Source organism: Nycticebus coucang, chromosome 20, assembly GCF_027406575.1.
Source record: "Nycticebus coucang isolate mNycCou1 chromosome 20, mNycCou1.pri, whole genome shotgun sequence".
NCBI classification, from domain to species: domain Eukaryota; kingdom Metazoa; phylum Chordata; class Mammalia; order Primates; family Lorisidae; genus Nycticebus; species Nycticebus coucang.
The window spans coordinates 40,721,780-40,865,958 of record NC_069799.1 but is presented as its reverse complement, the minus strand read 5'-3'; the positions used below and the strand labels follow the sequence as shown (position 1 = coordinate 40,865,958).

Below are 144,179 nucleotides of genomic sequence, written 5' to 3'. Positions count from 1 at the left end.
GAATCGCTTAAGCCCAGGAGTTGGAGGTTGCTGTGAGCTGTGTGATGCCACGGCACTCTACTGAGGGCCATAAGGTGAGACTCTGTCTCTACCAAAAAAAAAAAAAAAAGAACTAGTTGTAAAATCAGTATGAACAGCTCTTAAATTGAACATAGTCATTCAGTGTCCAGTCTGTTAGATATTTGTAAATTATCCTATCCAGAAAACTGGATCCATTTAAGAGTGGTTCCATCTCGGCGGCGCCATGGCTCAGTCAGCAAGGTTGCCAGCCACATACACCTAGGGTGGCGGGTTCAAACCCAGCCTGGGTCTGCTGAGCAACAATGACAATTGCAACCAAAAAATATCCAGGCGTATGGCAGGCACCTGTAGTCCCAGCTACTTGGGAGGCTGAGGCAAGAAAATTGCTTAAGCCCAAGAGTTTGGGGTTGCTGTGAGCTGTGATGCCATGGCACAAAAAAAAAAAAAAGAGTGGTTCCATCCCAACTCTACTTGATGTTGACTTGAAACGTTTTCACCAAGGTGGGGTTTTTCCCAGCCAGTTTGAACTAATAACTGCTTTCACTCTCAACCCTCATTCACTCTTAGGTATATAAAGGTTTATAATAAGATGCAACCTCACTTAGCCTGATATTTACCCAGCCTCAGTCCCCAAAACATAACCTCCTTAAGGGATAGATCCTAAAATTAAGGAAAAATATAAAATTATAAATAAAAAAGTCTAAGGCCCAGTATAGGGCCATGGAAAGAAAATTTAAGCTTCATTAGCTTTATAGTAAATCATCTCTGCCTCTGCCATCTGGAAAAGTTTAAATATAGCCAGTCTATTAGCTTTACATTGCTATGAGATACACACACACACACACACACACACACAGAGTCCACAAGATGACACAAAGCATCACTTTCCCCACTGAGTTTAGCCCCCTTGACTTCCTATTCTCCTCTTTTCCCTTCATCGCCTCCCGGTCCCCGACCTTGTCTCACAGCCTTTTTTACCCTTTATTTATTTTGATTGCCTAGAACTTTGCTATGGTGGAGGAGGAGGAATTGCTGGACAACTTCTCCAATTCTCAGATGTGTTCAGGATAGGTGTGATTTTTAGAAAACCATAGTAATGTGCACATACAAGACACTCAATGACTCAATGGCAAATGAAATTAATATAAGCAACCGCAGAATACAGATTCTTTTTCTTTTTTTGAGACAGAGCCTCAAGCTGTCGCCCTGAGTAGAGTGCCATGGCATCACAGCTCACAGCAACCTCCAACTCCTGGGCTCAAGCATTTCTTCTGCCTTTGCCTCCGAAGTAGCTGTAACTACAGGCACCTCCCACACTGTCCAGTTATTTTTTGGTTGCAGCCATCATTGTTCTTTGGCAGGCCTGGGCTGGATTCGAACCTACCAGCTCAGGTGTATGGGGCTGGCATCTTAGCCCCTTGAGCCACAGATTCTTTTTTTTTGAGACAGTCTCACTCTGTTTCGGTCAGTAGGGTGCTATGGTGTCATAGCTCACAGCAATCTCAAACTCTTCAGCTCAAGTGATCATCTTGCCTCAGCCTCCTGAGTAGCTGGGATTACAGGTGCCTGCCATATGACCAGCTATTCTTAGAGACAGGGTCTCCCTCTTGCTCAGGCTGAAAAATCCAGATTCTTAAAGATATATTCAGGTAGCTGGGGTTAGTGGTGCATGCCTATAGTCCCTATAGAGGCTGAGGTATAAAGGTCGCTTGGGCCAGGAATTTGAAGTCGCTATGAGCTGTGACACCACTGCACTCTAGCCAGAGTGTCAGGGTAAGACTCTGTTTCCAAAAAGAAAAAAAGGATATATTCAAACTCCAGAAAGCATTGAAACAGCATGACATTTTATAAGGATTGAATGTGATGGCCCAGATCTAGGATCCAAAAAACTAAAAGGAAGTACAACTAATGTTTATAACAAGTTTTATTTAAAAAAACATGAATCCAGACCTGGTTCTCAAAAGAGAAAGCCTCCTTTTTTTTTTTTTTTTTTTTTGTGAAATAGAGTCTCATTATGTCATCCTTGGTAGAGTGTTGTGGCCTCATAGGTCACAGCAACCTCATACTCCAATAAAGTCTCACTTTATTGCCCTCGGTAGAGTGCTGTAGTGTCACAGCTCACAGCAACCTCCAACTCCCGGGCTTAAGTGATTCTCTTGCCTCAGCCTTCCAAGTAGGTGGGACTACAGGTGCCCACCATAACACCCAGCTATTTTTAGAGACAAGGTCTTGCTCTGGCTCAGGCTGGTTTCAAACCTGTGAGCTCAGGCAATCCAACAGCCTTGGCCTCCCAAGTGCTGGGATTACAGGCATGAGCCACCTTGCTCGGCAAGAGGCAGCTTCCTTAAAAATAAAAAAATCAGGGCAGCGCCTGTGGCTCAAAGGGGTAGGGTGTCAGCCCCATAGACTGGAGGTGGCAGGTTCAAACCCAGCCCCAGCCAAAAGCTGCAAAAAAATAAAATAAATAAATAAATAAATTAATTAATTAATTAATTAAATTAAAAGATCAACAAGCTTGGGGGGGGGGAGGGCGGTGCCTGTGGCTCAGTGGGTAGGGCGCCAGCCCCATGTACCGAGGGTGGCAGGTTTGAACCTGGCCTCGGCCAAACTGCAACAAAAATAGCCAGGCGTTCTGGCCAGTGCCTGTAGTCCCAGTTACTCAGGAGGCTGAGGCAAGAGAATCACCTAATCCCAGGAGTTGGAGGTTGCTGTGAGCTGTGACGCCACAGCACTCTACCGAAGGCAATAAAGTGAGACTCTGTCTCTAAAAAAAAACAAAAAAGACAAAAAAAAGGCTTGGGGATAGGGGGTTTGTCGCTCATGCCTATAATCCTAGCACTTTGAGAGGCCCAGGCAGAAGGATCGCTTGAGCTCAGGAGTTCAAGGCTGCACTGAGTTATGATCACATCACTACATTTCAGCCTGGGTGACAGAGCAAGACCCTGTCTCTTAAAAAAAAAGTCAGGTAGGGCAGCACCTGTGGCTCAAAGGGGTAGGGCGCTGGCCCCATATGCTGGAGGTGGCAGGTTCAGACCCCGACCCTGGCCAAAAACTGCAAAAAAAAAAAAAAAAAAGTCATGTAAATGAATGAAAAAAAATAATTTCATCTAGTAATTAATACTGTAAAGAAAATTAAATATAGTAATGGAATGAAGTGATGGGGGGGTGCTACATTAGCTAAGGCAATTAGGAAGGGCTTCTCTGAGGAGGTAACATTCGAGCTTAACTGGCAAGAAGGGACTGGCCACACAATGACCTGCAGAACTATAGATTTCTGGGTAGTGGGGACAGCAGGTGAAAAAAGCCTGAAGAAGGGATGAGTTAGATGTCTTGGTGGCATAGAAAGGAAGGCAGTGTGACCACAGCATAGCGAGCAAAGGGGAGAGCATGATGGCATGAAATTGAAAAGGAAGGCGAAAATCCAAATTTTGCAGGACCTTATAAGCCATGGTAAGGAATTTTGGTTTTTGTTTTTTTAAAGACTGAGTCTCACCCTGGGTAGAGTGCTGTGGTGTCATAGCTCACAGCAACTTCAAACTCTTGGCTCAAGCGATCCCCTGGCTCAGCCCCCTGAATAGCTGGGACTATGGGTATGCCCCAGCACACCTGGCTAGTTTTTTCAATTTTTAGTAGAGACGTGTCTCACTCTTGCTCAAGCTGGTCTCAAGAACCCCTGAACTCAAGCAATTCACCTGCTTCCAGCTTCCAGAGTGCTAGGATTATAGGTGTGAGCCACTGCTCCCAGCCTTTTTAGGTTTGGGGACGGGGGTTGAGATAGAGTCTCACTCTGTTGCCCAGGTTAGAGTTTTGTGGCATCAGCCTAGCTCACAGCAGCCTCAAACTCCTGGGCTCAAGCAATCCTCCTGTCTCAGCCTCCCAAGTAGCTGGGACTACAGATGCCCACCACTGCACCCAGCTCATTTTTCTATTTTTATTAGAGACTGGGTCTTGCTCTTGCTCAGGCTGGTCTGGAACTCCTGAGCTTAAGTGATCCTCCCACATTGACCTCCTAGATTGCTAGGATTATGAAGTTTAGATCTTATTTGAATTACACGGGAAGTCATTGGAGGCTTTTGTTTTTCGTTTTTAATCTGAACTGAACACAGTCCGCTACTACCACAAATTATGCAGTCGAGTTTCCCACATTTAGGGAAATCACAGGGGTCTGGAGTGTAATGAACGAGCCTCGCCCTGGGAACCACCCTGATGATCATGGTATCTCCCCTGCTAGGTAAGTATCAATGGAGTTTGTTTGTTTGTTTTTTTGCAGTTTTTCTTTTGGCTGGGGTTGGGTTTGAACGCACGACCTCTGGCATATGAGGCCAGTGCCCTAATCCTTTGAGCCACAGGCGCCGCCCTCATTGGAGGTTTTTAAGCATGGGTAACCATATAGTCTGGTTTGCCATAATTAAAAGTTCCATAGGCTATATTAGTTTGCCAGAGCTGCTGTAATAAAATGCCCCAGATTGGATAGATTAAACCACAGAAATTGATTTTCTCACAGTTCTGAACAAAATCTTGGAAGCTGGAAGTCCAAGATCAAGGTGCTGACTGGACTGGTTTCCTCTGAAGACCATAAGGAGACAATCCATTCCAAGCCTCTCTCCTTGGCTTGCAGATGGCCACCCTCTTGCTGCCTCTTCATACATTTGTCCTTCTGTGTATGTGTCCCTGGTATCTCTTCCCATTGTCACGATGACACCAATCATATTGGATTAAAGTCCCACATCAAAAGCCTCATTTTAACTTAATCTTTTTTTTTTTTTTGTAAAGACGAGTCTCAGTAGAGTGCTATGGCCTCATAGCTCACAGCAACCTCAAAGTCAATTGCTCAAGTGATTCTTTTGCCTCAGTTGGGACTACAGGCACCCGCCACGATGCCCAGCTAATTTTTATGAGGTCTCGCTCTGAGCTTAGGCTGGTCTCCAACCCGTGAGTTCAGGCAATCCACCTGCCTCGGCCTCTCAGAATGCTGGGATTATAGGTGTGAGTCACTGCACCCAGGCTTCTTTTTTTTTTTTTTTTGTAGTTTTGGCTGGGACCAGGCTTGAACCTGCCACCCACTGTATATGGGGCCGGCGCCCTACTCCTTGAGGCACAGGCACCACCCCTTTTTTTTTCTTTTTGAGTCTTCCTTTGTCGCCTTGGCTAGAGCGCAGTAGCATCATCATAGCTCACTGCAGCTTCAAACTCCTGGCCTCCAGCCATCCTCAGCCTTTGAAGCAGTAGGGATTATAGGTGTGCACCACTACACCTAGCTAATTTTTCTGTTTTTTGTAGAGACAGTGTCTCACTCTTGCTCAGGCTGGTCTTGTGAGCTCAAGCAATCCTCCTGCCTTGGCCTCCCAGAGTGCTAGGATTATAGGTGTGAGCTACCCACACCTGGCCTTCATTGCCTCTTTAAATACCTTATCTCCAAATATGGTTACATTCTGAGGTACTAGAGGTTGAGATTTCAACATTTGAATTTGGAAGAGACACAATTCAGCCCATAATAGGAAGCAAGAATGGACATGGAAAGATCAAAGGATATTATTGTAGAGTCTCAGCAAGAGATGCCCATGGCTAGACACTGTGCCTCACACCTGTAATCTCAGTGTTTTGGGAGGCCAAGGTGGGAGGATCCCTTGAGACGAGGAGTTTGAGACTAGCCTGGGAAACACAGCAAGACCTTATCTCTACATGGCACCACGGGAGGCCGAGGTGGGTGGATTGCTTGAGTTTAGGAGTTCAAAATCAGCCTTAGCAAGAGTGAGAACCTGTGTCCAAAAATAGCTAGGCATTGTGGTGGTTGCCTGGAATGCTAGCTACTCAGGAGACTGAGGGGAGAGGATCACTTGAGCCCAGGAGTTTGAGGTTGCTGTGAGCTATGAGGCCAGCGGACTCTAGCCTGGGCAACAAAGTGAGACTGTCACCAAAAAAAAAAAAAAAAAGAAAGAAAGGAAAGAAAGAAAGAAAAAAGAGAAGAGAGGAAATGAAAAGAAGGGAGGGGAGGGAAGGAGAGGAGAAAAAAATAAAACAAAAGAAAATAGAAAAAGCCTGGTGTGGTGGCTCATGCCTAGAATCCCAACACCTTGGGAGCTGAGGAGGGAAGGAGTTCTTGAGGCTAGGAGTTGAGTCCTTCATTTCTGGAAAACAACTCAAAGGGTCAAGTTGTTAGTTAAGGGAGAGAATTATAAGAAACATATAGTGGTTCATGGAGCCGGTTACAGTGCACACAAATACTGTGCCTTTGATTGAGATCAGGCATCTGTATATTTAAAAGTTATGGAGTGGGCATGTTTGGTACACCTTTTGTGGGTGGGACATAACCACAAGAGGGACGCTGCCTAACAAAATCAAATATTTTGACCTAGTGTTTGTACCCTCACATTAACCTGAAATAAATTTACTTTTCCATTACAAATAATAATAATAAAAATAAAAGTTACCCAAGGCTGATTTCCAGCTTGCTTTGGGCTGTAAAGATCAAGAAGGAGCATTTCTCCTTTGAACTAATTTCAAAGGCCCAACCATTGTTGAACCTGTCAAAGAGCTCAGGTCACAGAACAACCAACTGGTCCAAAATGTAGGAGTACTAGATGCCTGCAGGCGGAGAAGAGATGTAAGCACTGGCTTACCTGAGACAGACAAACAGACACAACCGGATATTCGTGAGATAAATTCAGCTACAATAATTGAAGAATTCATGAAGGCCTAGTATGGATCGGCAGAACAATGTGAACACCCTGGGGGCTGCAGAAATTGAGAGCATATACAACGTCTTGAAGTGCTCTTTCTCCACAAATCTAACCAGCACTTAGGGACAAGATTGGGAAAGAGCCCTAATACAGTGTTCACTGTGGTGCAAATCTGGGGGAAGGCAACATCTCCTCCTACCTTTATCCCCTGAGGAACAAAAGCCTTATTCAGAAAGGAAAGGCAACACTTTTGTACTCCGGGTGCTGGTGAAAAGTCATGGTAGGAAGGAAAGAGCAGAGGGGAAGATGCCATGCCTGGGGAAGGGGCAGGAGAACTCTGAAGACAACACTCCCAGAGATCTAGGGATGCCCAGATCCTGCTTAAGACTAAGGCTTAATCAGAACAACAGAGAGAACATGAGCACCAGCTCCTCCAGGCCTCCTCCTGCACTGTTCCTCAAGTCCAAGTTGATGAGCTTAGGAGAACAAGCAACAGCCCAATACGGTTGGGTGGATACTGGAGAGGAACAAAGTATGCAAAGAGATCCTCTCTGAGGCACAGAAAAAAAAAGGAATTGCTTAAAGCTCAGAGTTACGCAGACATGACCCCAACCTAAGATATAGCTGTGGCATTTTGAACATTAAACCTAGCCCAACTCCTATCTAGATTATCCTCTCCCCACTGTGGGGAAGAAATCCTCGGGACTCTGATAAAAGTACAGCAATTTGGGAGACAGGTAGAGAAAGCAAGCAGGCCCCAAACCAAATTGCATGGCGGTGCCTTAGCTCAGTAGGCAGGGCACCGGTCACATACACCGAGACTGGAGGGTTCAAACCCGGCCCGGGTCAGCTAAAACAACAGTGACAATTCCAACAAAAAAATAGCCGGGCGTTGTGGCGGGCACCTGTAGTCCCAGCTACTTGGGAGGCTGAGGCAAGAGAATCACTTAAGCCCAAGAGTTTGAGGTTGCTGTGAGCTGTGATGTCACAGCACTCTATCGAGGGTGACACAGGGAGATTCTGTCTAGAAAAAAAAAAAAGATGCATTTTATTTGAGAAAAATAAAGGCTGGGCACAGTGGCTCACACCCGTAATCGTAGCACTCTGGGAGGCCCAGGCAGGTGGATTGCCTGAGATCGTAAGTTCAAGACCAGCCTGAGCGAGAGTGAGACCCTCATCTCTAAAAACAGCTGGGCATTGTGGCAGTCGCCTGTAGTCCCAGCTACCTGGGAAGCTGAGGCAAGAGGATAGTTTGAGCCCAAGAGTTTGAGGTTGCTGTGATCTATGATGTGACTGTAGTCTACCAAGGATGACAATATGAGACATTGTCTCAAGAAAAAAATAAAAAATAAAAAAAAGAAGAAAGTAGCCACATGATGGCACTATAACCTACAAAATAAGAGTGTCAATTTATGAAGACCAAGTACTTGACAAATTCTAGTTAAAGTACTAATTGAAAGAGAATGCTTAGAAATAAGGCATTTTATATACAAGGTAATATGAATATAATTCCTTCACGCTTTTCAGAAACGTACTGGCTAATCCTTTATCTCGCCATCCAAGTGGGTTTTTCCACATGGATGCTGTTCATTTAATAACAGCATCTTAGTCCTTTTGTGTGTGTGTGTTTTTTTGAGACAGAGTCTCAAGCTGTCACCTTATGAGTGCTGTAACATCACAGATCACAGCAACCTCCAACTTTTGGGCTTTAGTTTTTCTATTTTTATTTATTTATTTATTTATTTTATTGTTGGGGATTCATTGAGGGTACAATAAGCCAGTTACACTGATTGCAATTGTTAGGTAAAGTCCCTCTTGCAATCATGTCTTGCCCCCATAAAGTGTGACACACACTAAAGCCCCACCCCCCTCCCTCCATCCCTCTTTCTGCTTCCCCCCCCATAACCTTAATTGTCATTAATTGTCCTCATATCAAGATTGAGTACATAGGATTCATGCTTCTCCATTCTTGTGATGCTTTACTAAGAATAATGTCTTCCACTTCCATCCAGGTTAATACGAAGGATGTAAAGTCTCCATTTTTTTTAATGGCTGAATAGTATTCCATGGTATACATATACCACAGCTTGTTAATCCATTCCTGGGTTGGTGGGCATTTAGGCTGTTTCCACATTTTGGCGATTGTAAATTGAGCTGCAATAAACAGTCTAGTACAAGTGTCCTTATGATAAAAGGATTTCTTTCCTTCTGGGTAGATGCCCAGTAATGGGATTGCAGGATCAAATGGGAGGTCTAGCTTGAGTGCTTTGAGGTTTCTCCATACTTCCTTCCAGAAAGGTTGTACTAGTTTGCAGTCCCACCAGCAGTGTAAAAGTGTTCCCTTCTCTCCACATCCATGCCAGCATCTGCAGTTTTGAGATTTTGTGATGTGGGCCATTCTCACTGGGGTTAGATGATATCTCAGGGTTGTTTTCATTTGCATTTCTCTAATATATAGAGATGATGAACATTTTTTCATGTGTTTGTTAGCCATTCGTCTGTCGTCTTTAGAGAAGGTTCTATTCATGTCTCTTGCCCATTGATATAAGGGATTGTTGGCTTTTTTCATGTGGATTAATTTGAGTTCTCTATAGATCCTGGTTATCAAGCTTTTGTCTGATTGAAAATATACAAATATCCTTTCCCATTGTGTAAGTTGTCTCTTTGCTTTGGTTATTGTGTCCTTAGCTGTACAGAAGCTTTTCAGTTTAATGAAGTCCCATTTGTTTATTTTTGTTGTTGTTGCAATTGCCATGGCAGTCTTCTTCATGAAGTCTTCCCCCAGGCCAATATCTTCCAGTGTTTTTCCTATGCTTTCTTTGAGAATTTTTATTGTTTCATGCCTTAAATTTAAGTCCTTTATCCATCTTGAATCAATTTTTGTGAGTGGGGAAAGGTGTGGGTCCAGTTTTGGTCTTTTACATGTAGACATCCAGTTCTCCCAATACCATTTATTGAATAGGGAGTCTTTCCCCCAAGGTAAGTTCTTGTTTGGTTTATCAAAGATTAGGTGGTTGTAAGATGTTAGTTTCATTTCTTGGTGTTCAATTCGATTAGAAGTGTCTATGTCTCTGTTTTTGTGCCAGTACCATGCTGTCTTGACCACTATGGCTTTATAGTACAGACTAAAATCTGGTATGCTGATGCCCCCAGCTTTATTTTTGTTACAGAGAACTGCCTTAGCTATACGGGGTTTTTTCCGGTTCCATACAAAACGCAGAATCATTTTTTCCAAATCTTGAAAGTACGATGTAGGTACTTTGATAGGAATGGCGTTGAATAGGAAGATTGCTTTGGGAAGTATAGACATTTTAACAATGTTGATTCTTCCCATCCATGAGCATGGTATGTTCTTCCATTTGTTAATATCCTCTGCTATTTCCTTTCTGAGGATTTCATAGTTTTCTTTATAGAGGTCCTTCACTTCCTACGTTAGGTATATTCCTAGGTATTTCATTTTCTTTGAGACTATGGTGAAGGGAGTTGTGTCCTTAATTAGCTTCTCATCTTGACTGTTATTGGTGTACACAAAGGCTACTGACTTGTGGACATTGATTTTATATCCTGAAACATTACTGTATTTTTTGATGACTTCTAGGAGTCTTGTGGTTGAGTCTTTGGGGTTCTCTAAGTATAAGATCATGTCGTCAGCAAAGAGGGAGAGTTTGACCTCCTCTGCTCCCATTTGGATTCCCTTTATTTCCTTGTCTTGCCTAATTGTATTGGCTAGAACTTCCAGCACTATGTTGAATAGTAAAGGTGACAGAGGACAACCTTGTCTGGTTCCAGTTCTAAGAGGAAAAGCTTTCAGTTTTACTCCATTCAGTAAAATATTGGCTGTGGGTTTGTCATAGATAGCTTCAATCAGTTTTAGAAATGTGCCACCTATGCCTATACTCTTCAGTGTTCTAATTAGAAAAGGATGCTGGGGGTGGCGCCTGTGGCTCAGTGGGGAGGGCGCCAGCCCCACATGCCGAGGGTGGCGGGTTCAAGCCCAGCCCCGGCCAAACTGCAACCAAAAAATAGCCAGGTGTTGTGGCGGGCGCCTGTAGTCCCAGCTGCTTGGGAGGCTGAGGCAAGAGAATCGCGTAAGCCCAAGAGTTAGAGGTTGCTGTGAGCCGTGTGACGCCACAGCACTCTACCCGAGGGCGGTACAGTGAGACTCTGTCTCTACAAAAAAAAAAAAAAAAAAAGAAAAGGATGCTGGATTTTATCAAATGCTTTTTCTGCATCTATTGAGAGGATCATATGATCTTTATTTTTGCCTCTGTTGATATGGTGGATAACGTTTATGGACTTGCGTATGTTAAACCAGCCTTGCATCCCTGGGATGAAGCCTACTTGATCATGATGAATGACTTTTTTGATGATAAGCTGTAATCTATTGGCTAGGATTTTGTTGAGAATTTTTCCGTCTATATTCATGAGTGAGACTGGTCTGAAATTCTCCTTTTTGTTTGGGTCTTTTCCTGGTTTTGGTATCAGGGTGATGTTTGTTTCATAGAATGTGTTGGGGAAGATTCCTTCTTCCTCAATTTTTTGGAATAATTTCTGCAGTACAGGAATAAGCTCTTCCTTGAAGGTTTGATAGAATTCTGTAGTGAAGCCATCTGGACCAGGGCATTTTTTAGTTGGAAGCTTTTTTATTGTTTCTTTGATCTCAGTGCTTGAAATTGGTCTGTTCAGGAGGTCTATTTCTTCCTGGCTAAGTCTAGGGAGAGGGTGTGACTCCAAATATTGATCCATTTCCTTCACATTGTCAAATTTCTGGGCATAGAGTTTCTGGTAGTATTCAGAGATGATCTCTTGTATCTCTGTGGGATCAGTTGTTATTTCCCCTTTATCGTTTCTGATTGAGGTTAATAGAGATTTTACTTTTATATTTCTAGTTAGTCTGGCCAATGGTTTATCTATTTTATTTATTTTTTCAAAAAACCAACTCCTTGTTTCATTAATTTTCTGAATGATTCTTTTGTTTTCAATTTCATTGATCTCTGATTTGATTTTGGATATTTCTTTTCTTCTACTGAGTTTAGGCTTAGATTGTTCTTCTTTTTCCAATTCCATAAGATCTCTTGTGAGATTGTTGATGTGCTCTCTTTCTGTTTTTCCAATGTAGGCATCTAAAGCGATGAATTTTCCTCTCAAAACTGCTTTTGCAGTATCCCACAGGTTTTGGTAGCTTGTGTCTTCATTGTTGTTATGCTCAAGGAAGTTAATGATTTCCTGTTTTATTTCTTCCTGCACCCATCTGTTATTCAACAGAAGATTAATTTCCATGCCTTTGGGTGGGGTCGAGCATTTTTGTTAAGAGTTGAGTTCCACCTTTAGTGCCTTATGGTCTGAGAAGATACAAGGTAAAATTTCAATTCTTTTGATTCTGTTGATATTTGTTTTGTGTCCCAGGATATGATCAATTTTGGAGAATGTTCCATGGGGTGATGAGAAGAATGTATATTCTTTATCTTTGGGATGGAGTGTTCTATATGCGTCTATCAAGCACAGTTGTTCTAGGGTCTCATTTAAGTCTCTTATATCCTTGTTTAATTTCTGTTTAGAGGATCTGTCCAGCTCTGTAAGAGGAGTGTTAAGGTCCCCTGTTATTATGGTATTATCAGATATCATATTGCTCAGACTAGTAAGGTCTGTTTCAAGAATCTGGGAGCATTTAAATTGGGTGCATAGATATTTAGAATTGAAATGTCTTCTTGTTGTATTTTTCCCTTGAGCAATATAAAGTGACCATCTTTGTCTTTTTTGACTTTAGTTGCTTTAAATCCACATGTATCTGAAAATAGGATTGCAACTCCTCTTTTCTTCTGAATTCCATTTGCCTGAATTCCATTTGTCTTCCAACCCTTGACTTGGAGCTTTAATTTGTCTTTTGAAGCCAGGTGTGTTTCTTGCAGACAGCAAATGGATGGCTTGTGTTTTTTAATCCAGTCAGCCAATCTATGTCTCTTTAGTGGGGAATTCAAGCCATTAACATTTATTGAGATAATTGATAAGTGTGGTAGTATTCTATTCATCTTATTTGGTGAGAGTCCATTGCTTGGTTTTATCTTTTGCACCAGTGTGGAGGTTAGGTTCTGTCCTTTGATTTCTGAGTTCTTACTTTGCTGCTGATCCATTGTGGTGGTCAGTGTGCAGAACAGGTTGAAGTATTTCCTGTAGAGCTGGTCTTGTTGTGGCAAATTTCCTCAATGTTTGTATATCCGTAAATGATTTGATTTCTCCGTCAATTTTGAAGCTTAGCTTAGCAGGGTACAGAATTCTGGGCTGAAAATTGTTCTGTTTAAGTAGATTAAAGGTAGATGACCATTGTCTTCTTGCTTGGAAAGTTTCATTAGAGAAGTCTGTGGTAACTCTGATGGATTTGCCCCTGTAGGTCAACTGGCGCTTACTCCTGGCAGCTTGCAGAATCTTTTCTTTTGTCTTGACTTTGGACAGGTTCATCACAATGTGTCTTGGAGAAGCTCGGTTAGAGTTGAGGCTACCCGGGGTCCGATATCCCTCTGAAAGCAGTGTGTCAGAATCTTTGGTGATGTTTGGGAAATTTTCTTTTATAATATTCTCTAGTATGGCTTCCATTCCTCTGGGGCATTCTTCTTCCCCTTCTGGAATTCCTATAACTCGTATGTTGGAACGCTTCATAACGTCCCATAATTCTGACAGTGAACGTTCTGCTTTCTCTCTCTTCTTTTTTGCCTCTTTTACTGTCTAAGTTATCTCAAGAACTTTGTCTTCTACCTCTGAAATTCTTTCTTCTGCATGGTCTAACCTGTTGCTGATACTTTCCATTGCATCTTTAAGTTCCCTAATTGACTGTTTCAGTTCCTTCAGCTCTGCTATATCCTTTTTATATTCTTCATATCGTTCATCTCTTATTTGATTCTGTTTTTGGATTTCCTTTTGGTTATTTTCCACTTTATTAGCAATTTCCTTCATTGTTTCCATCATTTCTTTCATTGTTTTCAACATGTGTATTCTAAATTCCCTTTCTGTCATTCCTAACATTTCTGTATAGGTGGAATCATCTGCAGTAGCTACCTCATGGTCCCTTGGTGGGGTTGTTCTAGACTGGTTCTTCATGTTGCCTGGAGTTTTCTGCTGATTCTTCCTCATGAGTGATTTCTTTTATCTGTTTTCTTGCCCTAATTTTCCTTTCACTTCCTCTTGCTCTTTAAGTTCTCGTGCCTGTGGACTAAGGGTTACAGGACCAGAAGGGTGAGAAGGTTGAAGAGCAAAAAAGGGATGAAAGAAAGGAGGACCGAGTGATAAGAAAAAAAAGAAAGATAGAGAAAGGAGAGGGGGTGGGTATAAGGAATATTGACAAAAAGAAGAGAGGCACAGAAAGAGGGAGACAGGGCAATATAGGTGTACAGTAGGGTACTTTGACACAACCTTAAAAAACCCCACCTTCTGGGGGTGCCCAGTTGCGTGGTTCCCTTGAGGTCAGCAGCTCTTTGCTAACCCGATCAGACACAGTACCCCACCTCCACCAAGTAGAGAGGAAAGACAAAAATGCTATAAATCAAACCAAAACAAGCAAACAGAAAACTTTACGGGGATAAAATTGGGTGAAAAACCAAATGATAGCGGTAGAAACACTAGCAAAAATGAAGTTGTAGTTATTAAAAAAGGCAGCAATGGGAAATTATAATTAAACTAGAAAAATTGAGAAAGAAAAAGGGATCTGTATGGAAAAGATTGAAATTAAAAAACAAAAGAACATCAACAACGTCAAAATAAACAAACAAACAAAAAAAAAAAACAACCAAACAAAAAAAAAGAAAAAAAATACACAACCAAAAACAAAGCAGTTTGTACATGTTATTGAATATTGTCTGGGCAACACGTGGTCTTCTGGGGTATGAGATGTTTTTTGTTTTTTTTTTTTTTTTTGTAGAGACAGTCTCACTTTATCACCCTTGGTAGAGTGCCGTGGCGTCACACAGCTCACAGCAACCTCCAACTCCTAGGCTTAGGCAATTCTCTTGCCTCAGCCTCCCAAGTAGCTGGGATTACAGGTGCCCACCACAACGCCCGGCTATTTTTTTGTTGCAGTTTGGCCGGGGCCGGGTTTGAACCCACCACCCTCGGCATGTGGGGCCACCGCCCTACCCGCTGAGCCACAGGCGCCGCCCAGGGTATGAGATGTTAAACACAGTTCTGATATGACTGGAGGCTGCTGATTTCTCAAACCCCAGCAGGTACTCAGGGTCGCAGAGCTTGCCGGGGCAGATCACTGACAATGGTTCCGTGTGACCCACCGCCAAACACTATTAGCTCCGTCTGGCTCAGTGGTTCAGACTCGGGCCCTAGACAACGGCCAAAGTTCTCCGCACTCCCGCTCAGGCCTTCCCCAAGGCAGTTCAACTCAGTGCCAAGTCCAAGGACATCAAAACAGTTCACAGGTAAGGCCTTTCTTGTTTGCAGTCTCGCTGCTACTGAACTTACAGTTGTGGGCGGGTTTAGACGGATTGAACACACGCGACCACTTGTCGGTTTTCCACTGTTTTAGTCCTCCTCTTGGGGTCCAGAAGTCTCTTGCTGACTCCCTGTATCCTCATAGGAGTGATGATAGGCAGTTCCCACCAGCCAGAGATGCCTGGAGTCCTATCTCCCCAGACTCATGGTGCCCAGATGCAAGGAAGCTGTTACTCGGCTGCCATCTTGCTCCGCCTCATTTATTTATTTTTGAGACAGAATCTCACTTTGTCGCTCTTGGTAGAGTGCTGTGGCATCACAGCTCATAGCAACCTCCAACTCCTGGGCTTAAGCGATTCTCTTGCCTCAGCCTCCCAAGTGGCTGGGACTACAGGCACCTCCTACAATGCCCATCTATTTTTTGGTTGTAGTTGTCATTGTTGTTTGGCAGGCCTGGGCGGGGTTTGAACCCGCCAGCTCCAGCGTATGTAGCTGGTGCCCTAGCCGCTGAGCTACAGGCACCAAACCAGTTTTTCTGTTTTTAGAAAATAGAAAATTATTTTCTATTTTCTATTTCTATTTTCTATTTTCTATTTCTATTTCTCAAGCAATCCACCTGCCTCAGCCTCCCAGAGAGCTAGGATTATAGGCATGAGCCACTGCACCCGGCTTGTCCTTATCTTTTTAGAAAATAGTTATTAAACATCTCCAGGCTATGTGCGATGGTTCACACCTGTAATCCTAGCACTCTGGGAGGCTGAGGCAGGTGGATTGCCTGAGCTCACAGATTGAAGACCAGCTTGAGCAAGAGCCAGACCCTGTCTCTAAAAATAGCCGAGCGTCTGGCGGGTTCCTATAGCCCTAGTTACTTGGGAGGCTAAGGCAAGAGAATGGCTTGAGCCGAAGAGTTTGAGGCTCTTATGAGCTATGACACCAGGGCACTCTACCATGGGTGACATGTGACAAAGTGAAACCTGTCTCAAAAAAAAAAAAAAGCGATTAAAGGAGCTGAGTCCACCCAGGGAAACGAAGAGGGAAGCTTCATTGAAGAAGAGATAATGAGCCAAGCTCTGATGCACTCACTAACTTCGAAAAGATGTTTTTCCATCTACCATCTGCTGGCCAACGTGTAATTCTCTAGACCTAGTACCCCTAGATAAAAGAGCCCATGTGGAGATTCCTGAGGGAGTTCTTCAGTTCTTTCCCCCTTCCAGAAGCTCTGGTGCTTTTCTGTATTCCTAACTTTTTTTTTTTTTGAGACAGAGCCTCAAGCTGCCACCCTGGGTAGAGCGCTGTGGCATCATAGCTCACAGCAACCTCAAACTCCTGGGCTCAAGCCAGTCTCCTGTCTCCACCTCCCAAGTAGCTGGGACTACAGGCGCCCGCCACAACGCCCGGCTATTTTTCGGTTGCAGCCGTCATTGTTGTTTGGCAGGCCCAGGCTGGATTCGAACCCACCAGCTTAGGTGTATGTGGCTGGCGCCTTAGCCGCTTGAGTCACAGGCGCCGAGCCTCTTTTCTAACTTTTAATAAAAGTCCTATCTTACTACTGGACCAAAAAAAAAAAAAGAAAAAGAAAAATGAGCCAAGCTCCGAAGGATGAATAGAAAAGTAGGCAAAAGAAAGAGAAAAGTAGCAGCATAAGTAACAATCGCAAACATGCGGAATCAACCTAAGTGCTTTTCAGTTTGTGAATAGATAAAGAAAATGTGGTGTCTATATATGCCATGGAGTGCCCCTCAGCCATCAAAAGGAATGCAATAATGCCATTGGCAACGACATGGATGGAATTGGAGAATATTATCCTGAGTGAAGTGTCTCAGGAGTGGAAAACTAAATACCACATGTTCTTACTAAAAGTGGGAGCTATTAGGGGACCAGAGCGCCCCTCCTGGGCCCGGTCAAGAGGGTCTCGCACCCTGTCCCGGGCAGCTTCCGGTCGGGCCCGTGCGCGCTTGCTTCCCCAGAGGGCGGCCCTGGCCCAGCCGGGTGCCACTTGGCCCTGACCTTGATCCACTGCCGGGACTGCGTGCGCCCACCTGGACGCGCCGGCATATCCATTTCTAACACCTGCTGGGATCATCCCTCTTGAGCAGGCAGGAGAGCCAATGAACTTGAAACTTTGAGAGTCCAAGCCTAATTCATACAGAGGGTGTGCTGAAGAGTGATAAAGAAGATTTTATTCTGAAAAAGGAAATTTTTGAAGAAACACAGAACCTCATGGTGCTATCAAGTGGACCCTGGTGGTTGGCTTTCAGGGATTCTGGTTTGGGAAAACCTGTGAAGAGAAGAAAAGCAGGTAATACAATAACAAATGTTCTACTGACACTAAAAATAAATGAGAAAGAATTGATGTGTGAGAAGAAACCAGAAAGTAAATTTGTCAAGAAAATCAACTGGAATTTTCCAGAAAACAGGAAATTCGCAGCAACCAAATCATAAAGGGCCTAGTCAACCTGAGCTGGCGTGGAAGGAAGAAGGAAGAAGAAAGACAAAATCTCCTCAAAAACAGCTAGTTAATATTAAAAAGGAATAGTAATTTGAAGTACAGAATTGGAATGAATTTATTGTTCACTCCAAGGACCAAATGCAAGAGATGATGAAGGCAAAAACCAACTTGAAGAATTAGTATATGAAAAAAAAGATACTACTGAGCTCCAGATTGCCCAGACCCAGCAAAAATGCAACAAAACAGAGGAACTCTCCTTGGAAGAGACTGAGAAACTATGGATGAAAACTGAAGAAGAGAACCGGATTCATGGGGAGATTGAAGTGTTCTTTAGAAAGGAGCAGCAGCAACTTGAGGAGAAGCGGGAGTTCTGGATGGAGAAATATGATAAGGACACAGAAAGGAAACAGGATGAACTAAATGCTCTAAAAGCTGCAAGGGCCAGTGACTTAGCACACCTTCAAGACCTTGCAGAGATGATAACAGAGTATGAACAGGTTGTCACTGAAGGTCAAATAGAAAAGGAGAAGAGCAGGAAAAAGGTAGAACAGGATCTCTTAGAATTAAAGAGCATCATGAAGTTCCAGGCCTGGTGGCAAGAGGAAGGAAATGGGTGGTTTCAGACTGCCTAGGGACAAAAATAATAGCAAGGATTCAAAAGGTAAAGGCAAAGACCAGGTTAAGGAGAGAAGCAAGAAGTGACCAAGTTACCATTTGTCCTTCCCTCTGGTGTTCTGAAGATGGCAATGAGGACTTGGAGGGAGTAAGAGGCACCTTGCACCATCACAAATACCTCCTCTGTTTCTTATGCAGACAAAAAAAAAAAGTGGGAGCTATTAGATGGCTACAAACAGGCACAAAGCGATATAAAGGACATGAGAATCTAAGAAGAGGGGAGGGAGGGGGATGGGTATGGGAAAAACTTACGTATTGGGTACAATGAACACTATTCAGGTGATGGACACACTGAAAGCCCTGACTTAAACATTACATAAGATACTCGTGTAACAAAACACGTTCTACCCCCTTAATTAATACTTTGAAATTAAAAAGTTAAAAATTTTTAAAAGGGGGAAAAAAACTAAAAATTTTAAAAAGGGGAAAGCATTATGCTTAACAATAATGGCATGTGCAAAGGGCCTGAGGTAGCATGTTTCAGGAATTAAGAACATAATAAAGTTGCCCTATCCTGAGTCAGCACCTGTAGCTCAGCGCCGGCCACATATACCAGAGTTGGCAGGTTGGAACTTAGTCTGGGTCTGCCAAACAACAGTGACAACTACAACAAAAAAATAGCCGGGCGTTGTGGCAGGCACCTATAGTCCCAGCTACTTGGGAGACTGAGGGAAGAGAATCGCTTAAGGCTAAGAGCTGGAGGTTGCTGTGAGCTGTGACACCACAGCACTCTACCAAGGGCAACAAAGTGAGACTCTGTCTCAAAAAAAAAAAGTCACCCTATCTTGATTTTCACCAAACTTTACTCCAGAATGTATTACTATCAATTTATTAATCTCTGTGTTTGAACACCATAACCAATCATGGATAACCTTTCTAAAAGTTTAGTGAAAAATTAATTGTTTCAGGGGACAAGAGGACACCATCTTGTCCTCTCAAAGTACTAGGATTACACGTGTAAACCCCCACACTTGGTCCAAAACTGACTCTTTTTTACTTTAGAACATAAAGGTTTGTTTTCCCCTAGTAGAGTTGTATTACTATCTCTACTCTTAATTATTTGTTTTTTATGGATTTTTTTGTTTTTTGTTTTTTGTTTTTTTTTAAGAGACAGAGTCTCATTTTATTACCCTTGGTAGAGAGCCGTGGCCTCTTAATTCAAATTAATTAAGGGGGTAGAAAGTATTTTGTTACACGAGTATCTTATGTAATGTTTAAGTCAGGGCTTTTAGTGTGTCCATCACCTGAATAGTGTTCATTGTACCCAATACGTAATACAGCTCACAGCAACCTCCAGCTCTTGGGCTTAGGAGATTCTCTTGTCTCAGCTTCCGGAGTAGCTGGGACTATAGGCACCCACCACAACGCCCGTTTTTTTTTTTTTTTTTTCTGTTTGGGAATTCATTGCTTAGAATACAATAAAATCAGTAGCTTACCACTTAAACTTTGACAAGTCATCCCTCCTAGAAATAATATCACACATATTCTGACCTCTGGCAAAGTTAAAGCTTTTTCACAGAACTTGCAAAGCCCTTCATGGTGTGGCCTCTGTCTGTTGCTTCGTGGTGGATGGTGAACCACTCAGTAGTCTTTTTTTTTTTTTGCAGTTTTTGGCCGGGGCTGGGTTTGAACCCGCCACCTCCGGCATATGAGGCTGGCGCCCTACTCCCTTGAGCCACAGGCACTGCCCCACTCAGTGGTCTTTTTTCATTTCTTTGAACAGGATGATTTCTTCTTGCCTGAGGGCTTTGCAAGTCATGCTCTCGGCCCTAAAATACCTTTCTCGCCATTTTTTCTTCTGGCTCTTATTTATCCTCCAGGGCTCAGTTTAAATATCATTTCTTTAGGGAGGCCTTCTTTAAACTTCCTAGTGAGGTTTGGGCCTCTGGCTATCTCTCTGGATCCAACCATCCATCTGACCACACTCGTACAGAAGTCTGGCATTGTCCTTTGAAGCATTTAATACAACTGTATATAATTAAATAATATTAGTCTCTCCCACAAGACTAAGAGGTTCTAGTAGGGACTATTTCTTTTGCTAACCACTATCAGCAGAGTCCCTGTACCTGTATACAGTAAGTATTCAATACTCCCTTTCTAGGCACAGACTTTTTTCCACAAATTAATCTTCCTAGATTTCTCAGAAGATTAGGTGGAAAGGCAGAGAAAGCTTGTGAACTTGATAGTGGAAACAGTGGCTGAAGGGCCAGAGAGATGAAAGAAGTTTGGGCTGGGCAAGTGGGGAATACAGGACAGACATACAACAACCCCCATCCCATCTCCGCTCCAAAACAGTCATTAAACAATAATTCACATATCCATTTCTTTAGAGAATTCGGTAACCTTCAGATTACAAAGCTAAGGGGAAAATAATTTTGTAGTTAGAATGTGTTCAGGAAGCCAGTCATGATTTAACTGGATTTGACTCCAACACGCAGATGATGTGTTCCTCCAAGTAACCTTCACTTAGGAAGATTGCATTTTTCCATTATGTGGAAAGATGATGAATACGCTTTCTTCTTTCTGTTACTGAGGAAGAAATTTTCTTTCTCAACGGGCCAACACTATTTCTTTTTAGCTGCTCTTTTTCCTTTTCCTTCTCCTTTCCCTTGCCACAAAGCTTCTCTAGATGCCTTTGCTCATCCCTAAAATCCTGATGTTCATCTCTATAAAGGCCAAGAAATCAGAGTGTTCCCATGAATGCAAAAAAGTGTTGTGATTTGAATACCAGTCGAAGTCTTCCTTCCTCTTGGGCAAAGGCTGCTCACTAACCAGTTTCACCACTTTCATGGACGTGGAATCAGTGGACCTGACAACTTCACCGAACAGGTGGGCACTCAGATGAGACATGCCCAAGGCATATTCTGAAAGTGAAGACATTTCTTGAGCAGCAAGTAGAAAGAGTCCCTGGACCTGACCTTCCGTACCCACGCGCCCTCGTCCCAGAAGGCCCCATGCCCGGCTATTTTTTTGTTGCAGTTTGGTCAGGGCCAGGTTCAAACCTGCCACCCTTGGTATATGGGGCCAGAGCCCTCCTCACTGAGCCACAGGCACCGCCCTGTTTTTTATGTTTTGAGAGAGCGTCTTGCTCTGTTGCCCTGGATAGAACACAGTGGTGTCATCTTAGCTCACTGCAACTTCAAACTCCTGAGCTCAAGTCACCTGCCTGCCCCGGCTTCCCAGAGCGCTGGGATTACAGACAGGAGCCACCCTACCATGCCTACTACCTCTACTCTATGCCCAAGAATCATGATCAGCCACGTGTTCTGGCGGCCTAAGTGAAACAGAGTGAAAGAAAGCAAGGGAGAAAGGCTTTGGATCTGGGTTTGCTTGTTTGTTTTTTTCATTTTGTTTGTTTGGGTTTTTCTTTCAGCAATTATGTGGACGTTGAAAAGAGGAAAAGCCGTCATGGCTCATGCCTGTATTCCTAGCACTCTGGGAGGTCAAGGAAGGAGGAGTGCTGGAGCTCAGGAGTTGGAGACCAGCCTGAGTAAGAGCAAGACCCTGGTCTCCACTAAAAAAAGTAGAAAAATTGGGCGGCACCTGTGGCTCAGTTGGTAGGGCGCCAGCCCCATATACCGAGGGTGGTGGGTTCAAACCCAGCCCCGGCTGAACTGCAAACCAAAAAATAGCTGGGCGTTGTGGCAGGCGCCTGGAGTCCCAGCTACTCGGGAGGCTGAGGCAAGAGAATCGCTTAAGCCCATGAGTTGGAGGTTGCTATGAGCTGTGTGATGCCATGGCACTCTATCGAGGGTGATAAAGTGAGACTCTGTCTCTACAAAAAAAAAAAAAAAAGTAGAAAAATTGAGGGAGGGGCCTCAGCGCCTGTGGCTCAAGCGGCTTAGGCGCCAGCCACATACACCTGAGCTAGAGGGTTCAAATCCAGCCTGGGCCCACCAAACAACAATGATGGCTGCAACCCAAAAATAGCTGGGCGTTGTGGCGAGAGCCTGTAGTCCCAGCTACTTGGGAGGCAGAGGCAGGAGAATTGCTTGAGACCAGAAGTTAGAGGTTGCTGTGAGCTGTGATGCCACAGCACTCTACCCAGGGCTAAAGCTTGAGGGTCTGTCTCAAAAAAAAAAAAAAAGTTGAGGGAGGGGGGTAGGGGGTTACAGGGTCTGACACACCTCTTGGGGATGGGCCACTATTGTAAGAGGGGCATTATCTAAGAAATGCAATCCGTGTAACCTTGTTCTTTGTACCCTCAATGAATCCCCAACAATAAAAAAGAAAAGAGTATGGCTCAGCACCTGTAGCACAGTGGTTACGGCACCAGCCATATACACCGAGGCTGGTGAGTTCGAACTCGGCCCGGGCCAGCTAAAACAATGACAATTGCAACAAAAAAATAGCCAGGCATTGGGCAGCTACTTGGGAGGCTGAGGCAAGAGAATTGCTTAAGCCCAAGAGTTTGAGGTTGCTGTGAGCTGTGATGCCACAGCAGTATACTGAGGGTGACATAGTGAGACTCTGTCTCAAAAAAAAAAAAAAGAGTAGCATTTGCTATACGACATGGAATGTGCTAAAGCCTTTTCTTTGTCTATTTTTACTTTTTTTTTTTTTTTGAGACAGAGTCTCAAGCTGTCGCCCTGGGTAGAGTGCTGTGGCGTCACAGCTCACAGCAACGTCAAACTCTTGGGCTTAAGCGATTCTCTTGCCTCAGCTTTCCAAGTAGCTGGGATTACAGGCTCCCACCACAATGCCTGGCTATTTTTCAGTTGTAGTTGTTGTTGTTTGGTGGGCCTGGGCTGGATTCGAACCTGCCAGTTCCAGTGTACGTGGCTGGCACCTTAGCCGCTTGAGCTACAGGTGCTGAGCCATCTTTTTTTATTTCTTTAGGTAGGAAGCACTATATTATTTATTGGCCAATGTATACTTTTTTTCTTCCCTTTTTTTTTTGTGTGTGTGCTGCTAATGTATTCTTCACAGACACTTTAGGGGCCAGTACTAGGACCCCTATTCCATAGTTAAAGAAAAGTAGGCTGAGAGAAGGGCTAAAACTCTAGAACAAACACATGGCACAGAAGCCTTTTTCTAATTTGAAATATATTAATGGTGACAATCTCTCTCGTTTTTTTTTTGAGACAGAGTCTCATTATGTCACCCTTGGTAGAGTGCCATGCCGTTATAGCTTAGATCAACCTTAAACTCTTGGGCTTAAGCCATTCTCTTGCCTCAGTAAGAGAGAGTCCCATAACTGGAACAACAGGCGTCTGCCACAACACCCAGCTATTTTTTTTGTTGCAGTTGCCATTGTTGTTCAGCAGGCCTGGGCTGGGTTTGAACCCGCCAGCCTCTGTGCATGTGGCTGGTGCCACTGTGGGCGCCGAGCTCAATCTCTTTTTTTTCTCATGGCTTACTTACCCTTTGCTCTAGGTCTTCGGAGCACGATGTATCAGTTAACTTAGTTCTGTGTTTCCTCATTTTGGTCTGATCAGTTGGCTATTTCAACACCTTAGTCTATGCAACCTCAAGCTAGGTTATCTAGCTTTATTTATTATTATTATTATTATTTTTTTTTTTTTTTGCAGTTTTTGGCCTGGGCTGGGTTTGAACCTGCCACCTCCGGCATATGGGGCAGTGCCCCATCCCTTCGAGCCACAGGCGCTGCCTTATTTTATCTAGCTTTTACTAGCTCTTGGTGTGTGTTTTCAGTTTGTTTCATTTTTTTTTTTTTTTGAGACAGAATCTCACTCTGTCACCTTGAGTAGAGTGACTTGTCATCATCACAGCTCACAGCAACCTTAAAATCCTGAGCTCAAGTTATCCTCTTGCTTCATCCTCCCAAGTAGCTGGGACTACAGGTGCCCGCCACAACTCCCAGCTAGTTTCCTACTTTTAGTAGAGACTGGATCTCACTCTTGCTCAGGCTGGTCTCAAACTGCTGAGCTCAAACAATCTACCTGCTTCAGTCTCCCAGAGTGCTAAGATTGAAGGCATGAGCCACCTAGCCCGGCCAGTTTCATTTATCTTGATTTTTCCTCTTTCTGACAATTGCATGCATGCCTGAGTTGTGACAGGAGCCATTTCAAGGTACCATGCTCTTCCCTTCCTTCTTGAGACTTCAGTCTCTGACCAGTTGTTGGAATGAGCCTACTTTGTTATGGGCAGTGCTGTTGTATTTTAATACAGTAACCTCTTAATTGTTTTATTGTAAAATGGGGCTGAATTCTTTTTTTTTTTTTTTTTTTTTTTTGGCCGGGGCTGGGTTTGAACCCGCCACCTCCGGCATATGGGACCGGCGCCCTACCCGCTGAGCCACAGACGCCGCCCTGAATTCTTTTTTTTTTTTAATTTTTTTTTATTGTTGCAGTTTGGCCAGGGCTGGGTTTGAACTCACCACAGGGCCAGCACCCTACCCACTGAGCCACAGGCACCACCCGGGGCTGGATTCTTTTAAAGGGTCTTTATAATAGTTATTGGATTTAATCCTGGAACTGTTTTCAAGTCCCAGCTCTGTAATCCTACTATTTTGGGAGGCTGAGGTTGGTGGATTGCCTGGGCTCAAGAGTTTGAGACCAGCCTGAGCAAGAGCGAGATCCTGTCTCTAAAAATAGCATGGTGTTGGGGCCAGCGCCTGTAGTCCCAGCAACTTTGGAGGCTGAGGCAAGAGGACCAATTGCGCCCAAGAGTTTGAGGTTGTTGTGAGCTATGATGCCACAGCACTCTACCCAAGTGACAAGGTGAGACTTTGTCTCAAAAAAAAATTATTATAATAAAATGATTAATAAACTTAAAAGGCAGCTCCTGTCCTCCATGAATGATCATTGATGTCTTTACCAAGCTGGTGTTCCTCTGGCATCTCAGCTAAGTACTTAAAAATATAAAAATAAATAAAATAGGGTGGCACCTGTAGCTCAAAGGAGTAGGGCACCGGCCCCATATACTGGAGGTGGTGGGTTCAAACCCAGCCCTGGCCAAAAACTGAAAAAAAAAAAAAAAAAAAATAATAATAATAAAAATAAATAAAATACTAATTATGGCAGCTCCTGTGGCTCAGTGAGTAGGGCACTGAGTAGGCCCCATATACTGAGGGTGGTGGGTTCAAACCTGGCCCCATATACTGAGGGTGGTGGGTTCAAACCTGGCCCCGGCCAAATTGCAACAAAAAAATAGCTGGGCGTTATAGTGAATGCCTATAGATCCAGCTACTCGGGAGGCTGAGGCAAGAGAATCACCTAAGCCCAAGAGCTGGAGGTTGCTGTAAGCTGTGACGCTACATCACTCTACCGAGGGCAACAAGGTGAGACTCTGTCTCTTAAAAAAAAAAAAATTAAATACTAATTACTACTATTATTCCAGCAAAAAAATTTCAGAAAATAGACTAAGTGTCTACATTAATTCTATCAAATCCTATAGTTTTCAGGGTTGAACAGAGGTCAATCTGAGCTAAGCTTCATAGTTTTCCAGTTCTTAAGGTTCTCAATGAGAACAGCTACCAAGCAAATTATGTACGGAAAGCACTAAATCGGGCAGGCGACTGAATTTTCTATCAGTTAAAAACATGTAGGCTTGGGTGGCGTCTGTGGCTCAGTGAGTAGGGCGCCAGCCCCATATACCGAGGATGGTGGGTTCAAACCCAGCCCCAGCCAAACTGCAACCAAAAAATAGCCGGGCGTTGTGGCGGGCGCCTGTAGTCCCAGCTGCTCGGGAGGCTGGGGCAGGAGAATGGCGGAAGCCCAAGAGCTGGAGGTTGCTGTGAGTCCTGTGACATCATGGCACTCTACCGAGGGTGGTAAAATGAGGCTCTGTCTCTACAAAAACAAACAAACAAACATGTAGGCTTGGTGCTTGTAGCACAGTGGTTATGGCACCAGCCACATACACCCAGGCTGGCGGGTTCAAACGTGGCCCGGGCCAGCTAAAAACAACAATGACAACTGTAAGAAAAATAGCTGGGTGTTGTGGCGGGCGCCTGTAGTCCCAGATACTCAGGAGGCTGAGGCAAGAGAATTGCTTAAGCCCATAGTTTGAGGTTGCTGTGAGCTGTGACACCACCGCACTCTACCAAGGGCGACATAGTAAGACTCATAATAACAACAAAAAAAAGTAGAAAAATATTTGCAAGTAGATTTTCATTACATTTTTATGATTTAAAAAATTAGATGTGATAGTTTAATGACTTAAAACCGCCTCATAATTTTATTATTTATTTCTTTAATTTTTTTTTCTTTTGAGACAGAGTCTCACTTTATTGCCCTTGGTAGAGTACAATGACATCACAGCTCACAGCAACCTCCAACTCCTGGGCTTAGGCAATTCTCTTGCCTCAGCCTTCCAAGTAGCTGGGACTAGAGTCACCTGCCACAACACCTGACTATTTTTTATTGCAGTTTTGGCCGGGGCCAGGTTCAAAACCGCAACCCCTGGTATTCGGGCCGGTGCCCTACCCACTGAACCACAGGCACCACCCCGTCTCATAGTTTTAAAAAATTCAATGGCCTAAGTTTTTATCATAATATTTGAGTTTTAACTTTGGTTCTAAACAGTCTGCTGAGTTCAGAAGACTATCAGATTTGGAAGTTTAAGTCTACCAAACTTAAAAACCAAAGCATTACAAACATACAAAAGGATATCTCCCATGTTGGAACACAGAACTTTTAACTTTCTAGTAGAGTGAAACATTTCTTGCCAAATGACAACCTGGATACATCATAAACCAAGCACATGACTTGCTTTTCTTTTTATACCTACTTGTTTAACCTTTCTCAAATATTTAAATTGGGCATGTTTACTATTTTAAATTGCACACAAATTTTATGTGAGTACCCTGTATTTGTAAGAGGCTCAAATCCTAAAGCTTGAAATGCTTTCGGGTAAGCTGGGCATGGTGTCTCCTGTTTGTAATGCTAGCACTCTGGGAGGCCAAGGCGAGGGGAGGGCGGATAGCCCGAACTCAGTAGTTTGAGACCAGCCTGAGAAAGAATGGGACCCCCTTCTCTACTAAAAATACAAAAACTAGCCAGGAGTTGTGGTGGGCACTTGTAGTCCCAGCTATTTGGGAGAGTGAGGCAAGAGGGTGGCTTGAGCCTACGGGTTTTAGGTTGCTGTGAGCTATGATGATTCCACTGCACTCTACCCAGGGCAAAGAAGTGAGAATCTGTCTAAAACAAAGAAAAGAAAAGAAAAAATGCTTAAGGTAAACCCATTTTCTAATTCTTCCCTGTAGCAACTTAGTAAAATAAGCAAAATAGGAGGATAGTCACTGGAACTGAGGAAGGAGAAATTAATCTTATACTTGCTGGGGGTCCTGAGAATGCACAGAACAGCCTGCAAAGATAAGAATGAACTTTTCAAGAAACACTGCAGGGGAGGCACCTGTGGTTCAAAGGAGTAGGGCGCCAGCCCCATATGCTGGAGGTGGCAGGTTCAAACCCAGCCCCCGCCAAAAACTGCAAAAAAAAAGAAACACTAAGCAGAAATAACCTTGAAAGGGACTATGTAACAAATAATATCATTCTGGGCTCAGTGCCCACAGCACAGTGGTTACAGCACCAGCCACATACACTGAGGATAGAGGGTTTGAACCCAGCCTGGGCCAGCTAAACAACTGCAACAACAACAACAACAACAACAACAACAACAGCCGGGCGTTGTGGCGGGCGCCTGTGGTCCCAGCTACTTGGAAGGCTGAGGCAAGAGAATTGCTTAAGCCCAAGAGTTTGAGGTTGCTGTGAGTTGTGATGCCACAGCACTCTACTGACATAGTGAGACTGTCTTAAAAAAAAACAAAACACCATTCTGGTTTCTCTCTTTTTTTTTAACTTTTTAAAAATTTATTTATTATTGGGTGGCGCCTGTGGCTCAGTCGGTAAGGTGCCGGCCCCATATACCGAGGGTGGCGGGTTCAAACCCAGCCCCGGCTGAACTGCAACCAAAAAATAGCTGGACGTTGTGGCGGGCGCGTATAGTCCCAGCTACTCGGGAGGCTGAGGCAAGAGAATCGCTTAAGCCCAGGAGTTGGAGGTTGCTGTGAGCTGTGTGAGGCCACGGCACTCTACCGAGGGCCATAAAGTGAGACTCTGTCTCTACAAAAAAAAAAAAAAAAATTATTTATTATTAAATCATAGCTGTGTACATTAACGCAATCATGGGGCACCATACACTGGTTTTATATACCATTTGACATATTTTCATCACACTGGTTAACATAGCCTTCCTGGCATTTTCTTAGTTATTGTGTTAAGACATTTATATTCTACATTTAGTAAGTTTCACATGTACCCTTTTTTTTTTTTGTAGAGACAACTGTCTCACTTTATGGCCCTTGGTAGAGTGCCGTGGCCTCACACAGCTCACAGCAACCTCCAACTCCTGGGCTTAAGCGATTCTCTTGCCTCAGCCTCCCGAGCAGCTGGGACTACAGGCACCTGCCACAACACCCGGCTATTTTTTGGTTGCAGTTTGGCCGGGGCCGAGTTTGAACCCACCACCCTCGGTATATGGAGCCAGCGCCTTACTGACTGAGCCACAGGCGCCACCCCACATGTACCCTTTTAAGTCAAAATGTTTGAAAAATGATACGATATTATTCAATTTTGTCAAAAACAAACAAAAATTTATTTTATCTTCACCAGCGCGCGCGCGCACACACACACACACACACACCTGCATACCCTAGCTATGTCTTTTTAAGGATAAAGGAATGAAAGGATGTACAAGGTTTTTAGTAGAATGTCATTGAAGAAGAGAGATGATGAAGAGGTGATTAGATTTGCCTTTATATGTATTTTACTTGTCAGAAACAAGAACGTGTAACTTTATTAATTTAGAAAGTATAAACAAACAAAAAGAGCCAAGTTAAGATGATTTCTAAATTTTCTTTCAAGAATCACCTTATGATTTTATTATATTTCTTGAAAAAAGCAAAAAGAACCATTGGGGTTTAATAGAGTAGGCACTTGTCTCTGTACATCCCATTTGAAGCATGTGCAGTTACTCTTTCTGGGTGCTGATGGTTTTGAGTGGGTGTTAGCACTCAGATGCTCAGTGTGTATCAAAATTTCTTTGTAAGGGCAAATTAAGGTCTGATGATTAAGTACCATTCTGGTTTCTTGAGAAACATAATCATTAACTCTTTTTTTTTTTTAGAGAGTTTTTCACTGCTAGCTAAAAACTTTTACCATGACCTAACATCTGTAACTGTAACTCTGTAACTGTAACTGAGCTAAAATTGCATGAAAGAGCTTTTTGAGAAGGACTCTAACTTCGGGGCTCCGTACTATTAAGGTTCAAAGCCTCTGAGTCCCTGCCTATTAAAATTCCTTTTTCTATACTCTCGATGCAAGAAACTGTTGGGTTCAATTTGCTGTTTCCGGCAACACAATGATGGTAAATTCCCAGATCTGTGGTCTAGTGGAAATAGTAGTAAGGGTTAAAGTTGTAAATTTTGAGTTCTAGTGCTAACATCACTGTTTACTAGCTAAACTAAATTTTGTAACCTCTCAGCCTCTACATTCTAATTTATAAAACAAAGGTGTAGATTTTCATTTCTGAGGCTTTTTCTAGTTCTCAGATTTCACAATAGTCAATGAAAGAACTTGGGCAAGTCATGAAATATTAATTTCAGCTTACATTTATTTTGTGCTTACTTTGTGTTCTATATGCTTTACAGGGATTAATTTAATTCTGACTACAACCTATGAGGCAAGTACTAATATTATCCTCATTTTATAGATGAGGAAACTGAGGCACAAAGCAATTTAAGGACTTGTCCAATGGTTGTATGGCTATATCAAAAATGGAATTTTAACTCAAAATTTAGGCTCTATAGCTCTGACAATAATCATTATTTGTAAACAAAGAGGAGATAGATGATTTCTACGGAAGATCAATAAAGGAGGTGGTATTTAAGCTAGGCAGATATAACTGGTGAGAAAATAGAGTGAAGAAGAGTATTGAAAAAAAGTTTGAAAAAGGTAAGGCATTTATATGGGGTAGTAAGTGGCAAATTTTGGCTGAAGCGCTGCAGGGTAATAATCCTGCATTTCATTAGACTGATGGGAGATCTTAGAAGAGGTAAGATTTACAGGCCCTTCCTCTGGAGGTCAGTTGGTAGGATGTAAGTCCAAGGAACATGTCTTTTTTATAAGTTTTTCAGGTGAGTCTCCTGTGCAGCAAGGTCTGGGAACCAGTGTGGTAGAAAACGGGAGGGACTAACTCTAAGTAGGGCTGTGAATCTAAATTGGATCCAGATCATGAAGGGCTTTACGCCAAACTGAGATAGTTGGACTTCCTTAGCTAGTTTTTTGCTTTGCCTTAGTTAAAATTGTATTTATTTGTTTAAATATGTAAAGCATGCCTGTAGTACACAATTCAAAAGGCTATCTCCTTTTCCACTTCTGTTCCTTCGAGTTCCAGGACCTTCTAGTGCAATGATTTTCAACTGGTGTGCTGTGAAAGGATCTTAAATATACTGCAAAAATTTTTAAATATTAATTTTTTTTTTTTTTTAGAGACAGAGTCTCACTCTATCACCCTCAATAGAGTGTCATGGCATTACAGCTCACAGCAACCTCCAATTCCCAGGCTTAGGTGATTCTCCTGCCTCAGCCTCCCGAGCAGCTGGGACCACAGGTGCCTGCCACAACGCCCGGCTATTCCCCTACTGCAGTTTGGCCGGGGCTGGGTTTGAACCCACCACTCTCAGTACATGAGCCCAGCGCCCTACTCACTGAGCTACAGACGCCGCCCAAATATTAATTATTTTTGAAAGAAGTTCAAAGCACTGCAAGTATATTCTTCTTTTTTACTCTTGTTTTTGATCAACATAATTTGAGTGTGCCACAGAACTACAGGTTACAGTGTGAGATAAAAAAGGTTGAAAAACACTGTTCTAGTCTTTTTTTTTTTTTTTATGGTTTTTTGCCGGGGCTAGGTTTGAACCCACCACCTCCAGCATATGGGACCGGCACCCTACTCCTTGAGCCACAGGCACCGGCCTGCATTGTTCTAGTCTTTGTAGATTTTTTAAGAAGAGAAATCCCAGCAACAGAGCTCTGTCTAACGGAAATAAATCAGACAGAAATGCTTAGGATGAACTATCTTGGCATGAGATTGAAAAGGAAGTGATGGATGCAAAGTTCTACACATTTAGCATAGGGTGTAGAACACAGCAGGCACTTCGAAGTATTTGCTAAGTGGTTCCTGCATGATATTATCAAAAGAATGACCACGATGATTTCCAGGTTTAGAGGCAGGATGACAGTGAAGCAAAAAGAGCTGTTGACGTGTTGAAAGAAAAAAGATGAATGAAGGTTCCAGTATGAACTGGAAGAAGAAGAAATGCGTAGTTTTGAACCTATGAGTTGGAAATGCTCACAGCCCATGCAAAGTGGAAACATCTGTCAGCTAGCCGGAAATGTGATTTGGGGCTAACGAAAGTCGTTGGGAAATTTGGGTATAAATTTTAGTATTTTCATTCCAAAGCAATGGGAATGATCCGATAAGTAAGGAAGATACTCTGGAAGATGATGTCCAAGGGCAGAAAATCAATAACTGTTTACATTAGGGAGACGAAGAAGATGAGTGGAACCAGAAGAGCCAAGTGTCACAAAACTGCAGAGGGGAGACTGTAATAAGAAGAATAAGACTGTAGTAACAATAGTAGGGGCCTGGCGCCGAGGAGTCTGAGGTTGCTGTGAGCTATGATGCCATAGCACTCTACCCAGGGTGACAGAGTGAGATTCTTGTCTCAAAAATAATAATAAAATAAATAAATATTACAGTAAATTTAAAAATGGGCTATCAGGAATCAAAAAGAGCAGCATGATTCTAGAGTACAGTAAGTCCTTCTTGTCATCAGCAAGTTCTAGGAAACTGACTACATGACGTCTTCGTTCAACTTCATTTTCATAACACTTATGGGGGGGGCGGGGGCGGGGGGAAGTTGCAGTTTCCAAGAACTTGTTGACGATATGAAGTGAGGACTTGGCTGTCTTCTTATTTTGTATCACCAGCTACTGGATCATCAAAGTAGCTTCATAATTTGTACTGAGTGCAATCTAGCCTAAATGCAAAACCTTTGCTCAAAAAAGAAAAGAAAAAGAAACCTTTGCTCAAATTTAATTTTCATGGACCACTTCAAGGGGAACTATATCCGTAATTGTCTCTAATTACAGAAGAAGAGTTCATATCAGACCAAAGGAATCTAAGCAGTGGCAATTTCATGTGTTCAAAATGTTTTTTACTATAATCCCTTTCCTGCCAATATTTCACTCCTGTGTGTATGTAGTCTTAATTATAAACCCCAGAAAGCACAAACTATGTCCTTTTTAAAAATTTTATTGCTTATTTATTTATTTTGAGACAGAGTCTCACTTGGTCACCCTGGGCAGAATGCCTTGATGTCATAGCTCACAGCCACCTCAAACTTCTGGGTTTAAGCAATCCTTTTGCCTCAGGCTTCCAAGTAGCTGGGACTACAGGTGCCCACCACAACACCTGTCTATTTTTTAGAGACAGGGTCTCACTCTTGCTCAGGCTGGTCTTCTCTTTTGTTTGTTTATTTATTTTTTATTTTTTGGACACAGAGCCTCAAGCTGTTGCCCTGGGTAGAGTACTGTGGGCATCACAGCTCACAGCAACCTCCAACACCTGGGCTCAAGTGATTCTCTTGCCTCAGCTTCCCAAGTAGCTGGGACTACAGGCACCCGCCACAATGCCCAGCCATTTTTTGGTTGTAGTTGTCATTGTTGTTTGGTAGGCCCAGGCTGGATTCCAACCCTCCAGATCTGGTTTATGTGGCTGGCGCCTTAGCCCCTTCAGCTATAGGTGCCAAGCCATGTTTATTTTGTTTGGGGGTGTCTCACTTTGTCACCCTTGGTAGAGTGCCCTGGCATCATAGCTCACATCAATCTCAAACTCTTGGGCTCAAGTGATTCTCTTGCCTTAGCCTCCCAAGTTGCTGGGACTACAGGTGTCCACCACAATGCCTGGCTTTTTGGTTGTAGTTGTTTAGTTGGCGTGGGCCAGTTTCAAACCTGCCACCCTTGGTGTATGTGGCTGGTGCTGTAACCACTGTGTAAGGGTACCAAGCCCCAACCTGATTTTGAACGTAGGCTTGTTAGCCGTTGGCAAGTTTCATATCCTCTACCCAGAGGCATACATTTTAAAAATGGGATTATTATTTATCTAAGAAGTGGGGCTATAAAGATTAAAGCAGTGATTCTCAACCTGCGACCCACAGGAACTGTATTAAAGGGCCACGGCATTAGGAAGGTTGAGAACCACTGGACTAAAGTGTCAAAAAAAAAAAGTGTCTGTCATAAGGTTAAGTGGTAAATAAAAATGCTAGCCATGTTTCTGTTGGTCCAGTGGTAGGCTTTTGGATTTCTCATCTAGGTGATATTGAATTCTCTGTCAACAAGGCACAACCAGGGCACCTACTTTGCTGAGAAAATACAGACTGTCAAGGGCAGAGCATGATGGCTTACGCCTGTAATCCTAGACTCTGGAAAGCTGAGGCAGGTGGATTGCCTGAGCCCAAGAGTTGGAGACCAGCCTGAGCAAGAGCAAGACCCTGTCTCTAAAAAGTAGCCAGGTGGGCTCAGCGCCTGTAGTTCAAGTGGCTAGGGCTCCAGAGCTGGCGAGTTCAAATCTAGCCCAGGTCTGCCAAACAACAATGACAACTAAAACAAAAAAATAGCTGGACGTTGTGGCAGGCACCTGTAGTCCCAGCTACTTGGAAGGCTGAGGCAAGAGAATTGCTTAAGTCCGGGAGTTTGAGGTTGCTGTGAGCTGTGATGCCACAGAACTCTACCCTGGGCAACAGCTTGAGGCTCTGTCTCAAAAAAAAAAAAAGTAGCCAGGTGTTGTGGTGGGCACCTGTAGTCCTAGCTACTTGGGAGGCTGAGGCAAGAGGACCACTTGAGGCCAAGAGTTTGAGGTTGCTGTGAGCTATGACAACGTGGCATTCAACTGAGGCCAACAAAGTGAGACTCTGTCTCAAAAAAAAAAAAAAAAATACAGGGTGGCGCCTATGGCTCAAAGGGGTAGGGCGCCGGACCCATATGCTTGGAGGTGGCGGGTTCAAACCCAGCCCGGGCCAAAAAAATGCAAAAAAAAAATACAGATTGTCAATCACACCCTTATCTTCCCTCCTTATCTCAAAACATTGTCAACTGTCCCTTTCTAGGTCAGTTTTCTTTCCAAATCCACTGTAAGCTAGGTGTCATTTCTTTGAGCTCTGCTCAAATGTCAACTGTCTTTTTTTTGAGACAGAATCTTACTCTGTTGCCTAAGCTAGAGTGCCTTGGCATTAGCCCAGCTCCCAACATCCTCAAACTCCTGCGTTCAAGTAATCCTCCTGCCTCAGCCTCTGGGGTAGCCAGGACTACTAGCACCTGCCGCAACACTCAGCTAATTTTTCTATTTCTATAGAGACAGGGTCTCACTCTTGCACAGGGCAGTCTTGAACTCCTGAGATCAAAGGGTCCCAGAATAATAGGACTATAGAAATTAGCTGTTGCTCCCGTCTCAACTGTCTGGTACCTGTAGTCTTTTCCTCTTGGCTCTTTTCCCTGCAAATGTATCACTATCCCATTCTTGAAAACAGGTCATACTGATCTTCCCACATGCGTTAATACTGGGGGTGAGATACGCATACTCACTACCCAATCATTTCTTATTTCCCACTTGATTTTTTATCTCTCTCCCCTTTCTGATCACTCAGTCTCACCTCTTTTTCCCATTCTTCATTTTCCTTGAGCTCTTTTCCTCATCTGACACTACTGATTACGGCTACCTTCTTCTTCTTTTTTTTTTTTTTTTTTTTGTAGAGACAGAGTCTCACTTTATGGCCCTCGGTAGAGTGCCATGGCCTCACACAGCTCAGAGCAACCTCCAACTCCTGGGCTCAAGCGATTCTCTTGCCTCAGCCTCCCGAGTAGCTGGGACTACAGGCGCCCGCCACAACGCCCGGCTATTTTTTGGTTGCAGTTTGGCCGGGGCCGGGCTTGAACCCGCGACCCTCGGTATATGGGGCCGGCGCCCTACTGACTGAGCCACAGGCGCCGCCCTACCTTCTTCTTCTTTTTTTTTTTTTTGAGACAGAGTCTCACTTTCTTGCCTCTGGTAGAGTGCCGTGGCATCATAGCTCACAGCAACCTCCAACTCTTGGGCTCAACAATCCTCTTGAGAGAGGATACCTGAGAAAGGTGAGGTCCAGGAGGACAGGTCTTCTCAAGGAGACCACAAGGATACACCTGCAGTGTCCTCTCCATGGTGACACAGCTCTTGGAAATTTGTAGACTTGACTTCCTGGAACCTGGAAATTTCCACTTCTGTGAAATCCTGTAGTTCTGTGGGGGCTGGAACAGCATCTCCTGCTTGATTCAAACTGACCAATGAAAAGGTACCTGTAGGCTGGATCTTTTTGACTGGAGATAAAAAGGGAAAGACTGAGCCAGTTGGAGACCATGGCCATTTTGAATTCTATGCCATAAGTTCCACTGGCTGAAATAAAAGCCCTTCCTCTTATAAACATGGTGTTTGGGTGCTCTTTCTGTCCATTGGGCCTCGTCTTCCTGCAACACTCTTGCCTTAGCCTCCCAAGTAGCTAGAACTATAGGCTCCAGCTACAACACCAGCTAGTTTTTCTATTTTTAGTAGAGACAGGGTCTTGCTATTGCTCAGGCTGGTCTTGAACTCCTGTGCTAAGGCTATCCACCTGCCTCGGGCTTCCAGAGTGCTAGGATTACAGGCATCAGCCACCATGCCTGACTCCCGTATAATCTTTATAGTAGGTATAAATACGAGAAACAAACAAACAAAAATCAGTTATTGGCATTTATATCAAATACTTGGATGAATTCCTAGGGATGATCCCAAGAGGTGGGTGGTTTGTTTCAGCTTAAGCTTCTTGAATCTTTCACTGTGGGTAGGCACACAAAGATGTCCATATATTAATTCCTGACACCTGTGAGTATGTTAGGTTGTATGACAAAGGGAAATTACAATTGCAGATGGAATTTAGGTTGCTAATCAGCTGATTTTGAGATGGGGAAACTATCCTAGATCATCAGAGTGGATCCTGTGAAATCACAAGGGTCCTTACAAGTGGAAGTGGGAAGCAGAAAAGAGAAAACCAGAGAGATGGCAGCAAGAGAAGCACTCAACCAGCTGTTGTTAGCCTTGAAGATAGAGGGAAAGCTCACAGTTCAACAATTGTAGGTAGTTTTTAGAAGTTGCAAAATGTAACAAAACAGACTCTCCTCTACACCCAATTTTAGTCCAGGGAGGCCTGCATCGACTTTTGACCTACAGAGTTGAGAGAAAATAAATCTGTGTTGTTTTAACCCACTAAACATGTGCTTATTTGTTACAGCAGTGATTGAAAACTAGCTGTACCTTTACCCCAGCAATGGTCTTCCATGCCACTCACCCAGCTCTCAAGGATTCCGCAGACATTTACATCTTAGTATTTGTTGACTGTCTCAGTATTTCATTTCAAGGCCTTTGTCTAATAGATCCTAAAAAATGTATCCTGTGTTAAATAAGAAGAGGGCCAGATGCAGTGGCTGACGCCTTTGATCCTAGCACTCTGGGAGGTCCAGGCCGGTGGACTGCTTGAGCTCAGGAGTTTGAGACTAGCCTGAGCAAAAGTGAGGCCCCATCTCTAAAAACAGCCAGGTGTTGTGGTGGATGCCTGTAGTCCCAGCTACTTTGGAGGCTGAGGCAAGAGGATCTTACCCTTGAGTCCAAGAGTTGGAGGTTATTGTGAACTATGATGCCACCAGCACTCTATGAAGGCAAAAAAGTGAGACTGTCTCAAACAAACTAAAAAATTATCAGAAGAGAAAAAAAAAAGAAAAAAAATTAACAAGAAGGTAGAGAGCAATGTTTTGGAAAGGAGAATTAACATAATTTCCCTAAGTCCTTGGTAACTGAAAAATCTATTCATCTAAGCACATGGTCAACCTTAACCCACCAGATTTTGCAAGGCTTAAAAACAGTATTTTCGGGCGGTGCCTGTGGCTCAGTCGGTAGGGCACCAGCCCCATATACCGAGGGTGGCGGGTTCAAACGCGGCCCCGGCCAAACTGCAACCAAAAAATAGCCCAGCGTTGTGGCGGGCGCCTGGGGTCCCAGCTACTTGGGAGGCTGAGGCAAGAGAATCGTTTGGGCCCAGGAGTTGGAGGTTGCTGTGAGCTGTGTGATGCCACGGCACTCTACCGAGGGCCATAAAGTGAAACTCTGTCTCTACAAAAAAAAAAGTTAAAAACAAACAAACAAACAGTATTTTCTTCTCTTTCTTTCTAATGACTGTTTTCTGAGCTAAAATGCACCGTATTTATTATGGATATTTTGCGCCAGACTTGTCTAAACACACACACACACACAGAGAACTGGATCAACTTTTTCTTTCTTTTAATTTTTAATTTATTTTTTACTGTTCCTTCTTTTTTTTTTTTTTTTTTTTTGGGTTTTTTTTTTGAGTCTCACTGTACCGCCCTGGAGTAGAGTGCCGTGGCGTCACACAGCTCACAGCAACCTCTAACTCTTGGGCTTATGCGATTCTCTTGCCTCAGCCTCCCGAGTAGCTGGGACTACAGGCGCCCGCCACAACACCGGGCTATTTTTCTGTTGCAGTTTGGCCGGGGCCGGGTTTGAACCCGCCACCCTCGGCATATGGGGCCGGCGCCCTACTCACTGAGCCACAGGCGCCGCCCTTACTGTTCCTTCTTAAACTAATTTCACAAAGGTGGAGACATGAGGAGAGAGATAATTCAGAATTCTGCCTATGGCCAAAGAAGGAAGTGAACTTAACCCTGTTTTTATTCTCATACCTCTGCTAGTACCTAAAGCAAATGGAAGTAGTTTGTGTTGGCCAAAAGCTAGCACTGAAGAGTTCAGGGTTTTCTCACTCTACAGCGATTTGAATATTTCACAAAGCATCCCTTGTCCACATGCGCTACGACGATATATATGCCTTTATTTTTTTCTCATTAACTTTTCAAGTAGTAGCCTTGGAAAACGGTGGCTTCCAGAGTGACACATTCCTGACTACCCTAAGGTTGTGTTTTAGTACTCTGGAATCGTTTTTCCCCTGAAATGTAGAGCAGCTAATTTTCGGACTAAAAGCTCTGCTTTTTGAGCTGCCTTACGCTGGCTTAACATGTTTATGCATAAATGGGTGACCTGGGAGCCCACGGTTTCCAGCTTTGAAGGCCGGGTTCCTGCTGCTCCCCATCTTCCCGTCTCTGCGCGGGCACTGCCGCCGCCACTCCGCGATGCCGACGCGGACAGTGGTACTGGAGGCGGCCGCAGGCCCCGAACCGCAGGTCCGCAAGGGCACCCCCGGCCCGGGGGCGTCTCGCAGGACGGCGGCCCGGGCACGGCCTGGGGGGTGGGACGCTCCTGAGACCCTTCGACAGGCCCCGCGATCCCAGAATGTGACCCCCGCTGGGTCCGAGCCGCAATGCTCGCGGGCCTCAGCTTGTGGTTGTGGCGCCCCAGCGAGCCGCCGGGGGAGGTCGTGACCTCGTGACTCGGAGGTCCGACTAGAGCCGTTACCCGAGTCCGCAACCGGGCGGGGTATGGGCAACTTCCGGTTTGTAGTCCCGCCCCCGACCGGGGGTTTCCGCCCCGCCCCCTAGGCAAGTTCCTCCCGTAGGCCCCGCCCCCTGCCCCCCTTCTCACCTCCGCGGTGCCCCGCTCCCCCCTCCTCCCGTTCCATTTAATTGTTGGATTGTCAGCACCGCACTCCCGCCGGCGGCCGGCAGGGGGCGGAGTTCGAGCTTGGATTTTTTCCGCTGGGCGTCCCCCCCGGAGGCCGTCGCCGCGTGGGGGAGGGGAGGGCAGGGAGCGAGGACGCGGTTCCGTAGGCGGCTGTTCTACTTTTGGTCCGGGCTCGGCTGGGAGGCCGCGGCTGCCGCATCAGAGCTGACGTGGGGACGACGTGGGGCCGCCGCCGGCGCGGGGTTGCTGGGCGGCGGCGCCGCTGGTAAGCGGCGGCCGGGCTGGCGGTCTCCACCTCCTCCCGTCCGTAATCAGTGACGAGGTCCGCTACGTAAACGCCATCGCGGCGGGTAAGTGGCGCGCCGGCCCCGGACCCAGAGACCTAAGAGCTGGCGACGCGACGCGGAAGGCGGAGGCAGGAGGCGGAGCGGAGCCGGGGGAGCGGGCTGGGCTGGGGCCGGGGGCGGCGGGCTCCGGGGCCGGGAGGGCGACGGTCCCCGGACGCGGCCCGCCCCAGACCAGCGCCCGCCGCCCCCCGAGGCCGCCGCCAGCCCCTGGGCCTCAAGCCGGGCAGCGGTGGCTGCTCACCTCGTCCGTCCGTAGCCCCTGAGGGCTGGGCTGGCTCTGCGTCCCCTAGACCTTCCCTGCCTCCCTTTGAACTTGGTGCGCGTTGGAAAAGCCTTGCCCGCAAAAGCCCTCCTGCCCTGACGAGCGCGGTCCTAACTCCTTGAAAAGAAAAAGGAAAACCAGAAGTGAGGAGGGACCTTGGTGTTATTTACTGCAGCCGACGACTGATAGCGCCTCTGCCCCAGTTTTATGCGCACAGTTTAGATAGAAGTACGCAACCCTGTTTGTCCGAAGCGGGAGTTGGAGGGCCATCGCTGTTGAGTCATTTTAGTCCCCAGACACGATAGATCTGGTGAGCTAGCGTGCAAAGACTTTTATATGGCTGCGAAGAAGAAACAAATCCGTGACGCCTGATAGGAACTGCGGTTTCTCTTACTGTTTACTTTTCATGTTTTGCCTTTCTCGAGTCATCTCTTGATGTTTCCAGAACCTGTCGAATTGGGAATAAACACATTATTTAACATAGTTCTGTACCCGGTTGCCTGTTACTTGTGTATCAGATCCCTACGTTTGAAATCACTTAAGCGTTTGCTGCACTCTGCTCAGTAAAGCAGCTATCGGTATTATCAGTTTGTCATCACATTTTCAGAAATTATGAGATACTGGACCAGGCTGAAAGTCACACTAAGATCGAAAGAGCCCCTTTTAACGGTGCGGTTTGCCTAGGTGACTAAGTTTCTTCCTTAATTTGCCCGGCGGAGGGGAGTGCAGCCACCTTTCCTTGAATCAAAAACCTAGATGCACAGTGAGGAGGTCTAGTATGAACATTGCATTGCAGGTTGTATTAATAATTCACCGTCTCTGGTTTTTTTTTGGGGGGGGGTTTGTTTTCTCCATTGGGTGCCACATTTTTCTCCTAGTTTGGTTCCACTTTTTGTATAACAAACTTGTTTCCCTTCATAAGCCATGGTAGTCTTTATGCCTTTGAACCCGAAATTTGTTTTTTCCAAAGGAAGGCAAATTGAAAACACTATGTTTTGGCCAATAAACGCTAAGCATTAACACTATAAAGAACTCCTTATAGATTAAACACAACTTAAAGATAGGTTGAAATGGTTTTGATCCCAGATGAGTAAACACTAAAACATTGTCAGTATGAAGTGTTGATAATTAACACAGTTTTGGACGGTCTGTAAATAGATCACTGTTAACAAGTGCTTTCCCAGTTACTTAGTGGTGGATATGCAATCATGTTGGTGAGTGTGAAGTTGTAATTACACTGTTTTGTGTACATTTTGTGGTAAGAGTATATGAATAAATTTTTATTGACTGTATAAACACAGAGAAGCTTTTTAGTCTTTTTGTTTTTGTATGGTGCCTGAAAATTAATGCAATTTATTTCTGGATGAATTTTTAACAAATTGCGGACGCCATAGGTAATACATGATATTCTAGTTTCCTATGAGGTGAGTCACTGCATGATTAAAATATGAAGTCTTGTTTTGAATTATGACTGTTTCATGAAAAGTAAGGAAGAGTTTAACATTGGTAACATGAATAAGGAATCCTGACAATCTTAACCAATATAGACATATCTCTGAACCTGTTTCTCCCAAGTTGATATTCTCCACATGTAAGTATTGGGATAGAAAATTGAGCCAGGTTTATTGTGAAAGTGAGTCTGTTGGAAAGCTTTCAAATATCTTGTTCCATTTAGATACATTTCTTAAAATAAAACTGAACAGCCCAAACACTTTGGATGGCTGAAAGACTGGGAGAGTATTTTTTAGAGCAGTTTTAGAACCATTAATTTTTTTTTCTTTTTGAGACAGCATCACACCACTCTGTCGCTCTGTTTAGACTGCCATGGCGTCATAGCTCACAGCAACCTCAAACTCTTGGGCTTAAATGATCCTCTTGCCTCAGCCTCCTGAGTAGCTGGGACTATAGGCAAGTGCCACCACGCCTGGCTAATTTTTCCTTTTTATAGTAGAGATGAGGTCTTACTCTTGCTCAGGTGGTCTCTAATTCCTAAGATGAAGCAATTCACCCACCTCGGCCCTGAGTGCTGGAATTAGAGGTGTGAGCCACTGCTTTGGGCCAGAACCATTAATATTTTGATGGTGTATATTGGTCAATAAGGAAATAACTCCCTGAAATATCTGAATTTTGTTGTTTCTACTTATTTAAATTAATGGATTCCATAAATAAAAGTCAACTTTGGAAATAATTGTTGTACATTGAATATCCTTTTAATATCAGTACGGGAATTTAAAAACACAGATTTCAGGAAAAAATGTATCTCACCCATTGCACATAAGATAGAAACAAACATTTTATTTTCATTTTTTTTGGAGACAGTCTCATTTTTGTTTCCCTTGGTGAAGTGTTGTGGTGACATAGTTCACAGCAACCTCAAACTCTTGGACTCAACTGATCCTCTTGCCTCAGCCTTCCCAGTAGCTGGAACTATAGGCACCCACCACAATGCCCAGCTATTTTTTAGAGACAGGGGTCTTGCTCTTGCTCAAGAGCTGTCTCAAACTCCTAAGCTCAGGCAATCCACCTGCCTTGGCCTCCCATGGTGCTAGAATTAAAGAATACATAGGTATTTAAAAAACTTTTTTCCATAGGAACTGCACAATGAAGAGCGCTGTCCTTAAGAGTAAATGGTGGTTCTCCGTGCCTGTGCCTCAAGTGGCTAAGGCGCCAGCCACATACACCTGAGCTGGCGTGTTTGAATCCAGCCTGGGCCTGCCAAACAACGATGGCTGCAACCAAAAAAATAGCCAGGCGTTGTGGCAGGCGCCTGTAATCCCAGCTACTTGGGAGGCGGAGAATCGCTTGAGCCCAAGAGTTGGAGGTTGCTGTGAGCTATGATGTCACGGCACTCAGTGTGACAGCTTGAGACTGTCACACAAAAAAATGTAAATGCTTTTTTTACTCATGGATTATCTTTTTTTCTTTTTTCTTTTGAGACAGGGTCTCATTATGTCGCTCTTGGTAGAGTACTGTGGCAGCTCACAGCAACCTCAAACTCTTGAGCTTAAGTGATTCTCTTGCCTCTCTCCAGTAGCTGGGACTACAGGCACCTGCCACAACACCGGGCTGTTTTTAGAGATGGGGTTTCTCTCTGGTTCAGGCTGATGTCGAACCTGTATGCTCAGGCAGTCCACCTGCCTCGGCTTCCCGAGGGAAGTGCTGGGATTACAGGCGTGAGCTACTGCGCCTGGCCTACTCATGGGTTTTCATTTTCTGGGACGATATAATATCCAATAGGGAAGAAGAGAGAATAATAATACTTAATAATACTCATGAAAACACCGTAAACCTTATTGGTATACAGTCATGCACCATACAATGTTTTAGTCAATGACAGGCCAAATGCATGGTGGTGGTCCCGTGAGATACAGTGGAGCTGGAAAATTCCTATAGCTTAGTGTCATTCTAGCCATCGTAATGTCATAGGGCAATGCATTACTGTTGCTATGTTTAGATATGCAAAGACCACTGTGTTCTAGTTGCCGATAGTATTCAGTACATGTTGTAGGTGTGTAGTAGACTGTCCCACATGTGAAAGTGCACACTCTGATGTTCGAACATGGATGAAATCGCCTATGAGGTATTTCTCAGAACGTATCCCCATCATTAGGCGACATATGACTGTAGTTATACCAAGGTTTATAACATAAAATATCTATTTGTACATCTGGTGACTGGCCTTCCTAGGAGTCTTACTGGAAATTACAGGCAAGGTATACAGGCAGTCCCCGAGTTACAAACATCTGACTGATGTGTGACTCACAATCTGGCTATTATCCAACTTACATACAAATTCAGCATAAGAATAAACCTACAGGGCGGCACCCCTGGCTCAAGGAGTAGGGCGCCAGCCGCATATACCGGGAGTGGTGGGTTCAAACACAGCCCTGGCCAAAAACCGCCAAAAAAAAAAGAATAAGTCTACAGAACCTATCTCATCTGTAACCCAGAACTGCCTGTATGTGAAAAAAGTTTTATAAGCAGAGGAAATAGATAGGCTATGGAGTTACATTGTTAAGGAAGGATGCCTGCCTCTAAGAAAACCTTACTGGTGACTTCCTTACCAGACTCTTTTGAAACCCCCAGTTATCCCCAAATGGGAAGCATCTTCATGCATTTTTTTTTTTTTTTTTGTAGAGACAGAATCTCACTTTATCGCCCTCGGTAAAGTGCCGTGGCATCACACAGCTCACAGCAACCTCCAACTCCTGGGCTTAGGTGATTCTCTTGCTTCAGCCTCCTGAGTAGCTGGGACTACAGGCACCCGCCACAATGCCCAGCTATTTTTGTTGTTGTTGTTGCAGTTTGCTGGGGCTGAACCCACCACCCTCAGCATATGGGGCTGGCACCCCGCCCACTGAGCCACAGGCACTGCCCTTCGTGCATGTTTTATAAACAGTGGTATAACTAGGTCAGTTAAATTTCAGAATAAAAATTTTATTTTGTTTATTTATTTTTGAGACAGAGTCTCACTTTGTTGCCCTCAGTAGAGTGCTATGGCTCATGGTAGTTTGACTCTTGGGCTCAAGGGATTCTCTTGCCTTAGCCTCCTGAGTAGTTGGGACTACAAGCACCACCACGACCCCTGGCTATTTTTAGAGATGTGGTCTGGCTCAGGCTGATGTTGTACTTGTGAGCTCAGGCAATCTACCCGCCTAGGCCTCCTAGAGTGCTCAGATTATAGGCCTGAGCCACTGCGCCCTACCCAGAATAAAAATTTTAAAGTGTAAAAATTTAAGAGTGGGGTTAATATCATTCTAACATTTTACTTGAGGGTTTCACAAAATTAACTGTTCCTTTATCTTAGTAAAGCTTTTTAATTAATGTTTTGAGATAGAGCTTCACTCTGTCACCCTGGGTAGAGTGCTGCTAAGGGGTCATCGTAGCTCACAGCAACCTCAAATTCTTGGGCTCAAGAGATCTTCTTGCCTCAGTTTTTCTTTTGAGACAGAGTTTCACTCTGTTGCCCCAGGCCAGAGTGCCACGGAGTTATAGCATACAGCAACCTCAAATTCCCTGGGTTCAAGTGATCCTCTTGCCTCACCCTCCCAATTAGCTGGAACTACAGGCATCCGCCACAATACCCGGGTAATTTTTCTGTTTTTAGTAGAGACAGGGTTTCGATCTTGTTCAGATTGGTCTCAAACTCCTGAATTCAAGCAATCTATCCATGTCAGCCTCCCAAGATGTTAGGACTACAGATGTAACTCACCCTGTCCAGCCCTCAGTTTTTCTACTTTTAGTGGAGATTGGTTCTCACTCATGCTCAGGCTGGTCTTGAACTCCTGAGCTCAAAAAGACTGCCTGCCTCAGCCTCCCTGAGTACTAGGATTACAGGTGTGAACCACTATACCCAGCCAGTCTTTTTTTTTTTTTTTAAAGAGACAGTGTCTCACTTTGTCACCCTTGGGAGAGTGCCATGGTGTCACAGCTCACAGCAACCTCTAGCTCTTGGGCTTAGGCGATTCTCTTGCTTCAGCTTCCCGAGTAGCTGGGACCACAGGCGCCCGCCACAACGCCTGGCTGTGGCTGGGTTTGAACCTTCCACCCTTTGTATATGGGGCCCGTGCCCTACTCACTGAGCCACAGACACTGCCCTTTCTTTTTTTTTTTTTTAACATAGAAAACTTAAAATTAAGTCATCCTAACTCAAAATGATTAAATGTGAGACACGGTTGTTCATAATCTCAAGCTCAAAATTTTTCATTGATAGCACAAAAAAAAACACGCATTTTTTCCTTTTATTTTTTTGCTTAGAAATGTTTTGAAGTGGAATTTATATCCTAGCACTAATTGTGATGAACACTTCCATCTCTGGAATTGGGGTAACTATATCATTCACAAAGACCCATGTTATCATGTATGGATGGTTAGAATGCTTGTATTCCTCTTAAAATTACTAGAGGAGTTAAGTTTAATTAAGCATGCTTCCAAACTTAGATACCAGTTTTGTTCAGATTCATAAAATAGGACCAATCTAAGGTAAGTAAAATAATATTGCAGTTCTTTTCTCTGAACTTTAATGAATTCAAGTGTCTTAATCTGCTTTCTCAGATTTACTAACTAGTAGTTAACCCACTTACAGTTAATGTGTTTTGAAACGTACTTTGTGTATAGTAAAGAAGCTTGCCATTGAAAGGAAAAACTTTACAGCAAATCTAGTCAGTCTCTATCTGAGACTGATAGGGATGAGCTCCCCCCCACCCCCAAATTTTACGATTTAGTTTTCATTCATCAAGTGGTTGTGAGGGTGGGGATGGTGTTGAAAGGATGGAAATAGGCCACAATTATTTGAATTTAATATTTCATTTCCTTCTCACAGGCTGATTCTGCAAATAGCCAAAAGCAGGCAGCAGGTGGGAAATGAATTGAAAAAAAAAAAAAAAAAAAGAGATGCTTGACTAGCTCATCCTTTGGTAATTTGCGTGAAGAGTGAAGATTTCTTAAATATAATAATAATAAGTATCTCAAGCAATTTGGAGAGCCTCCTGATTTTATATATAAGTCATGTTTGAACATTAAAAACAATATTTACAAGTGTTTGAAATATTTGTTCATAATTATTCCTCCTGGCTACTTCTAGTTTTACATAAAAGTGTAAAGATTGTTATTTGAAAGTCATTGTAACTTTGCTTCACAAAGCCTAGACGGAAGACTTTAATAGTATAATTTCCTGTTACTGCCATCTTACTTGTTTTTTCTGTGCTCCTCTCCTTCACCAGAAATGCATAATAACCCTAGGCTCATCCCTATCCATCTCAGATATGTGACTTTGGAATTGCTGCCTTTTTAACGAGGCTCACCTCCTCCCAGCATTTTAATCAGCTTGCTTGAGAAGCACCAGCTTTACCGTATGAGCTTGGTAGCCCGCCTTTATCAAACCTTAATTGCTGTTGTTGCTTAAATTACACTTAACCAATGAAAATGCACTTTCCCAAAGAAGTAAAACTTTGCTTCCTCGCAGAGACAGATGGTACTTTCCTGTGTTCGCTTCCTTTTCCTGCTTCCCTGAGAGGTGCAGTGCCTTTTATTCCACATTCTTTCCTTTTCATTTTGGCTGTGCTCATGGCAGTGTTTTGAACTGTTTTCTTTTTCTTTTCTTTCTTTTTTTTTTAAGAGTCTTTCTTGCAGTTTCTATTTTTGACTTTCTGAAAGTGGAGCAAAAACTTAGATTGTATTGCAAGTGTCTCGTGAGGAAATCTTTATTTTTCTGATATTTCTCTTACATTTTGTAGTTCTCTCCAACTGTAATATCTAGTAATAAGGAAGGATTTTTTTTTAAAGAAAAAACAGTTGCCTTTGTTGTCTTTCTAAAGCATTCAACTTAGTTTTCAGAGGAACGGCTCTTTTTATATTTAATCTACTCAATCATTTCATCTAATATACTATTTAGCAGAATCCTCAATTGGCAACTCGTATGGTTGGCATAATCTGGGTTAGTGATAAACACAACTAACTTTTGGTAAGCATACATCCTGTTGGTAGAGACAGAGCCCTTGGGTATCCTAGAGAACTTGGGTGGGCGTTAGCTAAACTGTAGGTTTCACAGAATGAGTGGAGAATATAGATTAAAATGGAAAGTTGGTTGGTGAGCTGGAAATTGGTTAAGTAAGCTTTTATATTTTAGCGAAGTTACCCAAGAAGTTCAATTCTTAGCTAAGGAGTATGCCTATTTTTTCCAGAAAGTTACGTTAAAATGTTTATGTAATTAACCACAGCAGAGGACATGTTCAAATTTTCTAGCTGTAAACTTATTTTTTATTTTTATTTATTTTTTTATTTTTGAGACACTCTCACTATGTTGCCCTTGGTAGAGTGCCGTGGCGTCACAGCTTGCAGCAACCTCGTACTCTTGATCTTAAGCGATTCTCTTGCCTCAGCCTCCCAAGTAGCTGGGACTACAGTTGCCTGCTACAACTCCTGGCTATTTTTTTGTTGCAGTTCGGCTAGGGTGGGTTTGAACTCCCCCAACCCTTGGTATATGGGGCTGGTGCCCTACCCACTGAGCCACAGGTGCTGCCCTATTTTTTATTTTTTAAAAGAATCTTAATGACAAAGTAAGTGTAAATTTTATACTATCCTTCTCTAATGAGTACATCTTATTGACTTATTTTTATATTAGCATTTTGCAACATGTGCTTTATTATCTTTTAATATAAGTCCATAATCAAATTGCACCATCTGTCTCCTAAATGTCCTCTATAATAGCGTAATCTTTTAAATATCATCCCTATAGAGCTATATACTGAATGATGCAGATAGCAGTGAAATTAATCACAACCGTTATACCAGAGGGTGACTAGAGCAACAGACTGGTGAAAAGTAAGGTGAATGCCAAATGTTATTTTTGTAATCAGACCTGATCTATGCTTGAAAGTTGTTGTTAGTATCCAAATACGACACAGAAATTTATATCCAAAATAATTTTGGAGCTCTTTCTTAATATAAGCTATTATTTCCTATAATAAACTAGTCTAAAATGTGCCTTTCTGCTCTAAAAGATAAAGCTTAAGAGTCCCTTGGCAGGGCGGCACCCGTGGCTCAGTGAGTAGGGCGCCGGCCTCATTTACCGAGGGTGGCGGGTTCAAACCTGACCCTGACTAAACTGCAACAACAACAACAAAAAAAATAGCCGGGCATTGTGGTGGGCGCTTGTAGTCCCCTACTTGGGAGGCTGAGGCAAGAGAATCGCCTAAGCCCAGGAGCTGGAGGTTACTGTGAGCTGTAATCACGGCACTCTACCAAGGGTGACGAAGTAAGACTATCTCTTAAAAAAAAAGAAAAAAAAAAAAAAGAGTCCCTTGGCAGTTGGTACTTTTAATTATTTTTATAGAAAATTGGTGGTATACAGGGGATTATATCAGTATCCTTTGTTAATTTAGGTATAAGAAGATATAACCAGAGACTGTACCATGAAACACAATAATGAATTCAAGGGCTATTTTTTAGGTTAAAGGGAATATTTTCATAGTGTATTAAGCCCATCATAAGAACATAATAAAGATGTTTAGGGCTGGACTCACGCCTGTAATCCCAGCACTTGGGAGGCCAAAGCAGGTGAATTGCCTGAGCTCATAGGTTCAAGACCAACATGAGCCAGAGCGAGACCCCCGTCTCTAAAAAGTAGCCGAGCATTGTGATGGATGCCTGTAGTCCCAGCTGTTGGGGGGGCTGAGGCAGAGATTCACTTGAGCCCTCGAGTTTGAGGTTGCTGTGAGCTATGACGCCATGTCATTCTATCAAGGGTGACCAAGTGAGATTCTGTCTCAAAAAAAAAAAAAAAGAGTTCGAGCTCTTAACCATTCAGGTGTTTGTGGGGGGGGGGGGTGGTGGGCGTGCTAGATTCAGCCCTTGGCTACCCATTAAACCTGATTGAGGATGAGATCAATAATATAGAGAGCATTTGAGTCCACAGAATGTAATTTTAAACCTGGGATATTGATATGATAGAAAGAAAGGGCATACCTTAAAATCTGAATGCTTTTATTACAAACTATTAAGCCTCTACCAAGTACCTTGAATTAGAATACTTAGAACTTAAGATATTTATCCTTAAAGCAAGGGGAACCATGAGAGGATTCTAATTGAGGAAATAACATGTTTGGATTTCCATTTCACACAGAGTGTTCTAGTTTAACAGAGTGGATTATAAGAGGTTGAGATGATATTTGAGCGAGGTAAAGTAATTATAAGGAGAGATTATTACTGCTTTGTGTCAAGAGATGACAGACTCAGAACCACGTGACAGTGAGGATGGAGAAAATGGAGCAGAATCAGGAGATATTTAGGAGGTAGAATTGTTGGGGCTGAGTAAGCCAATGTTCCCAGCCTGTATTCCAAGCACAGGTAGTTTTTGCATTCATTACTATTCTTCATCCTCACAACACGATCAGTGTCACCTCCATCATCAGGAAAGAATGCTTGGAGAAATTAAATCATTGAGATCACACAGCTAGTGAGTGGTAGAACTCAAGTTTGCACCCAGCTTAGCCTCAGATGCACCACGATACTATTATTATTAGACCACATTGTTGACTCTGAGGAATGAAGGCTGAGGAGTCACCCTCTCCACCCAGATGGGGTGGCTGAGTCAGTGGTGATGTCAGTCCCTGAGATCAGTACAGCAAGTGGAGAGCTGCAAAGCAAGGGGCTTTAGTTTAGTCTAGCTTTGAGCATTGTGGATTCGAGGATCTGTGAGCAGACCATTCAGAAATCTCTAACAGGTTGATATGTATGTACAGGTTTAGAGCTCAGGGAGAAGTTTAGGCTGGAGACAAAATTTGAGACTCATCCAATAAGGATGAAGTAGCCCAGGGAGAATGTGTGGAGGAGGTTGTTGTGACCTGGGGAATACCAATCTTTTTTTTTTTTAGAATTTTTATTATTTTATTTTTATTTTATTTTTTTGCAGTGTTTGACCGGGGCCTGAACCCGCCACCTCCGGCAAGTGGGGCCGGCACCCCACTCCCTTGAGCCACAGGCGCCTCCCAATACCAATCGTTTTATTAAAGTGTGGGCCAAAGACGGAACAAAGGGCTGGATATTTGAAAGAAAAGCATGAAAGTGATGGTGAATAATTCAGGGAGAACAGAATTTTCACGGGGAGCAGGAAATGTAGGGATGTTAAGGAAGTTGGGGACTAAAAGGTCTGGCAGTCAGTCACTGAAGACTTCTTCAGAGAACAGTTGGAAGGAAATGGTTCCCTGATGGTCCCGAGTCAGGAGCGAGTTATCTTGTCATTCTGGTATGAGGTGGGCTGTCTTCATTTGTGGTCTTGTGGCCCTGGCGGCAGGAAGCGGGTGCTTTCCGCGGTGTTGGTTCCCTCTGGGAAGTGGAAGTGAGTGGCCATTCCTGGACTTCACTGAATATCTTTTTCTCCTTTGAAAGCTTTGAACCATAAGAACGCATTACTTGTTCAACAAGTGAAACTAAACGACTTTCCAAGAGAAATGTAGAAACAAGCAGTTACTTCTGTGACATGGTGCTGTGATGGCATCAGTGCTTACACATCTGTCCCCTCTTTGATTGCAGGCTCCTGGAGAGCAGCTCGTCCCCCTGTGTGTCAGTGCCCCACTGTTTTATAAACAAACAGTCCCTTCACTGTTGGTTATATGGTTTTTAAAGCGTGTAAGATCTCCCTATGTAAGATGCTAGCATAATACAACACAGAATAATGTTTAATCTCAGGGAATTGCACTGTCCTTGCATTTTGCTCGTGTTGTGGGTAGCCTGGTTCAAGTGCCCTGCAATCTCATCCCTCTGCTGGGGGCGGATGGTAGCAGCAGTGACCATGGTTTTAAGGCCTTGAGTGAGGTGCCTGCTGTCTACAAACCTGCCTGCTGTCTACAGTTTCAGAATTGGCGGGGGTAGTATGATACCATGACACCATTTCAGAGGAGGGACCTTGAAAGCAGGGTGTCTGTGGCAAGCACCGCTGTGCCTAGAAGGTACTCAGCAGTGGGCTCAATTGTCCTTTCCAGTGCTAAAATAAATTAAAGACTCTCAGATATTCTTTTGTTTTTTTCTTTGCCAATTTTACTTCATTCTGCATGTCAAATATATAATAAAAAGATATTAGTAATAAAGGGAGTTTAATTGCTACAGTGTCTTAAATGGATTGAACATCATCAGAAGAAGGTTTTTGAATAAACTTCTGATATTTTGTTTGGAGTAAAATTCTTTGACAAAACCTAAGTTTGAATTTTGTGAGTGAAAGATGGTTGAAAATCTTGTTGCGATGGAGTAAAATTTAAGAAAATGATAAACTCATGAAGCTTATTTAATGATCATTATCTTTTAAAAACAGGGCTGATACCTATGAGTTATACGTAGTATGTATTAGATGATTTAGACAAAGGCTGGGCACGGTGGCTCATGACTGTAATCCCAGCACTCTGGGAGGCCAAGGCAGGTGGATTGCTTGAACTCACAGGTTCAAGACCAGCCTGAGCAAGAGCGAGACCCCATCTCTAAAAATAGTCCAGTGTTGTGGTGAGCACCTGTACTCAGGAGGCTGAGGCAAGAGAATCACCTAAGAGTTTGAAGTTGTTGTGAGCTAGGACACCACAGCACTCTATGGAGGGTGACAAAGTGAGAGTCTGTCTCAAAAAAAAAAGATAATTTCGACGGCACTGTCTTCAGTAGAAAGTAATCTGAGAAAAAATGTATCATTTAAATTCAGTGAAGTTTTCTTCTCTAGGAAGATGAGTACAGAAGTAAGATTAAAAAAATAGAGTTGTTTTTTTAGCTTTCTAGTCTTTTTAGTTTTATAGAAATAAGTATATTCTTCCTGGCCTAGTTTTGAGAGGTTTTAGGGTTTTTTTTTTTCTCTTTTTTTAAATAAAATGTTACGATCTCTCAATTCAACATTATAATTTTACTGCAGGATAAATAAAGAAGAAAACGGGAAAGGAGCAAAGGATTGATTACATATGTTTTAATAATGAGCAAATGTGGCAGGAAGAAATATATTAAGACAAATCTAAGGTAGGTAGATACATGTTTTTCTGTTCTTTTGAGGGTTCTACTTATAAGTGCTTCAAGTTAAAATGATGAATGAATTGATATATACATGTATACATACATATGGGAATAATCAGCCATTTGGTTAAGACAGTCATCTTCCGCCCTGTGCTGTGCTTGGCACTGCAGGGGAGATGTGGAGACGCACTTTGGCTTATGTTGAGGGCTGGTCTTTTCAGTTAGAAGACCATACGTAAGGACGTGGACAGTTCACTGTAATTGTAGAGTTAGAAGAGTCCCCAGGGTTTTATTTTCCCTCCTGGTCTTCAGGCTATACTTTTACCTAACTTAATACCGATGAAAGTCTCTATCAATATTTTACAGAAATCCAAATAGGAATTTTCAAGTTTTCTTTTGGTTACTTTCAGAGACATCTGTTTCATTGGTTGGATGTAGCTCTAATGAGAAAATAAATCTTCTATGATGCTTTTTTAAAGCTACCTAATAGTAGAGAATAGAAACATGTTTAATAATTTTTCCTGGAGAGGGGAGGAGAGGATGGGTAAATTCAACAACTGATAGGTACATCATACACTTTGCGGATAAAGGGACCATCCATCACTTTGACTGTATTATACAAAAGCAAACTATGTAACCAAAATGCATGTGTCCCCATAACATTCCAAAATTTAAAAATAATAATAATTTTTTCTTTTCCAATTGGATTCTATTTTTAAAAGAAATGAAAAATTGCAAGGGTAATACAATTGCTTTGCAGTGTACTTTGTCTTTACAAATTGGATATAACTAAGATATTATTAGTCAATTGAATAAGAAACTTTATGATTAAGAAACTGCCTTTGTCTTATTTTCTGTTAAATATTTTTAGCCTGTTTCTTTTTCCCTTCTTTCTTCCTGACTTAGCTTTTAAAACCCTTTCCCAGGAACCGGTGATAGCATTCCTTTAAAATGTTTCCTTTTTCAGCGGTGCCTGTGGCTCAAGGAGTAGGGCGCCGGTCCCATATGCCAGAGGTGGCAGGTTCAAACCTAGCCCTGGCCAAAAACCAAAAAAAAAAAAAAAAGTTTCCTTTTTCCTCTCCCTTATCCTCCCTGCTTATGTATCTGTTCCTGATTTATAGGTATGCCTAAATAATCCTGATGGTTAATCACCTTGTTCCTATAATTGTAAATATTTTTTATTACTATATTCCTGTGTGCTCACTTCTGAAAAATATTTTGGAGGTTTTCTAACTGTTGTTTATATTGTTCAAATAGGACCGTTATCGTACTTTAGTATTTTGGGGAGTTATTATAGTAGATGTAGATATTTTATTATAGTCCTAGATTAAGCAACAGAAAGTCCTAGAAAATAATAGAATAACAAGTACAATTCCAGCCCCACCACAGTTGTTAATCCTAGAAGTCTTTCACAATTGTTTTAACGAAGGATTCTACTTAAAAGAAAAACAACAATAAATAGCATTCTTTTAAATTGGATCCCAGTATATTCAGAACAGGTTGGAGTAATAGTTGCTTTTCTATCAAAGGAGAAAAAGCTTGCTCAATAACATAAAGGAGATTTCAGAAGAATATTTAACCTCAAAAGGAAAAAAGATTGCTACTGCTCTTAGTTGTTCATAAGTTTAAGTATCTCCATTTTAGCAAATTCTTACCTGTTTTTTGGAATCATGGAACCAAATATTTGCTTGCTGTTAAATTAATATATAATGCTTAATGGACTTTTTTGTTTGTTTTAGTTTTTTGCTATTTTATCTTACTTTTTTTTTTTTGAGACAGAGCCTCAAGCTGTCCCCCTGGGCAGAGTGCTGTGGCATCACAGCTCACAGCAACCTCCAACTCCTGGGCTCAAGCGATTCTCCTGCCTCAGCCTCCCAAATAGCTGAAACCCTAGGTGCCCGCCACAACGCCCGGCTATTTTTTGGTTGCAGCCATCATTGTTGTGTGGCGAGGCCCGGGCTGGATTCGAACCCGCCAGCTCAGGTGTATGTGGCTGGCGCCTTAGCCACTTGAGCCATAGGTGCCGAGCCTTATCTTACATTTTTATTTTAAAATATCCTGTAATTCGTAATTGCTAATTGGTCCTTTTCCCTGCTAATAAAGATTATTATTTAAGATTAGAATACTACATAATTAATTTAAAGACTATTAGTTTTAATGCAGCTATGTTTAATATTTGGCTGTTACACCAAGTGAGATTATTGAGAATTATATTCTATGATACATCTCTTCAATTTTAGTATATTTAGCTATGAAATATATAGTGAATAATGTAGGATTATGGACTCTTTATTAAAAAATTCCTGAGGCTGATTTATAGATGTTTGTGTTGTATGTATAACATTTACAGCTGAATTCATCATTTATTGCTAAGTTTTAGATCCTACATTTTCTGCTGAGATAGTGCTTAAAAATGCCTTATAAAGCACATGATGCTTGTTGAGCACTTAGATGTCATTTGAGGCTCGGCGCCCGTAGCTCAGTGAGTAAGGTGCCAGCCACATACACCGAAGCTGGAGGGTTTGAGCCCAGCCCGGGCCTGCTAAACAACAGTGACAACTGCAACCAAAAAATAGCTGGGCGTTGTGGCGGGTGCCTGTAGTCCCAGCTACTCAGGAGTCTGAGGCAAGAGAATCGCCTAAGCCCAAGAGCTGGAGGTTACTGTGAGCTGGGAGGCCACGGTACTCTACCAAGGGCGACATAGTGAGACTGTCTCAAAAAAAAAAAAAAGAAAAATAAAATAAAATAAAAATGAAAGAAATGGATGTCAGTTGAATCTCCTGCTCTAAGTCTTGTGCTGGGGTTGGTTTTTGGTAGGTGTAGGAGGTAGTACTGGAGAGCAGGTGGATATAGATTAGTAGAATAAACTTACTTGAAAATGATGGGGTGTATATTGTAAATTGCTAATGTTGAGCTTGATTTTCTGTAGATAACTTTTACCTTCAAATAAACTAATTTTAGTGTCACACTTTTACTGAACAGCACAACTCACTATTTTAGAGGAGTAAATCTAGGGTCTGTACATGCAGTGTGAAAGACAATATCTGAATGAGATTGTGACAACAGCTGCAGCATATTAAAAAAAAACCCACATCATTGCTGTACATTGCTCTCTGAACTGGAATACTCAGAGAACACTGGCTGGGGAAGGAACCCTGAGTTCAGCCCAAGACCATGGGCTGCATAGTCTACCAGAATAATTGACTGATTGGTTTATTTACTGATCACAGTTATGGTAGATACTGTGCTAGGCACTGGAAATGCATAGACTTCTAAGATGTGCTGGGCGGCGCCTATGGCTCAGTGAGTAGGGCGCCGGCCCCATATACTGAGGGTGGCAGGTTCAAATCCAGCCCTGGCCAAACTGCAACAACAAAAAAGAATTCTAAGATGTGATCTCCCTCCCTGAGTTGCACACACTAGTTGTCAGTACTGTGTGAAGAGATGCTAGACAAGCACTGTAAGGGAGGCACTGCCTAAAATGCTTTGGGAACTCTAAAGAGAATAACTAATTCTGCCCAAGGCCATTAGAATAGGCTTTTGAAAGATGGAGTCCTTGAGCCAGGCCTTGAAAAACTAGTTGGAATTTGCCTGTTGGACAAAGAAGGGGTAAAGGGCATTTCGAGTGTAAAAGATTAGACCTGGGGGAATAAGATGTGTCCTTGAAAAAATGGCTGATTTAGAGACGTGTAGAGTGTGGGAAGGAACGGGGTGACTAGAGATGAGGCTGCAAAAGGAAAAGGGGGGTCAGGATGTGGAAAAGATTTAGAGGCAGTTTGGTTTGGTGATTGAGAATATGGACTTTGGAAAAAGAGCTTGGCTTAAAAACCTAGCTTTGCCACTTAATACCTTTGTGATTAGAACAGATTCTTTTTGTTTTTTTACATTTTTTATTTTTTGTTTTATTATTTTAGAGACAGGGTCTCTCTCTGTTGTCCAGGCCGGTGTGCAGTGGCATCATCATAGCTCACTACAACTCCAACTCCTGGGCTTAAGCCATCCTCCTGTCTCATCTTTCAGAGTAGCTGGGACTACAGCAGTGTACATCATGCCTCACTGATTTGTAGAAATAGAGTCTAGCTGTGTTGCCTGACTGGTCTTGAACTCCTGGCCTTCGAAAGTGCTGGGATTACAGACGTGAGCCATTGCAGCTGGGTGAGATCAGATTCTTTTTTTTTTGAGACAGAGTCTCATTCTGTTGCCCTTGGTAGAGTGCTGTGGTGTCACAGCTCACAGCAATCTCCAACTTGTGGGCTTCAGCAATTCTCTTGCCCTAGCCTCCCAAGTAGCTGGGACTACAGGCACCCACCACAATGTCTGGCTATTTTGTTGTTGTTGCAGATGTCATTGTTGGTTAGCTGGCCCGGGCCAGGTTCAAACCCGCCAGCCTTGGTGTATGTGGCTGGCGCTGTAACCACTGTGCTACAGGCGCTGAGCCTGAGAAGATTCTTTTTTTTTTTTTTGTAGAGACAGAGTCTCACTGTACCACCCTCGGGTAGAGTGCCGTGGCGTCACACGGCTCACAGCAACCTCTAACTCTTGGGCTTACGCAATTCTCTTGCCTCACCTCCTAAGCAGCTCCTACAGGCGCCCGCCACAACGCCCGGCTATTTTTTGTTGCAGTTTGGCCGGGGCTGGGTTTGAACCCGCCACCCTTGGCATATGGGGCCGGCGCCCTACTCACTGAGCCACAGGCGCCGCCAAGAGAAGATTCTTAACATCCATAAGTCTCCTTTTCCTTCTCTCTAAAAGAAGAACTAATTACAGGAGAACCTGTGAAAGTTGACCTCTCAAGGGACTGTAACAAACTGGCCACCTTACGGAGGTGGTCAACATAAGGAGCTAGGCCTCCTGTACTGATACGTACATGTGGTGCATGTCTGGTCTGTGCAAAGTAGGTCAACTTTAGGAGGTCGTGGGTATAGGGAGATGGTCAGCTATGGAGGTTCTACTGTATATTGACTTTATAGAATTAAGGATCAAAACTACTAGGCATTTGCTACATGGTAGACACTCAGAAAAGGGTAGTTATAGTTATGATGATTGTTGTAAGAAGTTTGGATTTTACTCTACAGTTGATATAGAGACACTGAAGAGTTTTAATCAGAGAAGTCTTGTAAACAGAACTACAAGTTTGAAAGATAACTGTTGGCATGGGTTGGAGCCAGGCGATGGAGTGGTAGGGATTTACAGAGTAAGACACAGGTGTCCTTTAGAAGGTAGAATCATCATACCAGGTTATGATGCTGTAGGAAATGAAAGGGAGAGAGTTTCAGGGGTGACTCCCAGATTTCTGGTGAGAACAACTGGTTGGATGGTGGAGTCCCCTTTCCTAAGCTATTAAACTCAGAAGCTAGAACATGTGTGTGGAGGAAGAAGAGGAGTTTAGTCTTGAACCCATTTTTTTTTTTTTTTTTTGAGACAGAGTCTCACTTTGTCGCCCTCAGTAGAGTGCTATGGCATCATAGCTCACAGCAACCTCCAGCTTTTGGGCTAGGGCGAGGTCCCAAGTACCTGAGACTACAGGCACCCGCCACAATGCCCAGCTATTTTTGTTGCAGTTGCCACTGCTGTTTTAGCTGGCCGGAGCTGGGTTTGAACCTCTCACCCTTGGTATATGGGGCCGGCGCCCTACCTACTGAGCCACAGGTGCCACCCAAATCCATGTTTTATATATATATATATATGTTTGGAAATGTCATATAGCATTTGGATGTATGATCTTGGAATTCAGAAGAGATCTCTAGGCTAGAGATGTAGATTTGAGAGTCAAAGGCTTAAAGCTAGTACGTGTTCAAATCCTGAGAAATGGATGATGTTAAACGCGGAGAGATTTGAGAGTGAGGCAAGAAAGCCAAGCAGACCCCCCAAGATGTGGAACACTGAGCAAGGGAAGAAACAGGCAAATTAGTTTGTGCAGGAATTGCCAGAGAATTGGATGAGAATAGGAAAGTGCAATACAGGACACCGAGAAAGAGAAAAAATGTTGTCAGCAGTGAGAATGCTGCTGGGGGTGGGACTTAAATGTGTGTTGGGTTTAGTGGGAGAGATTGGTTACCTGTTCTAGGGAAGCTTTAGAGAGGCAGGGCCTGTTTGGGGTTGTCTTAGGAGTATGGGGGAAGGTGAAGAAACGGAGCTAGTGCTCTTTTAGTAGTTCTAAAATTACTACTAATTCTAGCAAGTAGTTCAGTGAAAGGAAGAGGAGAGGTTTAAGGGAATAGTTAGAAAGATTTCTGGTTCAGTGGCCTTTTGGATGTGTGTGAGAGGGGTGTGTGTTAGAGAAGGGAGAGGCTTGAAGGTATTTAAATCTTGATCAGAGGAAATCATTACAGAGGAGAGAGAATAATTGATAGTGTAACGCCCCTGCGGAGGAGAGGGAAGGGCATAGGATCCATAGAACAGATACAGGAATTCTAAGAGGGGGGAGGAAACAGGAGACAGGGAAAATGGTGGGTGTAAATGTGGGTTTATTGATTTGGTGGCAGGAAGTTGAGGGAATTCTTTTTAGAAACAGGAGGCAAGGTCTTAGCTTGTGTGTAGTTAATATGTACATTTAGGGACTTGAGAAGAAAGAAAATTTGAAACAGTCATGGAGAATGAGCGAGTAAGCCCCATCTGAGGTTGAAAACCACGTATTCAATAGCTTTAATAATGTTCTGTCTTAAAATTTTATTCAGTATTGTTTGTCAGCTTTACTGCAGGCGTAGAGGAAACAAAATTCGTTTTATCTAAGATTGATAGACTCACCAAAAGGAAACTGGACCAGAGAATTTAGGGTATTGGGAAACAGTTAAAATGAGAAACTATGTTAACCGAACAGAGTGGGGAATGAAGAAAGGGGGAGGCTGATGGGAAGAGAGGAAGTGGCCTGGAGACCTCGAGTAACAGGTGTGATGGTGGGTAGGGCATAAGCTGCAAGGAGGGGATGTTATACTCATAGTGGGGTGCTGGAATTAATTGTTTCAGAGCTGGAGCACTTGTGAACATTAACAAGGTCCAGTGTGTGGCCCAAGCACTCAAGTAGATGCTGAAGTGATGTAAAGAAAGTTATCAATCTGAGGCATCAGGGTGAGGGTAGGTCCTTCCTTTGAATGTTGCACACACACTGAATGGCGGAGAGGAAGGCTTTAAACCCAGGGCCAGAGTCTTCACCTTTACCTAGAAGGTGATGATTATCATATGGATGGGTACAGGATGGCACAGCCTATTACCTTGAACCTGAGAGGAACGAGGGAGAAGAGGGAGCAAAGAGGATACCCAAGGAACGCTCTGATCTTTTTTGATTTTTTTTCTGAGACAGTCTCACTCTGTCGCCCTAGGTAAAGTACCGTGGTATCATAACTCACAGCAACCTCAAACTCTTGGGCTTAAGCGATCTTCTTGCCTCAGCCTCCCAAGTAGCTGGGACTATAGGCAACCACCACAACACCTGGTTATTTTTAGAGACTGAGTCTTGCTGTTGCTCAGGCTGGTCTCAAACTCCTCAATTCAAAAAATCCACCTGCCTTGGCCTCCCAGAATGGAACGTTCTATCTTGATTGGGTATGGGAGGATGAGCAGTAGCCTCGTGTACAGGGCTGTAGAGGGGCAGGGCTGTAGGGGAGCCTTTGGGAGCTGCAGATAGCACAGGGCAAAGGTTTGGAAGAACGGGAGTGAGGAGTTGTATTATGGGGTAGAGGAAGCACTAGTTATGAAAGGGAAAATGAACTAGGGAAGGCGCTTAAATTTCAGATAGTGACTGGGAAAATGGGAATGTGAGGTGTTAATGGATGAGATTCTGGCACTGATTCTGGCCCCTGCAGTTTAGTTGTGGCTTAGGAAGTGGCCCAGTGCCTGTAATTTTTGGTCCCAGTGGACAGCGGTGATGGTGAGGAGCAGCAGCTCAGTTGCTGGGACCAGTGTTGGGAACAGTGGTTATAATGGGTGAGGCCCAGTGGTGGTCTGACGAGGAGGAAGAATGGGGACTGCCGGCCTTCCACCTCTGCTTTCTTCCTTAGAAGACTCTAGGCCTCCTGGCTTCCTGATTTTCCTGCTGGTTAGCTTTGTGGGGGTTTGGTTTTTGCAACTGATATGGTTTTGACTGACACAGACACATCATTCTTCTAGCTTTAGAGCATGAATGGATGGTGATACTCTTGCCTAAAGGAAGGCATATGAGGGAAGGGACAGGTGCTGGTGAAAACTCTGGGTGGAAATGCTCAGTAGGAGAGAGGCATCCGTCAGTAAGGATTTGGGAGCAGTCAGAATCCACAGTAGTCATAGGTATTGAAAATTTTCATAGTATTGATAAAAGTAAATGGGCAAAGGATTGAACTCTGGGAAATACCCAAGAGAAAAGGGACCAGTTAAGATGATTGTATGACATAATGTATATAAAAACCCTTTCATGGGGCAGCACCTGTGGCTCAGTGGGCAGGGCGCTGGCCCCATATGCTGAGGGTGACGCATTTAAACCTGGCCCTGGCCAAACTGCAAAAAAAAAACAAAACAAAACTACAAACAACCCTTTCATGTATAAAACTTTTTTTTTTTTCTTCAGTGTCTCACTATGTTGCCCTTGGTAAAGTACTGTGGCATCACAGCTCACAGCAACCTCAAACTCTTGGGCTCAAGCAATTCTCTTGCCTCAGCTTCCCAAGTAGCTGGGACTACAGGCACTCTCCACAATGCCTGGCTGTGTTCATTGTTGTAGTTGTCATTGTTGTTTAGCAGGCCCTGGCCAGGTTCAAACCCGCCGGCACTGTGGCTCAGTGGTTAGGGCACCAAGCCTGTATAAAACATTTTGAACTGCTCTGGAGGCTGAGGCAGGAGAATCACGGAAGCCCAAGAGCTGGAGGTTGCTGTGAGTCTTGTGACATCATGGCACTCTACCGAAGGCAGTAAAGTGAGACTCTGTCTCTACAAAAAAAAAAAAAAAAAAATTTTGAAATCTGTTTCATAGCTTATAAAGTCTTTTTTTTTTTTTTTTAATAGACAGAGTCTCACTTTGTCGCCCTTGGTAGAGTGCTGTGGCATCACAGCTTAAGCAACCTCCAGTTCTCGGGCTTAGGCGGTTCTCTTGCCTCAGCCACCCAACTAGCTGGGACCCAGGTGTCTGCCACAATACCTGGCTATTTTTTGTTGCAGTTTGGCCGGGGCCGGGTTTGAACTTGTCACCCACAGTATATGGGGCCGGCGCCCTACTCACTGAGCCACAAGTGCTGCCCTATACAGTCTTTTTTTTTTTGAGACAAAGTCTTTGTCGCTCAGCCTAGATTGCCATAGTTGGCTTAGCTCACAGCAGCCTCAAGCTCCTGGGTTTGGTCAATCCTTTCTCAGCCTCTTGAGTAGCTGGGATACAGGTGCCCATCACAGTGCCTGACTAATTTTTCTATTTTTAATAAAAATGGGGTCTCACTCTTGCTCAGGCTGGTCTTGAACTTCTGAGCTCAAGTGATCTTCCTACCTCAGCCTCCCAGACTGCTAGGATCGCAGGCATGAGCCACCATCCCTGACCTAAAGTTTTTTATTTTATCTCAAAAATAGTACTGAATTGTCTTCTTAGGCATTAAAACATTGTTTGATGAGATACTTCTTAGAGTCTACCCCTTTGTCTTTGAAGTATACTAAACAAAATTAGCCTTTTCTTGATGATTCAGGATAGTTATTATAAATATCAGTTATCAGTAATCAAATTCTTTAATTTCTTTTCTTTTTCTTTTTTTTGCAGTTTTGGGCCGGGGCAGGTTTGAACTTGCCACCTCCGGTATATGGGGCTGGTGCCCTATCTGCTTGAGCCACAGGCGCCACCCCCTTAATTTCTTTTTTTTTTGTAGAGACAGAGTCTCACTCTACTGCCCTAGGTAGAGTGCCGTGGCGTCACACGGCTCACGGCAACCTCCAGCTCTTGGGCTTATGTGATTCTCCTGCCTCAGCCTCCCGAGCAGCTGGGACTACAGGCGCCCGCCACGACGCCTGGCTATTTTTTGGTTGCAGTTCAGCCAGGGCTGGGTTTGAACCCACCACCCTCGGTATATGGGGCCAGCGCCCTACTCACTGAGCCACAGGCGCTGCCCAATTTCTTGATTATAAAGAACTAATCCTGTGTGTCCTACAACTTTATCCTGTATGAACCCAAATAGCCACACACAGAATTCTCGATCTATTAATTATACACTATACTATTTCTCCCTTCTCATTGTTCACTGCCCATATCCACTGCCTATATCCAGTATATTTAGAAAGCTATATTTGAGCATTTTATTTGAAGTAAGAATAAATGAGTTAAATGTGTGAACCAGGAGAGGTTCTCTTCATTTTAGAAGTTTTATCTGTGGACTTTGGGCCATTTGTTTTGCCTATTAATAGCTAACTTTTATTTATTCTCTAGTTCTTGCCGGAATTATATGGTAATATCAAATCATTGATACAATACAGATTGACGCCACAGATACGGAGGGGCTGAGAGTAGAGGCGGTATCTGAATGAGGAGGAAATATTTTTCTTTCTAGAGTATTAAAAGCTATTCCTAATCTGGTTCTATCCAGCCTTTCCCGCCTTGCTTTTACCAGACCTACCCTGCCTCCCCCCACTACCTCTGATTAGGCTCCCTACTCTTCACCTTGACTTTCTACTCCAGTCAACTGTTCTGTTACCCAAACATACTCTGTACTTGTTTTCCTCTCATTGTTTACCTTTCCTTTTCTACCTGCTAAAATCCTCCTATCCTTCAATAATACAACTCACATGGCCCCATCTTCAGGCAGACTTCATTGTTCCCTCCTGTTTTTTCAGAACTTTTCATGTATGAAATACTTCACACAGTTTAGGAAGTTACTTTACTCGTGTTCATTACTGGTCTACCAATAAATTGTTCCTCAAAGAAAACAAAATTTTTTTTTTTTTTTGTAGAGACAGAGTCTCACTGTACTGCTGTCGGGTAGAGTGCCGTGGCAGCACACGGCTCACAGCAACCTCTTAACTCTTGGGCTTACGCGATTCTCTTGCCTCAGCCTCCCGAGCAGCTGGGACTACAGGCGCCCGCCACAACGCCCGGCTATTTTTTGGTTGCAGTTTGGCCGGGGCTGGGTTTGAACCCGCCACCCTCGGCATATGGGGCCGGCGCCCTACTCACTGAGCCACAGGAGCCGCCCGAAAACAAAATTTTAAGACAGTTTTACTCTGCTGTCCATTGGAATCACTTGGTTATAAAAATTAGATCCTAAAAAAAATACATAAAAATTAGATCCTCCGGAAAGTTTGATTCAGTAGGTTTGGGGTGAAGTCTGGGACTCTACTACTGAACCTGCTTCTTAAAAAAAATCAGATAGTGCAACGGGATGTCAGAAATAAATATCAGAAAGCTAAGTAAAAACAATACAGATTGAGTATCCCTTATCCAAAATGCTTGTGACTAGAACTGTTGTGAATTTTGGACTTTTCAGATTTTTTAATATTTGCACATACATAATGTGATATCTTGGGGTTAGGACCCAAGTCTGAACATGAAATTCATTTATGTTTCATATACACCTTATCCACAAAGCCTGAAGGTGATTTTATGGAAACCAGGATTTGACTGCATGTTGCTGGCGACCCATCATGTGACGTCAGATGGGGAATTTCCAGTAGTGATGCCATGTGGCGTTAGATTTTGGAGGATATTGGACTTTTGGATTAGGGATGCTGAACCCATACTTAGAAATACAGTAGAACCTCTGTAAGTCGACCACCCAAAGGACTGTAACAAACTGGCCAACATATGGAGGTGGTCAACATAAGGAACTAGGTCTACTGAACTGATACGTATATGCAAATTAGGTCAACTTAAGGAGGTTGTGAGTATATGGTGGTGGTCAACTATGGAGGTTCTACTATACCTCAGATAGGGCCTTAATACTTCTTCCTTTTTATTGTCTTTCCAGACAAATGACCATGGAAACAATTGAGTCCCATCGGGATGGAAGTGTCAGAGGTTCTGTGCCAGAGAGTGAATCTGCTCGTATACAGACGCAGACTGGTCAAAACTCAATCCCTACTTTAGCTCAGGTAGGCAATAGGCAGGCACTGATGGAAGTTAAATTTTTGGAAATGAGACTTATGTGCAGTTTCTGTTTTCTTACTGTTGATCTTAAACTTTCCATGTTCCCTGGTTATCAGCCATTCTTGATTTTGAAGAGAAGCTATATGCAACTCTTAATTACTTTTGTATTGTAACAGGTACTTGGCAGTGCCCCAACTTCCACTATGCAAAGGAAGAATAAAAACCCTTCCATAATACGTAATTCTCAAATTATTGCTTCTGAGGTTGGCTAATTTCAAGCTTATATTCTTTAATATTGTTATAATATTCTTAGCTATTAATAGATGGCAGAATCTTATTGTTCGCCCTGTATACATTTGACCTGATCTTTCTTTTCCATTAGATCATTTAAAAAATTTTTATTTATAAAGGCATCAATGTACAAAGTTATGATTTAATAAAAACTAATGATAAAAAAATAAAATAAGTAAAAAAAAAATTGGTTATTTTTTGGAGACAGGATCTCTCTCTGTCACCTAGGTAGGAGTGCAGTGGTGCCATCACAGTTAACTGCAGCCATGTAGGTAAGAACTCTTTCACTCAATTGATCCACCTCATCCTCCTATGTAGCTGGGATTACAGGTGTGCACCACCATGCCTGGTTAATTTTTTATGTTTGTAAAGATGTGGTCTTGGTATGTTGGCCAAGCTGGTCTCCAGCTCCTGGCTTCAAGTGATTCTTCTACCTCAGCCTCCCAAAGTATTGAGATTAACAGGTGTAAGTTACCATTCCTGGCCTCACTTAGGTCTTAAACTTTGAATTGGTTTCATTCAGAGAGCACCAGTATTGGCTAGCACCTATTTTCTAGATTCTAAAATTTATTTCTGGCCTATCTATAAAAATGTAGTAAAATGGGGCGGCGCCTGTGGTTCAAGGAGTAGGGCACCAGTCCCATATGCCGAAGGTGGCGGGTTCAAACCTAGCCCCGGCCAAAAAAAAAAAAAAAAATGTAGTAAAATGAAATACATGTACTTTTTAGTTCATCAAATATTTATTGACTCCTACTGTGTCTAGGCATGGGGAAATGTAGTTCCTGGCCCTAACGATCTCATGGTTTAGCGGGGTGGACAGATACTTTAGCAGCAATTCCAGCAGTGTAAGAAGTGCTGTAAAATGTTATGTACAAAATGAACAAGGTATTCAGAGGAGGGAGCAGCCAGTTGACTAGGAGTACTTTACAGAGGACGTTTCATTTAAGCTAGACATAAGGGTGAGTAGGAGCTATTAGGTAGATAAGGGGAGGGGTGCGCACTCTAGGCAGACGGAAGACTGTGTGCAGAACACAGAGCCAGGCTCTGAGATGTCCAGGGACCTACAGGTATTGAATTTAACTGGAACCTAGGGTCTAGACAGGGAAGTTGAGCTGGTGAAGGTAAGCAGAGGATTATACACATTTTTGAGTTTAGAGTATCCTGTACACTAAATATTCTTGAAATATTTTCTTTATGCTCACCATTTAGACACAGTAGACGTCAGTGAGCCAGAAGTGGAGACACCATCGGGGTGCCTGGTGGAGTCATGGGAACGTGGGGTACCCTGTAGTGAGATTTTAGTGGTAACTTGAAGCAAGAATAAAAAGAATGTGTAGGATGGATAATAGTGGCTCATTCCTATAATCACAGCACATTGGAAGGCTGAGGGGGGAGGATTGCCTAAGACCAGGAGTTCAAGAGCAGCCTGGGCAACACAGGGATACCCTGTCTCTACAAAAAAAAAAAAAAAATTTTAAATTAGCTAGGCATAATAGCTATAGTCTTAGCTTCCAGGGAGGCTAAGGCAGGAGGATCACTTGAGCATGGGATTTGAGGCTGCAGTGAGCTATATGCTAGCACCACTATCCTCCATCCTGGGTGACAGAGGAAGATCTTGTATCTAAAGATAGATAAATGGAGAGATAGATAGGTAGGTAGATGGATTAGGGCTGGATGGCTGACTGAAAGGCCCAGGGAACACTAGATGCTTCTTGGGTTGTATTGGGCCAGGCTGCTTTCAGCAAGAGCTCTTCTCTCCTGAGACTTGGCCCCCGCACCCAGCCTGCTTTTCTTTCCCCTTTCTATGTTTTTTTTTTTTTTTTATTGTTGGAGATTCATTGAGTGTACAATAAGCCAGGTTACACTGATTGCATTTGTTAGGTAAAAATCCCTCTTACAATCATGTCTTGCCCCCAGAAGGTGTGGCACACACCAGGGCCCCACCCCTCTCCCTCCTTCCTCTCTGACCTTAATTGTCATTAATTGTCCTCATATCAAAATTGAGTACATAGGATTCATGCTTCTCCATTCTTGTGATGCTTTACTAAGAATAATGTCTTCCACAAAGGATGTAAAGTCTCCATTTTTTTTAATAGCTGAATAGTATTCCATGGTGTACATATACCACAGCTTGTTAATCCATTCCTGGGTTGGTGGGCATCTAGGCTGTTTCCACATTTTGGCGATTGTAAATTGAGCTGCAGTAAACAGTCTAGTACAAGTGTCCTTATGATAAAAGGATTTTTTTCCTTCTGGGTAGATGCCCAGTAATGGGATTGCAGGATCAAATGGGAGGTCTAGCTTGAGTGCTTTGAGAGTTCTCCATACTTCCTTCCAGAAAGGTTGTACTAGTTTGCAGTCCCACCAGCAGTGTAAAAGTGTTCCCTTCTCTCCACATCCACGCCAGCATCTGCAGTTTTGGGATTTTGTGATGTGGGCCATTGTTGCTGGGGTTAGATGGTATCTCAGATTTTGATTTACATTTCTCTAATAGATAGGGATGATGAACATTTTTTTTTTTGCAATTTTTGGCCAGGGCTGGGTTTGAACCCATCACCTCTGGCATATGGGGCCGATGCCCTACCCCTTTGAGTCACAGGCGCCACCCGGATGATGAACATTTTTTCATATGTTTGTTAGCCATTCGTCTGTCTCCTTTAGGGAAGATTCTATTCATGTCTCTTGCCATTGATATATGGGATTGTTGGCTTTCTTCATGTGGATTAATTTGAGTTCTCTATAAATCCTAGTCATCAAGCTTTTGTCTGATTCGAAATATGCAAATATCCTTTCCCATTGTGTAGGTTGTCTCTTTGCTTTGGTTATTGTCTCCTTAGCTGTACAGAAGCTTTTCAGTTTTTATTTTATTTATTTATTATTATTATTTTTTTTGTACAGACAGAGTCTCACTGTACTGCCCTCTAGTAGAGTGCTGTGGGGTCACACGGCTCACAGCATCCTCTTGCTCTTGGGCTTACGCGATTCTCTTGCCTCAGCCTCCCAAGTAGCTGGGACTACAGGTGCCCGCCACAACGCCCGGCTATTTTCTTTGTTGCAGTTTGGCCGAGGCTGGGTTTGAACCCGCCACCCTCAGCATATGGGGCCGGCGCCCTACTCACTGAGCCACAGGCGCCGCCCATATATATATATATATATATTTTTTTTTTGTAGAGACAGAGTCTCACTTTACCGCCCTCGGTAGATGGCGTCACACCGCTCACAGCAACCTCTAACTCTTGGGCTTACGCGATTCTCTTGCCTCAGCCTCCCGAGCAGCTGGGACTACAGGCGCCCGCCACAACGCCCGGCTATTTTTTTGTTGCAGTTTGGCCAGGGCTGGGCCGGAACCTGCCGCACTCGGCATATGGGGCCGGCGCCCTACTCACTGAGCCACAGGCGCCGCCAGCTTTTCAGTTTAATGAAGTCCCATTTGTTTATTTTTGTTGTTGTTGCAATTGCCATGGCAATCTTCTTCATGAAGTCTTTCCCCAGGCCAATATCTTGCAGTGTTTTTCCTATGCTTTCTTTGAGGATTTTTATTGTTTCATGCCTTAAATTTAAGTCCTTTATCCATCTTGAATCAATTTTTGTGAGTGGGGAAAGGTGTGGGTCCAGTTTCGGTCTTTTACATGTGGATATCCAGTTCTCCTAACACCATTTATTGAATAGGGAGCTTTTCCCCCAAGGTATGTTCTTGTTTGGTTATCCAAGATTAGGTGGTTGTAAGATGTTAGTTTCATTTTCTGGTTTTCTAGTTGATTCCAAGTGTCTATATCTCTATTTTTGTGCCAGTACCATGCTGTCTTGACCACTATGGCTTTGTAGTACAGCCTAAAATCTGGTATGGTGATGCCCTCAGCTTTATTTTTATTACTAAGAACTGCCTTAGCTATACGGGGTTTTTTCTGGTTCCATACAAAACGCAGAATTGTTTTTTCCAGATCTTTAAAGTATGATGTTGGTATTTTAATAGGAATGGCATTGAATAGGTAGATTGCTTTGGGAAGTATAGACATTTTAACAATGTTGATTCTTCCAAGCCATGAGCATGGTATGTTCTTTCATTTGTTAATAATCCTCTGCTATTTCATTTCTGAGGATTTCATAATTTTCTTTGCCTATATCTTTTTTTTGTAGAGATAGTCTCACTTTATGGCCCTCGGTAGAGTGCCATGGCATCACACAGCTCACAGCAACCTCCAACTCCTGGGCTTAAGCGATTCTCTTGCCTCAGCCTCCCGAGTAGCTGGGACTACAGGCGCCCGCCACAACACCCGGCTATTTTTTGGTTGCAGTTCGGCCGGGGCCGGGTTTGAACCTGCCACCCTCAGTATATGGGGCCGGCGCCTCACCGACTGAGCCACAGGCACCGCCCCCATAATTTTCTTTATAGAGGTCCTTCACCTCCTTCGTTAGGTATGTTCCTAGGTATTTTATTTTCTTTGAAACTATGGTGAAGGTACTCGGCGCCTGTGGCTCAAGCGGCTAAGGTGCCAGCCACATACATCTGAGCTGGTGGGTTCGAATCCAGCCTGGGCCTGCCAAACAACAATGACAGCTGCAACCAAAAAATAGCCAGGCGTTGTGGCAGGCGCCTGTAGTCCCAGCTACTTGGGAGGCGGAGGCAGGAGGCTAGCTTGTGCCTAGGAGTTGGAGGTTGCTGTGAGCCGTGACGCCACATCACTCTACCCAGGGTGATAGCTTGAGGCTCAGTCTCAAAAAAAAAAAAGAAAGAAAGAAAGAAACTATGGTGAAGGGAGTTGTGTCCTTAATTAGCTTCTCATCTTGACTGTTATTGGCTTTTCTTCTTTCCCCTTTCAAGCTGCCAACACCTACTCATTCCCGGGGAGGTTTTCTGCAAGTATTCTGTGGAGCTGCATCTCCCTAGCAACACCCTTCTTTGTTATGCTTGAAAGACCAGCCTTTTGCTTTCAAAAAAAAAAAAAAGAAAATGTAACCTTTTTCTTATTAAAATACATATGTTCACAGTAGAAAATTAACAAAATAATTATTATTAAGGGGAAGAATAAAAACTATCCATAAACTCATCTGCAGATTTCATTGTTGTTAACATTTTGGTGTATATTCTTCAGTACTTTGAATAGAATAGCATAGTACATATTTGTTCATAGATTTGAGATCTGGCAGAATTTTTATAGCTGTGATTTCTAGTTGAGAATTCTGCCTTTCTTTGTTAAAGTTATAGTTGAAACCACATTTTCCTCCTTCGGCCTTCACTTCCCTCTTTAGGTCTAGCATTGAATTTAACTGATATGGAATTTAATTTCTCAGCACACCTTTTGCTCCAAGACCTCTGGGCCTGCACAGTCAGAACAATACCATATTATCTAAAGATGGCAACTTGTAAATCTGAGGACTTTCGGGTTGGAACCTTGACCTGGCTCTGTGAGCCTCAGTCAGAAGTTGCGAAGAGATTGAGTCACGTGAAGTCTGAAAAGGAGCCTTGCGTTTCTGAGGTTTTGAATTGAGTCAGAGTCCGGTGGGCAGGTTTTAGTAGGGTAGAGAACAAATAAAAGGAGAAGTGGAAATTAGAAGTATAGATTCTTTAAAAAGTTTGTCTGTGAAATAAGAGAGAAAGATGGGTTTGTGGGACAAAAGGATGAGAACTGGGGTATAGCAGAGTTGGTAATGTTCTGGATAAAAGAGAAGAGGATGTAGACTAAAGGCTTGTGGGAAGGCCAGTAGAGGGTCTAGAAAAAGCCTGTTTACATTAATAATGCTTTAAAAATCTCAATGTATGTTAATACATGTTTATAAATACTAATAATTATTAAACTTAGATAGCAAGTATGTGGATTTATGCTATTTTTCTTTTCCTTTTTTTTGTTCAGATAGAGTCTCACTCTGCCACCCCAGGTAGAGTGCCAAGGCGTCCTAGCTCACAGCAACCTCAAACCTCAAACTCTTGGGCTCAAGTGATCCCCTGACCTCACCCTCCTGGGTACCTGGGACTCCAGGCACCCACCACAACGCCTGGCTAATTTTTCTGTTTTTAGTGGAGATAAGATCTTGTTCTTGCTCAGTCTGGTCTTGAAAACTGAGCTCAGGCAAACTGAGCTCAGGCAAACTACCCACCTTGGCTTCCCAGAGGGCATGAGCCACCCATACCTTGTCTATTTTTCTGTTTTCTATATGTCTGAAATATTTGATCAAAAGTAAACTATCAAGCAGAGTCCCATGGGAAAGATAAAAATAAACTATAGTTTTTAATTTTTCTCATACCAGAAATGAAAAGAGATGAAGAAGTATTCTGTCTGCTGATTTGTGGATTATTTTAGTTAAACTGAGAATTATTCAGCCAGGCATGGTGGCTCATACTTGTAATCCCAGCACTATGGGAGGCCAAGGCGGGTGGATTGCCTAAACTCAGGAGTTACAGACCAGCCTGAGCAAGAGTGAGACTCCGTCTCTAAAGATAGCCAGGCATTGTAGTGGGGGCCTGTAGTCCCAGCTACTTGGAAGGCTGAGGCAGGAGGATCACTTGAGCCCAATAGTTGGAGGTTGCTGTGAACTATGATGCCATGGCATTCTACCCAGGGTGGCAGAGTGAGACTCTGTTTCAGTAACACCAAAAGCAAAAGAAAAACCTACGCATTATTCTCTATGCCATATGCCATGCATGGACATGATTTTCATAGAATTAGAATATGATTCATAGCAGTCACAATTTTCTGAACATGATTACTAATTTAGGTTGTTATGATAACTAAAGCTGTTCCTTTATGAGTATTTGCCATTGTTTAATATTACATGTCTAGAAGTATTAGGAAATCAAACTGAAATCTTTATTAGCTCAAAAGTGACTAATTCTTCGGATAATTTCTGATGGTATTATATTTATTTGCCATTTGTCTTATTTTCTTCAAACTTGAGAATTGTAAATTCCCAAATGATTTATTTATTTATTTGTTTGTTTATTTTTGAGACAGAGTTCCACTTTGTCACCGTTGGTAGAGTGTTGTGGCATCATAGCTCACAGCAACCTCAAACTCTTAGGCTCAAATGGTCCTCTTGCCTCAGCGTCCCGAGCACCTGGGATTACAGGCGCTCACCACAATGTCTGGTTATTTTTAAGATGGAGTCTTGCACTTGCTCAGGCTGGTCTCAATCTCCTGAGCTCAAGCAGTCCACCCACCTTGGCCTCCCAGAGTACTAGGATTACAGGCGTGAGTCACCGCACCCAGCCAGTTCCCAAATGTTTTAGATTTAAACTCAATTGTGTATAAAGAAGAGTTTATAATATTCACTTTCTTCATGTGGTCAGATTAACATTAAACAGTGTGAGACATAAGGTGTGATGAAAAAATTTAGTGGGTTTGATTCTTTGCATCTGATCATTTGATATTAATGGTTTTGACTGCTGTGGCCTTTGCATATCTTCTGCTAATCAAGTATACTATGAAAATCATCAGTGGTTTTCATCTCTGGAAACCACTGAGTCTGCTCTTGGCTCTCAGGTCAAGAGTTCTGCTGATGGGCGGCACCTGTGGCTCGGCAAGTAGGGCACCAGCCCCATATACTGAGGGTGGTGGGTTCAGACCCAGCCCCCAGCCAAACTGCAACAAAAAAATAGCTGGGTGTTGTGGCAGGCACCTGTAGTCCCAGCTACTCAGGAGGCTGAGGCAAGAGAATCGCCTAAGCCCAGGAGTTGGAGGTTGCTGTGAGCTGTGTGATGCCACAGCACTCTACTGAGGGCAATAAAGTGAGACTCTGTCTCAACAACAAAAACAAAAAAAAAAGAGTTCTGCTGATGAGTTGAGGGGAGGTGAAGGTGTACCTAGAGAGACTGGAGTTGTGTGTGTGTGTTCATTTTTGTTTTTGTTTTGTTTTTTTCTTTTTTTTGAGACAGAGTGTAACTCAGTTGCTCTGTTGAGTGCCTTGACGTCATAGCTCACAGCAACCTCAAACTCTTGGCCTCAAGTGATTTTCTTGCCTCAGGCTCCCAAATAGGTGGGACTACAGGTGCCTGGCTATTTTTAGAGACAGAGTCTTCTTGCTCTGGCTCAGGCTGGTCTCAAACCTGTGAGCTCAGGGCAATCCACCCACCTTGGCCTTTCAGAGAACTAGGATTACAGCTGTGAGCCACCATGCCCAACCTTAAATGGAGCCTTTCTATCTGTGTTTGAAGGTAAAATCACAGTGGTGATAATGTCAAAAAGTTGGAAGCAGGAGTTGCCGTTGACAAAGCCTTGGGGGGTTAAATGTTGTGACTTGGTTTTATTCTCACCTGAATTATATTTTTATTGATTTATTTTTAATTGAAACTGCTATCTTTATTAAGTATATGTGTTGATATATAAGAATAGATTCTACCTGACCCTGGAAAAAACTCTTAGTAATAAATTAGAGTCTATTTTAAATTTCCAGAGACCAAAATGGTAAAAAACAAAAATACTGTCTATGCAAATAGTCTTGTCTTTTTTTTTTTTTTTTTTTTTTTTTTGTAGAGAGAAAGTCTCACTTTATGGCTCTTGGTACAGTGCCATGGCATCACACAGCTCACAGCAACCTTCAACTCCTGGGCTTAAGCAATTCTCTTGCCTCAGCCTCCCGAGTAGCTGGGACTATAGGCACTTGCCACAGTGCCCGGCTTTTTTTTAGTGCAGTTTGGCTGGGCCGGGTTTGAACCCACCATCCTTGGTATGTGGGACCAGCACTATACACATAGTCTTAAAATAAAGAACATATGTCCTCTGGAAATAATAAAATTTTAAAATTGGTAATGGGAATTTAAAACTTGTTTCAAAAGATTTCAAGCATATTCAAGAGTAGAATAATAGTCCCTTTATGTATAGACATGTATATGAACTTAATAATTATCAAAATTTTACTTGGCGGGTATGCTAGCACACTGGGAGGCCGAGGCAAGAGAATTGCTAGAGCCCAGGAGTTTGAGGTTGTTGTGAGCTGTGATGCCAGGGCACTCTACCCGGGTGGCAGACTCAGCCTCCGTCTGAGAACAGAAGGATTGTGCCAGGTGCTGTTGTGTTTATCTGTAGTCCCAGCTACATGGAAGACAGGCAGCAGGATGCTTGAGCACAGAAGTTCAAGTCTGTAGCATGCTATTTGCTCTGGTGAATAGCTATTGCCCTCCAGCCTGGGCAACATAGTGAGACCTCATCTCAAAAAAAAAAAAAAAATTCTGTAGCACTTGCCTCATCTACCTTCTTTTTTTCTTATTCTCATTGAAGTATTTTAAGCAGCTCTGCAGATCCTCAGATATCATGTCATTTTATTCCTACTTACTTCTGGGTATGTAACTCTTTAAAAATTATGGACATTGGCTTGGCGCCTGTGGCTCAAGTGGTTAAGGCGCCAGCCATATACAACTGAGCTGGCGGGTTCGAATCCAGCCCGGGGCCCACCAAACAACAATGACGGCTGCAACCAAAAAATAGCCGGGCGCTGTGATGGGCGCCTGTAGTCCCAGCTACTTGGGAGGCAGAGGCAGGAGAATTGCTTGAGCCCAAGAGTTTGAGGTTGCTGTGAGCTGTGATGCCACAGCACGCCACCCAGGGCGACAGCTTGAGGCTCTGGTCTAAAAAAAATAATAATTATGGATATTTTCTTATATAACCAAATGTCATTATCATACCTAATAAAAACGAAGTATAATTCTTTGGTATTAAGATGAAATCCTTCATCACCTTTCCCCATTTATCTCACAAATGTGGATCTACTCTGAAAGCAGCAGAGTAGACACCTTGAACTTTTCTTGTTCCAAGTGTCTTGGGAACTGGTAACTCTGTCATGCAGAGCCAGGTGGGTGAGGGTCATTCAGTGGAGCCACTGGAAAGGATGTACTTTATTATTATTTTTTTTTTTTTTTTGAGACAGAGTCTAACTTTGTTGCCCTGGGTAGAGTGCTGTGGCGTCATAGCTCATAACAACCTCAAACTCCTGGGCTCAAGCGATCCTCTTGCCTCAGTTTTTCATTTTTAGTACAGGCGGGGGTCTTAATCTTGCTCAGGCTGGTGTTGAACTCCTCAGTTCAAACAATCCACCTGCCTTGGCTTCCCAGAGTGCTAGGATTACAGGCATGAGCCTACTGTGCCCAACCAGGAAAGGATGTACTTTAAATCTGACTTTCTGAAATGTAATTCCTTATAGTTGCTGATGAAGCCTGTAGGCTTGAGCATGACGCCTCTACTCACTAAGCTCCATACCTCTTCTTTGTAAATGCCCAGTTCTCAAGGTTTCAGCAAAGAGAGAAAGAAAAGATAAAAGGAGCAGAATCACAGGAGTCACAGAGCTAGAAGGGAACTCTGGAGATAGGAAGGTCAGAATACTGTCTTGAGAGAATTAGCTCCAATATAAAATATAACCTCTCCAAGGACCTGTGTATTTTTGGAAGCAAGGAGACACTAGGGGAGCAGAGAAAGCCACTGGGGAATGCTGTTCAGAGATTATACTCTGCTAATCTTTCCTATTCTCTCCATAAGGAGCTCCTCGGGTAAAGCAGGCCTAGCAAACAGTGAGGGCCTGAAATGGGATGATTTAACAAGGGGTACTTGGAAATGTGATGAGTTATAAATTTTCTTTTCAACCTGGTGGAAATTTGGAGTGGAATTTCTCATTGTTTTCCCCAACTATGCCAAAAATCTATCAACTTGATCTTAAATGCGTAGTAGGCCCAGGAAGGATGTAGATGGCTATCACGAAACGAAGAGTGAAAAACAAAGGTAAAACTGCAAGCAGCATTCACTGTTGTTCCTAAGTCAGCAACGTCGTGTTTGTACATTAAAGATAGTCCGTAGCTTGTTAGCTTGGCGTGATATAGTTACTTTCAGTGAAATAGATCTGGTTTAAGTTCAGTGATTAATTGAATCTTATTTTTTAGCTTCAATAGGATAATTCCCTTAGTTTAGTGACTTTTTTTTTTTTTTGTAGAGACAGAGTCTCACTTTATCGCCCTCGGGTAGAGTGCCGTGGCGTCACACGGCTCACAGCAACCTCCAGCTCTTGGGCTTACGCGATTCTCTTGCCTCAGCCTCCCGAGCAGCTGGGACTACAGGCGCCCGCCACAACGCCCGGCTATTTTTTTTTTGTTGTTGTTGCAGTTGGCCGGGGCTGGGTTTGAACCCGCCACCCTCGGCATATGGGGCCGGCGCCCTACTCATTGAGCCACAGGCACCGCCCAGTTTTATTGAAGGAGAAAATGTTCCTCTTAAGATTTTGAAACAAAAGTTTCCATTTTACTATTGATTTTCCCTCTGTTTTTCTTTGTTTTTATGTATTTTTTTCTCCTGGCTCTTTTCCATGGCCTTTTTGTTTTTTTTAATCTTTTAAATTTAACATTTGTATTCAATTATCTGTAAAAATGAACAAAAGTGTGATGAAAAATTGAGAGTGTTTTTGTTAATAAATGCTAAATCTTCATTATTATATGTATTTCCTCAATTCAAGAAAACTCAGTGCTTGAAAATAGAATTCATTCTTTTTTTTTTTTTTTTAAGAGACAGAGTTTCACTTTGTCGCCCTCGGTAGAGTGCCATGGCATCACATAGTTCCAACTCCTGGGCTTAGGTGATTCTCTTGCCCAGAGCGATAGCTTAAGGCTCTGTCTCAAAAAAAGAAAAAAAAAAATGTTAACTGTAGTCAACCTCAGGCAGGTCCTTCAGGAGGCATTCCAGGAGACATTGATATATCATAGGAGATGACAGCTCCTGTCTGTCACTGGCCCTGAAGACCTTTGTATAGACTTGGGTGTGGAGGTCAAAGCCAGCGATATTGATGATGAACCTGTACAGGCCTAGGGTAATGTGTATGTTTGTGTCTTAGTTTTTCACAAAAACATTTTAAAAATAAAATTAAGCTTTTTTTAAATAGATAGAAAGTTATAGAATAAGAATATAAAGAAAGAAAATATTTTTAGACAGCTGTACAAAGTGTGCGCTAAGTGTTATATTGTATTACAAAGAAAGTCCAAAGGCCAGGAATGGTGACTCATACCTATAATCCTAGCACTCTGGGAGACTGAGGTGGGAGGATCCATTAAGCTCAGGAGTTCAAGATCAGCCTGAGCAAGAGTGAGACCCCATCTCCACTAAAAACAGAAAAACTGGCTGGGTGTAGTGGTGGGTACCTCTAGTTCTAGCTATGGAGAGGCTGAGGCAGGAGGATGGCATGAGCCCAGGAGTTTGAGGTTGCTGTGAGCATTCTGCCCTGGGCAACAAACACAACTCTGTCTCACAAAAACAAGAAAGTCAAAAAGATTTAAAAAGTAAAAAATTTATAGTAAGCTACACTTAATTTGTTATGAAGAAATTTTTCTTTTTTCTTTTTTTTTTGTAGAGACAGAGTTTCACTTTATGGCCCTCGGTAGAGTGCCATGGCCTCACACAGCTCACGGCAACCTCCAACTCCTGGGCTTTAAGTGATTCTCTTGCTTCAGCCTCCCGAGTAGCTGGGACTACAGGCGCCCACCACAACGCCCAGCTAATGAAGAAATTTTTCAATTGAGCATAGCCTAAGTGTACAATGTCTACAAAATCCATAGTCGTATATACAATGTCCTAGGCCTTCACATTCCCTCACCACCTGACTCACCCAGAACAACCTCTAGTCTTGCAAGCTCCACTTACAATAAATGCTCTATACAAGTGTATCTTGCATAGGGCATTTATCTTTTGTATTTCTACTGTCCCTCTCCTAAGTTTAGATACACAAATACTGGCCAAGGTGGAGGACTGCTTGAGCTCAGAAGTTCCAGACCTTGCTCAAAACCAGCTTGACCAAGAGTGAAACCCCATATCTACTAAAAATAGAAAAACTAGCCAATGTCGTGGAAGGTACCTGTAGTCCCAGCTACTCAAGAGGCTGATGCAGGAGGATCACTTGAGCCTAGGAGTTTGAGGTTGCTGTGAGCTATGACACTATGGCACTCTACTCAGAACAAGAGAGTCAGACTTTGTCTCAAAAAAGAAGAAAAAAAAAGAAAAGAAAAACTAGGTACACAAATACTTACCATTGTGTTACAATGCATTCAGTATTCAGCACAATGACGTACTATACTCGTTTGCAGCCTAGGAGCAGTAGGCTACAGCACAGTGCACCCAGTGCATGCCTTGGTGTGTGCTAGACTATACCATCTAGGGTCGTGAAAGTGTATTCTATGATGTCTGCATAATGAAATCACCTAATGACGTATTTCTCAAAACATATCCCTGTTGTTAAGTGATGCATGACTGTACCTGTTGGCCAATTTTATGTTTCCTTTCAAGAAATGTCTATTGAAGTCTTTTGCTCGTTTTTAAAAATGGGTCATTTCCTTGTAATTGAGATGAGTTCCTTATATATTCCTTATATATTCTATATATAGTTAACACCTTATTAGCTGTGTAGTTTGCAAATTATTTTCTAAAGATTGTCACTCTGTTGACTGTTTCTTTATTGTACAGAAGCTTTTTAATATGATGTAACTATGTTTGTCTGTTTTTGCTCTTGTCACCTGTGCTTTTGAGGTCATACCTAAAAATTTATTGCCCAGACCAATGTTATAGAGCTTTCTGCCTGTTTTTCTTCCAGCAGTTTTATAGTTTGGGGTCTTACATGTAAACTTTAATCCATTTTTGAGTTGATTTTTGTATATGGTGAGAGATAAGGGTCTAATTTCACTCTTCTGCATGTGGATATCCAGTTTTCCCAACACTTTTCATTGAAGAGACTGTCCTTTTCCCACTGTGTGTTCTTGGTATCTTTTAGACAGGTTGGCTGTAAAAGCATAGTTTTATTTCTGGGCCTTCTATTCTGTTCCGGTGGTCTACATGTCTATTTTTATCTAGTACCATACTGTTTTGTTTACAATATCTTTGTATTATATTTCGAAGTAAGATAGTATGATCTGTTCAGCTTTGTTCTTTTAACTCGATTACTTTGGTTATTCAGGGGCTTTGTGGTTCCACATACATTTTAGGATTTTTTCCCCTACTCGGTATGAAGAATGTCATTGGGATTTTCATAGGGATTGTACTGTATCTGTAGACCAAAAAGTATGGACACTTTAACAATATTAATTCTTCCAACCCATTAACATGGGATATCTTTCCATTTATTTATGTCTTCTTTAATTTCTTTCATCAGTATCTTATAGTTTTCTTTTTTTTTTTGCAGTTTTTGTCTGGGGCTGGTTTGAACCCGCCACCTCTGTCATATGGGGCCAGCATCCTACTCTGTTGAGCCACAGGCGCCGCCCGCCAGTATCTTATAGTTTTCAACGTAGAGATATTTCACCTCCTTGGTTAAATTTATTTCTAAATATTTTATTTTTATAGCTATTGCAAATAAAATTGTTTTCTTGATTTCTTTAATTTATTAGGTTTAATGAGTTTTGGTAGAGTCTTTAAGGTTTTTTATATATAAAATCATGTTGGCTGCAAGCAGATACCTTTTAACTTCTTCCTTTCCAATTTAGATGCTTTTTATTGCTTTGGCTAGAACTTCCAGTACTATGTTGAATGGAAGTGGCCATAGATTGTTTTAGATCTTTCTTAGAGGAAAAGCTTCCAACTTTGTCCCATTCACTATGAGTTGCTATATAGGGCCTTTATCATGTTGAGGTACATCCCTTCTTTACCTGTTTATTGAGAGTTTTTATAATGAAGGGATATTGAATTTTGTCAGATGTTTTCTATGCATCTATTGAGATGATCACATGGTTCTTGTCCTTCCTTCTGCTAATGTGATATATCACATTTACTGATTTGCATAAGTTAAACCAGACTTGCATCCCTGGGATGAATCCTACTTGATTGTGGTGAATAATCTTTTTAATGTGTTGTTGAATTTGATTTGTTAGTGTTTTGTTGAGAATTTTTTCATCTTTGTTCATCGGGGATATTGGCTTGTAGTTTTTGTTGTTGTTTGATATACTTATACTCTTTTATTTTTTTTTTCAGACAGTCTCACTTGGTCACCCTTGGTAGAGTGCCGTGGCATCTTAGCTCAGAGCAACCTCAAACTCTTGGGCTCAAGTGATCCTCTTACCTCAGCCTCCCAGGTAGCTGAGACTACAGGCGCCCGCCATAATGCCTGGCTATTTTTTTTTTTTTGTAGAGACAGAGTCTCACTTTATGGCCCTCGGTAGAGTGCCGTGGCATCACACAGCTCACAGCAACCTCCAACTCCTGGGCTTCAGCGATTCTCTTGCCTCAGCCTCCCGAGTAGCTGGGACTACAGGCACCCGCCACAACGCCCAGCTATTTTTTGGTTGCAGTTCAGCCGGGGCCAGGTTTGAACCCATCACCCTCGGTATATGGGGCCGGCGCCTTACCGACTGAGCCACAGGCGCCGCCCAATGCCTGGCTATTTTTTAGAGAGGATATTGCTCTGGCTCAGGCTGGTCTCGAACTGGTGAGCTCAGGCAGTCTACCCATCTTGGCCTCCCAAGTGCTAGGATTATAGCTGTGAGCCACCTATACTCATTATTTTTAGAAGTACTTATTATTATACTATTTTAGAAGTCTGCTTGTGAACAGAGACTACCTATTTAAAGGCAAATATTTTTCCTGAACTACTTCTGTTTTCGTCATCATCATCTTATTTTGTCTGTGCCTAATACATTCTATACCCTAAACAGGCTTTTTTCTCCTATGCCTTTTGAGAAAATCACTAGAGTTTTATCTCTGATAGAGCTCCAAAAATTCACATTTCTTTAGAGAACTATGAAGACACTATCACAATATTCAATGAAGTAGAAATTTCCCAAAGCCTCTGTGTTTTCCAAATCTAATTTCTTTAGCAGTTTAGAACTGACAAGTTTGTAATAACAAAGAACAAAATAAGGTCAAGAAAATAATCTCTGAATCTTTTTTTTTTTGTATTGAGACAATTTCACTCTGTCACCCCAGGTGGAGTGCTGTGGTGTCATTATAGCTCACAGCAAAGTCAAACTCTTGGACCCAAGCAATCCTCCTGCCTCAGCCTCCTGAGTAGCTGCGGCTACAGGTGCCTGCCACTACACCTTTTTTCTTTTCTTTCTATTTTTAGTGCAGATGAGGTCTCGCCCTTGCTCAGGCTGGTCTTCAACTCCTGAGCTCAGGCGATCTACTTAGGCCTCCCAGAGTGCTAGGATTATAGGCATGAACCACACCAATCTCTGAATCTTAGTCAAAGAAGAAACTACATAATTAATGTTTGTTTTTGTTTGTTTGTTTTTTGAGGCAGAGTCTGAAGCTGTTGTTCTAGGTAGAGTGCCGTGGCATCATAGCTCTCAGCAACCCCGAACCCCTGGGCTCAAGCGATTCTCCTGCCTTACCCTCCCAAGTAGCTGGGATTACAGGCGCCCGCCACAACACCCAGCTATTTTTTTTTTTTTTTTTTTTTTGGTTGTAGTTGTCATTGTTGTTTGGCAGGCCCAGGCTGGATTCGAACCCGCCAGCTCTGGTGTATGTGGCTGGCGCCTTAGCCGCTTGAGCTATAGGCGCCGAGCTAACAGTTAAGATTATTTTAAATAAGTAGAATTCGTATACTCTATAAAATATAAAGTATAGATAGCATAGTATAGTAAGGACATAAACCAGTGACGTGGTTATTTATTAATGTTATCAAATGTATGTAATGTACATAATTGTATGTGCTATACTTTTATACAACTGGAAGTGCAAGCTTGTTTACCTTGGCATCACCACGAACATGAAATATATTATGCTGCCATGTTAGGTTGGCTGTAATGGCCCAAGGAGATACGAATTTTTCAGCTCCATTATAATCTTATGGGACCACTGACATATGGGTGGTCTGTCATGTCATCGTGTGGCGCATGACTGACTGTATGAAAAAAAGCTCAACATCACTAATTATCTTTCCTTTTTTTTTTAAACAGAGTCTCACTTTGTTGCCCTCATTAGGGTGGTATGGCATCATAGCTCACAGCAACCTCAAACCCTTGGGTTAAGAGAGCCTCTTGTCTCAGCCCCCTGAGGAGATGGGACTACAGGCGTTTGCCACGAAGCCTGGCTAGTTTTTAGAGACAGGATCTTGCTTTTGCTCAGGCTGGTCTCAAACTTGTGAGCTAAGGCAGTCTACCTGCCTTGGCCTCCCAGAGTGCTAGGATTATAGGCGTGAGCCACTTCGCCTGGCCACTGATTATCTTAGAAATTAAAATCAAAGCCACAGGCTCAGTGCATGTGGCTCAAGCGGCTAAGGCGCCAGCCACAAACACCTCAGCTGGCTGGTTGGAATCCAGCCCGGGCCCGCCAAACAACAATGACGGCTGCAACCAAAAAATAGCCAGGCGTTGTGGCAGGCGCCTGTGGTCCCAGCTACTTGGGAGGCTGAGGCAGGAGAATCACTTGAGCTCAGGAGTTGGAGGTTGCTGTGAGCTGTGAAGCCACGGCACTCTACCCAGGGCAATAGCTGAGGCTCTGTCTCAAAAAAAAAAAAGAAAAAAAAATCAAAACCACAATGAGATATCACCTCACTTCTGTTAGAATGGTTATTATCAAAAAGACAAAAGATAACAGGTGTTGCTGAGGATGTTGAGAACAGGGAACACCTATACACTGTTGGTTGATGGTAATGTAAATTAGTGTAGCCATTATGGAAAACAGTATCTCCAGAGATTCCTCAAAGTACTAAAAATAGAACCAGTAGAGAATCCAGCAATTCCTCTTCTGGGGTTATATTTAAAGGAAATGAAATCAGTGAGTTAGAGAGATAACCACACTTCCATGTTTATTGTGGTGGTATTTGTAATAGCCAAGATAGAGCATCAACCTGTCAATGAATGAATGGACAAAGAAAATGTGGTCTTTATATGTGATGGCTATTCAGCCATAAAAAGAATGAAATCCCACCAGTCATTTGCAACCACATGGAGGAACCTAGAGGACATTGCACATAAAAAGACACCACATGATCTTACTCATGTGGAATCTAAAAAAAGCTGTTTTCATGGAAGTGGAGAGTAGAATGGTGGTTACAGAGGCTGGGGGGTGGGGATGGGGAGATGCTGGTTAAAGGATGTACTGCGTAATTTCAGTAAGGAAAAATAAGTTCAAGAGATCTATTACCATATGTTACGGTGGTCATAGTTAATGACAACATGTGTTTATTGGAAAATGCAAAGATAGTGGATTCTTGTAGCAAAAATAACTATGTGAGGTAATACATTTGTTAATTAGCTATTCCACAGTGTAGATACACTTCAAAACATTATGTGCATGATAGATACAATTTTATCTGTTGATTTTTTTTTTTTTTTTTTTGTACAGACAGAGTCTCACTTTATGGCCTTCGGTAGAGTGCCGTGGCCTCACACAGCTCACAGCAACCTCCAACTCCTGGGCTTAGGCGATTCTCCTGCCTCAGCCTCCCGAGTAGCTGAGACTACAGGCGCCCGCCACAACGCCTGACTATTTTTTGGTTGCAGTTTGGCCGGGGCTGGGTTTGAACCCACCACCCTCGGCATATGGGGCCAGCACCCTACCGACTGAGCCACAGGTGCCGCCCTTTATCTGTTGATTTAAAAACAAAGGAGAAAAGGAACATCTCCAGCCCGCATATGGTTTTTTTAGCCCATTCTTTTTCTCCGACTCATCAGCTTATCTCTCTGCTTGTCAGGATGAGACACACACTCTAGGAAGCAGCTCTCATCCTTTACTAAAAGCAGCCTAGAATCTACTATCTTTAAACAAATTGCTTCAGGTGGTACAAGGGAAACTGGGCTTCTTAGAAGCCACAGGGCAGGCCAGATGTAGCGTACTTGATTCGAAAATCAGGAATTTTTTTTTGTTTGTTTTTGCATCCATCTTGCTGATTTACCCAGTAGCCAGATCAAACATTTGTTTGGGGCATTACAAACCACACCTGCCAGAAAGTAAAATGAAATACCGAATAGTAATAAGGTGTGTATATTTGGTGTTGGATATGCTTTTGTTGTTGTTGTTTTGTTTTGTTTTTGAGACAGTCTCACTCTGTCACCATGGGTTTAGTGCCATGACATCATCACAGCTCACAGCAACCTCAAACTCCTGGGCTTGAACAATCCTCTCAAGTAGCTGGAAATACAGGCACCCACCAGAAGGCCCTGCTTATTTTTCTGTTTTTAGTAGAGACAGGGTCTTACTTTTGCACAGGCTGGTCGAGCTCCTGAGCTCAAGCGATCCACCTGCCTTGCCTCAGCTGGGATCACAGAGGAGAGCCACCCTGCTGGTCTCGTGTTGGGACATGTTTATATACCATGGCACCTGCTGCCAGATGGTCTCCCAGGTCTGTCCTTCTTAGAACTTTCTTCTCTAAGGACTTGTTTACTACTTTGTGCTTAGAATAAGGAACCCTAATTTATACATGTATACTCAATTTGAATTAACATTTAGTTTGTTTACTTAAAAGTAGTGGTATGAGGTTTTTTTAATACGATGTTTTAAAAACTAGATTAAGTATTAATATTTTTAATTTTAAGTAGTAAGACTTAATTATTTGATCTTTGCTTTCTTTACCAAAAAAAAAAAAATACTATTTTCCTAGTTTAAATGAGATGATTTGTGGGAAGCGCAAACGCAGCCTTTGGCTTTGGTTAATATGAATGCAATAGGCCGGGCACAGTGGCTCATGCCTGTAATCTAGCACTCTGGGAGGCTGACGCAGGAGGATCGCCTGAGCGCAGGAGTTTGGGACCAGCCTGAGCAGGACTCAGTCTCTAAAAAAATAGCTGGGCATTGTGGTGGGTGCCTGTAGTCCCAGCTACCTGGGAGGCTGAGGCAAGAAGATTGATTGAGCCCAAGTGTTTGAGGTTGCTGTGAGTTATGACCCTGTGGCACTCCACCCAGGGTGACAGAGTGAGACTCAAAAAATAAAAAGTATGAGTGTAATAAATGTTTGCTTTTTTTTTTTTTTTTTTTTTTTTTTTTAGAGACAGAGTCTCACTTTATCGCCTTCAGTAGAGTGCTATGGCGTTACACAGCTCACAGCAACCTCCAGCTTCTGGGCTTAGGCAATTCTCTTGCCTCAGCCTCCCAAGTAGCTGGGACTGCAGGCGCCCGCCACAACGCCCAGCTATTTTATGTTGCAGTTTGGCCGGGGCTGGGTTTGAAACCACCACCCTTGGTATATGGGGCCAGCGCCCCACTCACTGAGCCACAGGCGCCGCCCCACTTTTTTGTTTTTTTTAATATTTGCTTTTATCACTGTAGCAGCCTGCCTCAATCTTAAAATTGTAATTAGTAGGCTTTAAAATGAAGTGGCTTATGCTGGTTTAAAAATATGTTGTTTTAGGAATCTATTCTAAAGTAACATAAATCTGCTTACTATGCTTAATAGGCCTCCAGAGGTTGTAGAGAAGAGAAGCTAATTTATAGTTTCATGAGCAAAGTTCTCCTAAGATGAGGTCATGAACTTATTTAAAGTCGTAAGTTTTATGCTCCTAAATTTAGGTACTTTAGATCTCTTTTAGATATGTTAAAACAGTGCAAAAGTTCCTTCAGTCCACTTTGGCCCTGAAAACCTAAAATATAATTTATAACTACCTTTCAGATTTCATGGTAAGATCAAACTTCATTGTAATTTTTTTAAGGAGCTAAATTCTTAGACATTACTATTTGTGAACTCTGATCATTGTACTGAAACTGAAAAACTTAAGGATGCAATTTGGTCAGGCCATGTTATGCCAAAATAATTCTGTTTTTTATTTTTTGTTTTGGTTTGGTTTTTTTGAGGCAGAGTCTCATTATGTCGCCCTTGGTAGATCTGTGGCGTCACAGCTCACAGCAACCTCCAACTTTTGGGCTTAGGCTATTCTTTTGCCTCAGCCTCCCAAGGAGCTGGGACTACAGGCGCCCGCTACAACGCCTGGCTATTTTTTGTTGCAGTTGTCATTGTTTAGCTGGCCCTGGCAGGGTTTGAACCCGCCACCCTCTGTGTGTATGGCTGGCGCTGTAACCACTGTGATTCTGATTCTGACTCTACTTTATGTAGCTCTTTGGTTTGTTCTTTCCTTGCCTCCATTTGGAGGAAGCTTTTAATCCTTCCAGATCAGAGGGTTTAATATATCTACCTATACATATATTATTTAAGCTCTACTTTCTTAGCCACATTATTTAAATGAAATGTAACAGGAATAATAAAAGTGAGCATTTGCTGAATATTCAGCATGTACTGTTTTAAATACTTTACACACATTAACTCACTCTTCACAACTTTAAGGTAAAGTGCTATTTTTGTCTCAGTAAGTAAGGCACAGAGAATCTGAACAACTTGTTTCAGATCACAGAACTAGTAAAAGTCAGAGCCAAGATTTGAGCCCAGGCAATCAGGCTTCAGATTTCTTTAATCACTCTGCCATTTATCACCTGTAGTACACAAGTCCTCAGTATTGAATGCTCCAGAGAGCATTATGTAGGAAAGTCCATTGTTAGCAAATAGTAGTAATAAATATATGCTGGCTGCCACAATGCCCAGCTATTTTTTTAGTAGAGACAGGGTCTTGCTTTTGCTCAGGCTGGTCTTGAACTCCTGAGCTCAAGTGATCCATCAGCCTCAGTCTCCATTACAGATGTGAGCCACCGCACCCAGGCAACATACAATGTTATTTTCTTGTTTTCCACCTTAAAATACTTGAAGTATTTTTTTAAACACTTCTCCTTCTGCAGAAGAAACAAGGTATTTAGAGAATTCTGTCTTAATATCCAGAAATCAAAGATAGTTTTCGATTTTCTGTTTGTTAGGGATTTTCATTGTAATCCTTGAAATCAAACTAGGTAATACAGATTTGATTTCTCAGGCAGCAGAATTGAAAGAGCAGTCTGCTATATTGTGAATTCACATTTTTAATTCCTTTATGAACTGTGTTGAATGCAGACCTAGTAGCTCTGTGACATCTGCGGCCACTATGACATCATAACCCCATCCCGAGGGGACCTAGCGATGGATTGGAGCTGGTCTAGTAGGGGCTAATTACATGCTGTGTTACTACATTGTGAGGTTTTCCCAGTTATAAGTGTCACTATAGGATTTGTTTTAAATTGCAAAGCCCAGTGAGGCTGTTAGTTGCATCATCTTAACTTACTTCAGATAAGGTACTGTCTGTAGTGGGGTGTTCAGTGGATGTGGTGGCATCAGCATAATCTATGTTTCAGGCATCCTATAGAACAGGATTATTCGTCAGGGGATCTGGAAAAAAAGGTAAATTATGTCTATTGTGAATTCATCCTACACTCTTTTAAAGCCTCATAAAAATACATGTTTTATTATTTTGTTTTTTTCAGCCTTTGTCTACTTCATGATTGGAATGTGATGAATATATTTGTAGATCTTTCTGTGACTGTCTTCTTCCCTTCACTAAAGCTTTTTGCACAATGTTCCTCTTCTGAGAAGTTCTATGACAAAAACAGCCTCCCTCCCTGCTCCCCCTCCTTTGTCACTCTTGAGTCCTTCATCCTGCTTTGTCTTCCTTTTTATGAATTAAGCCCCCCCCCACGATTATTATTATTTTGTTTGTTTGTTTTTCTGTTTCCTTCTGGTCTGGGAGGGCAGAGACTTTCCTCGTTCAGTGCTGTATTTCTTTTTTTTTTTTTTTTTTTTTGTAGAGACAGAGTCTCACTGTACCGCCCTCGGTAGAGTGCCATGGCGTCACACGCAGCTCACAGCAACCTCCAGCTCTTGGGCTTATGTGATTCTCTTGCCTCAGTCTCCCGAGCAGCTGGGACTACAGGCGCCCGCCACAACGCCCGACTATTTTTCTTTTGTTGTTGCAGTTTGGCCGGGACTGGGTTTGAACCCGCCACCCTCGGTATATGGGGCCGGCACCCTACTCACTGAGCCACAGGCGCCGCCCTCAGTGCTGTATTTCAATTGTCTAGACTGGTCCTTGGCAGGCTCTGGGTAAATATTTGCTCAGTGAATGAAAGAATGAATTAATTCATAAATAGGACATTCATATTATGGTTCAAGTGAACTTGAGTTTGTCTCCCTGTAAGAACAGTGTCTTTTAGGTAAGACTTTTTAACTAATTCCTTTCTGTTTCCAGAGCTGCTTTAGAACCCTACTTGTTCTTTGATTACAAATAAAGTAATTATAATATTCGTTTTTTTTTTTTTTTTTTTGGCCGGAGCTGGGTTTGAACCCACCACCTCCGGCATATGGGGTTGGCGCCCTACTCCTTTGAGCCACAGGCGCCGCCTATAATATTCTTTATAGATTCTTCTTTGTCAGTATTACTTGAATCTTTATTTCCTGTCTGGGCTATAACCCAGTAATCCATCCCATAACTCTCCTTGCCTGTTAAACATTTCTACTTGATTGCCCTACTATTGCTTTAAACCTAGCCTGCCTAAAACTGAGCCAATGTCTTTCAAAAAACAAAAAATGCTGCTTCATTGACCTGCTTTTGGGGACACTTGAGTGTGCGACTAAATCATTGCTCTGCCCCTTCTCTGCCATCTGTTTACCATACTCTCCTTTGTGGGCAGTCATATATTCAGTGTAGCCCATGAAATATAGAATGATATGATAATAATGCTAAGATGGCAAGGGTAGGGAGCCATATGAATTTTTTTAATGAATAATAATTGCAAAGTTTAACTTGTTAACTTGACTAATAGAGTTATAGGCATAATGCTGGTCACTTAGCAGTTTTGGCAAAAGCACAGTTTTGGCAAAAGCAGAGCAAATATAGAATGACAGTTCTCAGATCTAAGGGTTTTCTTCTTTATTTATCTATTTTTTTTATCAGTAAGGGTAACTTTTTTTTTTTTTTTTTATTAAATCATAGCCCTGTACATTGATATGATCATGGGGCATCATTCACTAGCTTTACAGACCGTTTACCAAGTTTCACATATACCCTTGTAAGATGCACCGCTGGTGTAATCCCACCAATCCCCTTCCCTCTATCCCCCTCCCTCTATTCTTAGGCTGTAACTGGGTTATAGCTTTCATGTGCAAACCCTAAATTAGTTTCATAGTAGGGCTGAGTACATTGGCTACTTTTTCTTCCATTCTTGAGATACTTTACTAAGAAGAATATGTTCCAGCTCCATCCATGTAAACATGAAAGAGGTAAAGTCTCCATCTTTCTTTAAGGCTGCATAATATTCCATGGTGTACATATACCACAATTTATTAATCCATTCGTGGATTGATGGGCACTTGGGCTTCTTCCATGACTTAGCAATTATGAATTGGGCTGCAATAAACATTCTGGTGCAAATATCTTTGTTATGATGTGCTTTTTGGTCTTCTGGGTATATGCCCGGTAGAGGGATTACAGGATTGAATGGCAGATCTATTTTTAGATCTCTAAGTGTTCTCCATATCTCTTCTTTAAAAGGATACAGCTGAACCCAAATTCTAGGGTGTGTCATTTGTGTGGGTTCTCAGCCTTCATCGTAGCAGTTTAATGGAAAGATTGTCTCATGAATTTTTGTCCTGCGCAGAGTTTGGACATACAGAAGTTTCGTGGTACTTACAGAGTTTATGTAAGTCATCTCCAGACTGCAGGACTACGCTTTGTGTTAGTGGGTGCGGCTCTCTTTCCGCAGAACGTATTCTTCACACTAAGCCATTTTTAGTAGAACTATTGTTCTAAAGTCTAACAATTATACTTGAAAGATAGTTAAAGCAACTTAAAGCATGATCTGGACCTATCAAAAGCCCATGAATCTTTGTTGAATTGTTTTTCAGTTCTTCAAAAAAAACAATCTGAAATTTTTGAAGCTGAGACATTTCCCCACAGAAAGTGAATGTGGGCCCTACCTGCCACCTTGATCCAAATGTGCAGATTGTGAGAATACTTGTAGTACTCTTGGGTTTCACCCCTATAGTTTCAAGTTCATTGTCTTCAGAATTTTATTTATTTTTTAAAGTAAAAAATTGAGAACTGCAGGTATCTGACAAGGTATTTTTGAAAGCTCCTTAATTATAAAAATTAGTCTTTTGATTTGAGAAAATGTCTTAAAATTTTCTACCATCTAGCCATGTGACTGCACTTTATAAAAAGGGAAGGAAGCCAGAGACAGTGGCTCATGCCTATAATTCTAGCACTCTGGGAGGCCTAGGTGGTTGGATTGCCTGAACTAAGCAATTAGAGACCAGCCTGAGCAGAAGCAAGACCCTGTCTCTACTAAAAAAAATAGAAAAACTAGCCAGGCGTTGTGATGGGCGACTGTAGTCCCAGCTACTTAGGTGACTGAGGCAAGGGGATCACTTGAGCCCAAGAGTTTGAGGTCGCTGTGAGCTATGATGCCATGGCACTCTACCCAGGGCAACAAAGTGTGACTCTGTCTCTAAATAAATAAATAAGGCAAGGAAAATCAAGGATCTATACCCTCCTCATGTTCCTCTAGCTTGTCTGTGCACACGCTGGGAGGTAAAGGGAAGAGCCTCGAAACACAGCATCCTCTGACAAGCATAAATTTATATCCCTCTTTCCTAAACTGATGTGATGGAAGCTGGACAGTCACTTCTTGTCTTTCTGTTTAAAATCTTTGGCCATTTTTCCTTTTGCTTTATTTGAGTTATAAAGTATAATTTATATTTTGCCTGACACAGGAACGCTCTGTCAGGGTCCAGGATATGGTTATTTTGGCTGTATATTGGAGCTGAAATCTCAGCCGGTTTGATCACTCTATTCTCTAAGCTGAAAGCCAGGGTGTGGGCGCTATATTTGCAGAGGGCTGTTTTCCAGGTGTGGTATGCAGAGCCCAAGGGGGAGATTCTGAGTACCCTTTCAGGAGGTTTTCTAGGACAAAACTGTTTTTACACCAATGCTAAGATGTTACTTTCTTTTTCTCTGTGTTAACATTTGCACCGATTGTGCAAAAACACTGAAGGTGTGTAAACTGTTGGTGGCTTAGCTCGAATCAATCAAGACGATGGTACCAGACTCTACTAGTCATATCCTTCACTGCCGTTCGTTTGCAGTTAACAACAACAACAACAACAACAACAAAAGTCAATTTCTCACAAGAATATCCTTGATGAAACAGTACAAGTGACATTATCAGTTGCCTTAAATCTCAAGCCTGAGTACATGTTGTTGTAATGTTATCATGAAGTGGGGTGCTCACAGGAAGTCCTGCTCTGTGCTGAAAAACCATGGTGTTGTGGAGGAAAAGCACTTGTGTAATTGTTTGAGTGGCAAGATAAATTAGCTCCGTGTTTTTCCACAGCAGAATTTTTCTCAAAAGAATGACTAATTGGCAAACTATGGCTATTCAAACTTGACATTTTCTCAAAGACAAATGAAGTGAGCCTGTCACTTCAAGGAAAACAACTGACAGTGTTTATTTTCAATGGTATAAAGTCAAGCTTTTAAGCCCAAAATTTAAAATGTGGAAAACCTGCATTAACCGTTGTAAGCTTGCCAGTAATTGTAGAGTTTTTGATAAGGTTGTGGGGATTCACTACAGTGATTTCTGATAGATGGTATGGTATGAGATGTCAGTGTCAGCATCTAGGAGATTACTCTGAGTCAGAGAGCCAGGATTCCCCAAATGTCTACTGCATGGAGTGACAAAAGTTTGCGTGGGTGAAAGATATTCAAAGTAGAAGATAGGCTGGGCTTGGTGGCTCACGCCTGTAATCCTAGCACTCTGGGAGGGCAAGGCGGGTGGATCGTTTGAGCTCAGGAGTTCAAGACCAGCCTGAGCAAGAATGAGACCCTATCTCTATTAAAAATAGAAAAAAATTAACTGGCAGTTATGGCAGGCACCTACAGCCCCAGCTACTTAGGAGGATGAGGCAGGAGGATCACTTGCACCCAGCAATTTGAGGTTGCTGTGAGCTAGGCTAATGCCATGGCACTCTATCCTAGGGTAACAGAGTGGGACTCGGTCTCAAAAAACAATGACAAAAAACACCATACAAAATAGATCAAGGAATTTTAATGTAACTGATATGATTTCAGATTCCATGTCGCAGCTTACCTTTATGAAATATCCACTTGGCTGAGAGTAATGGCTTATTATGCCTTATAACTCCAGCACTTTGGGAGGCCAAAGTGGGAGGATCGCTTGAGTCCAGGAGTTCAAGACCAATCCAGGCAACATAATGAGACTGCCTCTAAAAAAAATAAAAATATTAGCCAGATGTGGTAGGGTGTGCCTGTAGTCCTGTCTTCTCTCAAGGCTGAGGCAGGAGGATTGCTTAAGCCCAGGAGTTGAAGGTTACAGTGAGCTTTGATTACACTACTGTATTCCAGCCTGGCAAAGAGGGAGACCCAGTCTCTGAAAAAAAAAAACAAAAAAACAAAAAACTATACAACACAATAACAGCAACAAAAAAGAACTACTTTTCAGGCTGGTGTGTTGGCTCACACCTGTAATCCTAGTACTTTGGGAAGCTAGGGTGAGAGGACTGCTTGAGGCAGGAGTTCGAGATTAGTCTGGGTAGCATAGTGAGACCCGGGGTATGCAAAAAAGTTTAAAAATTATCTGGATGTAGTGGCATGTGTCTGTAGTCCCAGATACTTGGGAGGCTGAGTGAAGAGGATCACTTGAGCCTGGGAGTTTGAGGTTGCAGTGAGCTATGAGTATGCCACTGTACTCTAGCCCAGGCAACAAAGTGAGACTGTGTCTCAAGGAAAAAAGAAAAATGGAAAGAAAGAAACTATTTGGCTGGGCATGGTGGCGCATGCCTGTAATCCCAGCACTCTTGGAGGCTGAGGCTGGTCTATTGCTTGAGCTCACGAGTTCAAGACCAGCCTGAGCAAAAGCAAGACCTTGTCTCTACTAAACACAGAAAAACTGAGGCAAGAGGATAGCTTGAACCTGAGTTGGAGGTTGCTGTGAGTTATGATGCTACCGCACTCTACTGAGGGTGACAGCTGAGACTCTGTCTCAAAAAAAAAAAAAAAAAAGAAAAGAAAAGAAAGAAACCATTCGTTGAGTTTTGGTGTTTTAACAAAGAATAATGTTTGTGTTTTTCTGAAAAAGCTATTATAATACTCCTCTTTTTTCTAATCACATGTCTGCGTGAGGCAAATTTTCTTCACATGTCAACTAACACAACAGGTCGTAACAGAGTCATTGCTGAAGTAGATAGGAGAATCTCCCTGTCTCAGTTATTCCAGACATCAAAAGAACTTGTAAAAAATGTAAAACAGTGTCAGCCTTCTCTTACACTTTGTTTTGGAAAATGTAATTATTTTTCATAAATATTATTTATGTTAGCATGTATGGATTTATTCTTGTTATTTTTAATGAGTTACTATTTAAAAAATTTCTCAATTTGGCTAGGCATGGTGGCTCACGCCTGTAATCCTAGCCCTCTGGGAGGCAGAGGTGGGTGGATCGCCTGAGCTGACAGGTTCGAGACCAGCCTGAGCTAGAGCAAGACCCATCTCTAAAAAACAGCCAGGCGTTGTGGTGGGCGCCTGTAGTCCCAGCTATTTGGGAGGCTGAGACAAGAGAATTTCTTGAGCCCAAGAGTTTGGTGTTGCTGTGCACTGTGACGCCAGGGCACTCTACCAAGGGCGACAAAACAAAATAAGACTCTGTCTCAAAAAAAAAAAAAAAAAATCTCAACTTTAATTTCTAACATGGTAAATATCAGGAGATTATAACCACTGATGTGCTGAAACTGGGTTGTACTGGCTTGTGAAAGTCATTTATATCATATTTTTCCAACCTTCTGTCCATTGGTAGCTTGAAATGGCCATAATTACATGGCAAATACGCGTATCAGCAAAGGCAACAAATCAGGGTGCCCCCTTCCAAGATCTGACTGTTAAATGTTTATCAGTACTCTACTTAAACTAAGTCACAAACGTAAGCTCTTTAGGGTTGTCAATAATTTTTTTTTTTTGTAGAGACAGAGTCTCACTTTATGGCCCTCGGTAGAGTGCTGTGGCGTCACACGGCTCACAGCAACCTCCAACTCCTGGGCTTAAGCGATTCTCTTGCCTCAGCCTCCCGAGTAGCTGGGACTACAGGCGCCCGCCACAGTGCCCAGCTATTTTTTGGTTGCAGTTCAGCCGGGGGCCAGGTTTGAACCCGCCACCCTCGGAATATGGGGCCAGTGCCTTACCGACTGAGCCACAGGCGCCACCCAGTTGTCAATAATTTTTAAGAGAATAAAGATGTCTTAAGGTGAAAAAGTTTGAGAATTAGTGGTGTAGGGAAAGGGGTATCTTTGGTACTAGTCAGCATGAAGGTGGGTGCCTTTTTGTATTTCATACAGAGTTGCTTTTTGTGCTAGGAACATGTGTAGGTTAAATCCAGTGCCTTTTAACTAGTAGTTGTTAAATGTCCTGGTTCCATGTGAGGTGGCCTTTTTCTTTCCCCCTAAACTCTAGGGGGAGGGTATTACTCAGGGGAAGATGGGCTGAATTTGCCCCTTGGGCTGCATATTGGTTTCCTGTGCTCTGGTTTCTCACTTCTGTTCTGAGGTTATCCAGGGTCAAATCAAGGGCTGGCTCAAGCTCCAGCTTGTACACAAAGCCTTCACTTACTGTTCAGGCCCATACCGATCTTTCCACTCTGTACTTCTGTGATATTCATTGCTATAAAATGGAGCAATTAGCTCTACACTCTGTGGTGTGCTATTGTTTCTTAGGTGTGTGTTTCGTTCTACTTTCTACCCATTGTACTAGGAGCACTGCACCAATGCTCAGCACACAGGTTCTCTTGCCAGGGGTAAAAGATTTGTAACTTTTGGATTGTCAAAGACATTTGCTTTCCAAGGGAATGGCAATGCAAATGAATCTTCTAGTTCTTTTTATAAACCCAGTGCTTAATAATTCTTTCAAAGTATTAGTGTAAGTAGGTTAGAAATCACTCGTGTTCCTCCAGGTGAGTTCACACACAGACTGCCTTCAAAATTTATTTTAGTTCCTGTAGTTCTGTTCCCACTCCTAATAGAAACTAGTGGCTTACTTCATTTCCAGGACCGTTTTGAGTTAAGTCACAAGGAACAGTGACTCTTAGTAAAATGAGGTAAAGTTTCTAAAATTATACTAACTTATAGGACAGAGTTGTTTGCTAACTAGAAAATGTAGCAGGGTTGAGTCCAGGGGAGTGGAGGTATTGTTTTTTGCTGGTGGGGATCTCTCTGTTAGAAAGCATCAAAGTTGCTAGGAGATGACATGTTTTCTCTTATCTCTGCCCAAGCTAAGTGGTAGTTGTGGCCTTTCCTCTGGATGCTTCTTCTGATGGAGACTAAAAGTCTTAGGAAGCCTTACCAGCTCCAAGGCATGAGTTTTCTCTGGATCAGAGACACTAAGGGCTTAAAAGCTCCTGGAATTTCTTTGGCCTGTGCCTTTTTTGTGATTACCAGGGCATGAAAGTAGCTGCGATTTTTATCATTATAGAGAAAAGCATCAGCTTACCTCTAGAGCAATACTAGAGAATCATGTGTCAAGAATTTCATTTATTAAAAAAAGAATTCACGGGTGGTGCCTGTGGCTCAAGGAGTAGGGCGCTGGTCCCATATGCCGGAGGTGGCAGGTTCAAACCCAGCCCCGGCCAAAAACCACAAAAGAAAAAAAAAGAATTCACCATATTTAAGGTCTACCTCCAATTTCTCTTAAGAAGTTGTACACTGGCCTAAAAAGACTTCACTGTTAGTAGTGGTGTGAGGTCGTAGTGGGTAGTTAAACTGCTTTGGAACGTTGTGCTTAGAACATTCTCAGCCACCGAAGCATGAGCACTGCGAGTGAGGAGCATGTGTTCTTTAATATCTGTCACATCAGAGAATGACTGTTCCACGACAGTGATCACCTCCCCATGGTGAGTGCCCCAGCTCATTTGTCATTTCTCAGAAGCAGGAAAAAGGAAAGAGAAATAGGCCAATTGTAACAGTGGGTGGTATTTCTGAAGAATAAACAAAAACAACCCTAACAGGTCCAGCTTTAATCCTCAATAATGATCATTTTTGCAGGTTTCTGTAGCTGGATCAGGCACCGGAAGAGGCTCCCCCGCTGTAACTCTAGTGCAATTACCCTCGGGCCAAACTGTGCATGTCCAGGGAGTAATTCAGACACCACAGCCATCGGTCATTCAGTCACCACAAATACAAACTGTTCAGGTTAGCTTTCTTCCTGGATGATTTGTCTTTGACTTTTTTTGAGCTTTCCTGTTTGTTTTACCTTTCTATTCATTTATCATCATTTTTCTTTACATAGCTTTTATGCTGAAATCTTTTTATTCAATATTTGGAAGAATTTCTTTTTTACATCTAAAGTGCATTGTGCCCTGCTAGGCACATAGCTTGGACCTAAGATGTGCAATTTTGTCATCAGCTCTTATTCTGCAGAAGGAGTAATTGCCAGATGGGCAGTTCATGTTGTCTTCACATTGTCGTTCTGAGCTCAAAATGAGGTTTATTCAGCCAAGCTCTCCATTAGTGCTTAAAAATACTTTAGGGGTTCTTTGGAGAAGATGTCTGATAAACACAGTAATATAAGATTAGAGAATTGATGTTGTTTTCATGATTACATTAGTAGGTAGATAGAAATACGTTTATTTTAAATTCAGTGTATATAATCCTTAGGAAGTGACATAACCTCTTGTCCTTTTTGTCTTTGTATGTCACGTATCTCTCTCAGACTATACTTGGCTTTTGTAGATCTGATTATTAGTGTGCTTGCGATCCAGAGATGTCTTTTACTGGTTGTTACTATCAAGGTTGGTTGCAAACCTTTACCATATCTTGAAGGTAAAACATTGCTTTCATCCATAGATATAAATTATTATGTGGGCATTTTTTAAAGCATGCTTTTCTTTCTGACTTTATTTCTGTTCCTCTTTTAGATCACTTTGTCATTATTCTTTAAATGGTATAATCATTTGAACTGAAATGATGAGGAAAGTGGTGATGCACATATACTCAGGCTTGTCCTTTTCCTGCATGTCTGAGTACAGTTTATCCAGAAAAAGAAGGAGGGTAGCACTGTGACATTTGAACCGAGAAATCCATATACAGGTATTAAAGCTCGGCTGTCTTTTCAGCACAGGTGTCCTTGCCTGTGTTGCTCAGAAGTGTAAGAGTAATTCTCATCATTGTCTTTTTTTTTTTGTTCTTTTATTGGTGATGACCCTTGATGCCAACTCTTTCTGACACTAATTATTAAACAAGAAAGTTCTTCCACTCACTTCCTTGTATTACGACTTTTGTTGGGGTGCAGATATTTCTGCTTAGGTTTTGTTTTTGTTTTGTTTTTTCCAGTCTTACAGATGTCTTTCAGGTCTTCTTTGTTTCTTTTAATTTAGCTGGTATTAGCAGACAGTGTTATATTTAGTAGCCCTTTTTTATTTTGTTAAGTGAATGAATCAGTTGTCTTTGTAAAGATCGATGCCGTGGATCTGGTCTTAGAATTCCTTAGCTACTGGACCATAGGCAAGTCACTTAATCTCTCTGCGTAACTTCAGCTTTTACCTTTCTAAGAAGGAAAAACCGTAGCCTACCTCACATCTGAGAGTTGTTATGATTACATGACAGATGTGTGACAATCTGGTGGAAAGTTATATTTGGAGGTGCTATATGATTCTCTGATGCCACAATTTGTTCCAGTAAGTTCTTTTCACTGGGCATGTGCTTACGTATGGGGTTATCCATGAAGCATAGCCCCGTGTAGGTGAATTTATATCCACATCCACACACTTTGGGAAGTATGTATTCTTGCTTGCATTGTTGATATTTTAATAAATTCTTTTGATTTTGCCTCAGTCAATTTCTCATGTAATTATAATAGAAAGTGAACCGAGCTTTATAAACTCAACTACACTTAGACCCTCAAAGCGAAATAGCTGAAGATACTGATGGCAGTCATGTTGTTGAAGAGATTCATTATGTTCGTTTTCTGAGTTTCCTTAATAATCAAATGATTGCATTATTACTTACCTTGAAGAATGAAATCAGGCTTAAAATCCTAATCTTTCTTTCAAGGAGAAATTCCTTATTTAGACCTTTCAGGGTCTACCACCATCAAACCCTAACTTAACTCCTTGCAACACAAGTCCTGACTTTGACGAGCCCTGTGTACTGACTTGCTTATCTATTGCATGTTCTTCCTTCTCTGGGCCCCTCTAGGGGCCAACAATGAAGGCCCTGCCCACGTCAGCTGTGGCAGTGTGAGGAGAGTAGGGAGATGCAGACATTCTCGCCTGCCTCTGCCACTGGCTGGCTCCCTTCCTGCTGGATCTGCAGGGCACTTACAGGCTTAGGATCTTAGGTCTATGTAGTTTGTTTGGTCCTTTCCTGTGAAGCCTTGTTGGATCTTGTTCATTTGATCAACCACTCTTGCCATTGCATTATCTGCACCCTTCCTATCCATGTGTGTGTGTTTTGTGTTTGTGTTCCCTTCCCCGAGCCAGGTGGTGAGCTTCTTTAGAGCAGGATCTCTGTGTTATGCAGCCTGGTTGCCCCCCAAAGCCTTGGCTCAGTGCTGCACACAGAGACCCTTAGCCCACCATTTTTTGTATGACCTAAAAGATCATATATTTTATGATGCATTTTAGAAAATCTTGTATTATAGGTAGCAACAATTGCAGAGACAGATGAGTCTGCAGAATCAGAAGGTGTAATTGATTCTCATAAACGTAGAGAAATCCTTTCACGAAGACCCTCTTACAGGTAAGTTTTCAGTTTCCTACTGTAATTGTACTTTTCCAGGAAGGTAGCACAATAATTATACGTCCAAGTGACTCTTCCTTTATAACTTTTCTGCTTTAAGTCTCATTCCTATTTCTTAGTTACTTATATCGTTAAATTATCTTGTAGAAAAATACTGAATGAAATTTCCTCTGATGTGCCTGGTGTTCCCAAGATTGAAGAAGAAAAATCAGAGGAAGAAGGAACTCCGCCTAACATCGCTACCATGGCAGTACCGACTAGCATATATCAGACTAGCACGGGGCAATACAGTATGTATGCTGTGATTCGATACCATACAGTGCTCACTTTAAGTCTAGCCACAGTGAAGCGACTCAGGTTTGGGCATTAAATTGTCCCACTTTCAGATGTATCATTAATGCCTAAACTGTGTACCATAGAATGAAAAGTATGTGTTAAAGAAGTGAGAGATGTATACCGACAGCCGTCATATACTTTGGAAAAGTAAGAAGTTTTTATTGCTGAACATAGAAGAAAAATTTTGGGGTAAAAGTTAAAAAGGGGTTTTAAAAATTGCCATGTTAATAATCTCCAGTAAAAGTTTAAAACTTGTTTTTTGTTGTCTTCACGATGCATGCAAACGTAAGATATAAATGTCTGTATTTCATTCTTCCTGGCTTTTGTTACCGATGATTACGTATTATATTTACTAATCTAAAAGAGGTACGTATGTTTTCTAAGCTATGTTTTAAATGTAATTCTGTTTTCACTACTCTCTATTGTGTTAATTTGTGCTGCAGTTTTTCCTAAAAGAGAATGGAAAAATAATTTTTAAAACGATAGCAATTGGATAGATCATTTTATTTGAAATTTTACACACCAAAAACTCCAAATAAACAGATACATTCATGTTTAGTCTTGTGCATTTTAATGGACTGTTAATTCTGTGCTTTTTGCTTTAATTAAAGCACTAATATTTTCCAATCAAGAATGTTTGACACATTAAAACAGTAAAAACTAAGAGCTAGAAAGAAAAGAAAAAGGTGGCGGGAAGGACCAGGGTGGGGGTTAAAGCTGCTTAGATATTGGACTATTTAAGATACTAAATACTATTTGTCCAAATAAGATGTAAAGATTATAATTCTGTTTTTCCTTAAAAAAGTAGCAACACCTAAGGAAAAAAAATCCTAATGCCTGGCTCTTAAAACAAGCTATAATCTTTAACATTTGGTAAGACTTTATATAGTCATTAAATTTTTGGAGTTTTTAGAGTTTTTCCTGTAATAGGGGTAGATTTGCAGTATTAAACTATTAAATAAATCCTCCTTTGGTCATTTGGGTAGCCCCTCCTGTGATAGCTGGCAGAACTGGGGTGTAGTTTATGTGTAACCGCTGCAGTTCACTGAGTGGACATGTCCAAACCCAGTATTAGGAAGAGAAAACTCCCAGCCGTCTGTAAGAAATAAACCTTGAGGTTTACACTGTCATTTCTCTTTTATTCCTTCTTTTGTTTATATGCTTTTTTGTTTGGTTCCTGGGAATATATGGTGGGTTTCCAATCAAGAATGTTTGACACATTAAAATAGTGTAACAATGGAATATATGGTGGGTTTTAGAACTTTTAAGTCCAATTTTGCCCATGGCTGTGCCTGTGCAGGGCAGCAGGCAGCTTCATCCATTTATCCCAGAGAGCTGTCCACCTGCCATCGTTTCCTATTTGTGCCATGACAGGAAAAAGGCTACAAATCACTGCTGAAATAATGCTAAGACTTCTTAAAATTCTGAGGATGATCTAAGATGCTGTCATCTTAACATTTCTCTGGCATACCCTAACGCTGCTTAGGAATTCTGATAGGAGCAGCTATCCTTTTACAAGGGCAGTGGATGCTGTATGTTGATTTGCCTACATTACGGCTGAAAAGTTGACATTGTGACAGCATAGAGGTTGAGAGAACATTGAAACTGGAGATGGTGAGGAGAAGGAACCTTCTGTCGTGTGCCAACTCAATGATCAGAGCAGGAAGCTTTATTGAATTTGCATATCAGGTTTTAGTCTTTGAAGTGGGAATAATACTAAATTGCCCATCTCCTGGGGTTAGTGTAAAGACAAAAGAAGATAACAGGTTAAAAGTAGGGGGAAGAAAGAACGCTACTATTGACATGAAACACAAAGTGAGGGTGCTCTGGCAGAGTCTCATTCCTGGTGGCTCAACTTCCCCCTCCAGCCGGCTCCAAAGCCTTCATTCCTCGGGCTCTTGGGGCCTGCTGGGAGAGGAGCCAGATGTTACCCTTGCTCTGTGTGTAGGTGGGGGGTGAGGGGGTACAGTCAGAGTTCTGGTTGACAACTAGAAAACTGCATGATTAGAAATTAGACATTTTATCTCTTTGACGCGAGAGGTCAAATGATGTCACGGACTGTTTTTTACTTAGGTTTCTTAATTTGGGTTTATTCAGTATGAGCCTGGAAATTATTTTAATGAGATTGCAGATATTCTGTGTGTACATCTGCAGGTAAAAATCACCATTTATTGGTTTACACAAAGTAATACTGCCTTTGTTAAAAATGCATTTTTGGGGTGGCGCCTGTGGCTCAGTGAGTAGGGCGCCGGCCCCATATGCCGAAGGTGGTGGGTTCAAACCCCAGCCACACTGCAACAAAAAAATAGCCGGGCGTTGTGACGGGCGCCTGTAGTCCCAGCTGCTCGGGAGACTGAGGCAAGAGAATCACGTAAGCCCAAGAGTTAGAGGTTGCTGTGAGCCATGTGACGCCACGGCACTCTACCTGAGGGTGGTACAGTGAGACTCTGTCTACAAAAAAAAAAAAATTCATTTTTGGACCAGGTGCTGTGGCTCACACCTATAATCTTAGCATGTTGGAAGACCGAGGTGGGAGGATCACTTGAAGCCAAGAGTTTGAGACCAGCCTGAGCAACAGTGAGACCCTGTCTCTACTAAAAATAGAAAAATTAGCCAGGTGTTGTGGCAGGCACTTGTGGGCCCAGCTACTTGGGAGGCTGAGGCAAGAGGATCGTTTGAGCCCAGAAGTTTGAAGTTGCAGTGAGCTACTATAATGACACCTCACTTCAGCACAGGTGACAGAGCAAGACCCTGTCTTAAAATATGAAAGAGATGCATTTTTAGAACATTTAATGGCACTTGGTTATGTAGATAATTCATTTGAGAAGTGCATGTTAATATTGAACCTTTTTAGAAGACATTTGTAATACTTTAATTGGAGGGTAAATATATGTTTACATATATACAAGATCCATTTTTATTAATAATATTTCTCACTAGGAATAACTTAACAGATATTAATGCTTTAATCTTATACCTAAATATATAGAAATAGAAACAATTCCCAGTATCCTTTGGTTTTTAGAATAGAGGCATTTATTTCATTATGATTTCTGGAGTTTTTTTTGAGACCTTTTTATCACCTTTTATTATAAATTTTTTAGCTTTAATTCTTTCTTCAACTTTTATTCATAGATGACTTTCCCTAGAACTTTGCTTTTATTTCCTTTATTTCCAAAGATTATTATATTATTATTATTAATTAATTAATTTATTTATTTATTTATTTTGGAGTTTTTGGCCGGGGCTGGGTTCGAACCCTCCACCCTCGGTATATGGAGCTGGGGTCCTACTCACTGAGCCACAGGCGCTGCCCCACGTAGTTACAGTTGAGAGATAGTTGACATAAGTTGGCCTTAGTATTTCAACTTATTTTTTTTTTAATCACAAAAACTAAGAAGTAAAAGTTGGAGTAGAATGGACTACTCTGGGAGGGGAGTAGGAAAAATAACCTAGAATAGACAGGGATTCATTATTACAATACCAAGTTAATGAGCTATACTTATAAAGCCTTCACTGGAAGTAAAGATCTTAGAGATAGGTATGTTTTATAATAGTTATGTGATTCTGGTGAAAGAAAATCTATTTTGTCTCAGGAGTATATATCTGGAAGATGGCCATTAAGATAGTGTTAGACGTAGCAAACAATGTTACTTGCTGTGTAAGATATGCATTAAATGAATAAATTCATAAAAGTAACTACACAAATTGAAATGTTTTAAGTTTCTTCATTCATTAAATTTTATCTTAAGAGAAAAGTTGTTTTTGTTTTTTGTTTTGCTTTTTGAGACAGCATCTCACTCTGACGCCCTGGGTAGAGTGCCGTGGCCTCATCATAGCTCACAACAACCTCAGTCTCTTGGGCTCAAGTGATCCTCTTGCCTCAGCCTCCCAAGTAGCTGGGAACTACGGGCAACCGCCATAAGCCCAGCTAATTTTTCTGTTCTTAGTAGAGATGGGGTCTTGCTCTTGCTCAGGCTGATCTGGAACTCCTGAGCTCAAGTGATCTTCCCAGCTCAGCCTCCCAGAGCACTAGGATTATAGGAGTGAACCATGGAGCCAGACCCGAGACAAAGTTGGTTTTTATTTTTAATACCCCATCTTACTATACCTGTCCTGTTCCCTTATTATTTAAAAACTATTACCAAAGACTTCAAATTTGTTTTTTGTAAATGCCCCTTGTCTCTGATTGCTCCTACTTTATTTTACTAGGAACCTTATTAGAATGACTCTATTAACCCGTCTTTACTGGAATTCGTCCACACTAAAGGTAAACGAGTCAATCCAAAATTCACCATTATAAAAAGATAAATGTGAGCTTTGTGGACTGCTTTAAGAATTCAGAATTCTCAGGAGACACAAGAATAACACCAATCCACTTCTTCATAAAGGGAATTGACACATGACAGGCTTATACATTCTAAAGTAAATGCAGTTGTATTTCTCATTCTTTTTTTTTTTTTTTTTTTTTTGAGACAGAGTCTCAAGCTGTTGCACTGGGTAGAGTGCCATGGCATCAATGCTCATAGCAACCTCTACCTCTTGGACTCAAGCAATCCTCTTGCCTCATTTTCCTATTTTTGGTAGAGATGGGGTCTTGCTTTTGCTTGGGCTGGTCTGGAACTCGTGAGCTCAGGCAATCGACCTGGCTCAGCCTCCCAGAGAGTGGTAGGATTATAGGCATGAGTCACCCCGCCCGGCCTGTATTTTTCATTCTTAGTAATGGCTTTATTTACATTTCCTTGAGGTAACTGTTACAAAATTAAGGTACTACTTAATGTAAATGTGGCTTTTTAACCTCAGTGTTGCTATTCTTTTTTTTGATACACACTCTCACTTTGTCACTCTTGGTAGAGTGCTGGGCACTCTTGGGCTTAAGCCATCCCTCTGTCTCAGCCTCCCCTGTATGTAGGACTACAGGTGCCCACCTCAATGCCTGGCTATTTTTTTTTTTTTTTTAAGAGATGGGAGGTCTCACTCTTGCTGAGGCTGGTCTGGGACTTATGAGCTCAGCCAGTCCACCCACCTTAGCCTCCCAGAGTGCTGAGATTATAGGCATGAGCCACTGCACCCGACCAGTGTTGCTATTTTTGGTTGAGCGGGATTGGTTTAGTCTTCCTTCTGCTGTCCGCACCTTTTGCCTTTTAAGGCACAGCTATTCATAGGTTCTCTTTAGTGATCACTTTTTGAACTTAGACCTGAGAATTCATTAAAATAAAGGTCTGTCTATTCTTTTTAAAGTTAAAGCACTGAGATCTTATTTATGAATATTTTGATTGCAATTTGGAATTAGAGTAGTTTTAAATATAACTAATGAAATCTTTGTATTTTTTTTTAACTAGCTCATGTGTACAAGTTGAGGATTAAAAATACAAGGTAGCACACACCTTAGTCCCAGCTGCTCAGTAGGAGGATTGCTTGGGCCCCAGGGGGGTTTGAGACCAACCTGGGCAACACAGCAAAACTCTATCTCGACAGAGAGATAGCCGGATGGATAGGTAGAATCAAGTGAAAAGAGCTCAAACTTTAATTTTTGTAAGTTCTACTTCATCATTTGGTTGTGAGCGCTTTCATTTTCCACCCTTTTAAAATTCAGCTTTCTGGCTAGGCACAGTGGCCTACACTTGTAATCCTAGCACTCTGGGTAGCCGAGGTGGGTGGATTGCTTGAGCTCACGAGTTTGAAACCAGCCTGAGCAAGAGTGAGATCCTGTCTCTACTCAGAATAGCAAAGCTGAGGCTGCTCTGAGCTGTGCTGCCACAGACTTCCACCCAGGGTGATAGAGTGAGACTCTGTCTCAAAATAAATAAATAATAAATAAATTTCAGCTTTCTTGTCTTTTTTATTGCTTATATAGGACTTTAAAACACTCCTTTTGAAGTTAAATTTTTTTTTAACCAAAATTCTTGAATTTTTATTCTATAAGTAATATCCTCCTTACTTTCATGATATTGAAGTTCTTGGAGAGAGAAGTGATCAGTGACAGTGAACTATGAAAGTAGCAGATTTCTAAGCGCAGTTTTGTGTCTCAGGAATTTTTTTAGAATTTTCCCCTAGATTAGTTGGTAATGATACCATCTTGGTTATCATGTTACATGGTAAGTTGGATGGTGGGGAAATTATATTTGGGTTAATATTGATTTGAAACAAAATATTGTGACTACATAAGATGTGTATGAAAATGTTTGTACAACCAGCTAAAAGGAACTTAGTAAAGCATTCTTAGTAAATTAATGAATTACAGTCCATCTAAGACAAAATGTTTCTTAATTTAAGGTCATTGTGTCCAAAGTTAAACCAGTAGGTGTTGAGCGACCTACTGAATTATGGGAGATAGCTCACCCGAGACTTTAGCAAAAAAAAGGAAAAAAAATTACTGGCTGGGCGCAGTGGCTTGTGCCTATAATCCTAGCACTCCGGGAGGCCAAAGCAGGCAGATCCCTTGAGCTCAGGAGTTCGAGACCAGCCTGAGAAAGAGTGAAACCCTGTCTCTACTAAAAATAGAAAAACTAGCCAGGTGTTGTGGCAGGCACCTATAGTCCTAGCTAATTTGGTAGGCTGAAGCAAGAGGATTGCCTGAGGCCAAAAGTTTGAGGTTGCTGTGAGCTAGACTGATGCCACAGCACTCTACCTAGGGCCACAAGAGATTGTCTCAAAAAAAAAAAAAAAAAATTATTTAGGTAGCTCCCTAGACCAACTAGGACAGTTGTTCTCAACCTTCCTAATGCCACAACCCTTTCGCACAGTTCCTCATGTTATGATGACCCCAACCATAAAATTATTTTCCTTGCTACTTCGTAGCTCTGATTTTTGCTACTGTTATGAATCATAATGTAAATATCTGATATTAGGCAACCCTCGTGAAAGGGTTGTTCCAGTCCTGACCCACAGGTTGAGAACCGCTGAACTAGGACAACAGAGCCTAACTTTACCCACCATTACTGCAGGCTTGAATAAATTAGTAATAGAAACTGAAGTGGGATTTAATTGGTAATATAATCTGGCTGTTGCGTTTTAATTCAATTTATTTTATAAAACTATGTTTCATTTTATATAATATTTTTAAGAGTTACTTGTAAGTGGAAATAAGTATGCATATAACCTAAAATTAGCAGACACTTTTTCTTCTGCTTGAGTACCGATTAATATTCATAGACCAGTATGGACTCTTCATTATTGCCAACAAAAATGTATGCAGTCATGGGTGTAAACCTTTATACCTCAGCGCATGTGTCAGTCTAGAAAAGGATTAGGAAAGCCTGGATTCCCAGAGTTCAAATGAGTGCGAAAAACAAAGATATTTTGAGTGGTCACTAATGGCCTTGATATGAGGAAAGCATTTTGTTTGAAAATGATCAGCTAGGCATGATCTCTGGGATTTGTTTTGAAATGTTCCATTACAAAAGGGGGTGGGTGGGCAGGGGAAATGCATGCTAAAAAATTCTCTCGACTTTTAGGTTTGTTGGAAACTTTTCATAGTAAGTTTTTATGAAATTAAAACTAGTTTATATGAAAATATAACTAGCTGAATTCAGTCAATTAATCTCATTTTATCTTACTATTTAATTTATCTTGATTTATGCTGATTTAAAACGCACATTATGTTAGCCTTTTGAATATTTAGAAACCTAAGAAGTTTCTTCCTCAAATCTTTGAATACACACAGGCACATACAAAGACTATTTCCAGGATCCTAAAGCATTGGGAAATCTTGTTTATTGTCAAATAAGAGATAACATTTTGAATGAAAAAGTCAGTCAGTTCTCTGTCACTTGATAACACCAAAATCAAAAGCAGTTTGTTTATTTATTTATTTGAGACAGAGTCTCACTATGTCACCCTGGTAGAGTGCTGTGGCACCACAGCTCACAGCAACCTCAAACTCTTGGGCTCAAGCAATTCTCTTGCCTCAGCCTTCCAAGGAGCTGGGACCACAGGCACCGGCCACAATGCAGTTGCAGTTGTTATTGTTGCTTAGCTGGCCTGGGCTGGATTTGAACCTGCCACCCTCGGTGTATGTGGCTGGTGCCATAACCACTGTGCTATGGGCGTTGAGCCCAAAAGCAGTTTTGTTATAAAAAACTGAAAGCTAGGGTAAAGTATCAGACCTGTTAGCAGAAAAGTTTTCTCCCTAGAGCCAACCTCTATGTGTGTGTATGTTTATTTAACTTTTTGTTTTCCACGTCTAATTACGTGGTGACTTCACCATAAAAGTGACGAGAGAAAACAGATTCTTGATGTGTCAACTGTCCATAGTAGGAAAGCAAAATAGTTTTGGTTGAACCAATAGAAACAGGTTGCTGAAAAAGAAAAAAACAAAACAAAACAGTAAAACAAAAAAGGGAAATAAGAAAAGCAAAAATAAAGAAGAGAAAAAAAGAAAGTGAAGATCTTTGTTATCACCCTTTTTAGAGATTCTTGCCCTTGAAGGAAACTACTCTCACACAAATCAACTAGTCCAACAGCTTGATAATTGGCTTGGTGTGGAAAAATTAAGCTCTGTAATGGGGATTTGAACACTTAACCTCATTTAACTCTTCCAGATTCAAAAGTGGCTTAAGTTGTTGATAATATAATCCACTATGAGGAAATGATAGTCATTTATTCATTGCATTTGCCTAGTGCCTGCTCTGGGATACATTGTGATTACATGACCTCTGGCTGTTCTTTCTAAAGCATTATTTCTGTGACATCAAACTAATTATCTATTGAAAACGTACATCTAAACATACAACGTGTAAAATTCACTTACGTCCAACTATGCAGAGCCAAGAAAGCAATATCTCTTGTTTTTTTCATACTTCTCTTTTAAGAAGTTAGATCTCTGCCTATTCTGAAGGCCAAATCCCGAGACCCATGAATCTTTCAAGAGTTGTAGTTTAAAAATACCCTGTTTTTAAAAATGTGTATGGAATACAGTGCTCTAGGCGAGCCAGATAAAGTGATATTCCTTCGGGGTTTCTCAACTTGAGTGCTGTCGACATTCTCTGAGGGATTTCTTCAGTTTATGGCCGTCCCACTCAAGAGTGGCTTGGCAGTGAACTAAAACACAGAGAATGCATCTGTGTTGAAATAGTTTAAAAAATGTTAAACACCAAAATCAAAAGCAGTTTTGTTCTAAAAAATGAAAGCTAGGGTAAAGTATCAGATTTGTTAGAAGAAAAGATTTCCCCCAGACCAGCTGTTCTCAACCTGTGGGTCGCAACCATTTGGGGGGTCGCCTAAGACCACACTGCATATCAGATATTTACATTACAATTCATAACAGTAGCAAAAAATTACAATTCGAAGTAGCAACGAAAACAGTTTTGTGGTTGGGGATCACCACAACATGAGGAACTGTATTAAAGGGTTGCAGCATTAGGAAGGTTGAGATCCAGTGCCCTTGACCCCACCTGTGTGTGTGTTAGGCACTGGAACCTTAGGTCAGAGAACTGAAACTGAATAACTGAATAACTTTCATTGTTCTTCTTTGCATAGCTCTGATAGGTTTGTCCTATCAGGTCATCACCTAAGTGGTCTTTTGCTTAGAAGCCATTGAATACGTTTGGAATGACTTGAAAATATTCAGGGTACATTTTAAACAATATCGTAATGTTCTTGTGACATTAACATGATTTATAAACGTGTGTTATTCTGGTGATGTGTTTTTTAAATCTTCATTATAAAGTCTACTAAAACACTTCATACGTTATTTTTTCTAAAGCACGGGTTCCACTTAATATCTACTGTTTAAACTTTATATTAAAGTGTACAGGCCTACCAGATATTATAAATAGTTCTTATTTGTCTGTTAGAGTGAAATTAAAAAAAAGAAAACCCATTTGGCCAATTTTTTTTTTAAACTTTAACTTTTAAATATGACTGGCAAGTCTTAGTACTTTTAGAGGAAGTCTACCTTGTACTTGTCACTATCAGCCGCAGTTCTTCAAGACACTTGGTAGAGATAAATATTGGAGCACAATCCACTCAGTAGAGTTACTTTTCAAGGCATCTGTCCAACTTAAGATTTTATATTTCAGGATATACAGTGGGTGCTAAAAAATGTACACACATTTTAAGAAAGGAAAACCCCATTAAAATTGTAGTAGTATATATTGATAACAAAATACGAATATAAGTCACGTATGAGCACTTCTTGTAATTGCCAAGGTCAGACATAATTTGAGTATTAAAAATTTAATATAGTTTTTTCCTTCTTAAAATATGTATACATTTTTTTTTGGACACCTCGGTATATTTTCCTGACATAGTCCAAATGGTAAAGTTATAATTTTGTAAACTTAAGCTTTAAAACCAAAATATGATATATATATATAATGATCATATCAAAATTGATCGTATCAAAATATGATATATATATGTAAAATGCTGTATGTGTGTATATGTGTATATATATATATATATATATTTTTTTTTTTTTTTTTTTTTAAGACAGAGTCTCACTCTGTCACCCTGGGTTGAGTGCCATGGTGTCATAGTTCACAGCAACCTCGAACTCTTGGGCTTGAGCAGTCCTCCTGCCTCACCCTCCCAAGTAGCTTAGAGTACAGGCATACCCCACCATGCTTGGCTAGTTTTTCTGTTTTTAGTAGAGATGGGGTCTTGCTCTTGCTCAGGCTGGTCTCGAACTCCTGACCTCAAGAAATTAACGTGCCATGGCCTCCCAGAGTGCTACGATTACAGACATGAGCCACCAGGCCCTGCCTGTACTGTGTATTTTTTTAAATGGCTACTTTGTTTTAATGATAACTTAGGAAAGTAGTTAGCTGAATAAAGGGACAAATACATTGAAATTGTGATACTTGATGACATTTTCACTAACCACTTCATAAGTGTTAGAAGAATGGTGTTTATAACCAAAAACTCCTAAGAGAATGAAGAGAACCACTCTTCCCCTCAAATAATTCATTTGGAGGGTGCTAAGGGGAAGGACAACTCCATGGGCTCTATGAATTTCAAATAATTCCGAATATACATAAAATATCTTCACGTGTTTACAGAGTGTTGTCTCATGAAGAAGCTAATGTTTGTTTATCAATTCAGCACAGGAAATAAGGGTAACTAGAGAATGAGAGGCAATATGTAACTAAGGCTAGAGTATATTCTTCCAATATGGGGTATTAAAAAAATATCAATCTTGAAATTCTCTAATATTTCTTTTCTTTTTCTGTTAAGTTGCTATAGCCCAAGGTGGAACAATCCAGATTTCTAACCCAGGATCTGATGGTGTTCAGGGACTCCAGGCATTAACAATGACAAATTCAGGAGCTCCTCCACCAGGTGCTACCATTGTACAGTATGCAGCACAATCAGCCGATGGCACACAGCAGTTCTTTGTCCCAGGCAGCCAGGTTGTTGTTCAAGGTATATTTTATTAATCTAATACATTTAGAATACCTATGGATTACTCTATCACGCCATTTAGTGGTGATTTTATCATTTTCTGAAACATACAGAAGATAGATGTGGGTTGGGGTTGGGGCGGGGTGGAAGGCTCTTAAAAAGACTTAAAGAAGGCTTGGTGCCTGTAGCTCAGTGGTTAGGGTGCCGGCCACATGCACCGGGGCCGGTCGGTTTGAACCTGTCCGGGCCTGCTAAACAACAATGACATAAACAAAAAAATAGCGGGGCGTTGTGTCGGGTGCCTATAGTCCCAGCTACTTGGGAGGCTGAGGCAAGAGAATCGCTTAAGCCCAAGGGTTTGAGGTTGCTGTGAGCTGTGACGCCATGGCACTCTTCCAGGAGCGACATGGTGAAACTGTGTCTCAAAAAGAAAAAGACTCAAAGAAGAAGTATTTCAGTACATTAAATAACACGTTATATGATTTTCACTTGTTAGCAGGTCTTACTGGCTCTAAAGAAAGGCCAAATTCAGGGCAGAATGATAAAATAAGTTGCAAACATGAATGAATTTTTTAATCAAGTAAATAATCCTTCATTTGGGGGTTACAAAGGCTGTACTTAATATTTCTCTGTTACCAAATCTATGACGATTTAGGCCAGGCGTGGTGGCTCATGCCTGTAATCCTAGCACTCTGGGAGGCCGAGGCAGGTGGATTGCCTGAGCTCACAGGTTCAAGACCAACCTGAGCAAGAGCAAGAAGCAAGACCCCTTCTCTAAAAATAGCTGGGTGTTGTGGCTACCCCTTCCCTAAAAATAGCTGGGCATTGTAGTCCCAGCTACTTGGGAGGCTGAGGCAAGAGAATCACTTCAGCCCAAGAGTTTGAGGTTGCTGTGAGCTATGACACTATGGCACTCTACCTAGGGTGACAAAGTGAGACTCTTGTCTACAAAAAAATATATATATATGAGGATTTAAGTATTCAGTTCATGATGTCCCGAATTTGAGTTTTCCCCCAACTGTCACATTCGAGCCTAATTTCTCGAATAACTACAGCTAATAGTGACAAGAAAAAAGCAGTTCATTTCGAAACAAATGCTGATTTGGGTTTTTTTCCCCCTTCTGTCTTTTTTTAGACCCTTTTTAGTATATGTGAATTCTGAACTATCTATTCTAGCTAGCTGTTAGGGAAGCTGAATAAAAAAGTTGGGATAGAGCCCTAAGATTTTAGCATTACCTAAGATTTCAACTGAATTTGGTTTCACGTTATTTAATTTCCTTGAGTTGCTCTTAATGATTAATGATAGATCTATTCAGTACAACTTTCAAGAATCCCGTGTTTTGATTTCATTCTCTTCCTCTTGGTCCATTTGCTGAGAACTCATGATGCAGCACTAGTTTTAAGAAAAGCAGTGTCAGTTCTTCTAGTTTGTAAGTCTTATCAGTATTGAACAAAGGAGAGTATCATTGATGAATCTCTTTACTTTTTAGCTTTACTCTTAAGTATTTTGGGGTTAATGTGGACTATAATAAAAGTGGGTGAAGAAGTGAAGTGGCAGGCATTTATACAGTAAACAATTCATAGTATTTACCTAATACTTTAATATTTTCCTTTAAATATAAAATTCGTCATCTGTTACATTTCCCCCATACTCACAAACCCTGTGTGTCTTAATGAATAATCTTAAGGAACAGTCATTTCATCTTTGTTACATGGAAAAATCTCTTGCAAACTTGGTACTTCAACGAAGAGTTCGAAGGTTTTATGTTTTACATAACACACACATGAGTTTGTGCTTTGGGAGTTTAAGAATTCTTTTTCATCACTCAGGTATTTTTCTGTGTTGTCTTCTCTTAGCTCTGTAGTTTTCCCTTCCCCGTTAAAGTGCTTACTCAAACCATCTCTGTGTATAGCCTTTGGTGGGATTCTAATTTTTTCTTCATATATGGAGCCACTGTTCGTGGTTTGTCTTTGCTCATTAATTTATAGGGCAACCTTCACGGTGCAGTAGGCTGTCGCGTATACTGGGCTCTGTCTCAGGACTCTCACTGTGTTCCACTCTCTTTTTCCGTCTGCCTGTATCATACTGGTTTGTTATCTCACAGAACCAGCTCCTCTTCCTTATCCTCCTTCTCTTTTTTGTACTGATGTAGCTTGTTTGTGAACCATTATTCTTCCATATGCATTTGCAATGGGTTTGAGTTTGAAGTAATAATAATAAAACCAATGACACTTAATTTATAGATAATTTAGGGAGCACTAATGTCTTTGTAATGTTGTTAAATTGACCGATCCCAAACCATAGATTGTCTAATTTATTCAGGCCTTATTTTGCTCTTTAGCAGTTTAGAATTTTTCTCCATGGAGGCCTTATCTATTCTCTGTGGTTTCTCAAAGCTTTGTGGTTTTTCTTGCAGTTATAAATCTTAATTAGGGGTGGACCAGCTGTCAAGTCCCCACGTTCCCAGGTTCTTGGTTCTCAGTATGGAAGAGTGGTGACTGGTACTGAGTCAACAGTGCGAATGAGCAAGCAAGCAGGTGTGAGCAGGCACAGTGCCGACGTTTAAACAAGAGCTGCTCTGGGCTGGCTGGCCAGAATGTGAGGGTGGCACAGTGACGGCCGGAGGTAGTTGCTAAAATCATTGAAGAGAGCAAGAGCAAGTAAAGGCTTAGCAAGAAAGGAAAAGTTTATTTTAACAGCTTGCACAGCAAATCGGGCCCACCCTAGTGACCGCAGGCACTAAGGAAAGTACAGGGGTGGATTTTAGACACTTTGAGGGGTGTCATCTGCTCCTTGGAAATTTCCCATGGTTTTGATCAACTCTGTTCCCATGGCATGTTCCCATAACAACTGGAATCTGTCTGTCCACATCAGAAAGTCCCAGGGACATTACTCAGACCCCCAAACAAAGCAGCTCCCGAAACAACCCACCTGCAAGGTCTCAGTGAGTGATGAGCCCCATTCCCACAAAAGCCCAGGCCAGCCTGATCCTAGCCAGTGCAAAATAGCCTACCCACATCCGCCATCCTCCCTGCCCGTGTCTAACTAACTGCCTAACCCAACAGTTACCTTATTTTTCTATTAAATTGTCTAATTAATCATACTAAACTCCCCTCATAATAATATACTGATTCTTTATGAAATCAATCTGGTGATACTCTGTGAATGTGTATACCATAGTAAAATAATGATGTTTGCTTTTCTTCCTTCTAATTTTTTTTCCTCTTTTCTTTTTTTCCTTAATAATAACTAGGAACTCCAGTTCTGTGTTAAAATAGCAAGGTCATGAGCGTTCTCATCTTGTCTTTCTGAACTTAAAGACAGCGTCCCTCCTCACCTCCCGCCCTTCCTCTTACTGAAACTTCAGGTCAATTTCTCTCTGAATTTGCAGTTTTATCTGGATCGGTCCCTCCTCAGTATTTTACATTCTGGACTTCTGCCTCCTTCACGTCCCCCAAACTGCGTTCTCCTTGCTCTTTTCCTCCCCCGCCTCTCTCTCCGTCTCCTCGACTGAGCTAACAGCCTTCCTTGCCCCTGTCCTGAGTGTTATTGGTGTTCTCAAGACCACACCGGCCCTCTGCCTGTTTGATGTGCTCACTCTCCCTGGGCGACCCCAATGCTGCCAGTGGCTTCAGTTCTCTATGACTGTGCCCCTGCCTCCACCTGCTTCCTTCCATACCCCCTACATACAAAGGTGGCTGTGAAAGTTTTTTTTTTTTTTTTTTTTTTTTTATTATTTTGGCCGGGGCTAGGTTTGAACCCACCACCTCTGGCATATGGGACTGGCGCCCTACTCCTTGAGCCACAGGCGCCGCCCATTGAGCCACAGGCGCCGCCCCGCTGTGAAAGTTTTGAGACAGACCATATTATGGTCCGTTATTTCACTTCCAAGAAATACGATTGGCAGCGCGTTCTTTCTGACTCAGCCATGCAGGTTTCAACTTACTTAGTTAATCGGTATTGCTGGGAGGGCGTCATTTGTTTCTGTCTGTGTGGACGTCAGCTGTGGAGGTAGGAAGAGCACATTTCACTTGATGATTTTCTTTTTTTTTTTAATTAAATCATAGCTATGTACATTGATATGATCATGGGGCATCATTCACTAGCTTCCCAGACCGTTTACTTGATGATTTTCTATGTTTTTTTTTTTTTGTCTCACTTTGTCACCCTGTATAGAGTGCTAGGCATCATAGCTCACAGCAACCTCAAACTCTTGGGCTTAAGCAATTCTCTTACCTCAGCTCCTGAGTAGCTGGGACTACAGGCACTTGCCACAACACCCGGCTGTTTTTAGGGATGGAGTCTCATTCTTGCTCAGTTTGGTCTCAAACTCCTGAGCTCAAGCAATCCACCTACCTAGGCCTCCCAGAAAGCTAGTATTATAGGCATGAGCCACCGTGCCCAGCAATTTTCTGATTTTTAAAAGTGGGTTAAACAAGTCTCAAAGCCTTGAGCATTTCTAGTGGGCTTTTGGGGACCTTACTTCTTCTCATGTGACAATTTTTTGGTGGTTTCAAGAATTTAGAAAAGGCTGAACTTCACTGAAAGACAAAGACAGGAGTGGATGTCTGCTGACCACAGTGACTGAGGAAAATATCACTGCTGTGGAAAAATGGTTTGAAAAGACAATTGAGTGGCAATTAAGGACATTGAAGTGGCACTACAGATTGGCTCTCTGGCAGTGTCAAACTCGGACACTGCTAGAGATCCTGTGAGTCAAGAAAATTTCATCCTTATAGGTGTCTCATACTGACAGATGAGCAAAAGCGTACCCGCGTTGAGTGGTCACATTCAGGGGAGGCAAGTCTAGACGCATTTCTGACATAATCACTGGTGATGGAACCTGGATTTGCCAGTTTGATCCCGAGAATAAGCGTCAGTCAACATTGTGGATTGTTTTTTTCTCGACGAAAATCCACCAACAAAGGTGTAGCAGCCCTGAAGTGTTGGAAAGAAAATGGGGGCAACTTTCTTCTCCAAAGCGGTCATGTTGCAACTGTTCCTCTGGAGGAACTGCTGCTACGTGGTACAGACCAGTGTGCCCACCAGAAGTTTTCAGGAAGCTTGAAGATGGTGGCCAAGCACAGGACTGCAGAGGGCCATCTTGCACCATGACAACAGGGCCACCTACAATGCCACCATCACTATTCGTTCCAGGAGTCCACAGAGGTTACATTTACGACTCATCCGCCCCTACAGTCCTGACCTGGCCCCATGCGATTATTTTCTGATCTCTTCAGGAAGAAGAGTCTCCGGCCCTGAATAAGCCACTCAAGCCTACGAAAGTGAGCTTGCAGCTTGAAGAAAATGAGTGGAAAGAGTGTTTTTGAAAATGATTTGTAAGAAAGCTAATGTGCATAGGATGCCGTGTGATTATTTTGAGAACATATACTAATCAAAATGATTTCATGTTTCTTAATTTTTGTGTATCTCAAAACTTTTGTAGTGTCCCTTATATCTCTGACTCCCTAACGTTCGAATTTCACTTCCGTTTTTCCCTTCCTGAAATCTCCTTTTGTTTTCTCTATTTCAGCGATGGACTTCTTCCATCCCACCCGATATTTTATGCCAGAAACCTGGGCATCATCCCTTACTCTCCCCCCAACCTCAAGTCACCCCTACCTAAGCCACACATTCTTCCACCCCTCCCCACCCACTGCCCCACTGCTGTCACCCTAATCTAGGTACCATTCCCGTGACCTGGGCTGTATGTGGCTGCCCAAAAGCTAGTGGTTGCAGAATTAGCTTCCTAACCTTCCTAATCATGTCAGAGGCAGCAGCTCCCTTTTTGACTCAGTTTTTTGGGGGAATTGTTCCTGAAAGTTCAGGTCGACTCTTTATCCATCCATCACAATGATTCCGGGACCTACTGATATTTCTCACATTTCTTAAAAACCAAGGTCCTTGCCTCTAACATTTTCCTCTCTACATGATCCTCTTTATTCTGCAGTTTAGAGGAGCATTTCTAAAATTCATGTCTCATAGTGTATCTTACTCCATTCAGGCTGCTGTAAAAAAAATACCATAGATTGGGTAGCTTTCACAGCAAACATTTGTTTCTCACAGTTCTGAAGGCTGGGAAGTCCAAGATCAAGACACCAGCAGATTCAGTGTCTGTTGATGGCCACTCCGTGGTTTAGAAAAGTCCATCTTCTCACTGGGGCCTCACATGGTGAAAGGGATAAGGAGCTCTCTGAGACCTCTTTTATAAAGGCACTAATCCCATTCCTGAGGGCTTCACCCTCATGACCTAATCACCTTCTAAAGGTTACACCTCCCAGCACTATTGCCTTGGGGGTTAGGATTTCAACATAGGAAATTTGGAAAGACACTTTCAGCCTGTAGCATCTGTTCAAAACCCTTCAAGGAATGCCTTTTACCTATTAAACAAAGTCCAAAATCCTTCAGATAGCCCAAATCTTTGCTGGATCTTAGCCTTGCTTCCTTTATCGGCCACATTCCTCTCCACTGCTCCCTCTATTATAATGCAGCTGTGTTTCATTTCCTGTGATAGGCCATGTCCTCTCTATCTTGGTCCTTTACATATATAGTGTTTGCCTGACATATGTGTTACTCAGATTTCATCGTAGATGGTACTTCTTCCAGAAAGCCTTCCTACTCCTCCAATGGGCAATCCTCTGTGAGTGTCCATTGCAGCTTCTTGGGCACAGATCACGCTGTGTTGTGGCTCTCTGTCTTGCCTCAGTGATAAGTTCCATCTGGACAAGGATCCTTAGTACCTAGCACAGTCCCTGGGATATGATAAATTTTCAGTAAGCGTATACCAAAAAAGTGAAATATTCCTCTGCAAAAATGTTATTCAGTCCACGTATTGATTGGCTGAGTTTAGCTGATCCAGAAACTATATTAAAACTTTACTAATTGGCCGGGCGCAGTGGCTCACACCTGTAATCCTAGCACTCTGGGAGGCTGAGACAGGAGGATCTCTAGAGCTGAGGAGTTTGACACCAGCCTGAGCAACAGCAAGCTTGGCTCTACTAAAAATAGAAAAACTAGCTGGACGTTGTGGCAGGCACTTGTAATCCCAGCTACTTGAGAAGCTGAAGCAAAAGAAGCTCTTGTGAGCCCAAGAGTCTACCCAGGGTGACAGAGTAAAACTCTTGTCTCAAAAAAAAAGTTTACTAATCATGGTAATCAACTAAGCAACCAACTTTCTTTCCTCCCTCTTCTTTTATACACTGATATTTACTGAGCACCTATGTGCCAACTTAAAGAAATATTGAGATAAAAATCAATTCAAACTTTCTGCAATTTGAAATAAAATTTACTAATTATTATAGAATTCTTGGACCCAAACCCTTAGATGTGGCTGGGATAGCAAACTCCTGGGATAGATGAAGTCCCAGATTGGGGCTGATACCTCGCTTGACCCCCAGCTTTCTTATGTCACCAGGATGTCTTCTCTTGAAATCCTATGCCCCTTTTTAGGTACCCCAGAGAATTACTAGAAACTTGGATATGCGCTGACTTTTTATCTCCTGGGCATCTGAATGGGAAGTCTTTGCCTTTAGTGGAAAGTGCTTACTGGAATAAGTTAAAAATGCTGTGGAATGACCTTTCATTGACATAAGGTCAGGCTGAATTCTAATCATACAAGGGACACAACTCACTGATAAAGATAAAAGCTCTCTGTGACATGCCAATTATTTTTGTGCAGTAGAAATGCAAACAATTCTTTTTTCAGGCTAGGGTCTGTTACAGTGTTGAACATTCACCCATTTTGTGTCTAGCCTTATAATCATTACATTTTCTATAATAACTTAGCTTTTCATATGCCGAACAAATAGTCCAAATAAAATTTGAAGTATTTAAAAAACTTTACAAACAGCAATTGTGATTTGTTTATGAATTTAAAAAAAAAAATCACAAAACTTTTCCCCAGGGGCTTTTATTTGGCAAAATAAGATGTTAGATCAAATCACATGAAATTGCTATTTTGGGGGGTAAAAAGGTCAAATATCAGTAAATTCATATGATTTGATCTAACAGTTATGCGAGAATGCTATATAGTACTTGCTACAGTGGCACAGTGAATTTTTAAAATTTCAGCATGTACTCCAAGAGAAATTAGTAAATTGTGTGTCACCTTGGGAACAGCTAAATTTTGCGGTGGTGTAGCAAGTGGTTCAGTAAATAACAATGTTAAATGAACAGAAGTGGCTGGAGATTTCTTACTTGGTGAATTTAGAAGTGTTTGTGAAATGCAGTATTCCTGTGCTGATTGTCAATGTGATTTCTTTTTAATCCTCAAAGTTTAAGCTTCTAAGTATTTTTTTCCTGTGAGTTATAAAAAAAAATACAGAGTTTATTCCCTCTGTTTACCTAGAAACTTTGGATACAGCAATGATGAAGGCCCATAGCTATAACCTTGTAACTTTTAATGCCTAATGAGATTCTTTTTTTTTTTGCCAGAGCCCATCTCAACAGATTTTGATATAAAAATGAGAAACAAAAGCATTAAGATGGTTTATTACAGGAAGAGTTTTTTTAGGGCTTTGGTTTCATTGAGCTGGGCTGTGACAAAGCAAATTGATGGCAGTGATAGGCTAGTGATGTCACTGTGATGTCAGTGCTCCTGCTAACCCTGCACACACTTGCTAGTTTGGAACACTTTATGTTGAACTGTGATAGAGGAAACCAGACCCATTCTGTATGCAGAAGCCGGTCATGGCTGTCACTGGAGATGACACAGGTAAGATTTTTTAAATAGGGGCTTCAATTAATTCTGTAGTGTTTTTTTTTTTTTAACTTTAGCAAGTATTTAGGGGCGTTTGAGTATTTCAGAAAGTGTTACCTTCCTAGTCACTTAGCAGTAAGAAATTTTTTAAAAGTATTCATCTATTATTCAGCTCACTTTATTAAGGCATCTCGGGTGTAATTGTTTCCTTGGTCAGCATTACACTGCTTACTTGACCAAGCAGTAATCTTTCCTCTCTCCTCTTTCTCTCTCTTTTCCCTTCCTCCCTCCCCCCATTCTGCTCTACTAAAATAAGCTATTACTTCATCTGCAACCTGTTGCAAATTCAGTCTAGCTACAAGTTAAACATACATTCACATTGTTAAAAAAAAAACAACAACTAAGCTTCCGATTTCATTTCCGTGTACAAACGCAGCTCCAAACCCAGCAGGAAAAACCCCGCGTGTTCTGGATGTTTGTTGCGCCCACTTGTTTCTTTCCTCCCGCATTTCAAATGGTCTGTCCCTCCGCTAATCGAGTTCAAAGGGCTGATGTCATTACATTTCCTGGAATCGCGTTTCAGCAGGGGAAGTGGAAAAGTTAAACTCCAAGCGAGCTGCACATTGACGTCAGCTCCGAGTCATGTTGTGATTTAGTCAGTTCCTTTCTGCTTCATCAAGTGCTGCTGACAGATACAGAGTTTTGGTTAACTAGCTCACCACGGCCTCTCCCTCTCCAAGATCGCGCTTAGACAGGATAGCTTTTCTCGTAAGCCTTATTTTAACCTTTCTGTAGAGGTAAGTAGAGGGGGGACCCTTTGTGAGCGTGTAATACGTATTTGCATGGACAGGACTAGGGGTTGCCTGGCAGACTCCTGGGGCCGGTGGAGCTGCCGGCTGAGGCTGTGCCTGCCTGTGCCCGGTGAGCCCCGGACCACCGAGAGGCTGGCGGGGTTCTTAACTCATCCTCCATGGCTAAGACCTGAGATTCAGAGCGCCCTCTAGTGCCCAGCCAGGGAAGCTCTTGTCTTTTAACTGCGTCCTCCGCCTCTTGTGTTTAATTGGTAACCAGTCATTTTTTACATGGTTTGCATTTTCTGAGTTGCAGGTAGCGATTTTGAAAGACTCGGTTCCTAACGACCTTTGTGTGGTTGCAGTGTGGTTTACTCAGTGGTCTTGGTTGTAACCCAGTACCGAATTGGCAGTTGAATTCAGAAAGAATGGATGGTTATAAACAGCTTCACCACAATTTAGCTCTTCAAAGTTGGTGGGTCTCAGCCCTCTTCCTGGAGAGAAACATTTTCAGGAGCTTCTAAACCCCGTATTAAGTTGCTTTTTAAATGGCCTAGAGGAGCTGTTTTTTTCTCAGAGAAGTTTTTGTGAAGCGATAGAGATTGCAGAAGTTCTCAGATGACTAATTTATAATAAGATATAGATGCACTTACAATAATCTCAGAAACTGCAGGCTGTATCATTCTCAGAACCAGAAGGCATTTTCGTGCATATGTTTATTTTATGAAAATTATTGGCTTATGTCTTTAATTTCTATTCATCATTTTATTTAAGTATTTAAAAGAGAATCATTACAAAAAGATAAAATGATTTTAAAATACTATGTTTTTAACCATTGGTTATAAACAAATGAACATTTTTTGCATGTGAACAGCAGTTGCTTTTTTATGCATCTATTTTTGTGGGATGAACATGCCATCCTTGAAGCATTTTTTTCACAGTTGCTGTTATCAAGGCTGCTTATTCATGATTTGCCTTTTCCAATCTAAAATTTTCAAAATGTGAAACTTTAAAGTGCCTAATAATATACAGCATTTTTTCACAACACCTGATGATGATTGCCTTTGAAAATCATTATTTTTAAGTCTGGTCAGTTCTCACAGAATCAGTATTATTTGAAAAGATGAGTAACAAATTTGATTTCTCTTTTCATTTTAAGAGCCAGGAGAGTGCAGAGTTTAAGAAACTTTTTCAGGGCGGTGCCTGTGGCTCAAGGAGTAGGGTGCCGGTCCCATATGCCAGAGGTGGCGGGTTCAAACCCAGCCCCGGCCAAAAAAAAAAAAAAGAAACTTTTTCAAGGTACAGTAAAGTAGTTTTAGGAACCAGGCCTTTGGCTCCTTCGTTCTGAGCCAACTGCATGGGTTGTCAAATCAACTGGATTGATCTAAATTAGTGGGTTGCAAACTTTTTGACTGTGACCCACATTTTATATCATGACACAGTGGACCTGTGTGTGTGTACCATACATTTGTATGAGACAATTTTTAAACATAATACTGCATGTGATGTACTCATACTTCCTTTTCAATATGTTCTGTTTTTAAAAATGCTGTTTTTGACCCATGAAATTAATTTTATGACCCACTAATGGTCTGCAACTTAATAATTTGAAATTCAAATTCTGATCTAAACCAAAATCTGGCCTCTAGCACTAATGTCTGACTTGTCTGGAAAAGATTTTAGCAGCGTTTACTTACAGGATCATGAAGTCAAACATACAAAGTAAATATCTGTAGTTTATAAGTTTATATTGTTGGTTCAGTTGGGCATAATTTAAATTTTTATTAGAAATTATTTTTTGTTTAATTCATAAGCTGAATATGAAATTTCGTATTTTTGAGACTCTGAATCTTAAGTTATATTCAGACTGGATTTCTGAATGGTTAAGAACAAACTTTCCAACTATCAAATTTGGAAAATAGTATCTTAGTTATTATTTGATGCATGAGAACAAGGATTTAACAGGTATTTTAAATTTCACACAAACTTTATGGCCACCCTGCGTGTATATATATATATATGTATTATATATGTGTTTATACATGCATATGTATGTGTATGTATGTATAAATATATATGTATCACCTTTGTAATAGGAGGCTATTGGCAATGATTTTTGTTTGGAATTTCTTACATGAAAGAATGGTTCCCATTTGGTTCTAACAGCTTCTTGAGTTGGTAGCACAGCAAGTTACAATCATGTTGGAAATAATAAGTTACTTGTCCACTTTGAATAAAGCTCCAAATCTATAAGGAGGATGAAACTGAAAGTTGCTATTATACTGTTTTCCTACTACTTTTGAAAAATGTTTAACGAAATATGCTTCAGTATTATTGATTTCATTTTGCCCTGCTTTATTTGCCTATATGAATATCGTGCCTAATAAAATACTTATGATGATACTTTGCTTTTTTGTAAACTTTAAAAAGTCATTTGATGTTATAAATAAACATAATACTGTCAAGGAAACTGTCAGATTGTGAGTGTTACACAGGAAGCAGGAAGTACAGGTTAAAGGCTGAGGGTGGGCCTCAGTGAAAAAAGCGTATTTAAATGCCAAAAAAGAAGTAGCAGTTTACATGCATTCGCAGTGACAGAGGGCACTCATTGTATGTACAAGTGAACCCAGGTCAGGGTGGGTACGTGGCATCCACCCTTCCAAGTCTAGCAAGGGGTGAACAGGTTTGAGTCTTCAGACTCCTTGGTACTGTTCATACCATATTCCATGGCTGCTCACATTTCACCTGACATTGATAAATTAATGCTAATGTACCAACAACAGGAATTACAAAAGCATGCCAAATGCTGCCTATAGGCAGATATATAAAATGTTATATATATATATGTATATGTGTGTGTGATATATATAACATTTAAAATGTTAACATTATAAACGTTATAAATGTTATATATATATATAAGATATATATTAGCATCAATTTAAATAGTCAAAAGGGATTTTTTCTTAGAATATTTGTTATTACTGTCATAGGACAATCGATCATATATCTGCCATTATAGAGAACATTAAATTTCAGCATTCATAATTTCCCATCTGTAATAGAGATTGAACTCTTAAGATAACCCCTGGCTTAAGAAAGTCCCTTATCTGTAACGTACTTAGCCTGACTGTGGTAATCATTTCACAATGTATACATAGATCAGAGCATCCCATTGTTATACCTTGAATATATGCAGTTTTTCTTTGTCAATTATGCCTCAATAAAGCTGAAAAAAATTAATGATTTAATTCGATGTGGTCTATGTGTTATAGTAATTGTAAGAAATTTGAAAATGTTCAGTGTTCACTCATTTTTATGTAGGGTTTAATTTTTCCTGGTGAAAATAGAGGAATGGAGAAGAGAAATTATTTGGCAGTGTGGGATGCCGGGTGTAGACGGGCAGGCTCTGGCAGTGATGATGTGGTGGGAGAGAGAGAACCAAAAAAGTGGAGATGTTAGTAGACTAATGGAGCGAGGGGAAGAAGCCCCCCGACTTCTAAGTCTGACTTCTAAATTACCTTAGAAGATCCCTTAGGTGTATTTAGGATTAGAGACATAGAATGAAATGACATTTGAAGGTAGGAACACTCTCTATAAAAATGTTTGTATTTAGTCCATGTGCTCAGCATGGTAGATACCTCAATCAATCAAACAAATCAAACAATCAAATCAAATTAACATCATTTGGGGTGTCAGTGACTTGTTTCACTTTGGAAACCATCACGTTAGGCATTTGGCTAGGTTTCTTGTTGATTTCTTTGCTTTCTACTCTCACTTGTGGGGTTTTTCAGTTTTATTACCAGTTTGACAAGAGTATATATCCTTTAGTCACTTTCAGGTTCTATTTTAAGTGATGATATGTATATTGAAAGAGCATTTCATGTTATCTTTTAATAATTTATTCTCTAAAGGTAAATAAAATAATTATAAACTTTGAAAGTTTGTTAACAACATAAGGAGCAAGAGCCATAGGTTTTCATACCCCAGGTTTGTTAAGAGGGAAAGTCCTGGGGAAAATATATTTATGGGTGTTAGATGCCTTTTAACTAATATACAGTATAAGCATAATTTGGAACATTGTCTTTCAGAACTTAAGGAAGGGAAGAGGAAGGGAACTAACATTTTCTGAATGCCTACCATGTGCCAGGCACTGTGCTAGACACTTTGACATACATTGCAGGGTTTATTGTGAGTATTAAATGAGATAATGTATCCCCATTTTACAGATGAGGAAACTGAACTTGCCCCAAGTCACATGGCTGGTAAGTGGCAGAGCTGGACTAGAACCCAGACTCCAAATCCCATGCTTTTTCTGCTGTATCGTGTTTAAAGCTTGCAAAGAGAGGTATGAAGTTAATGACCAGAATGGAGAGTCCTGGGAATTTTCTTTCCCACAAAGTGTTTGATACTGAACTTCAAAAAAATTTTTTTTCATGTCAGGAGTTAGATGGTTGGAAACGTTTGCATTATAATTAAAACTTTTCTGCTTCTAAAATGTCATGTTGCAGTAGAACTTCTGCAAGTTGACCACCCAAAGGACTGTAACAAACCGGTCAACATATGGAACTTGGGGTATATGTCCGGTCTATGAAAACTAGGTCAACTGGAGGCGGTCAGGTTTGGGAGGTGGTCAACGATGGAGGTTCTGCTGTAATTCTATCTAAAGTCTATCTAAGGGAGGATTTAGGAAATAATGCCCTTTTTCAAGAATGATCCCTGACTAAAGTCCCTTCAGGGCTTTTGATGTCTTAGTGTTAAAAGACTTAGCTTTAATAATACAAGTCTTTAAGAAGGACTGCTTATTTTAAACATTCCAAATGACAGTGGACTTATGGAAAACCCTAGGAAGTTCACAATTTACTTTGCAGTGCACATATAAACTCATGATTTAGCCTTTATGTGCCAAGCTGTATGCTAGATTCTAGGGAATACCAAGGTTAAAATGGTAACTATCCCTGAATTGTTTTAAAGTTTTTGCTTTCCTGAGAATAAAATATAAGAATAAAAAAGAAAATATCTTTTCTCTTATTCTCTTTCTTCCATCATGTTTTTAAGCCCTCCCCTCCCCCCGATGACTCATGGATTTTCAGAATATGAAAACGAAATTCTAGAATAAAAAATCATTTGGACACGTTTAGTAGTTAGATAGGACAGGAATTGGCCTTGATAAGTGTACAGGAATAAGAGCGTGTCATCAAAGAACGTGGGCTGGTTCTTTGAAATGTGATCCTTGGTATCTAATCTGCTGTAAATTACCACTGAACTCAGAATCCTGGAAACTTGAAGCCCACTAAGTTAAACACTTTTTATAGTTTGCTTCAAAAATAAAACTTTCTGACATTTCGATTTTCTCAAAACAAGAGATTCTCTTTGCCCATATCTGTTTAATGTACTTTACTAATAAGATTACATTTGAGTCTATGTAATTTACCCATTGACCATTAGAAGGACTCTCATATAGAATCTTTGGGGTATTAAAGAAATTTATACTAATTCCTACTAATTTATACTAATACATGTTTCTTGTTTGAACTAATGAGGTATATTCTTTGACCTTTGTTGAAGGAAATAAAATGAATCGATGATGCCTGAAAAATAGTAAGAAAACCCAGTTTAACATCTCAGAACTAATATATCCAAATATATTATCCCCTTCCAAGTTATTTTCTTTTTCTTTTTTTTTTCCAAGTTATTTTCAAATGATCTTTCTTTCTGAGCTATTGCTGAAAACGTTTTCAGAATGCTTCTTTTGGAGTTGTCATTACCCTTCAGGTTGCCAAATTTGGTCCTTTGAGGGTGGTTGTGGCTTTTGGAAACAGGCAAAAGTTGTTTAAAACCATTTCTGGTAAATACATATCAGGCCAGTGGATGAACTTTAGTTTTCATCTGTATTGCCACCCACCCCTATTCCTCCGCTTTAAAACAAAAAAAGATTTTTAAGAAAGCTAGCTTTGGCATATCATGTTAAGCATTCTGCTCTAACTTACTATGACAGCAAATAGCAAATGTGTATAAAACCAGAGAGTGTCACGGACCCCTCTGAGCCCTTCTGTTTTATTGCACTTCTTTGTGAACATGTTTGGAAAGAACACCCCCAGGCCAAGGTCCCATGGCCAGGCTGCCTGTGAAGGTCCACAGTGACGTGTAGATGTAAACTTCTCATTTGTCACTGGCTATTGTTGGAGTTTCAGAAAGCCTGGGCAGCCTCCAGCTGTTGGATTGTCTCAGCCTTGACTGTCCCATAACCTTCTCCCCTAGATGTGGGTAAAGAGAAAAGAGGGGAGAACTCTGTGATTCTTTGCTCCACTCTGTCTCCTCTGACAATATGATTTAGATACTTTTCAAAAACTCTTAACAGGTTTAGTTTATAACTGGTTTGAAAATGACCTTCATAAATATTTCAAATCTATAAAATTTTCTATGATATATATTTAGACATCTATGGAGACAGTATTTTGAGAAATCACCAAAAAAAAAAAAAAAAAGAAGAAGAAGGAAAGAAGAAAGAAAGAAATGTAGAGCTTTTCCCAAATTTAATAATGGAGATTTTGCTGGTGATCACTAATCACAGCGACTCACCATTATTTTTTCAATGACACGTAGAAGGAAGAGGCGTTACAGCTTTATAAATGGCATTTTCATTAATTTTATGAAGACCTTTAAGTGTGCTTTCCTCACAGCCGTGTTTCTTATTCTTTCACCCAATTCTAGGGCCCTAGGGGAGGACAAACCTCCTGGCATGTTACCAAATAGAAGCACAGAGTTCAGTTAATTTTTAGCTTCTTAAAACTGCTTGACTGTCTTCAGTGATAATATCCCCTTTAGGTAAAAACGTCATAGTCTCCCACGGGTATGATATCAACTATTACTCAATGGGTATAATACATTTTAATGAAATATGAAAGTGCCATGTTTCCTCTTTTGATTGACATTTGATTCTGGCCAAGTTTTATAGGATTAATAACCTTAAAAATCTTTCTTGCATTTAACTGTGAGAGAGCATGAATTTTGTACGCTCTCATCAGAGTGTCAAAGTAACTCTGGACCATACATTCTCAAAGTTGAAGCGTTGGTGGCTGAAACATGTTTTGTCACGCAAATCCATCTGTCTTTTCTATGTTGATGGCAGCCGATAGACAGATTTTGTATATAACTTAGGAAACTTTGAGAACTTACTACAGAAACAAATATTAAATCTTTTAGTGGTATAGTTATACTGTACTCAGAAAATATTTTTAATAAATGAATATTTAGAAATGTATGATTATCCCAGGAAACTTAAGAAAGACAAAAATTATCTTTCCCCAGAGACACCTGTTTTAAGTAGACCTCTGCTGTTTTTCATTCTTTTAACTGAAACCACAGTGAACTAGATTCTTCCCCAGTGCCTTAGTCATCTTCTGGTAACGGACTTGCACTTAAAGACCTTCATTAACCATTTCAGACATGATATAGGATATAGGAAAACCTCCTAACTGGAATATTCAGGGGGTGAAGATGTCATGCTTAATTAAAATTTTTGCAATGGTGTCCTAGAGCCTGCTCCCTCCAGCTTACTAGAAGCAATTGTTAGATTTTCAGCATCTTTGGGAGCTGATTGTTAAAACAGTCACTGTTAAAAATTATATATCTATGTACGTACACGCATACATACATGCACACATGAACACTTAGATTACATTAAAACCCTCAGCACTCAGAACTCAGCACTTCTAACCGCCTTCTCTGTGCTCTTGCACTTATTTACAGCTGTCTTGTCTGTAGGGGATGCTACTTAGTGGGTGCCTCTTTCCAGCTCTACATTCAGGGAGGTCCCATGGGGAGCTTGAAATGACCAGTATTCACATCATGGAATCTTCAAACACTATAGATCAAGGCTTCCCCCTTCCGCCAAAGAGCTGTTTCTTAAAGGCAGTGGGTGCCAAAAAAATGTAAACACATTTAAAGCAATTTTGTTGGACGTAAAATCGATCGTTCCCACAAAGCGTAGGAATTGCAGGTAAAGTGGATGTGCGTAGCCTATCTAGGTCCACTTGACTAGTACCAGTACTTTAATTCAACTTCGAAAAGTAATACTTAGATAACCTTTGGCAGGATGTGTATGCATGTTTTTGGCATGTCAAAAAAATGCACACCACTGACTTAAGGCTAAATGAACTATCAGTTGAAAAGCCTGTGCACTTTAGCCGCTGATAAAAACCTGTCTAAACAGAACAAGACATTTTTCTACCATAAATGTGTAGGGTATGCCAAATATCATTACTCCAAATGCTGAAGAAAATCTTTGATACTTAAGATTCCTATAGTGCTCAGGATAATCATCTTACACAAGATCACCTCTTGTGACATGTATAAAGTATATTATTTCCAGGCCAATTTTGTATAAAATGTCAGATCGTGAATTATTTGTATAAGCTTGTAACATTTTGTTTCACTGCAGCCACCACTGGTGACATGCCAACTTACCAGATCCGAGCTCCCACTACTGCTTTGCCACAGGGAGTGGTGATGGCTGCCTCCCCGGGAAGTTTGCACAGTCCTCAGCAGCTAGCAGAAGAAGCAACACGCAAACGAGAGCTGAGGCTAATGAAAAACAGGTAAGGCATTTCCCGAGGAGTCAGTAGCTACTTCTAGGACACGTGATTTATCATTGTGGGCCTGGTAAAAAATTATACTCTTCCTAAGTAAGCCATTTCTCCCACGTTAAGTGTTATGTGGCATTTCATGTTGGTTTGTGCTCTGCATCTGATGATAATTAGATTGTCTCCCCAGCCATTAAACCATTTCATCAGCAGAAAACTCGCATCCCTCTGTGTTGTAAGGGCAATGTCCAAAACATACATTTAAGGCTGGGTGCAGTGTAATCCTAGCACTCTGGGTGGCCAAGGTAGGTAGATCAGCTTAGCTCAGGAGTTTGAGACCAGCCTGAGCAAAGCAAGACCTCATTTCTATCAAAAATAGAGGGCGGCGCCTGTGGCTCAAAGGGGTAGGGCACCAGCCCCATATGCCGGAGGTGGCGAGTTCAAACCCAGCCCCGGCCAAAAACTGCGAAAAAAAATATATATATAGAAAAAAGAGCCAAGTGCTGTGGTGGGTGCCTAAAATCCTAGCTACTTGGGAGGTTCAGACTTGAGGATCACTTGAGCCTGGGAGTTTGAGGTTGCTGTGAACTATGACACCATGACACTCTACCCAAGGCAACTGAGTGAGACTCTGTCACAAACAAACAAACAAAAAAACCCATACATGGGTCTGTGCCTGTGGCTCAAGCTGCTTAGGCTCTAGCCACATACACCTGAGCCGGTGGGTTCGAATCCAGCCCGGGCCCGCCAAACAATAATGATGGCTGCAACCAAAAAATAGCCGGGCTTTGTGGTGGGTGCCTATAGTCCCAGCTACTTGGGAGGCAGAGGCAGGAGACTCACTTGAGCCCAGGAGTTGGAGGTTGCTGTGAGCTGTGATGTCATAGCACTCCACCCAGGGAGACAGCTTAAGGCTCTGTCTCAAAAAAAAAAAAAAACAACCATACATTTATTTTTTTAATAATGATGGAAAGACTTAATCACAAATAATGATTTATGGCCAGGCCTGGTGGCTAACGCCTGTAATCCTAGCACTCTGGGAGGCTGAGGTGGGTGGATTGCTTGAGCTCACAGGTTCGAGACCAAACTGAGCAAGAGTGAGACCCCCATCTCTAAACATAGCCAGGCGTTGTGAGAGGCGCCTGTAGTCCCAGCTACTTGAGAGGCTGATGCAAGAGAATCACTTGAGCCCAAGAGTTTGAGGTTGCTGTGAGCTGTGATGCCATGGCACTCTACCAAGGGCAACAAAGTCAGACTCTGTCTCCAAAAGAAAAAAAAAATACAAAGATTTATGTTGCATTTTGTATTTGTAAAGTAGGTGATATGTATAATTTTTTGGCTTTATAAGCAATGTAAATTTGTGTGAGTTAAGCATTTTTAAGGTTTTTACGTGTAGTTTCCTTTTATCTATGCTATAACTTTGGGGTTTTTTCCTTTATTATGCTGAAATACATGCTATGATCAATTCTAGTCAAGTGTAAATACGAAATAACAAAAAGAATTAAAATACCCATGGCTCTACCACTTAGAGATACTTACTATTATTATAATATGCTCCACACTGCTCTCATTTTCTCTCACTTACTCTTTTCTTTCTTCTTCTTCTTTTTTTCTTTTGAGACAAGGTCTTACTCTGCTGCCTAGGCTGGAGAGTGCAGAGCCATCGTAGCTCACTTCAACCTTGAACTCTTGGTTCACATGATCCTCCTGGCTCAGCCTCCTGAGTAGCTAAGACTACAGGCACACTCCACCACACCCAACTAATTTTTTAATTGTTTGTAGAGCTAGGGTCTCACTATGCTACTCAGGCTAGTCTCCAACTCGTGGCCTGAAGCGATCTTCCTGTCTCAGTCTCCCAAAGTCCTAGGATTACAGGCATGAGCCACTGTACCCACCCTTATCAGACTTATTCTTGCTCCATATTTGGGTAATTTTATCTTTTAAGCAGTAATAGATTATAAAATGCTACTTTCCAAAGTTTTTTTTTATAACTTAAAGTTAAATAAAGTCTGATTTAAGAAATAATGAAAACTAAACCAAGAAATAATATACTTAACTTTGTATATTATTTCTTGGTTTAGTTTTCATTATGGAAAATGGCACAAATTAATCTAATTTTCTAAATGAACAGAATTGTCTAAGAGTTGCCCAGTAATCTTATCACCTTATTCTGAAGTGTAAGAAAACAAAATGTTTCTGTTGGGAATCACGTGATCAAGACCCCATGGTCTTAGCCCCCCAGTTAATCTAGAAATTGTGACCATTGATCCCCTCAGATTCAGTGCTGAGTTCATCACTGTCCTTTGTACTACTGAGTATGACCAGAAGTAGCTATATTCAGTAGATGAATAGCCTTTTAAATGTCATAGTTTGCTATTTTATAGGAATCCTTAAGTTGGCTACCATTCCTAAGCTTATTACTTATCACAGAACATTAGATGGAGCCTTATACACTAAAGAACTCAACAGATAGGCAGAAATAGAATCATTAAGATTCTATTTCTTTTTTTTTTGAGATATAGTCTCACTTTTTTTTTTGAGATATAGTCTCACTTTGTCACCCTTGGTAGAGTGCTGTGACATCATAGCTCATAGCAACTTCAAACTCATGGGCACAAGAGATCCTATTGCCTCAGCCTCCCAAGTATCTGGGACTAGAGGTGCCCGCCACAACGCCTGGCTATGTTTAGAGATGGGTTTTTGCTCTTGCTCAGGCTGGTCTAGAACCTGTGAGCTCAGGCAATCTACCTGCCTTGGCCTTCCAGAGTGCAAGATAGACACATATTTCTTGGTGTTTGTTCCTGGTTTACTATGTTGTGCTGGATTAATACTTTTTATCGTCCCTAATTTTACTCAGAAACCCTGATAGGGCTGGATCAGTGTGGGTCCCACAGCGTGAGAGCTGTTTTATGGCAGGCTTGGTACGAAAGATCCCTAACTTTCCTCTGATGGAAGAATATGGATCCTTAAAGTTGCACTGTGATCTCAGGAGCTATGAATGTAATTGCATCTCTGGGCATAGAATGTGCATTGTGAAGTTCAGTTTAGAAATATAAAGTTCAGTAATAATGCAAACTGTAAAATTGTTCATTGATGTCTTATTTTACCCAAAGAAAATAAAAGGAAGAACAGGGAGGTAGTCTATTTTCCTTTTGTCATTACTTTAAAATTTCAATTTTTTTTCAATAGGAATACTAAAATAAAATAGCTAAAATATTAAATAGTGGGTTTCTTTAAATGTGCCACATACAAAATCTTCCTGAGGGGGTAAATATCACTACATTTTGGGATAGGCACAGTGGCTTACACCTATAATCCCAGCATTTTGGGAGGCCAAGGTAGGAGGATCATTTGAGGCCAGAAGTTTCAGACTAACCTGAGTGACATAGATCAAAGATGCAAAAGTTAGCCTGGCGGTACCCATCTGTAGCCCCAGCTACTTGAGAGGCTGAGGCAGGAGGATCACTTGAGCCCAGGAGTTTGAGGTTGCTGTGCACTATGGTGACAACACTGTATTGTGTCCTGGGCAACAGAGCAAGACCCTGTCTCAAAAAAAAAAGCCATAAAATTTTGGATTTTTTAATAAATAATAGTAACTATTTGATAGCATTTGTGTTTGGGCTGCAAATAACCAAGGAAAATGGAGGTTTAAACTTGTAGATGGTTTTTTGATCTTATACAACCGATCCAGAGGTATTTGCAGCCAGAGCCAAGACTCAGAAGCGTCATGGAGGACGCAGGCTCCTTCTCCCTGCTCACTCATCTTTAGCATGTACTGTTTGTTCTCATGGTCACAATGTGGCTGCTGCTCCTCCACGCATTGCATCAGGCAGAAAAAAGGGAGAGGACTAGAGCCAAAAATCAGGGCTGGCTGAGTATGGCCCTTCTGAAAACATTTCCTGAAAGGTACTCCTAGCAGCTGCACCTACATTTCATTGGCTGGAAACATTCTCTAGTCCCTAGCTGTAAGGGATTCTGGGACGGGTATATTTTAGCTTTCCAGATCTCAATTTCAGAGCAAGATGAGAAAAGCAGATGATAAATAGCTATTAGGTTGCACTATATCTGTTTAGCAGGTGTTAAGTGTTTTATTAGTGTTGTTTCTTTAACTCCTAATAACTTTCACATGAAAATTGTTCTGATCCTTATCCCCACTTTAGAGATGAGCAACTGAGGTTCGGAGAGGCTAAGTAATAAGGTGGTTGAGAGCACATAGCCTAGACAGGACAGAACCAGGAAGTTCAATTAGGCAGTCTTTATTCCAGAGGTGGCCACCACACTAACACCAGGGTCACCTCACTGTAAGCTGCAGGCTTAACTTCATGGCCAGTATGTAGGTTTTAATTAACCAGAAAAGTCTCCTAGACAGTTTCTCTTTTTATTCTTTGGCTGGCACCCGCAGTAGATATTTAATTATGTTTCTGCCAAGCCAGCAACAATGTTTATTCCCTCACACCCTTGTCAGCTTTTCCTCTTTGCCATGTATTTCCTGTCCATGCTGAAGATCCATCCAGATAGATGCAAGGCCTGAAAGCTGAGATAACTATTAATAGAAGAAACAGGTGTTTTCCCCAGCTGAGAAGTACTGAGGAATGTACTGATCAAGTGATCATCAAAGCTTTGTGCTTGGAACATTTTGATCCTGGTGACATGTATCCACACGTGCACACACATACGGGTGTAAAATATGAAGTATGGATGTTTATAACACATCTCTTGGTAAAGAGAAATTTTAAAAACTCAACACCCCACAACATTGCCCTTAGGTATATAAAGATTTCATTGCATGGTACCTGGTTTTGTAAAATGGCTATCTTCCTTCTGGGTCTAGAGTTTAAGATAATGATTTAATCACAAAAACTTTGCTATTCATAAATGAATTCTAGTTTCCTTTGTGGAGAAAAGAGTTGAATTATGTTCCCAAACTTGTGATTTTTTTTTTTTCAAACTTGTGATTTTGTACATTGGAATTTATTCTGAAATTTTCCCTGTGCATCATTTAGATTAAATTAATTTCTATATTGTCACATTTCAGTTCACTTTTACATATTTATTTATTATTTTTTTTTTTTTGCTAACCAGTTGAGAAGTCTGAGAACTCTGTGAGTTCACAGGGTGAGTCCATTGTTCTTGGCTAGGAAGGAGGGGATCTTTTCCTGCAGGTTATTGGCATTTCAAGGTTTCTTTTCTGCTGACTATTGCTTCCCATAGAGAAAACACAAATATCCAGTTAGTGAGAGTCAACTATCTTAAAAATAAAGCAATTGGCCAAATCTGTTGTAGTCACACACTAGTTCAGGGTATCAGAAATGTACATTACAGTAATTGGTGTTTAGACATGAAACACTATTTTTGTTAAAATATATTTGAGTGACTATCTATTTCAATATAGGCTTCTTTGATATGAAGGCTGATGTACCTCCTAGGCAGTTATTCTGGAACTGAATACTTCAAAATAAGGCTGTTATCAGAGGTATCTTCTTCAGAGAGTTAGGTGAAGTAGCCATTCCCTCCCACCCTGAAAAAAAAAGAGAGAAAATGTTGGCTATATTTATTTGGTTTCTGGTGGGGTTATGCATGAAAATTACTCATCTCCTCTATATATTTGTGTTGTTGCTTTGGTTGCTGGTCTGTTCTTTCCTTTGGGCTTACAGTGCTTTACAGTTCCGTATATTGGGCACTAAACACATGTGATTAGAGAACAGTCTTGCAATACACTCCTGAGTTATTCCATAGCTCTCCTTTTCTTAATTTTTTTCAATTTTAATCATGGTGGTCTCATACTTGTGATTTTAAATTGTCTCAATTATCGAGTGTTGTATTATGTAACGCCCTTCTTTCCTTTTTTAATTTTCAGAGACAGTGTCCATTTCATTTTGGTTAATAAAAATGTACATTTTTGTTTATTGTTATAATTTGTCCATCTTGTGTTTTCTAGCCAATAAACTTGTTTCTTGCAGTCGTGATTGATCTTGTTTTACTGAGACTTGGCCTTGAAGAGTAAAAAATCTCCAGTGTTGGACCTTTAAGTTTCTTGAGGATTAATTCTTATCATCATTTTTGATCATATCACATTAACTCCTTGTGACGGAATATGTGGCTCTTGGCAGACAGAAATAATTAAGAGAATTAAAAGGATCTATAAATGTTTTCATAGAAATTCCATTTGGGGAATGTGGTCCTATTGTTGTAGCTTACTGAAAACTGTTCTGGTTATTGTTACCATGGAATGTGTGTCCTAAGAAAACCCCATTTTCCATGAATGCCAGGGAAAACTGTGCTCTCAAGTTGTGGTTGTTGTCTTACAGTGATCTTACAAAAAGGCACGTGCCTGGTTACATCTGTTGTGTGGCTCTGTCCAAATCTGACTAGGGTTGATTGGCTGTTGAGTTTGGGGGGCAGAGGTTCATTGAGCCGCTCTAGATTGTGCTGGGAGGTTGTTCCTGCAGTCATTTGCCTTGTGTTGGTTCCAGGGAAGCTGCCCGGGAGTGTCGCAGGAAGAAGAAAGAATATGTCAAATGTCTTGAAAATCGTGTGGCTGTGCTTGAAAACCAAAACAAGACTCTCATTGAGGAACTCAAGGCCCTCAAAGATCTTTATTGCCATAAAGCAGAGTAACTGTCTTTGACTTGGACCTTGTTTTTACTATGAACTCTAATCAAGGCAGGAGATGCAGCAATTCTACTAATAATTGCCATGTGGACTTGTGGAAGGGACACTTGGGCCCCTTAAGAATCCAGTTTGGCTTAGTGTTTGAAATTGAATTGGGAATGTCGTTCCAAGATTTGGAATGCCAACCACGATTGTATTTACCAAGCTTATTTCAATCTGTTTTGTCAATAGCATGCAAAAAAAAAAAAAAAAAAGTCTCGTTTTGCCCTTTTGCTTCTACTTTTTGCAGGGAAGCTGCTAAAGAATGTCGACGTCGAAAGAAAGAATATGTAAAATGTCTGGAGAGTCGAGTTGCAGTGCTGGAAGTCCAGAACAAGAAGCTTATAGAGGAACTTGAAACCTTGAAAGACATTTGCTCTCCCAAAACAGATTAGTAGAAATATTTAACTATGAACTGATTTTGAAGGCAATACAATATATAGCCGGCAAGAATTATGGCTTTTTTTTCTTTCCTTTGTATCATTCATCTATTCTCTAATCTCTAACATTCCTAAAGTGCTTCACTGTACGTAGATAAATCTTAGGCATAACTTCAATTTTTTAAAAAGAGACAAACTGTAAAAAAATGTATGTAACAAACTCTTAAAATGCAATATTTGTAAGACTTGTTCCAATGCCACGTATTTGCAGTTCCCAATCTCTGTGTCATGAATAGTGTCCTATGCAATAAAATTTTTTGCAGGTCTTTAAAAACAAATCATTTTAGGAAAGGATGATCAAAAATAATGCATCCAGCAGTATAATGAAAGTAAAACACAAAACATACCTCAGGAAAGAATGGAAAGAAAGCGTGTATCTAAAGACACGCCTAGGTGAGAATAATAGCCGGGAAGTGAATTTATGCACTTGCAGATTTTTATATCAGTTGCTTTGTAAAGAAAACATCGTCTTGCTGTCCTTGAATGCCATAGTTGAAGAGAGTTTCTAATAGAACCATGTTGGTTGTACTTTGTAGTGTTTGGTGCTCATTTAAATATAAACATTTACTACGGTTTTTAACTCTATTGTGTAATATAAAAGATCTTGCAGAAGTTCTTTTATTCTTTTTTTTTTCCTGAGGGAGTCTCACTTTGTCACCTTCAGTGGAGTGCCGTGGCATCACAGCTCACAGCAACCTCAAACTCTTGGGCTTAAGCGATTCTCTTGCCTCGGCATCCCAAGTAGCTAGGACTACAGGTGCCCATCACAACACCCAGCTATTTTTTGGTTGTAGTTGTCATGGTTGTTTGGCAAGCCTGGGCTGTATTCGAACCCACCAGCTCCGGTGTATGTGGCTGGCACCCTAGCCACTGAGGTACAGGTGCTGAGCCTTGCAGAAGTTCTTAGTATCCGTCTGACATTACCTAGTGAAAGTGACAAGATATGTTAATATCTGGAATGAGCGGAAAGCCTTTTAGAAATTGCATTGCATACGGTACAAGTTGAGTTCTGGACTGGGTCTCCATCCTGGCAAATGCTCTTCTGCCATCTCAGGATGGCCCCAGAGTTTCGCAAGGAGAGCACAGCAGTGATTAGAAATTCAGCCTTTGCAGGGCAGTGCCCGTAGCTCAGTGGGTAGGGCGCCGGCCACATACACCGAGGCTGGCAGGTTCAAACCCAGCCCTGGGCCAGCTAAAACAACAATGACAACTGCAACCAAAAAAAAATAATAGTTGGGTGTTGTGGTGGGCACCTGTAGTCCCAGCTACTTGGGAGGCTGACACAAGAGAATCGCTTAAGCCCAAGAGTTTGAGGTTGCTGTGAGCTGTGATGCCACAGCACTCTGCCCAGGGCGATAGCTTGAGGCTCTGTCTCAAAAAAAAAAAAAGAAAAGAAAAAGAAAGAAAGAAATTCATCCTTTGCAAACATTAGGCCTTTCTGTAGATGGTCTAGAGGTCTCCTGCTGGGGACCTCTACCCTGAGGTTTGGCTAACAATTACCACAGGAATTTTAAAGTAAAAACAAAAACAACCCCAAATTTTATTTTTCATCTCAGAACAGCTTGTAGTCCACGTTAGATCAAATAGTCTCAGGTCAGCACATTCAGATGAAGGTCATTGTACAACTGAGATAGCAATGTCATTACCGGCAGCTGCAGCTTCAAGGTACAATAAGCCCAAAGCCCTACCCATACGATTCCCTGTTGCCTCTCAGTCACAAACATTTCTTGAATGCCTACTGTGTGCTAAATGCAGCTGTGTTTGCTACTGGAGCTTCTGCTCTGTGAAGGATGCCCTCTGTCCCCGCCCAGTGTGGGTAGGGAGGTACCAGAGCAGGAGGCGTTTCCCACAGCTTCCTGCTGCTGCTGCCCCGGGTCGCTGGAATTCTTTCCTTGGTCTGAATCTCCCAGAAACCAAGGTGTGTCAATTTTGGCTTTCTTTAAAAATATTTATTCTTCTTTCAGAGTCTGAGCTCTGAATTTCTTTTATCTCCATTTTGATCTTTTCTTATAGAGAGAAGAAGGAATGAAGACAGGAAGAGACAGAGGGAAGGAAACCCTCGGGTTTCAGCTGAAGGGCAACAGTGCTGCACATTCACTCATTCATTCAGAGAGTGTGAATCAGCTGTGAGCTTGGAGTGGTAGACACAGAGAGGGAGACACTAGACAGAATCAGCAGACAAGATGTAAAGAGTTAGAGGCAGTATGTGAATTCTAGCATTCTAGAAAGGCGTAGGCAGGGATTAAATAAGAAATCTCACGTAGGAAGTGGATTTTGAACTGGGCCTTCAAGTAACTGACAGTGCCAGGCAGGAGGGCGTTGAGGCAGGGACCATGGAGCACACACACTGCTCCAGGGAGCTCATGCCTGGGGAATGGAGGGAGGTCAAGTTAGCACTCACAGCAAGAGTTAGTCTCATTTAAAAAGGAGGAGAAGGGAGGGAGTGAACGTGTGTGCATGTGTACACTCGGTAAGTCACATTATTTCAGCGAAAGGGGACTGTATCCAATGACTTGGGACCAAAGATAATAGAAGTTTTCCCTTCTCAAACCCTGTGGGTTAAACAGTAAGAAAAGCATATTACCTCACAAAACAAGAAATCCAGTGGTGAGAAATTTTAGGATTGCTAAATTGGTGACATCGCGACAGCATCATGAGCAGACTTTCTGCCTGATCCTAATATTGCTGACACAGTTCCAGGCAGCAGAGATGTAAAAAAAATGCTCCTTCCTTCCCTTCTTCCCTCCTTCCTTCCTTCCTGGAATATGTGGCCAGACATGGTGGCTCACACCTATAATCCTACCACTCTGGGAGGCTGAGGCAGGTGGATTGTCCTGAGCTCAACAGGTTGGAGACCAGCCTGAGCCAAAGGGAGACCTCATCTCTAAAAACAGCCAGGCATTGTGGTCGGCACCTGTAGTTCCAGCTACTTGGGAGGCTGAGGCAAGAGAATCGCTTGAGCCCAAGAGTTGGAGGTTGCCGTGAGCTATAATGCTAGAGCACTCTACCAATGGTGACAAAGTGAGACTCTGTCTCAGAAAAAAAAAAAAAAAGAGTAAGGAAAATGTGCACAGGGTAAGGAAATGTTTAGCACTGGGTACCCTCAGATTTTCAGTAGCCAGATCTTCATCAGAATCTTTCTCTTTTTTTTTTTTTTTTTATTTGAGACAGAGCCTCAAGCTGTCACCTCAACCTCCAACTCCTGGGCTCAAGCGATTCTCCTGCCTCCACCTCCCAAGTAGCTGGAACTATAGGCACCAACCACAATGCCCGGCTATTTTTTGGTTACAGCCATCATTGTTTGGCGGGTCCGGCCTGGATTCAAACCGCCAGCTCAGGTGTATGTGGCTGGCGCCTTAGCCGCTTGAGCCACAGGCGCCGAGCCTTTGTTTTTGTTTTAGAGCAACCTCAAACTCTTGGGCTGAAGCAATACTCTTGCCTCAGCCTACCAAGTAGCTGGGACTACAGGCACCCGCCACAATGCCTGGCTAGTTTTTCTGTTTTTAGTAGAGACAGAGTCTTGCTCTTGCTTAGGCTGGTCTGCAACTCCTGAGCTCAAGCAATCCACCACCTCAGCCTCCTAGAGTGCTAGGATTATCCAGAACCCCCCCCCCCCTTTTTTTTTTTTTTGAGACAGAGTCTCACTTTGTCACCCTTGGTAAAGTGAGTAGCTTGGACTACAGACACCTGCCACAACACCCGGCTATTTTTAGAGACGGGGTCTCACTCTTGCTTAGGCTGGCCTTGAACCCATGCAAAAAAACCCACTTCCCAGAGTGCTAGGATTACAGGCGTGAGCCACCTCGCCCAGCCCACAGAACCTTGTTTTGTTAACCAATCACAGGCAAGGAAAATGAATGGGATTACAAACAGTGCATTGCTAATGAGGATTCAAACCCTGGTGCTGGGAGGTGCCAGGCTTTGGGAAAGCATATGGCCATCAATGTGGGGTAAGACTGGAGCTCTGGAAGAAGGACTAGGGCAAAAAGTGAGTGAGGCAGTTAGCAACAGCTTGTGAGCGCATGGAGCTTGAGCCAAGCCAGCTCTTGCTCACGGAGTCCGTCCCCCCCAAAAGCAAGCTCTTGCTACCAAAATAGCGCTATTGATAGCTATCCTTGCAGCCTCGCCCTGAGCAGAGCGAGCAGTAAGTTGGAAGCTCTGTGAGAGTATCAGACATCCTGCGCATGGCTGTCACACAGAACCAGAGCCCTCGCTGCATCTGTGTCTATTTTCAAATGCTAAACATTTCTTTTTCTTTCTTTTTTCTTTTTTTGAGACAGACTCTTACTTTGTCCTCCTAGAGTGCTATGGCGTCATAGCTCACCACCACCTCAAACTCTTGGGCTCATCTTGCCTCAGCCTCCTGAGTAGCCGGGACTACAGGCACCTGCCACGATAACCGGTTAGTTTTTGTATTTTTTTGTCAAGATGGGGTCCTGCTCTTGCTCAGGCTGGTCTTGAACTCCTGAGCTCAAGCAATCCATCCACATCAGCCTCCCCGAGTGCTAGGATTACAGGCATGAGGCAGCACACCCAGCTCTCAAATCCTGAACATTTTAGAATCTAGACTCTTAGATATAGAAATCACTGATCCGGGATCATGGGATTGTACTATCTTGTTTAAGTACGTACTTCATGATGTTAGACCATGCCAGGTAGGAAAATAATGGAAATGAACCTATGCCAGATTTTTTTTTTTTTTTTTGAGACAGAGTCTCACTCTGTCCACCTGGATAGAGTGCCATGGCATCATAGCTCATAGCAACCTCCAACTCTTGGGCTCAGTGATTCTCTTGCCTCAGCTTCCCAAGACAGGTGCTCGCCACAACACCCCGCTATTTTTAGAGACGAGGTCTCGCTCTGGCTCAGGCAATCCACCCTCTTCAGCCTCCCAGAGTGCTAGGATTACAGATGTGACCCACCGCGTATTTCAATGTGTGGCGTGAGCACTTTGCTTACCTGAAGCTGAGAACACCCGGTGAACGGCCATTGTTTTATTGCCTGATGCCCCATTCCTTGATCTAGGAATACTTTTCCTCACATATTCTTAATGTCCAGTACATGCTATTTCCTCTGTGCCTAAGAGAAACACTTAACAAATACAACAACTCATAAAACCAACACACTTGTTTTTATCTACACCAAAAATAATCAGGCGATTTTGGCATATAGGAGACCAGTAGTGCTGTCGCCAATTAGCTAGCCATGGTGCAATGACTCTGACTCTGTTTTACGGCAGGATACCATGGTTTTCAGAAACTTAAATGCACTTCATCTCTTCTAAAGTCATCCTGATGACACAGACGTAATTCTGAATTAAGCATGGTATCTTTTAATCACTATGCTTTGCAGGTAGCTATTTTCTATATAAATTCATTTTTTTCATAAGCACATTTCATAGTTATATATTAGAATTTTAAATGTATTTTGAACACACAGAATTTAAAAAATAGTGTTGTTAGTTCTTTTTTTTTTTTAGACAGAGTCTCACTATGTTACCCTCTGTAGAGTGCTGTAGCGTCACAGCTCACAGCAACCTCAAACTCATGGGCTTAAGCGATTCTCTTGCCTCAGACTCCCAAGTAGCTGGGACTGCAGGCACCTGCCATGATGCCTGGCTATTTTTTTTGTTATTGTTGTCATTGTTGTTTTAGCAGGCCCTGGCCAAGTTCAAACCCACCAGCCCCGGTGCATGTGGCTGGCACCCTACCCACTGAGCTATAGGCACTGAACCAGTATTGTTAGTTCTTCAGAGATCCATGTTGCCAGAGGGTAACTAACTGTGTGGTATCTTACTTACACTGAGATTTAAGAGATCTCTTTTCAGGGTCCTTCTCTTCATACACTCACACATAAATTCCACTGAGGGTAGAAAATAATAACTAAAAGAGAAAACTGACTGTGCTTGCTCGGATAAAACAGGCCCTTGTTATTTCTAAGCCAGTCTTAATTCTCAAGAGGAAACAGAGATTCATTTTTTTTATTAAAATATATTGTGAGGCCGGGTGAGATGGCTCATGCCTATAATCCTATCACTCTAGGAGGCCAAGGTGGGTGGATTTCCTGAGCTCAGAGTTCCAGACCAGCCTGAGCCAGAGCAAGACCTTGTCTCTAAAAATAGCCAGGCGATGTGGCAGGTGCCTGTAGTCCCAGCTACTTAGGAGGCTGAGGCAAGAGATTCGCTTGAGCCCAAGAGTTTGAGGTTGCTGTGATCTATAATGCCACAGCAAAGTGAGACTCTGTCTCAAAAACTATATATATTTTGAGTAGAGTTATCACTAGTTAGGTTTGGAGAAAAAAAATTATTTCGAGGCCAGACAAGGCAGCTCTCACCTGTAATCCTAGCACTCAGGAGGCCAAGGCAGGAGGATCACCTGAGGTCAGGAATTGAAGACCAGGAGCAAGAACAAGACCCTGTCTCTACCAAAAATAGAAAATAAAAAGTAGCTGGGTATGGCAGCACTAACCTAAAGTACCAGCTACTTGGGAGGCTGAGGCAGATGGAATGCTTGAGCTCAGGAGTTCAAGACCAGCAAAAAGTGAGAACCCATCTCTACTAAAAATAGAAAAACTAGCTGGGTGTTGTGGCGGGCACCTGTAGTCCCAGCTATGTGGGAGGCTGAGGCCAGAAGATTGCTTAAGCCTAAGAGTTTGAGGTTGCCGTGAGCTATGATGACACCATGGCACTCTACACAGGGCGACAGAGTGAGACTCTCTCAAAAAAAAAAAAAAGAGAGAGAGAGAGAAACAACAATGAATGCTTGAGCAAGCAGAAATGAGTGTGGACAGCTCACACACAGGCACAAAGGTGCACACACACAAACACACTTCACTGACCCTTTAATCTTTTAATTCAGGTCCTCACCTTCCTTGGATAGTCCAGCATACCTCTGAAATACAGGTTTGATTTCCTTCTAGACCACTTGCAGTAAAGCGAATATCGCAATAAAGTGAGTCCTACAAACGTTTTGTTTTCCAGTGCATATGAAAGTTATTTTTACACTATCCTGTAGTCTCTTAAAGGGGGTGATAACACTGTATCTAATAAAACAACGTATAAACCTTAATTTAAAAAATACATTCTTTTTTTTATTAAATCATAGCTGTGTACATTAATGCAATCATGGGGCACCATACACTGGTTTTTATAGAAAAAAAAACGTTATTGCTAAAAAAATGCTGCCAGTCATCTGAGCCATCGGCAAGTCTTAATATTTTTGCTGGTGGAGGCCTTGCCTTGATGCTGCTGGCTGGTGACTGATCAGGGTGGTGGGTGCTGAAGGCTGCAGTGTCTACAGCAGGGAAGGACTGTGTTTCATGACAGTTTTCTCTGAAGCACGTCATGCTGTTTGATGGTATTTTACCCACAGTAGAACTTCCACGGTGGCACCCATTCCTGTCCAGCCCTGCCGCTGCTCTATCAGCTAAGTATATGGAATATTTAAATTGTTTGTTGTCATTTCAACCATGTTCACAGCAAGTTACCCAGGAGTAGGTGCCATCTCAAGGAACTACTTTCTTGGCTCACACATAAGAAGCAAACTTCTCATCCATTCAAGTTTTCTCATGAGATTACAGTGATTCAGTCACATCTTCAGGCTCCACATCCAATTCAAGTTCTCTTGCTATTTCTACCATGTCTGCAGTTACTTCCTCCACTGAAGTCTTTTTTTTTTTTTTTTGAGACAAGAGTCTGGCTCTGTCACCAGGCTAGAGTGCAGTGGCACAATCACAGCTCACTGCAACCTCCAATTCCTGGGCTCAAGCAATCCTCCTGCCTCAGCCTCCCAAGTGGCTGGGACTACAGTTGCCCACTATAACGCCCAGCTAATTTTTCTATTTTATTTTATTGTTTTTTAATTTTATTTATTTTTTTTTTCAGGCAGAGCCTCAAGCTGTTACTCTGGATAGAGTGCTGTAGCATCATAGCTCACAGCAACCTCCAATTCTTGGGCTCAAAACGATCCCCTTGCCTCAGTTTTTCTATTTTTAGTAAAGACGGGTGTCTTGCTTTTGCTCAAGCTGATCTGGAACTTGTGAGCTCAAGCTAGCCACCCGCCTCGGCCTCCCAGAGTGCTAGGATTACAGCCGTGAGCCACTGCACCTGACCTCCACTGAAGTCTTGATCCCCTCAAAGTCATCCATGAGGGTGTAGATCAACTTCCAAATTCCTATTAATGTTTCAGTTTTGAGCCCCCACCCCATGAATTACAAATGCTTTTAATAGCATCTAGAATGGTGATACCTTTCCAGAAGATTTTCAATTTACTTTGCCCAGATACATCAGAGGAATCACCGTCAATGGTAGCTATAGGCTTATGAAATGTATTTCTTAAATAATAAGACTTAAAAGTCAAAATGACTCCTTAATCCCTGGGCTACAGAACGGATGCTATGTTAGGAGGTGTGCAAACAACATTCATCTCCTTGTACATCCCCATCTAAGCTCTTGGGTGACCAGGTACATTGTCAATAAGTGATAATACAGTAAGTAATACTTTGAAAGAAATATTTTTTTTTTCTGAGCAGGTTTCAATGATGGTCTTAAAGTATTTAGCAAACCATGCTGTAAACAGATGTGCTATCATCCAGGCTTTGTTCCATTTCTAGAGCACAGGCACAGTAGAGTTAGCATAATTTTTTTTTTTTTTTTTTAGATCTCCCTTACATGTCATTTTTAGCAGAATGCAAAAGGGCCCTAGGATTTTGGGAATGGCTACTGAGCATTGGCTTCAACTTCAAGTCACTTGATGCATTAGCCCCTAACAAGAGTTTACCCTTGGAAGGCGGTCACTGATGTCTCTTCTCCAGCTAGGAAAGTCTCAGACGGCATCTTCTCCCAGGAGCAAGCTGTTTTGTCTGCATTGAAAACTGGATGCTTAGCAGAGCTACTTTCATCAATGATTTTAGAAAGAGCTTCAGGATAACTCAATGCAGCTTCTGTATCAGCACTTGATGCTTTAAGACCTTGCACCCCAAATAATAGGGGTTATTATTATTATTTTTTTTGCAGTTTTGGCCAGGGCTGGGTTTGAACCCGCCACCTCTGGCATATGGGGCCAGCGCCCTACCCCTTTGAGCCACAGGTGCTGCCCAAGACCTTGCACTTTTATGTTACAGAGATGGCTTCTTTCCTCTAAACCTCAGGAATGATGTCTGCTAGCTTCAAACTCTTCCTCTGCACCTTCCTCTGTCTCCATGGAAGAAGTTGCACCTCTCTGTCTCCATGGAATCGAGGGGAGTTGGGGCCTTGTTCTGATTAGGCTTTGACTTAAGGGAACAGTACGGCTGGTTTGATCTCTACCCAGACCACTGAAACTTTCTCCATATCAGCAACAAAGCTGTTTCACTTTCTTCCTATTCATGTGTTCACTGGAGTAGCACTTTTTTTTTTTTTTTTTTTGAGATATTCTCATTCTGTAACCCTGGGTAGAGTGCTGTGGCATCCTAGCACTCAGCAACCTCAA

The 144,179-nt window shown here is 41.8% G+C and overlaps 1 protein-coding gene and 3 pseudogenes across 34 annotated transcripts; 2 read left to right on the top strand and 2 right to left on the bottom strand.

Annotated features, from left to right (window-relative positions):
* Positions 1-4,109: 4,109 nt before the first annotated feature.
* LOC128573254 (uncharacterized) lies at positions 4,110-4,260 on the bottom strand (annotated as a pseudogene).
* Positions 4,261-17,351: 13,091 nt separating this feature from the next.
* On the top strand, positions 17,352-18,282 carry LOC128572610 (dynein regulatory complex protein 9-like; annotated as a pseudogene).
* Positions 18,283-20,496: 2,214 nt separating this feature from the next.
* LOC128573015 (28S ribosomal protein S33, mitochondrial-like) lies at positions 20,497-21,407 on the bottom strand (annotated as a pseudogene).
* A 17,494-nt stretch (positions 21,408-38,901) lies between these two features.
* Positions 38,902-134,990, top strand: CREM (cAMP responsive element modulator). Of its 34 annotated transcripts, none has more exons than XM_053572408.1 (10): positions 38,902-39,284; positions 51,929-52,029; positions 63,927-64,050; positions 95,171-95,317; positions 97,767-97,864; positions 98,012-98,154; positions 109,379-109,567; positions 123,266-123,301; positions 127,480-127,636; positions 134,523-134,990. In XM_053572408.1, the coding sequence occupies exons 2-10, from the start codon at positions 51,986-51,988 to the stop codon at positions 134,665-134,667; spliced, it is 1,083 nt and encodes a 360-aa protein (XP_053428383.1). In that variant the 5' UTR covers positions 38,902-39,284; positions 51,929-51,985; the 3' UTR covers positions 134,668-134,990. The 34 variants fall into 34 exon arrangements, with proteins under 34 accessions (XP_053428383.1, XP_053428382.1, XP_053428388.1 ...); XM_053572407.1 differs by having other exon boundaries at positions 134,095-134,990; XM_053572413.1 differs by lacking the exon at positions 95,171-95,317.
* The last annotated feature ends 9,189 nt before the right edge of the window (positions 134,991-144,179 follow it).

Excerpts from the sequence above, each read along its gene's own strand:
- CREM (XM_053572408.1), top strand. The coding sequence starts at position 51,986 with ATGAGCAAATGTGGCAGGAAGAAATATATTAAGACAAATCTAAG. Across the intron at positions 64,051-95,170 it reads CAATCCCTACTTTAGCTCAG|GTTTCTGTAGCTGGATCAGG; the intron begins GTAGGCAATAGG and ends TCATTTTTGCAG. Across the intron at positions 98,155-109,378 it reads GACTAGCACGGGGCAATACA|TTGCTATAGCCCAAGGTGGA; the intron begins GTATGTATGCTG and ends TTTTCTGTTAAG.